General features: G+C 39.1%; 5 protein-coding genes, 1 non-coding gene and 2 pseudogenes across 7 annotated transcripts; 5 read left to right on the top strand and 3 right to left on the bottom strand.

Annotated features, from left to right (window-relative positions):
• Positions 1-25115: 25115 nt before the first annotated feature.
• On the top strand, positions 25116-31743 carry LOC143567011 (inactive protein kinase SELMODRAFT_444075-like). Its single transcript, XM_077053545.1, has 11 exons — positions 25116-25122; positions 25611-25672; positions 26709-26874; positions 27052-27203; positions 27280-27374; positions 27811-28733; positions 28820-28980; positions 30189-30265; positions 30356-30503; positions 31206-31355; positions 31442-31743. Exons 1-11 carry the CDS (start codon positions 25116-25118, stop codon positions 31643-31645), a joined length of 2145 nt encoding a protein of 714 aa, XP_076909660.1. The 3' UTR covers positions 31646-31743.
• A 1448-nt stretch (positions 31744-33191) lies between these two features.
• On the bottom strand, positions 33192-34006 carry LOC143567010 (putative F-box/LRR-repeat protein At3g28410). The gene is made up of 2 exons (XM_077053544.1): positions 33279-34006; positions 33192-33207 (listed from the first exon to the last, which is right to left on the bottom strand). Exons 1-2 carry the CDS (start codon positions 34004-34006, stop codon positions 33192-33194), a joined length of 744 nt encoding a protein of 247 aa, XP_076909659.1.
• A 646-nt stretch (positions 34007-34652) lies between these two features.
• Positions 34653-34725, top strand: TRNAA-AGC (transfer RNA alanine (anticodon AGC)). Its single transcript has one exon. It is a non-coding gene; the product is annotated as a tRNA-Ala (tRNA).
• A 1268-nt stretch (positions 34726-35993) lies between these two features.
• LOC143567002 (DEAD-box ATP-dependent RNA helicase 20-like) lies at positions 35994-40543 on the bottom strand. Its single transcript, XM_077053539.1, has 10 exons — positions 40406-40543; positions 39503-39747; positions 38730-38909; positions 38423-38584; positions 38138-38292; positions 37874-37966; positions 37581-37666; positions 37254-37480; positions 36929-37162; positions 35994-36214 (listed from the first exon to the last, which is right to left on the bottom strand). The coding sequence occupies exons 1-10, from the start codon at positions 40459-40461 to the stop codon at positions 36168-36170; spliced, it is 1485 nt and encodes a 494-aa protein (XP_076909654.1). The 5' UTR covers positions 40462-40543; the 3' UTR covers positions 35994-36167.
• Positions 40544-47302: 6759 nt separating this feature from the next.
• On the top strand, positions 47303-48476 carry LOC143567009 (uncharacterized). The gene is made up of 3 exons (XM_077053543.1): positions 47303-47408; positions 47710-47858; positions 47934-48476. The coding sequence occupies exons 1-3, from the start codon at positions 47303-47305 to the stop codon at positions 48474-48476; spliced, it is 798 nt and encodes a 265-aa protein (XP_076909658.1).
• Positions 48477-53432: 4956 nt separating this feature from the next.
• Positions 53433-63797, bottom strand: LOC143566996 (protein HOTHEAD-like). The gene is made up of 6 exons (XM_077053529.1): positions 63402-63797; positions 58071-58446; positions 55813-56123; positions 54675-55060; positions 53633-54201; positions 53433-53549 (listed from the first exon to the last, which is right to left on the bottom strand). Exons 1-6 carry the CDS (start codon positions 63484-63486, stop codon positions 53495-53497), a joined length of 1782 nt encoding a protein of 593 aa, XP_076909644.1. The 5' UTR covers positions 63487-63797; the 3' UTR covers positions 53433-53494.
• Positions 63798-74067: 10270 nt separating this feature from the next.
• LOC143567007 (transmembrane 9 superfamily member 7-like) lies at positions 74068-130297 on the top strand (annotated as a pseudogene). The gene is made up of 8 exons (XR_013141327.1): positions 74068-74368; positions 74639-74780; positions 98957-99077; positions 99163-99275; positions 99995-100145; positions 100454-101289; positions 128020-128334; positions 130265-130297. The product of XR_013141327.1 is annotated as a transmembrane 9 superfamily member 7-like (transcript).
• LOC143566997 (F-box/LRR-repeat protein 10 pseudogene) lies at positions 106754-109154 on the top strand (annotated as a pseudogene).
• Positions 130298-144179: the final 13882 nt, after the last annotated feature.

The following is a 144179-nucleotide window of genomic DNA, read 5'->3' as shown; positions in this document are numbered from 1 at the left end:
TATAATATATATATTACCGGAAAAGCAGGGCAGAACAGGATAGAAGACGAAGGCAAAGAGAGAGGAGACGGCAGAGGAAGAACAACGGCAAGGAGCAAGAGAGAACAGGAGAGTTTAAGTGCTTTGTGTGTGTAGTGTTAGGAAATTAACATTATTATTTATAGGGAAACCCTAGGGAACACAATCCCTAGAAAAGGGGAAAAGATCTCCAAAAAGTAAAAGATTCCAAAAGCAAAAGATATCAAAAGATATGGCAGCAGCAGGGGGCAAAGGAAAAGCTGACAGGTAACAGTAAACAAGCATGGGCGGGTCAGATAAAGGTACTGGTCAAGCATGGAAAAGCAGATCTCAAAAGATAATGTCAGTCACTTTTTCTGTCAACCAATGGGGTTGGTGCGCATGCTGCGCCAAAAGTGGCTTTTCAGACATAAGATAGGTCAGGTCAACAGCTCAGAAGATAAGACAACACAAAAGTAAACGGCTGGATTAAACAGAAGAAAAGACTCAAGACATAGCGCGAGAAAGCTTGAGCGCGAAGGCAGACACAGAAGGTCAAGAGTGCGCGAGCGCGAAGGCAGACAGAACCAACCTTAACGCGTCGCGGGAAGAACTACATTTCTAAGCGCGCCGCGGGAAGAACTTCAATTCTAAGCGCGTCGCGAGAAGAACTATATTCCTTAGCGCGTCGCGGGAAGAACGGTATCCATAGCGCGCCGCGGGAAGAACTAAAATCCTTAGCGCGCTGCGGGGACAGTTCGTCTCGCGTATCGCAGTAACAGGTGGTCTTCACGCAGGCTTCCTTATAAGGAGTCTGGCGCGTGGAGCTGCGCAGACAACCTTAGGCGGGAAGGAACAAAGGACAGTTAGGGGTTCAAGGCTTAAGGGCGGGACGGCGACAAGAGGGAAAAGAAGGCGGAAAGAGAGAAGAAGAGGGACGGGACGGCGGAAAGAAAGAGAGAGAAAGAGGCGGGAAGGAAAATATGTTATTATTATTAAAAGTAAAATATAAGTATAAATAAATATTAAATCATAAAAGAAAGAGATCGGATCAGAGAAACGGGTACCTAGGTCGGGTCGGATCGGGGCAGATGTCACAACCAACACCATCACCGCCATACTCCATCACCATCACCGACGCCATTCTCCATCACCATCACCGACGCCATCGCAATCTCCATCTCCATCATCAACACCGACCCACGCCGCCACCACCGACGCCGAGCCGCCATCCCGCCGCCATCCCCATCCACATCCGACGCCGCCATGGTTTTCGTGTTCATTATTCGGTTCACATGTTTAATTGGAGTCCCACTGGCAATAGGTCTCCGAATCTGGTTTCGGATTCGTCAAATTTCCGTCCGCGTTGTGGTTAATGTCGCTGGTGTAGTCCGGTTGGCGTTCCGTAGAACGTGGAATGTCGACCCGCTTCTCCTACCGTAGTGTTCGGGGTGTTCGGGTTCGATTTCGGCGCGTAAAATCCCGAAGATTATAATTCGGGTGTTTTGATATATGTGTTTATGTATTGTGTTTATGTGTTTATGTATTGTGTAATATATATAAAAGAATGGTTGTGTTCATTGTGTGTTGGGCTCGGGTTTGGGGATAATTAAGGTTGTGTTCATTGTGTGTTCGGGCTCGGGTTTGGGGATAATTATGGTTGTGTTCATTGTGTGTTCGGGCTCGGGTTTGGGGATAATTAAAAAAACGAGTCGGTTGGTCGTTTTTAGCTAAAATTACAACAAAAAACGACCCGTTTCGTCGTTTTTTAGTGAAAAGTTTGTTAAAAAACGAGCCGTTTCGTCGTTTTTTAGTGAAAAGTTTGTTAAAAAACGACCCGTTTCGTCGTTTTTTAGTGAAAAAAGTTTGTTAAAAAACAACCCGTTTCGTCGTTTTTTAGTGAAAAGTTTGTTAAAAAACGACCCGTTTCGTCGTTTTTTAGTGAAAAAGTTTGTTAAAAAACGACCCGTTTCGTCGTTTTTTAGTGAAAAGTTTGTTAAAAAACGACCCGTTTCGTCGTTTTTTAGTGAAAAGTTTGTTAAAAAACGACCCGTTTCGTCGTTTTTTAGTGAAAAAATTTTGTTAAAAAACGAACCATTTCGTCGTTTTTTAATGAAAAGTTTGTTAAAAAACGAGCCGTTTCGTCGTTTTTTAGTGAAAAGTTTGTTAAAAAACGACCCGTTTCGTCGTTTTTTAGTGAAAAGTTTGTTAAATAACGGGCCGTTTCGTCGTTTTTTAGTGAAAAGTTTGTTAAATAACGGGCCGTTTCGTCGTATTCGGACGAAAAATTTGTTAAATAACGGGCCGTTTCGTCGTATTCGGACTCGTTTTGATTTTTTAGAAAAAATTGGCCGTTTAAAAAAACCCGATCTGCAAATATTATTTACAGTATATATATATGCAGCATATATATACAGCATATGTATATATGCAGCATATATATACAACATATATATATATATGCAGCATATATATACACAATATATATATATGCAGCATATATATACAGCATATATATATATATATATATATGCAGCATATATATACACAACATATATATATACTATACGGCATACGTACAGAACATATATACAGCATGCATATACAGCACATTCTAGTACTAGATATATATTACATATTGTGTAGTTCTATTAAATGGAAGCTCAGTTCAACTGGTTTATTTGTTTGTTGTTAAACCGGGGGTCGGGGGTTCGAACCCCACCCACTACACGAAATTTAGACATTTAGTTTTAGGTTTAATTAAAGAATTAGGGGTAAAAGGGTAATTTCACCGTTTTTAGGTCAGCCAACTGACGGCAAGGAGTCAGATGGACCCGCCGAAATTTCACGATGGTCCATACTTCGCAAAATCTTTTTCAGGGGCAAACCCATCGAATGTGGATATAAACCAGGAAGACAAATTGCATATTTCTCTTTATTTAATTAAATTTAATATAATCCAATAGTATACTTCATTAATCATTCAAAATTCAAATTCAAATTTACATGACCATCGCGATGCACAGAGGTTTCAAATTAATTCTTTCCTTCTAACCATAGCAGTAGCAGATTCAATCAAACCTTTATAATCACTTTTAAATATTGAAAATCGTCTGACAGCAAAGTCTAAACAGGTAACTATCTAACCTTTGTAATCTGATTCACATATTCACTCTGATTCGCAGCTACAATTTGATTCGAACGATTCACCTTCACATCACAAGTTAATTCAGGTTCAATCAAAGCAATCTTTTTTGTTGTAGTAATCGGCAAATATTCTATGAAGATCGTTAGATAGGTGAATTTGCTAGATATACTTTTATTAATATTATCAGTTATCAATTTGACATGTGGTCGTGACTTGCCAGATGAATGTGGCCATGACTCATAAGACACAATCATACTATAATAATTGGTTTTATTTTCAATTTGCAGACTACAGATTTTCGGACTCTGATGCACATATATTATTAAGGTTTATGGCTCACATTGAGGTAGTTTGAGTATAATGTCTATAAACAATTAATTTTGTTTGCACTTGTATGAGTACTGTTCATGAAATTTTAAAATATTAATAAAATTTTATGTTAAAATTTGACATTTTAGAGTCACATTTATAGTCGCTGCTTTGCGAGACTTATGTTTGACGCACTTTTATTGTACAATTATGGTGTTAGGATTTAGGACATTGAGATATGTTGGGGGTTCGTACATGTGTCGTTGTTTAGATTAAGGTTATTTTTAATAAATCATTCACACAAGTTCAAAATGTGGATTTTAACCTTTGTCACAATTAATCGAATTGAAAGTCATGGCTACTCACTATTTTGCGAATAAAAAAGAAGTTTTACGTGGAGATCTCATATGGATTCACATTCGTAAAAAAGATTCTTTTAATATAAATAACAAAGAAAATATACATTCTGCATCTTCATTGAAAGTTACGGAATGTATTTGGGAGACTCATACAAAATTAATCGTCTTTCAGAGTATAGTGTTCATGTTGCCTTTATCCTCCACCGTAGTTGAAGTTAGGTATTTGATGATCAATGTTGTTCAACAGGTTAAGAATGATGCCAAAATTTAATTGAACATGGTTCTGGTATGTATTTTATGCATCTGTGTTTCTTAATGTATCTTTAGATGCATGTATATCTTTGTGTATATAGTTGATATGTGTTTATATACTTCTTTTAATCTCTCTATAACCGGTATACATCTACTTTTCCACCGATTATGGATTGTTGTTTTATATGTTTATTTTGACACTTATAATATGCATTTATAGGTTGTTAAATAGTAACAGATGATGGGCATCCCAAAGAGAATAGCTCCATTTAACATTTTAACTTACATTTGTTTTTAACTTGTGATTTGGCATATTTCTAATTGATTTACATTTTCAGACATATAGCGTCTGCTTTTGGCCTGTGTGGAAACAATTCAGACTACATTCTTTTGCTGGAGAAGGTGATGTTTGATATTGGTGCATGATTACAAGCATTTCCACCATGATCATTTCAAGTATTATCAACTTTCTTCATGTGGATACCATTTTTTTAGCATATTATTATAAAAATATTTAGTAATAGTTTCATACTGTTGTTTGCAGGTTGCAGGGTAGAATGGCAATTTGAGGGTTGAAGGGTAGAATGGGAATTTCGAATTGTGAAATCAAACTCTTTGAATGGAACAACAATAATGAAATGGAGGTTTCTTAATTTATTGCACCACCAGACCTACATTGGATAGGGTTGAAACTATTCTGGTTTTGTTTAACGATCATATAACTTGCTGATTACTGTAAATACTTCTAATGCGGGACAAAAATCGCGAGTATATATTACCACTACAAAGCCTTAGGTGTAATCCTTTTGAAATGAGGTCATACCTAGATCATGATGATGATAAAAATTATTATTAGATTTAAAATAATAAAGTTAGATTTATGAGTATTGGCTCAAGCCGACCTGTGCAAAAAAGGAGTCCTTCACTATGCATGTTGTTACTCCTAAATCCAGTTTTTAGTCTTCCGAGTCGATGTTAAGCACAAAATCTGCTTGTGAAACAACCATGCAAATGGTGGTCTTGCCCTCGGTGAATATAAACATTCATTTGTACATGTTTAATCAATGCACTGCTTAATTGCTTAATTTTATGAAAACAAGTCCCTCAAGTAATGTGCTTTATCAATTAATAATCTAACTGTCTTTTAGGAATTTATTATTTTCTACCTCTTTAAGTTTATAGCACTACGGTATAGTATTTGGTTGTTTTTCCATTTAAATGTTAGCTAAGCGTTTGTAAATTGTAAATATAGGTAAAGTATTCAAATATATGTATTTAGGGGGTGTTTGGGATTGTTTCTTGAAATTGCTTATGGCTTTTTGAAAAGACAAAATGTCCAAAATGCTCATTCAAAAGCACCTAAAAGCTCCAAATTGGATTAAGTGATCCGTCCAAATACTAGGAAATTGAACCACAATATTTTTTTTTGCTAAATGATTTTTAATTGTATATGTTTTAACTTTTAATTACGTATTATTTGATCATGTGCATTTGTTCATGTATGTTAAACATAATTAATGATGTTAAATGTTAAGTTCAATTTGTTTGTACTTAGACCCGTGTAGTACACGGGTTTATAACCTAGTATAATTATAATAAGATAAAGAATATCCAACTTAATTTTAGTACTAGCTATTGAGAATATTGCGAGAAATGAATTAATCATTTAACGGAATGAATAGTTGAATACATTTCTAAAATTTTAATGTGCCCCGAATAGATCCACTGTGGATCGGGCTAAGACTCTTTTGAGTTCCAGCTAATTTAAACATGATTTTGGGCCCAATATTCTCAGCCCAGAAGCATGAAACGCTCTAATTCACATTCAAAATTTTGGGCCCAAGATAATGCTTTTTTTTAAAAATAGTAGAAGCCTAGAGAGATTGAAATGATGTTTTTTAGTTTTGTATATCATTAAGAAATCTGACTGATTAAAAGATAGTCTTTTAATCATTTAGCATGTTTCTAAAACTTACTTATTAAAAGCCTTTATAATATTAAGATGTATTTTTTTAGTGAATCAAAAACACTCTATTTTTGACCGATTTAAAGGTAGCTTCGTAATAAAATCATTAAGATGCTATCAAACAGCCTTTTATTATAAGAACATCAATCATTCATTATTAATTGATCAATACCTTTTTCACTCCGTTATTATTTTTATTTTGTGTGTATGTGTGACGAGGTTCATTTTAAAACTGCTAATAGTTTGAGAATTTTTTATTTCTTAATAATCAATCAACTTTTTTTTAACTTTTTTATATATTAATGTTATTTGAAGTTAGTTTTTTGTACACATAATTAATTTGGTTATTACACGTATATATATTGAGTTTGTTTATTTATATATGTGTAAACTTGTAGTTAGATAAATCACAGATTATTATACAGTGAATGATAAAGCTACTCTTAAAAGATACAAATTATATAAATAACTGCTTGTTAGGAGTTTTAAAATTCGTCTTTTCTAATTTGGTGTAGTTGTAGGATGCATGGGGTTTTCAATGAATACCCAAGTTTAACTCCCACTTACAACACTTTGGAATGGACATAGGTGGCTCAATGAAGGAAGACTGAGATTTTTATAATATCCAGTTCGATCCCGAGGGCGTCGGGGTTTTACCATCAACGGGTCTTTGGGTAGGTGAGTTTTCCCCAAAACTGAAGATAAGGTGTTTAAGGGTTTCGTACAACTGGGTTGAACCAGCTGACGTTGGTCTTTTGTTATTGGGTTATCCCGTACAGTAAACCTTAACATACTATATTTGTTGACTTAAAAAAAGGAGTTTTAAAATTCATAAACAACTAATTTAGTGTTCCTAAATATATACACCCCTTAATTGTTATATTTAGACTTTTGCATTTAACTAATATGAAACAAATAATGAATGGTTGAATTGTGACAACTGCCCAATCCGACCCGACCCAGGTACCCGTTTTCGAATCCGATTCTTTTTATGATTTAAAATTTTATTATTAATCTTTGTAAATTTAACATTAAATAAATTATATATATTACTTACTAATAATAATAATTCCTTTCCGCCGTCCCGCCTCTTTTTCTCTCTTGTCGCCGTCCCGCCTCTTTTTCTCTCTTGTCGCCGTCCCGCCCCTCTGCTTAACCCTTAAGCCTTGAAACCCTTTTTCTCTTAACTCTTTGCTTGTCCTTTGGTTCTTCCCGCCTAAGGATGTCTGCGCAGCTCCACGCGCCAGACTCCTTACAAGGAAGCCTGCGCGAAGACCAACTGTTCCTGCGATACGCGAGACAAACTGTTCCCGCGGCGCGCTAAGGATTTGTTGTTCTTCCGGCGACGCGCTAAGGATTGTAGTTCTTCCCGCGGCGCGCTAAGAATTGTAGTTCTTCCCGCGACGCGCTAAGGATTTGTAGTTCTTCCCGCGACGCGCTAAGGATTGTAGTTCTTCCCGCGGCGCGCTAAGGCTTGTTCTGTCTGCCTTCGCCCTCGCGCGCTCGAATCTTCTCGCGCTAGACCTTAAGTCTTTTCTTCTGTTTAGGTCAGCCTGTATACTTTTGAAAAATCTTATCTTTTGTATGAGCACTGTAGGTCAGTTCCGACATCTGTCAGAAAAGCCACTTTCGGCGCAGCATGCGCACCCATCCTATTGGTTGACAGAAAAAGTGACTGACATAATCTTTTGAAATCTTCTTTTGCATGTCTTGAACAGTGTTTTATCTGACACCTCCCATGCTTTACCTGTAACCTGTCAGCTTTTCCCCATCCCCTGCAGCTGCCGGCATATCTTTTGATATCTTTTGCTTTTGTTTTCTTGTGCTTTGTTAAGATCTTTTCCTCCTTTTAAGGGATTGTGTTCCCTAGAGTTTTCCTATAAATAAAACTATTTTCTTTTAACACTACACACACTACACTTAAACACTCCCCAAATCTCTCTCCCTTTGCTCTCTGCCGGAGATCTTCAGCGACGCCTCCAACTCCTCTCTTTGCCTCCGTCTTCTCTTCTGTTCTGCCCAGAATCTCGGTAAATATAAATATATATGTTTTGTTTTAATTTGTTTAACTAACAAAAATCGATACTTACTGCATATATTTAAGACATTAAAACCAATCGTTAAACCAATAAACTCTTATTTATAGGTTAACTTGTGCTTGTTTAAAATTTGGATTCTTGCATTATCTTTCAACACACCTTTTTCAGGTGAGTAATCTCGTACTTAATCCCCTTTTATTTTTAATGTTTTGGGATGTTCATGTGTTCGTACAACTTGAGTCTTAAACTTGTTTATGAAATTTATGTGCGCAAAACCCCATGTGTTATGGACGTTTACTTGGCTGTTTATTTGTATGTGTGAATCATTAACCGCTTTGACGGCCTATTCCGAAGTTTTCATGGATCCATTAGATGAACACGGGAGACCTATCGTTTACGGTTTTCTTGTTTTGTTACACATGCACGTATGATTTCTTGTTTTTGTGCTCAATTGGGAGCACGGATTGAACTATGAGCTATGATCTAAGGCTTGATCACAATCTGATTACACCCTATGTTAAACCCCAGTTAAGCACATGTTGCGCGCAGTGTTTGTTATTATCTATTTATATCTATTAAACTTGATTTCTCACCGACACGCAAGTGTTGACGTTTTATTTTAACACATGTTCAGGTTTGCTGTAGCTGCTTTTGGGAATCTCAAGGACACGTAGGATGTTTTCTTTTTCTTTGGACCTAGATTAAAATGTAACAAGACGAATTATGTTATTTGAATATTTTGAGTTATGATATGATTTATGTTACTTTACGATTTGTGTTCTGCGCGTGCGCAATGAAAACGTATTTATTAAATATTGACACCCAAATAGTGTCACGAGTAATGAAACAATACGTGGCGCCCCGATGTATAATCCGCCATCGGTCGGGGTGTTACAGATTGGTATCAGAGCTCCGTGACTTTAGGATAGGTGGTTAGACGTAACGACCTAGAATACCTAAGAGTCCCTTCTCGCGCATGAGAAATATCTCATGTTTGCGCGCTAATTGTTAATTACTCGATATTTATAAAATATGCTGGCGCTTACGCAGCACATGATTTCATGTTTTATTCGCGATCTTTCGATTTTGTTGTTAAATTTCAATTTATTTCTTTACTTGCATATTCGTTTGTTGTGGGGATTGAAAATCCGAGAAGTCATGGTGGTACATGAATAGTTGATTTTCAATTACCATTAACTTTATGTTTTAAATTGAAGATTTGAAAAGTCATGGTGATACATGAATTGTCAATCTCCAATATTCATTTGCTCGATATTTTAAATTGAAGATTTGAAAAGTCATGGTGATACATGAATTGTCAACCTTCAATGCTCGTTTGCTCGATATTTTAAATTGAGAACTCGGAAAGTCATGGTGATGCATGAATTGTCGATTTTCAATTCGAATTTATTACCTGTATTAAGTTTGCATTTAAATTCATATTTTACTTCAAAATTTGATAGCATTTAACTCCGCGAAACAAGCTTTACGACGATATACTTTGCGCTAAAACGAATTCCCATACCAAGATATTAACAAAAACTAAAACTTTTATAGAATGCCTCCGCTATCAGCTCGTTATCAGAGGAGAGAAGCCGCGCGCAGACGTAGGCAGCAACGTTCCCAGGAAATGGCCGCCGCAATAGCCCAAGCCTTAAACCAAAACAATACCAACCCCTCCGGATACAATATTAAATCCTTTAATGCGGGTAACCCTCCGAAATTCACAGGGCTTGAAGGAGCCACCGTAATGCTCCAATGGCTCGAGAAAATTGAGAACACCTTCCTCCATACCCAATGCCCTCCAGACCGACGAACCTTATACGCCTCAAGTGTCCTAGAATCAAGGGCGCTTACTTGGTGGAACGGAGTAGCTCACGCGCGTGGCGCAGAGGCTGCTTCTAGCATGCTCTGGGAGGAATTCAAGGAACTTGTGACTAGAGAATTCTGCCCTCCCAACGAAATAAAGCGCCTTGATGAGGAATTTTGGAACTTGAAGCAGTACAGTGGTGAAGCGCGCGAGTACGCCATGCGGTTCCACGAACTAAGTTTGCTTGTCCCGCACCTAGTTACCCCTTCCCGCCGAGCCATCGAGAAGTTTCTTGGGGGTCTCCCCATGGAAATTCAAGATTCTGTATGGGCCAGGAACCCAGCAACCCTCTCTGACGCCATCGAGTTGGCCGCTGTGCTCAGCGACAACCATGTCAGGGCAGGAACCCTGTTCCTGCGGGGAGCCGAAAAGACCAAACTCACCAAGACTGTCCCAGAACCAACAGAAACCAAGCCAGAACCCTCAAACCGTAACAACCTCAAGCGTAGGCGCAGACCCAATCATCAAACCTACGCGCTTACCAACCCGCTCGTTGTCCAGCAACCCGCCTACCAACCTCCAGTACACGCTCTTAACCCACTGTCAACACCCCCTGTAGTCCATAACTATGCCTTAACCAATCCCGCACTCCCTGCCCCGTCAACTAAGAAACCTTACACAGGAAACCAACCCTTTTGTCCAACCTGTAGACTTCACCATCCAACTCAAGTCCCGTGTCGACAATGTAACCGATGTGGCCGTACTGGTCACACTGCTGAGAACTGTAGAGTCCTTCCCGCCAACCCAATCGCGCAAACACCACCAACTTACCCGCTAAACCCACAACCAACATACCCTAATCCACGACCCAGGTCGTGCTATAACTGCGGTGACCCCAGTCATTTCCGGAACGCGTGCCCGAGACTGCAAGTACAAATTACGCAAGCTAATCCGGTTAACCAAATTTCAAACCAAGTGACGCGCGGACGAGCTTTTAATATAACCGCGCACCAAGCGCAAGCGAATAATGACGTGGTTAATGGTACATTTTTACTTAACGGACAATATGCATCTATGCTTTTTGATACCGGCGCCGATAGAAGTTTTATTTCTCGCGCATTTGAACAAAAACTTGCGCGACCACGAGTAAACTTAAACGAAAACTTTTCAGTTGAATTGGCTAATGGTGAAACTATTTTAATAAACTCCGTGATCAAAGATTGCACGCTTAACCTTAATGAACATGATTTTCTAATCGACCTCATTCCCATGCCTCTTGGAAGTTTTGATGTGATTATTGGAATGGACTGGCTCTCGCAAAATCGCGCCGAAGTAATCTGCGCCAAGAAGTTGATTCGCATTCCTCGGGAAAATGGTCAAGATCTTCATATCTACGGCGAGAAACCATCTAACGGTCTTAAACTTATGTCATGCTCTGAAGCCCGAAGACTTTTGCGGAAGAAATGTGTCGCGTTCTTACCTAATGTGGTCAAACCCGATAAAGGAAAGAAGAAACTTTCTGAAATCCCCATCGTGCGTGACTTTCCTGAAGTCTTTCCCGATGATCTTTCTGGTTTACCTCCCGCTCGGGAAGTCGAGTTTCGTGTTGATCTTGTCCCTGGTGCATCCCCCGTAGCCAAATCTCCTTATCGACTTGCACCCGCTGAAATGCAAGAATTGGCAAGTCAACTTCAAGAGTTGACCGATAAAGGATTCATTCGCCCTAGCTCTTCGCCTTGGGGTGCTCCGGTGTTGTTCGTTAAAAAGAAAGACGGTTCGTTTCGCATGTGTATCGATTACCGCGAGCTGAACAAGCTCACCATTAAAAACCGGTATCCCTTACCGCGTATTGACGACCTCTTTGATCAACTCCAAGGTGCCTCTTGTTTCTCTAAGATCGATCTTCGTTCTGGCTATCACCAGTTGCGTATCCGCGAAGAGGATATTCCCAAGACTGCCTTTCGAACCCGCTACGGTCATTTTGAATTCTTGGTCATGCCCTTCGGTTTAACCAACGCACCCGCTGTCTTCATGGATCTAATGAACTGGGTGTGTAGGCCTTTCTTGGACAAATTTGTGATCGTGTTTATCGATGACGTTCTGGTATATTCCAAAACCAAGGCCGAGCATGAACAACATCTTCAGTTGGTGTTGCAAAAGCTTCGAACCGAACAACTCTATGCCAAACTCTCCAAGTGTGAGTTTTGGTCGGATGAAGTACAGTTTCTTGGTCATGTTGTAAACAAGATGGGTATTCATGTCGACCCATCCAAGATTGAAACAATCAAGAACTGGATTACACCGTCCACTCCTACCGAAATCCGTTCCTTTTTGGGCTTAGCTGGTTACTACCGGCGATTCATTTCGAACTTCTCAAAAATCGCCTTGCCTTTAACAGCATTAACGCACAAAGGCAAACCGTATATTTGGGGCTCGAAGCAAGAAGAAGCCTTCTAAACGCTCAAGCGATTGTTGTGCGAAGCTCCTGTTCTAGCGTTACCTGAGGGTACTGACGACTTTGTCGTTTATTGCGATGCCTCCAACCAAGGTCTCGGTTGTGTACTTATGCAACGAGGCAAGGTTATCGCTTACGCGTCAAGGCAACTCAAAATTCATGAAAAGAATTATACGACTCACGACCTCGAACTTGGTGCAGTTGTATTTGCCTTAAAAATCTGGAGACACTACCTCTATGGGACTAAGTGTATCATATACACAGACCATAAAAGCCTTCAGCACATTTTTGATCAAAAGGAACTTAACATGAGACAACGCCGATGGAACGAACTCATCAGCGATTACGATTGTGAGATCCGATATCACCCTGGAAAGGCTAATGTGGTAGCCGATGCGCTCAGCCGCAAACCCAGTCAACTCAACTGTATCTTGCCGCGCACGCAGCTTCGCTTTGCGCCGATCCAAAACGATCTTGAATCGCGCATTCGCGACGCGCAGCGCGCATCGATCAGCAAAGGCAACCTACGCGCCGAGTTAGCATGTGGTGCAGAAGTACATCTAGTCCCTAACCTGAATGGAATTCTCTGTTATCTCAATCGCATCTGGATCCCCAATGATGAGAATCTTCGCTCTGTCATACTGAGTGAAGCACACAAAACTCGGTATTCCATTCATCCTTGTGCTGACAAAATGTACAAAGATTTGCGCCTTTCTTATTGGTGGCCTGGTATGAAAAAGGATATTGCTGTGTTCGTAGCTAAATGCCTAACTTGTTCTAAGGTAAAAGCTGAACATCAACGCCCATCTGGTTTGCTCGAACAACCTAAAATTCCTACGTGGACATGGGAAAGCATAGCAATGGACTTTATCACCAAGTTACCCTTGACCGCAAGCAAACATGATAGCATTTGGGTAATAGTGGATCGATTGACCAAGTCTGCCCACTTTCTGCCCATTCGTGAAACCTACCGTGTTGAACAACTTGCGCATCTATATGTTAAAGAAATTGTCTGCCGTCATGGTACTCCCTTGAGCATCATATCCGATCGCGATGCCGTTTTATATCTCGCTTTTGGAAATCTCTCCAATCTGCGTTAGGAACTCGTTTGGACATGAGTACTGCATATCATCCTCAGACTGACGGACAGTCTGAGCGAACCATCCAAACCCTTGAGGATATGCTTCGATCTTGTGTTCTTGATTTTGGAGGTAATTGGGATTCACACCTACCTCTGATCGAGTTCTCTTATAATAACAGCTATCATTCCAGCATCGGTATGGCCCCATTTGAAGCACTTTATGGTCGAAAGTGCCGCTCGCCAATTTGTTGGAGCGAAGTGGGTGAAGTTCAAATCACAGGACCCGAACTAGTTCAAGAGACAACCGATAAAATCGCCAAGATCCGTGATCATCTGCTGACTGCCAGAAGCCGACAGAAGAGTTACGCAGATCGCAGGCGGAAACCTCTCGAATTTCTAGTTGGTGATCTTGTTCTCCTCAAAGTGTCGCCCTGGAAGGGTGTTGTCCGCTTTGGGAAGAAAGGTAAGCTTGCACCTCGTTATGTTGGTCCATTCAAGATTCTTGCGAGGGTGGGAAAAGTTGCCTACAAACTGGACCTGCCGCCCGCGCTCAGCAATGTGCATCCAACTTTCCATGTATCCAATCTCAAGAAATGTTTAGCCGACGAGAACCTCCACATACCACTTGATGAAGTTCAAGTTGATGAGTCTATGCATTTCGTTGAGAAGCCTGTTGAGATTATGGATCGCGAGGTAAAGCAAACCAAGCGCAGTCGCATCCCTATTGTCAAAGTTCGTTGGCAGTCCAAGCGCGGAGCCGAATTCACTTGGGAAAGGGAAGATCAGATGAAGATCAAGTACCCGCACCTTTTCTCTGCGCAACCTACTTCGAGATAAATTTCGGGATGAAATTTCTTAAAGTAGGGGAGACTGTGACAACTGCCCAATCCGACCCGACCCAGGTACCCGTTGTAGGCTCCTGAACGGATCGTACACGGGATGTCGCTATCTGCGCAGGTGCGGAATCCCTGCGTAGGTAGATACGAGCGTAGAATACGTATAAATCAAACACACGAGCAATAACCGAAACACGTTATATTGATAACACGAACACGTGACACGCGGTCACTATTACAGACTCTGACTAGCAAACACTCAACTGTAACTAACCTCACGAAACTCGCTCACACGAACTCTTGAACACCCGAACTGTTACGGTGAACAGTATATATAAACACGACAACTTCGCCTCAGGCGAAGTTGTCCATAACTTCGCTTGTTCAACAAGTTCGCCTGAGCGAACTTGTTAACAAATTCGCTTGTTCAACAAGTTCGCCTAAGCGAACTTGTTGACAACTTCGCTCGTTACATAAACATAAACATAATCAAAAACATAATTACATTACAGACTCGATTACAAACGTTAGACTATGAACTACTGACATACATGTACCAACAGACTCCCCCTTGGCAGTAGCTTCATATCTTGATCTTCAAAGCTTGAGTCTTGTAATCTTGTATCTTTACGCGTGTGCTCCTTCTCTAACACATACCGACACCACCCTTTGATATTTCCTTGCTTGATCCTTCCAAGCAGGAATGTAGAAGATCTTCTTTTCGTTGAGCATCTTCAGATCAGCTTGCGATAGATTAACAAGATGCATCGGGTCGTAAACCCTAAGCACTTCTTGTTCATCCTCATCTTCCATTACCGCCTCCGCTGTTTCACAATCCACGAACCACCATTTTAGGTCTTTGAGCACGTCCTTGGGCATAAGCTTCATCGGTACTTCTTTAAGGCACCGGATCGGTTTATACTTCATAACCATCCAAGGCTTTCCATCAGCTCTCAAACCTCTATCCTTGTCTTCGACAAGTTTCCCCTTTTGTGGTTTCAGCAGCTCAAACTTCTTCTCCTTAATGCTCTCTTTCCATACGATCTTTCCGATGACTCTAGCCATGTTATTGTCACTTCGATTTATCAACCCCAATCTGGCTAAGTCTTTAACCTCACATTCAGGCAGTGTGTTTAATGATCTCAAAGTTCTCCTGAAGTACTGAATCCCATCATATCTTTTGATCATGAAGAGCCGCAGCTGCTCATCATATATCCAGCAGATAATACCTTTCTTTGCTTCAGCGTATCCCTTAATATTGTAACTCTTTTTGAACATTTTAGGGACCGCCGGTTTCTTCGTCTTTACGAACCATTGAGCACAACCTGCCTTCCAATTCGGCTGCTCTTCCCATTCAGTATCTTCCACAACTGTCTCATCACCCATATCGGGCATCTCAACCTCTGGAATCTCGTGTTCAATATCTTCATCTACTATCTCCCCTTCTTCTATCACATTTTCAACAATAATTTGCTCACCGATCTTCTCAATCTCATCACTCGGCAGCACATCTTCTTCAAGCATAAAATCATCATCATCATCTAGCTCTTTCAACGCGTCGATTACATCATCAACTTCTACACCAGCATCCATATCTACCACATCATCTTCAACTGCGCTTGTAGACTCCCCCTCAGCTGTGGAAGTACCAAGAGCTATAGAAGTTCTTGGCAGCTCACCACCTGCACCTTCCGGTGCATTGGGATCATCGTCATGATCCTCAACTCATCTCCCCTACAGCTCATCTCCCCCTGAGATGCCAAGAACGCTTTCATAGCGTCTATGATCTTCCCATGCTCGACCTGGAGGGAGGTCTCGAACTGGGTAAAAGCGATCAAGAACGAACAAGTTTGTGAGAGATATCGACAACACATACCCTCAATGATAATAGAAACTAGAAGCAAAGATCGAAAACAGAGATAAAAATCAAGTTCGCCGGAGATCTCGCAAGTTCGCCGGAAAATCGGAGCTCAAGTTCGCTGAGAGTTGTGAAAATAATGATATCACAGTTTAATAATCCTTATATAGGGTCAGTGTTGGTCAGGCGAAGTTAAGGATAACTTCGCCTAGGCGAAGTTAAGCACAAGTTCGCCTGATTCAACAACTTCGCCTATATTTTCAAAATCAACCCTTTAAGTTTGAACATTTTGCAATTAACATTTGAAACTTCCAAAAAGAATTAAACAAAAAAAATGATCAAGTCTAAGTAACCAGATATAAAATAATACAACTACAAAAATAGAAAAACTTATAAAAATTTAACGAAATAAGGGATCAAATTTCAGTATAGTCAGGGACCACTATGTTTTTAGAAAAGATCCTAACAGGAATCACACTCACTACGTGACTGTCATATAGATCCGTGTTTAGCCGTATTATGACATAGAGAAACAGGTTGTAAGCATGGAAATAACTTAAATGGTTTTCATCGTTTCTGTGATACGGGTTAAGGTTCAATTTAGCTCAAAATTTAAGTGGGCAACAACTCAGAGATAATGAAGCCTTCTATCTATTCTCAAAGCGTATTTGGCTATACCCAAGTCACCCCGAATTGACTTCGACCCATAGTGTCTGATACTTGTTGTCTGCTTCCCGTTCTCTTCTTACTCCAGAATTGAGAAGTCTTGATTGTTACAATAACTCATAAGTACTTAAGATTTTTTTTTTTTTTTTTTTTTTTTGTTTTTGTTTTTTTTTTTATCCACACATACTTATAGACTTCGGAGTACTAAACCACTGCAAGTCCCGAATCTGGATCACTGCAGTGTCTTGAAATGCTTTCTTCACGGGAATCAGAACACTTACGGGCTCGTGTATGACTGGGTGGTCGCTTTTCTGCCTATCATTCGGAAAGAAATGCATGAAGACATTCAAAACTCTTAAGGAGTTTCCACGTAAAATCGAGTAATTTAAGTTAATATCACATACACTTTTACGCACCATAAAAATTATCATGACATACAATGACTGTCCTAAAGTCTTTTAAGCCTAATAACTTCACTAGTTAAGCACACACAATCAGTATATATATCATTTTCCAAGGTTGGATCAACTTTCTGTTAAACATAGCACATTTACTTCATACGAAGTAATAGACTTGAAAAGTAATTTCATTTCCCTTAAAAAATTTTGACTTCAGTCACCCCGATCAAGTCAAAGTCTTCAGGTAAACGGCAATCCTGAAGATCCAATGGATCAACTGGACCGACCACATACAAGTATATGTCCTTCTAACTCTGTATGACCGACTAATTTTCAGCGACAGAAAGAAAACACATCATAACTGCCCCGGTCACTTTCAGTCATCTGGTTAATGGCGACCCTCATTTTCTAAGTAGAAACGAGGACCAAAACATATCCGTGGATATGTCCATCAAACTGATGTAACCGACTAATTTTAAGCAATAGTGATTTTTTTTTTTTTTTTTTTTTTAAGACACAAAGAAAAGCATGGTTACTCGGGATTGATCATCCCGTTTAGCTCAATAAAGTTCACATTTTCTAACGTCATCTTCCCGTTAGTTACCATACCCCTTCCTGTTATTTTGCCTCCACTCTCACTGGCAAAACTGACTCTCGCTTCTTGAACAGGTTTTAAATCTTGTAACAAATTCTTGTTACCAGTCACGTGCCGGGAACAGCCGCTGTCCACAACCCAAGGATTATTGGAAGCCCTGTTCAACTGTTCCTGCACAAAAAAACAGAGAATTAGAATCTTGGGACCCAAGACCAATTGGTCTTGGATCGATACGTCCCGTACCCTGGCTTTCCAAAGTTAGCATCAGGATAATTTCTGTAAGTCCTGTTAGGAAATCTCATTGAAGATTGAGTGTGATGCCTTCCAAACCTATGTGAATTGAAAGTGTTATATCTTGTGGTTTGGTTGAAAAACTGAGGTTTGTTTTTATGAAAACTTGAATTAGTTATATTTTGGCATTTTGAAAAGTTTTCATTTTTAGCAGTATCAAACTGATGCTTATTCTCAGTTTTATTTGGCCTCACACCTCTGTATCTCGGCGTCAGAGGGCAATCTGCAACAAGATGTCCTAATTTATTACATCTAAAGCAACACCTAATCTCCATTTTCTTTTCAAATATTGGTTTGGATGTAGAGGCAGTGTTACCAGCCGTTCGTCTCACATAAGGAGGGACATACGGGTTGAGTGGAGTACTCTTTTTAGAAGATTTATTTTTATCTCCACCGGTGGGTAACACTACCTCCTCTTTCGTCTTACCTGATTCGGACAACTTATCCGAATCCGATGAGACTGGACTCATAACAGAAATATTTACACTAGAAACAGGCGAACTCGTTTTGCCATTACTAACAGTTGGTTCTTTACATGTAACCTTGATGGGAACTGTCTGAGGAACTTCAAACTCAGCAGATTTCTGTACACTAGGGTTGAAAGTGTAGTTGTGGTTATAAGGTGGTGGCACCTCGTGATAACCAATTCCTCCTCTCTTTGGAGAGGTACCTTGATCACTAACGAGGTGATCTAGAATAGCTGAGGAATTTCGGAACTGCTCGAGTTTTCGGTTCAGTTCCACCACTTTCACCTGGTGGTCAGCAATCTGCTTTTCACGATCAGCAATAAGTTTAGTCTTTTCCTCTAAAACCTCATAACTTAGGTCAATTACATCAATTTTTTCAGCAAGTTTAGTTTTTAAGCTTTTGACATCTTTTTCACATGCTTTTATTTTAACTTTATAACTGTTTTCTCTTGCCTTAGTAAAATGATGATCTTCTTTAAGATTTTTAAATTCAGCATCTAAACGAACATACTGATCAGTTATGGTCGCAAGTTGCTCAGACAAATTCTCACATTTTTTACAAACAGGTTTAGGACTTACCTCGGAGGGTTGACCATCGTTATCTGCCATGAAAGCTTTCTCCTCACCAGCAGCTTTCTCCTCTCCAGTCATCTTCTTACAATCTTCATTTTCTACCTTAGCCATATTCGCCTGCTCACCAGTTTCATTCGCATGCAGGTTCCAGTTGTATTCACCGGCTTCTCTAGACAACATGGCATTGACTTCTTTACTAATTCCAGTAGGCTGTGCAGACCGGCCTTGACCCCGTTCAACTCTCTCGTTTCTGCATTCTTTAGCAAAGTGCCCATACTGTTGACAGTTATAGCACCTCACTTTAGACTTGTCGAATCCGGGCCTACCACCAACAAACTTTCTCCCCGTCTTATTCATGAAACGCTTGACTCGCCTCACTATCATGGCCATTTGCCATTGCAAATCCATCTCCTCCAGATCATCAGCATCGATCTGGTCATAATCCTCATCCAAAACAGCAGGGTCCACTATCTTCCCTTGTATGTAGTTCTCATATGAAGCAATAAAAGATGCATAGACTGCAAACTGCTCTTCAGCAGATTTGACACTCATTGGCATCTTGGAATAGTTATTGCTTGAGGCACTGGGTGAGAAACTACTGTTGGATGTTTGAGGTTTTGAAGCACTTGAACCTTCAGCAACGAAGCAAACATCACCGTTCATGTTTACTGAAACGTTTCCTTCCTGAGAAGAGTTAGAACCTGACTCTCCTTTGGAGTAGTAAGCAGCAGATTCAGGCTTCGAACTTGAGCCTGAGTTAAGTTTGGCACCATACATACCAGGGTCTTGAATCTGATCTGTTGGTGTCTCTTTACGTACCATATTAAGCTCAAAGGTTCTGAGCTTGTTTACTGCTGTCTCCAAATCACAATTAGGAAAGTCTCTGTCTTCCCTCATCAGAACTGTGTACATTTCCCACTTCGGTGGGAGAGAATCGAGAAGCTTTTCAACTATCTCCTCTTCTCTGTAAGCAATCGAATAGTTGTTTAGCTCTGTCATTAGATGATAATATCGAGTGATAATATCATCCAGAGATTCGTTCTTCAAATATTTGAAGACAGAGAACTGAGTCTTCAACAGTTTAATCTTCGAGGCACGAATGCCTACGTTCCATTCGAATCTATTTTCAAGTGCATCCCAAAGCTCTCGAGCCGATGTATACTTTCTGAAAGTATGAAGGATCTCCTGTGGAAGAGCCATAGTGATAGCTGCGTGAGCCTTGCTTTCGGCTTCGTACATCTTCTTCTCCTCTTCATCCATCTTGCTGTACTTCTTAACCACATCACGACCTTCGTACACCATGGTCGGTGGGATATATCCATCCTGGATGCACACCCACATCTTTGCATCCTGGTATTTAATGTATTGGATGAATCTGTCCTTCCATGCCACGAAGTCAGTTCCTTTCATCAACCTCGGGGCCTTAGTGGCTGACCCCGCTTCTACTTCCATCTTGACTAAATCGGAGATGTTAATTGACGACATCTTTGCGAAAACCCGAAAACCCGAAAATTAAAAAAAAATCTTCCAAACAGTACAGTAGGCGAAGTTAAGAATAACTTCGCTTGAAAGTTAACTTTGCTGGAAAGTGTAACTTCGTTGGGCCTTAAATTCGCTTGACTGGGCGAAGTTAAGAATAACTTCGCTTAGGATGAGCGAACTTAGGAGGTAAGCGAACTTGGGAGGTAAGCGAAGTTGAGGATAACTTCGCTTAGGCGAACTTAGGAGGTAGGTGAAGTTGTGGTTAACTTCGCTAATCCTTATATCTTCGCCGAAACCCTACTTCCAGTGACGGCAACTTCGCCTGAAGAACGGTAACTTCGCCGGATGAACAAGGAAACTGTTCAGATCTGATTTCGTCAATCTAGCAGTTTCCGATCGATGTTATGGCTTGCAAATGACTGTCAAACACGAGTAAAACACAATCCCAATAAAAACACGTCCCGCGAAAAGGTCAAACGAGACGTTTTCTACACCCGCGTGAAATCCCGAACCTCACAATCGAGCCGATGGCTCTGATACCAATTGTAGGCTCCTGGACGGATCGTACACGGGATGTCGCTATCTGCGCAGGTGCGGAATCCCTGCGTAGGTAGATACGAGCGTAGAATACGTATAAATCAAACACACGAGCAATAACCGAAACACGTTATATTGATAACACGAACACGTGACACGCGGTCACTATTACAGACTCTGACTAGCAAACACTCAACTGTAACTAACCTCACGAAACTCGCTCACACGAACTCTTGAACACCCGAACTGTTACGGTGAACAGTATATATAAACACGACAACTTCGCCTCAGGCGAAGTTGTCCATAACTTCGCTTGTTCAACAAGTTCGCCTGAGCGAACTTGTTAACAACTTCGCTTGTTCAACAAGTTCGCCTAAGCGAACTTGTTGACAACTTCGCTCGTTACATAAACATAAACATAATCAAAAACATAATTACATTACAGACTCGATTACAAACGTTAGACTATGAACTACTGACATACATGTACCAACACCCGTTTTCGAATCCGATTCTTTTTATGATTTAAAATTTTATTATTAATCTTTGTAAATTTAACATTAAATAAATTATATATATTACTTACTAATAATAATAATTCCTTTCCGCCGTCCCGCCTCTTTTTCTCTCTTGTCGCCGTCCCGCCTCTTTTTCTCTCTTGTCGCCGTCCCGCCCCTCTGCTTAACCCTTAAGCCTTGAAACCCTTTTTCTCTTAACTCTTTGCTTGTCCTTTGGTTCTTCCCGCCTAAGGATGTCTGCGCAGCTCCACGCGCCAGACTCCTTACAAGGAAGCCTGCGCGAAGACCAACTGTTCCTGCGATACGCGAGACGAACTGTTCCCGCGGCGCGCTAAGGATTTGTAGTTCTTCCGGCGACGCGCTAAGGATTGTAGTTCTTCCCGCGGCGCGCTAAGAATTGTAGTTCTTCCCGCGACGCGCTAAGGATTTGTAGTTCTTCCCACGACGCGCTAAGGATTGTAGTTCTTCCCGCGGCGCGCTAAGGCTTGTTCTGTCTGCCTTCGCCCTCGCGCGCTCGAATCTTCTCGCGCTAGACCTTAAGTCTTTTCTTCTGTTTAGGTCAGCCTGTATGCTTTTGAAAAATCTTATCTTTTGTATGAGCACTGTAGGTCAGTTCCGACATCTGTCAGAAAAGCCACTTTCGGCGCAGCATGCGCACCCATCCTATTGGTTGACAGAAAAAGTGACTGACATAATCTTTTGAAATCTTCTTTTGCATGTCTTGAACAGTGTTTTATCTGACACCTCCCATGCTTTACCTGTAACCTGTCAGCTTTTCCCCATCCCCTGCAGCTGCCGGCATATCTTTTGATATCTTTTGCTTTTGTTTTCTTGTGCTTTGTTAAGATCTTTTCCTCCTTTTAAGGGATTGTGTTCCCTAGAGTTTTCCTATAAATAAAACTATTTTCTTTTAACACTACACACACTACACTTAAACACTCCCCAAATCTCTCTCTCTTTGCTCTCTGCCGGAGATCTTCAGCGACGCCTCCAACTCCTCTCTTTGCCTCCGTCTTCTCTTCTGTTCTGCCCAGAATCTCGGTAAATATAAATATATATGTTTTGTTTTAATTTGTTTAACTAACAAAAATCGATACTTACTGCATATATTTAAGACATTAAAACCAATCGTTAAACCAATAAACTCTTATTTATAGGTTAACTTGTGCTTGTTTAAAATTTGGATTCTTGCATTATCTTTCAACACACCTTTTTCAGGTGAGTAATCTCGTACTTAATCCCCTTTTATTTTTAATGTTTTGGGATGTTCATGTGTTCGTACAACTTGAGTCTTAAACTTGTTTATGAAATTTATGTGCGCAAAACCCCATGTGTTATGGACGTTTACTTGGCTGTTTATTTGTATGTGTGAATCATTAACCGCTTTGACGGCCTATTCCGAAGTTTTTTATGGATCCATTAGATGAACACGGGAGACCTATCGTTTACGGTTTTCTTGTTTTGTTACACATGCACGTATGATTTCTTGTTTTTGTGCTCAATTGGGAGCACGGATTGAACTATGAGCTATGATCTAAGGCTTGATCACAATCTGATTACACCCTATGTTAAACCCCAGTTAAGCACATGTTGCGCGCAGTGTTTGTTATTATCTATTTATATCTATTAAACTTGATTTCTCACCGACACGCAAGTGTTGACGTTTTATTTTAACACATGTTCAGGTTTGCTGTAGCTGCTTTTGGGAATCTCAAGGACACGTAGGATGTTTTCTTTTTCTTTGGACCTAGATTAAAATGTAACAAGACGAATTATGTTATTTGAATATTTTGAGTTATGATATGATTTATGTTACTTTACGATTTGTGTTCTGCGCGTGCGCAATGAAAACGTATTTATTAAATATTGACACCCAAATAGTGTCACGAGTAATGAAACAATACGTGGCGCCCCGATGTATAATCCGCCATCGGTCGGGGTGTTACATGAATATCTCAACTTTATATTTTAACTAATAACATGAAATAAATAAGTTTTTATGTGGTTAATGAAATATCGTGACAAAGGTGATTGTCTTTATTACGTATTCACTTGTCAGACGTCAGCTGAGTTCGGCCCCCAACCGCCATCTTGTCAAGTTCAGATAATTACTCCTTTGTTTTTCTTCTTCTTTTTTTCTCTTTGAACGTTTATTTTGATTTATGGTTATGGTTAACCGGGGATGATGAGATCGTGAACGTACTTGTACCTGAAAATATCCGTACTTAAAATCAGTAAATTTTGGTATTCATACTCGTAGTTGAATTTTATGGTATGGGCACGGGTATACGAGTACATATACTTTGGGTACGGTACGGTACCTTTGTTCTTTTTTTTTAAAAAATACTCACTAAACTAAGTATCGGTAATGGTATGGTACCAATAATCAATTATCTATAATAAAACCGTAATACCGCAACCAAAACATAATACCAAAACTATTTTTTTTTAATTCATTCAAAATCAAGTAATGAATACAAAATCATACAAAGTATCCAAAAAAATCATCAAAATAAATAAAACAAATTCAACTTATACAAAGAAAGTCATCATTCGTTTAATCTTCGCTAGTCATCTTTTCGTTTCCCCCTTTTCTTTTCTTTGCTTATCCACTACCATTAAGCACATTAAACACATTATGATAAGGAAATTATTCACCTCCTTATAAATAAAACTTAGTTCTCATCCCAACCGATGTGGGATGTCACACCTTATTTGTTAGTCTTAACTCTAAAAATTAGAGAATATTAACAATTTATATATTTTTTATCACACTATTATAACTAAGTTACCAATATATATCATATATCATTTGTACATATAATAATAAAATAGCCATGTCATGAACATGTTAGGAAACTTAACGTAAACTATACGCTGTACTAAAGTGCCGACCTTTTAACACTGTGTAATTAAGTATCGAATTTGACATTACATAGAATGAGCGATTGACAAGTAAACTAAGTGATAGTCCTGACTTCCAGAGCCTGGTTTGGATTTTAAGTGAGAATATATTAGAAAAGTTACTAAGATCATTAATTATGAGGGTGTGTAAAGCTTTGAAATAGGAGATCATGAGTTTTATTCACTCGAAAATAAATAAAAAAATAACATCATAGTTATTAACTATGAGAGTGTGTAAATATTTCATAAAAGATGTGTTTGGCTAGTAAGTCATACATGATATATATACTGCAATTATTTCGTATCATAGGTATATCTATCACGCCTTTCCAATTAAAAGCTATAAATACTTATCTTGATACTTATCTTGTACTTTACCGTTAATCTCTTTCAGTTTTACTTCAACTTTGAACGTCATTGTCCATTATGAGCTGGAATTTCGATTTTTGAGTATATATTTGTTGTTATTTGGAGTGTAATTTAACAATAATCTAACACGAAATTCACGGGTTTGGGTTTGCTATAAACGGGTCGGGTCAGTTTCAGGTCGAACCCATGAAGGGTTTGGGTCAGCATGGCAGGTTTGTGAGTTGACCCGTGTAACCCATTTATTTTTTAAAAAATAAATTAAATTGATTGAGTATGACACCAACTGAAAAAGAGAATCGACATAATATTTTATAATTAAAATGTAACTCTTTTATATAAATTTATATTTTTTATTGTAAAAATGTGGTCAATAGTGCCAAAGGCAAAACCTTTAAACATATTGGGTTGAGAGGGTTTGGGAGGTATTGGCTTTAAGTCCGATAAACGACATAAGTTAAAATAAATTCACCGTTAAAAAAATGTAAATATAAAGTGTTAATAGGCATGTGAAATGAAAAAATAAAAAATTTTGGACAAAACGGGTTATGGTCAGGGTAACCCGTGAATATGTGAGCCGTGTTTGTGTTTTCGCGCTCACGTGATTACACTATTTTCGGGTTATGGTTTGCGTTGGGTTGGACATGCGAACACGACCTGTTTAACACACTTATATAATTTTGATATTATGCTGCCATTGCAGGTTCTGGAGGTGATAATAATAATAATAATCTTGTCATGTCATTTCCATCATTTAATCGAAAGGTATGATCCCAAAATCTGTCGTATCAATCGATCATTCATTCGATAAAGAAAATATTTTTTTAATAGCTGAATTTGTTTGTTTCTACAATAATGGAAGAGCTTAGATTCTGGATCATTGTGATATGAATATCATGTATTTGATCTATTCGAAAAACACTAAAAAGAGTAATTGTTTGTTAGTGACTGACACGTGCTTCAAACATAAGTTTCTGGTTGAGATCATGTTTTCCGGTACCTTTGGATGCACTTGCTTAAAGTTTTGTAGTTTTGGAATATTCAACCTATAATTGGCCATATAGTAGCCCCACAATATTGTCATTTTGATTGGACCTAAAATGGAAAAAAAGTTGAAAAGCTGTAGAATTTTGTTTTTAGACTAGTGAAACTTGAAAATTTTGGTTCGGGGTATGTTTTTTTAGTGTAAAAAAACATGACCGAACCAAAATTTGATGTTACCGTAAATAAGGTGATAATATAGGTTTGGTTATTGGTTTGGGTTACGTTTTCTTGTGTACAGGAATATATTATATATATCCTGAACCAATGGCAGGTTCGGTTATGAACCAAAACTTGATATTACACTAATAAGGCGTTATGAGTATGATTTTTATTTATGGGATTAAATTTCTTAGGCTGAAACGGTATCAACATTAAAAAAAACTAGCACTTTTTGTTTGGTTTCGGTTTTAGCAAAATTTTACCCGGCCAGGCCCGTTTACCTTTTATCGTGGAAAACGTCTTTTAGTAATGAGTTTTCAGTGACTTGTGAAACTTTTTGCTAGTAAAAAGATAGGATTTTTCTCAATTTTGGAGTTATTCTAAAGGCTTATTAAAGTTATATCACAATTGAGAATTCATTTGCTTGTAAGTTGATAAGGAATCTGAACATGTGGTGGGGGGTAGAGTGTCACAAACATAATAATACAAATTGGTTTTCTTGTTAAGTGTCCAATATAAAGTGTTTTGTTATTCACATTTAGATTTAATAGTAAACAAAATAGTATGTATAAAAGAGTTATTATTTTTTCTTTTCTAGGGATCATCAAGTAGAGAAGGCAATATGGGGAACATTGAGAAGGTCGTTGTGGCGGTTAAGGCGTCTAAGGAAATTCCTAAAGCAGCCTTGGTTTGGGCTTTAACGCATGTGGCTCAACCGGGCCATTGCATTACATTGCTTGTGGTCTGCAATTCACAAAATACTGGTAATATCATTAACCGTTTGGCTGAGTAGTTTGTTTGTGTTTATTTTATTTATTAAGCGAACACAATGGTATGTTCATTTGGTTAAAGAGCGTGCATGAAAAATATGTCTTGTTCAATTATGTCTGAACTTTCGTGCATATATACTCAAATTTAAATGTAGTTTTATATCTTCATAGGCAGAAAGTGGGCTTTTCTAAGATTTTCGGGCGATTGTGCAAGTGTTGACCGGAAGCCAAAATCAGAAACCAAATCAGATCAGAAAGTTGAAATTACCGATTCTTGTTCCCAAATGATTCTTCAGCTTCATGATGTTTATGATCCAAATAAGGTACATGAATCATTAATAGCTTTTGAGTTCCATTAGCATCTTGATTCAAATAACTGTTTGCTTAATTCATGATTAGGTAAATGTGAAGATTAAAGTTGTTTTTAGAACACAATGTGGAGTAGTTGCTGCAGAGGCCAAAAAGTTTCATGCTAGTTGGGTTGTTTTGGACAAGTAATGTCTCAAAATATCTTTTAAGGTTTATAATGGTGCTATGTTGATTATTAAATGTGGCCAAATGGTGGGTCGTGCAATGGATAACATGCCCAAATGCATAATTCTAATTGCTAAGTTGCACGCCCTTAAAATCGTTTAACCCGAATATGACGCATTTAACCCATTTAGCAAAATGTGTTAAATGAGTTGGTGGGTAATAAGTTGTAAATATGTTACTTGGGTTGTAAAAAACGGGTTAGTGGGTCAACCCAAACACGAACCTTTTTTTTTAAACTGGTTAGATATGCCAACCCGAAACCTGATTATTTTAGTATTGTGCTCGTGCACCTCTAGTTTCAAACCTTCCACCTCTACTAAGTACTAACTATCTTTGTTATAACAGTGCTTGTATATTTCATCTTTAACATACCTTTTATGTATATATTACTTGCAGAAGCCTTAAATATGAACAAAAGTCATGTATGGAAGAATTGCAATGCAATGTTGTCATGATGAACAAATCACAGCCCAAAGTTCTTCGTTTAAACTTAACTGGATCTCCCGAAAAGGAAACCAAGCTGAACCGTCCATCGCTTTCCAATGCAGAAAAACCAATCAACAAAATAAAAGAAAAATCAAAATCTGTCATTACCCCAACAAGCAGTCCTGAAATATTTACTATAACCGAACCTGGAAACTCATCACTTTCGAGTTCTGACCCGAGCACTTCACCATTTTCCATCCCTGTTACCAATATTTCTTCGAAAGTTGACTTATTGACCGAAAAAGAAAACCGGGATCTTACTGAATCAAGTTCAGATTCTGAAAATGAGAATCTTGCATCATCTTCCTCTAGCTTAAGGCTTCAGCCATGGGTTGCCGACATTATAGCTTCAAGTTATCAACACCCGCAAGAGAAAAGTAAAACCGCAAGTAAACGAAGCGAGATCGAATTTATCACGAATGTTAGAGAAGCAATGTCATTATCAAGAAACACAAGAAACACACCCTTGGGCCCGCCTCCTTTATGTTCAATATGTTTACACAAGGCACCAATAGTTGGAAAACCGCCACGTGGGTTCACTTATGCTGAGCTAGAGCTTGCAACTGGTGGGTTTTCTAAAGCAAATTTCTTGGCGGAAGGCGGGTTTGGGGCGGTTCACCGAGGGGTGCTACCTGACGGGCAGGCGGTTGCTATCAAACAACATAAACTTGCAAGTTGTCAGGGCGATAAAGAGTTTTGTTCGGAAGTTGAAGTGCTGAGCTGTGCACAGCATAAAAATGTTGTTATGTTGGTTGGATTTTGCGTTGAAGATGGAAAACGGTTGTTAGTTTATGAATATGTTTGTAACAGATCATTGGATTTTTATCTTTATGGTAAGTTTTAAACTACTAGTGTCAAACAGTGTGGACTAAACGTGCAACTCTCTTACAAATGTTTTGTTGTCGTTATTTTATGTCAGGACATAATGAAGTTCCATTAGAGTGGTCTTCCCGCCAAAAGATTGCAGTTGGAGCTGCACGAGGACTGAGATATCTTCATGAAGAATGCAGAGTCGGTTGCATTGTTCATCGTGATGTGCGGCCCAACAATATTCTAGTTACCCATGATTATGAACCTATGGTATGTACCTTAAATATTTAGGAACTATCAAAAGCTGTCATATGTTAATCTGTTATGGATCTTTGTAATGCCTTCTTGTTTATAGAAATATTGTATGGTGATTGATAATATTAGAAACCCAATATTTGAAGTAGGCGCAAATCAGAAAACCAAATTATATATTATTATTACAGATTATAGCTGCAACTCTGCAACTTGTTCTAGATTGTAATTTTGTTGGACAATTTTCAAAATTGCCGATGTGGCATCATACTTGTAATTTTTAATATATGTTGTTGGCAATCAAAGTCACAAAACTGTTTTTTGTATTAAAGGGATTAAACCACCCACTTTTACAAGACACTTTAGCCACCTATTTATACTAAAACATAAACATAAAAGCTGCATAATCTAAAACAACTTGCACAACCAGTTGCAAGTTACAACCTTATCTTCCTAGATATGCTAACCTTCATTATTTTAACTTATCCTAAAATAACAACTTGACACACAAGTTGTGTACACAAAACATCCTTTTAATTAATCCAGAAGTCTAACCGAACTTCTGTTTTGACTGACCTAAACATTGACTCGTCACCCGCATGTTAACAAACCTGTGAACATAACGATTAAGTCTAACATATAAGTATGCTATGTGGCACTTGATTTGACATTTAGTTGTTTTTAGATACTAATTTGAAAATATATGCAAACTTTGTTAATGATTTTATTTCTTTAATAAGAAAAATTATCACATAAGCATATTTGCATGTGATGTGGAGGCTGACAGGGCATCAATCATGCCACATCAACAGTTTACATGTAAAATCAGTTAAACTGAGGTTGTTTCTGTAGTGAGAAATAGACTGCAAGTTGGTTTCTGTTTTACACCTAATTTAAATTTGTTTGCGAAATTACGAAAAGAATAAAGTTTATTTCTTTTTATGCGGTTTGCCATAATACCGTAATTATAACCGTCTTGAGCCATTTACTTACAAGTGGGCCGGTTTGGGTTATGGTTTATCTCTAATGGGTCAAATGAGTTAAGCTAAATAATTTAACTAGATATCAAAATAGGCTGTAAGTCATCCAAAGTGTATTGAAATGCATTAAAACCTCATAGATGATTTTTTTGTATTCATATTTAGCATATCATTTATTTTCATGTTTCTTTACTTAAAAAAAGCATTATTATTATTATTTATTTTTATTTTCTTTATTTTTGCAAGGTTGGGGACTTTGGGCTAGCAAGATGGCAGCCCGATGGAGATACAGGGGAATCGACTCGAGTAATTGGAACATTTGGGTAATTCTTTAATGCATTTACTATTATACCCCTTCACACCGTCTCCATTATATTGTAAATAAAATAATCTATATCTTTAAACTGGTTTAGATATTTAGCTCCAGAATATGCAGAGAGTGGCCAGATCACCGAAAAAGCTGACGTATATTCCTTCGGGGTTGTTTTGGTGGAACTTGTGTCGGGAAGAAAAGCAGTTGATCTTAATCGACCCAAGGGCCAGCAATGCCTCACCGAGTGGGTAAGTTCCAATTTCTATCGTAATAAAAATTTCAAAGCGGGCCATTTAGACCTGAACACATTTTCACATCAACCCGTTTGACTCAAACCTTTTCAGAACAAAGCTCGTTGGACCATAGTGATACTTATTTATAGCAACCTGTTTTGACCCTAACACATTTTCTCTTGAACCCGTTTTGACCCGGAAGCCAACCCAGCCCGCCCAGTTTTCTAGGCTTAAATAAAAATATAGCTTTTTAGAACTTCTGTAACGTATTCATAATGTCTGACGTTCAAAATTTTGAATTATAGAAAGTGTATGTAGTTCGCTTCAACCCGAACCGATTGGATTAACACTGAAAATACCCCTTTAGCGGGTCACCAACTTCTAGTTTTTGGTCTCATGGTGATAGTAACATAAAAAAATGAAACACGTTTTAGCAAAGGTGGAGAAATTTGTGGGTCAGATAACAAGTCAAAACAGGTTTGGGCCAAAACGGGTTATATTTTAGTCCAGGTTGGAATAGGTCGGGTCGTGTTGAGCTGTAAAGTGTAAACCTTTTTTTATCGTTCTTTCAAATTTCTCTAAAACTTATTAGTTTGTCAAATAATTGAAAATAATAAATTATCTTCTAAATAAAATTATTTAGAAGGCTGTATAATGTATGCATTAAAAAACATTTCCATATGACTTTTGACACATTCAACTCTTGATCTCTGGTAGGCCCGCCCATTGTTGGAAGAAGGTGCGATTGACGAGTTAGTTGACCCACGGTTAGATAACTGTTATTCAGAAGATGAAGTTCATTGCATGCTGCAAGCTGCTTCTCTATGCATCAAACGAGATCCTCATTTACGCCCTAAAATGTCACAGGTAATATTTCTAAAATGACCCGTTTGACCAGCTCATTTGACTTGTTATTTCAAATATTTTTCTAAAACCATAATGTTGTGATTAAGGTGCTACGGATACTAGAGGGCGATTTGGTCATTTCATCAAGCCACATGTCATCGCCGATGTATGAAGTTGGTAAACGGAGCGATATGAGATGGACCAATCAACAACAATGCACGGGCTCGCCTTTGACCAAGTCAACAGAAAGATTTAATGGCAAGCTTTTAGTGGAGTCTAGTAGTAGACCATCTTGTTGGGAAGTAAGATAAACCCAAAATTCAAAATAGATTTTAGAAGAAGCCAATCTATATATATCTATATATGGCCCTACTGATTTTGATACTTCACTTGCTTATGGGTTACTATATTTCAGGCCATTAATATTATCTAAAATCATTTTGTGGTTAAACACATCTTTAATTGAAGAAACACTAAGTGACCCGGTACAGATTATAGATAATCTGGGGGTTAAGTAATGTTTCCCACGGATGAGGTCTAGCTGAGAAGGCTGTTCTTCAGGAGACCTGCAAAACAAACACCGTAAGCTCGTCACTGAGAAGGGGGGGGTTCCTCCTTGTGACCACCCTCCGGCGTGAGAATCAGACTAGGTTGCTCTGAATATAAGTGTATATTAAGAGATTGCTAGATAACTGGATAGCAGATGATCTTACCATTCCAAGATGTTGGAGTATTTATAGCCGAAGGTAGGTTTCCTAGAAGGTACAGCCGGCTGAATAGTATTCCTGTTCTACCAACAGTGGACTATGCACAGGCCATACTGGTTGGTGGATAGATTACGGCCAACAGTAACTATGTCGGCTGCACTATTCCTCCAACTGTAGATTATGCACGTCCTACCTACTGTGGATTATACGCAGGCCATGCTGGTTGGTGAATAGGTTACGGCCAACAGTAACACTATTTCACCAACTGTAGGCTGCGCACGCCCTACAGTAAGGGTTGGTGAGTAGGCAGCGGCTAATAGTGACAAACAGTACTAGAGGGTGCTCCTCCTCGCACTGTTGTCGGTGAGCTGTCACCCTGTGATTGGCTCATGGGTTGTTCTGGTCAGATCGTCTGTCCTATCCATACCTTGGTAGGTATAGTACAGAAGATCTTTCAGAATCATACAGACTGGCTCATTTAGGCGGGATTGTTCCCGCCTTGCTCATTCCTTCATGTGACTACTGAAGTATCTATTGTCTTGTGCGTGTAGCCCTGCTGTCCGCGGGTAGCCTTCCCTGATGGCTTGTATCCGCAACTGCGGGAACAGGCGGGGTACTTCACCATTGGGAGGCTTTCCCTGCGTGTACAGCTTGCGTACTGCGCGTAAGGTTCTATGAGCATGGTGGGTCCTGCGGGAGCAGATGGTCTTTGCGCAGACGTCCCTGTTTAAGGTGAGTCTTGCGGGACCAACTGGGCTCTGCTGGGACCTACCTCTTCATTAATAGACAATTTATTTAGTAACGCTTAACTCACTTTGGTAAAAGCAAAACCAATAGGTCGGTTTGAGTCAAAAGACTGTTTAAGAAAGTTTCAGTTCCGTTCCATGATAAAAACATTTACGATCACAAATAAGTCAAAAAGAAAACAGAAAACTTATTACACAGGTCCGGCGAGGCCATTCTTCCATCCACTTTTCCTGATCAATGCCTGCAATTTGAGCTTTAGTTAGGCACAATAAAACACTGTAATAAAGCTAAAACTAATTTGGTTAACATGATTAAATGAAACTGGAATATATCAACTAAAGTATAGGCCAAGAAGTAACATGACGGGCCTTCAAGTCCGTCGGTGAACGAAAACCTTTAGCTTTCAAACGATCAAGAACCTGCATACAAAACATAAAAAATTGAGAACAAATGTTAGTATAATTTAGTTTCTTATATTAACACAAATTACCAAAAGAGAAACAACTTTGCATTAAAACAGTAAGCCCCAATTCTGAGGTCCTTAACATGAACAAGTTTGAGTATAAATGCTTTAAGCATCTCTTCTTCAGCTTCTCTACGGTTTCCCAAATAAGGCAACGAAGGTGAAAGGTTCGGATAATCCAACTCAGCTTCAACTAAAGAAGAAACATTCAGCAACAAAATCTTTCCCAACCACATATGTCTTCTAACTGTCAGTGACAAAATATTAGGAGCATTGATTTCAATAATATCATTCTCAGGACGATGACGATTCATGTATACGATGAACACCAACTTCTTAACACTCTTTGAGGTTATATTAATCCGCATGTAACCATAGCAGCCTTCCAACTCCAGAGTTTCCAATACAGGACTACCTGATAATATGTTTTCAATCGTAGCTTCATCTAACTTCCCATACGAAATAAATAAACTCTTAAGGTTTTTCCAAGCAATCGCCCCTGTCGGATTAAACATACAAAGCGCCAGTCTCAGATCTGTAAAGCAAGAATTGACGAAAAATAACTGATCCAACGGGAACATAACTTCAGATTGAAAACCCCATAATGCCAAATCAAGCTCTTCAACATTACAATTGATAGCATAATGAATCCAGTTAGAAAGGATTTCAACAAGTAAGAAATCTGGTAACTTACTAATTCGATCTTCTTCACCATCATCATCATCTTGGGGTTGACTTGGCCTATCTTCCGCCATTTCAAGTGCATGCATAGGGTTTGATACTAACTGATACTATATATACACGATGATTTATGATTTCAGGCCCAACCCTATTCACGGGCTTAATTTACGAAAATACTACTGCAATGGTATATATTAATATAAATAAATTACTTATATAATAAGTAAATTAATAAAAATAAAATTTATCCAATAAAAAATCAAACCCCCATTTTGAATTTATTTTCTCTATGTGATTCTTCAGTTTTTAGGACATGCACGCTACCATTACCCTTAGTCATCTTACAGGCCAATAAACGCTTTGATTGTTTCAATGTGTTTTTGTCTAACTTGCTTGCCAAACATGTCCTTTTGCTGATTTAGCATTTCGTATGCACCAACATGTTCACCATTACAATGTGTTCTCGTCTAACTCACTATAACCAACCATTACAATGTAACAATCGTCACTAGAAATGGTTAAAGTGATTTACTTAATACATTTGAAGATCTAATTGAAAAGTTTGTGGTTTACCAACCAAAAGTGCAACAATTAAGTGGAAATAATAAATATCCTATATTTCTGAGCTTGCTTACCAGTTTTATATATTTACATTCATTATTTACTGATAAATTATAGTTTATATAATGAATAATTACTGTATAAATTCATATACATGTTGGGGATGTAGCTCAGATGGTAGAGCGCTCGCTTAGCATGCGAGAGGTACGGGGATCGATACCCCGCATCTCCAAATATTATTTTTTTAGATTTTTAAGTTATCCTTTTGGATGCCTCTGTGTTTTCTATATGTTAAAAAGCAGCCCGGGATTTGATTATTGCTAGATTTGTATTTAGTGTGATTGTGGATATGATAGTGAAAATGGTTTGAGAGTTAAGGGAGTTGACATCAAAGTATTTAAATTAGCTCTTTCTCAACTAGATAGATTCTTATATGAAAAGTCTCCTTGCAAACATAATTGTTATTTCGGTTTTATATTTTTAAACATAAAAGGAGAATATTAATACGGATATTAAATTTATTAAAATGGTGTTAGTAAAGACATTCTTGTCAATTTACACTATCGTAACTGACAAGGCTAAGCGTGTTAGTAAATTGGATGGAAATGACCATTTTTAGAAACGGTGAGGATAGAAATGGCTAAAAAAACTGGACAAAGATGGCAAAGTTAGCAAATCTCATGGACGGAAATGACAGTTTACTCTCTTTAATTTTAAGGGTATTATTGTCGTTTCATATTAACTTAACATATTAAAATTAACGAAGTTAGTGATTTGGACTAATAATGGTTTCATTTAATGACAAGAAAATGAAACCATGAGGGAAATGACTTAAAAATTTTTTGAATGAAAAAGACAAAAGTGAGCAAACCACATGGTCCGAAATGACAGTTTACTCGAATTACTAAAATCTAAGATCATTCCAAGTATATATAACTTCAAAATGGTTACTTTTTAAGTAAAATCTAACAAACTACGAAAATAAAGTCGATGGTGAAATACGTCAATTGATGACAATGTATTGTATAATATAAGCATGTTAAAATCTTCTCATATTTGTCGAGATCTTTTCGGGTAATTATTGTTAGTATATGACTATATGTCAAGTATACACCCATCGATTACACCCACTATGTGGTTAAATTTACATGCTAGCATTTTCACTTCTTACTATCTTGATTTTATATAATTTTTTCACCCAAATGAAATAAAAATATATAAGTAAAACAATTTGTGAATTAGAAGAACTAAATTACAAAATAAAATGAAAAATATTTATGAAAATGATTCGAATAATCAAGCCAGCTATCTGCTATATGATATCTAAATCTATAATTTTTCTTACCATTTTCAGATAAAACAAACTAAAAAGTAAATAAAAACTTGATTGACATAAGCACTAACGTATAAATATAAAGATTATATTATTAATATTTTCACGAACTAACTAACATTAACATGCAATAAAGATGAAAGCGATTCAGCAACACTAATTCCAAGTCAGAAAATAGGTGCAAGATAAAGGCAATCAAAAAGTTATACTTGAGTTGAGTACACAAACACAAACACTCTATAACTAAACTATATAAACAAGGTTTAAAATTACAACGAAAAGGCGATAATAACCCCTACCGCCACCTCACATTGTGCAACTGTCCGTCCTCAGTTCCAAGATCAACCACCGCTGTAACCCCGACCCCGATCACGAAAACCGCCATGTCCTACACACAAGCAAAATTGAGTTTCACTAGGTAAAAAGTGTAAAACATTGAATGTCATTTTAAACAACACATATTTCATCATCGTGTTTTAAATTTTGAACATAGAGCCTCTAAAGTCGGTCAACACAAAACCTCACCCTTTTAACCATATTAAAAAAACTACCTGTGTTGACCAGCTTTTGACGAAATACTAAGCCTGCAAACGAATTGAACATTTCGTGAACTATTTGGTAGGATGTTTGTTTATAAGCGAACGATCACTTATGTTCGTTAGTTTACGTTTGTTTTCGTTCGTTAATATATTCAGTTAACTGTTATAGGCCAATTTCAATTACCCAATTTCAACACATGGTTTTTCACATTTACTTTTAGTTCCTTTTAACTAAGTTATGTTCGTCCATCTATGTTAAGCAATGTTTGTCCACCTATGTTTGGTTATGTTTGTTTACAAACCATTCATTTATACTGTTAACGAACAAACACGAAGACAATTATTTTCTTAACGAACGAACACAAACAAGAAAACCAAGTCTGTTTAACTCTTCGTGTTCGATTGTTTGTTCAGTTAAAGTTAAACGAACAAACACAATCATGCTCCGTTCGTGTTCATTCGATTCGTTTATAGGCCTGCCAATTACCAAACCCACCCAGCCTACCCATTTTGCCACCTCTAATTGTAACCAATACAAAAATTGACTAATCAAGTCAACCAACCTGATGGAGGAGGAGGTGCACCACGACCCATAGCCGCCAGATCAGGGTTCACTTTTTGACCCGCCTCTTGAAGTATTGCTATAAGTTCTTTAGCAAATCGAGCATTTGCTGCTGTGAAAAATGTGTATGCGGTCCCTTTAGCCCCGGCCCGGCCCGTTCGACCAATTCTGTGAACATAATCTTCTAAAGAACCCGGGAAATCATAATTTATCACATATTTCACATCCTTCACATCTGCAATTAACAAATAACAAAAGATATTAATAAATAACAATGCATATGGGCGAAAGATAGTGAATAAAAGTTAAAGTGGGCCCACAAATACCTAATCCACGGGCTGCAACGTCTGTGGCGGTCATTATTGGGCTTTTACCCGCTTTAAACTTGGATAAAACCCAATCTCTCTCTGCTTGACTTTTATCTCCATGAATTGACAAAGCGGGCCAACCGTCCATTCTGAGCTGGCGGGTAATTTGGTCACACCCCTTTTTTGTGTCCATAAATATTAATATTCGACTACCATCCATGATGTCATCCAACAGCTTCACCAATCTAAACACCACCCAATATATAATTACTTAAAAGATATAAACATCTAATAATAGTGAATTAGTGATCTTCACAAATAGTTAGTTCGTAATCAATTACTTACTTGTTATACTTCTGATTTTCAGTCATAATATCCACATGTTGGTGAATTGAATGGTCAGCTTTCAAGTCCGAAGAACCAATTACTACCTGTATATATTTCAAACACGATCAATCAACATCATGTTTTGACCTTTTTTAAACCGTTTGACCTATTTCACTTTCAGCAAATTTTCTATGATTTCGGTTTGTCCCATTATAGATGAAATGCAACCTGAATTGGCCCGTTTTTATATAAACGGGTTGAAAATTGAAAACACTCTCTAGTTTTAACATTTCAAAGGAAAAAAAACTTACTTTGTAAGGGTTATAAAGCAACTGCCTTGCAAGGTGCTCAACTTCCTTCGGCCAGGTGGCACTCCAGTACAAGGTTTGACGATCGGGCCGAATCTGTAAATGCATCAGGAAAGTGAGATTTAAAAAGTTATACATAATATACACCATTAATAATTATCCCAAACATTAAATTCACATAATAATCCCTGTGGCCTATGGTTTGGCCAAAATAACCCTAGTCCAAAAGTTCTGAAAAAACCGTAGTTTACTCCATAAATCACAAACCTGTGAAACAATTTTCTTCATTTGAGGTTCAAAACCCATGTCTAGCATCCGGTCTGCCTCATCTAACACAAGATAAGTGACCCTCCTCAAGTTTGTATGATGAGACTCCAACATATCAATCAACCTTCCAGGTGTCGCGATAACAATTTCAACACCTAACGAAAAAATGATAATAAATTAATGGTAAAACGTGTTCTTATGTAACAATAAGAACTGCGCTAGAAAGTGGCAACAGGATATACCCGATCTACGTAGTAAAGTCATCTTGTGCTTATCACCACCTACCTTTCTGTAAATCACGAACTTGAGACCCTTTTGGGACCCCACCATATATGCAAGTGTTTTTAATCTTTGAAGATGCACCAAATTTAGTTGCTTCTTGTTGTATTTGAACTGCCAGTTCACGAGTTGGAGCTAAAACTAACACGATTGGTCCGTCTCCAGGGGCTGAAAAATCAAACAATATTGCAATCATGCCTAAAAGAATCTAAAAAATAAAGGGTAGAAAAAAGAGAAAATTTCAAATATATACCCCAAGAAACTTTCAATATAGCATATATAAAAATATAACTTCGAAAGGAAAAATACATACATAATATTGGTTGAGCATTAACGTGCACGATAGTAGGCAGTAAATAAGCGAGTGTCTTTCCAGATCCTGTTTCAGCAATTCCAATAAGATCTCGGCCTTTTAAAGCCATTGGCCATCCTTGAGCTTGAATAGCAGTCGGCTCCGTGAAGCCCGCTTTTACAACTTCTTGCATAACATAATCTGGAACACACAAAAAATCATTAAAACAGGAATTGAACTCTAAAAAGCAAAGTTGAGAATCGCAAATGATGGTAACGCTTTACTAGCACATGCAATGAGCAACCAACTTTCAGAAAAGATCATGCCTTTTAAAAACGATCATTATCTTAATAACTTGTTTACTATTATATGATTCAATTCCTTTTTTACCACTAAAAATTTTATTCCATAAAAGATGAAGAATGATCAAGTTTTTATAAGAGAATAAATGAATAAGAAGTGGTAATGTGCGACACGACACTAACATAATCAGGTTTTGGGTAGGCATATCTAGCATGTTTAAAAACAGTTCGAGTCTGGTTGACCTATTAGTTTAAACATTCAACCCACTAACCCGCTCAACACATTTTTTACAACCCACCAACTTGATTTACACGTTTACAATTGGGTTATCACCCACCAGCCCGTTTAGATAAGTCGGTAAAACAGAATAGGTTTGCGTTACATGATCTTAACTGTGCGGTGACATGAATAAAAATACGTGTCATGTTCAAGTAGAACAACTCACCCGTTAAACCGACAACCCTAAATTTAAAAACTTGTGTGTTTATTACCTGGAAATCTGGCATCACTAAAAGTCTTGATAGGTTTAGGTACATCGCGACCTTCAACAGTAATTTCTCTTTTTGCCCGATATTCTTCCACCTCACTCTCTGTCATTTTTGCGATATTTGGAGATTCCACATAAAAGTTCTTCTCAAAAGGAGTCAATCCATCCAAATCCACCTTCTTTTGAGGCTCCGTGCTTTCATAATCCCGCTTGCTAGATGAGGAATCATGCACACCGAATCCTGAATCACTGAACAATAGCATACCAAAGATAATTGAGAAAGCAATCTTAGACAACATTCTAGTGAATTGGTTCTCAGAATATATATAATTGATTGTTCACTGTATTTTAATCAACTGTAATTAAAATTCGGGAACCAATCTTAAAGCACCTTGTTGCTTCAAAAAACCAAAAATTACTTGACTTTTAGTTAACTCGAGTATTAAACACGTAATTCAATGTGCAGGAGTGGCTTTAAACACGCGTAACCAGTTCTGCATGCATAATCAACATTATATATGCGTAAACAACACCTGAACGCGCATAACCGGTGCTGAAAACCAGACGTACAGTAAAATATTATTTATTTATTTTTAAAAAGAAAAAAACATTTTTAAGCACCCTGTTTTGACCCAAACCAAACCAAAAGAACCCTTTTATAAATCAATCCGTTCTGACCTATGACCCGGACCCGTTTGCCAACCACATAATTGAATATATTTCATTTCATACGAACAGAAATAAACTAATTGAATGTAGTATTGGTTAAAGTCTTCCTCTAACAACAGAAATTAATCTACGCAAAATCGGAACTAAAACACAGTAGTCGTGCAAACCCTAAATCAAACCTACTCAAACAAAATACAAATAACGCCACATATGGAATAATTAGGGTGGGTGGGTTCACCTTCTCCGGTCGCGGTATGAACCGGGATCGCCGGAACGGCTGTCGTAACGACTCATTTTGTGCTTCTCTTATTAATTGTTGGGCGGCTGCTGCTGGTGGTGGTTTGTTGATGTCGTTCGGTGTATATATGCAATCCACCGCCAATAGGTATGTCTGGGTGATTGTAGGGGGGCTCAAAATTAGGTATGTCTGGGTGATTGTAGGGGGGCTCAAAATTTATTACGGGTAAATTTACGGGTCGAGTTTAGCTCAGTTACAAAAATAAGACAACTTAGAGTAGGTTGTTTCAAATCAAGTATTTTTAACTGGTTTTACTTGATATGAACCAAGATCGTCGGAGCGACTCGTTTTGAAGTCACTAAATATTTTCCCCCCGTTAATTTAGTTGGCCATGTGGACGCACAACTCACATACTATATATGGTATTGACCGGTTATATGGGCGGTATAATAGTTTCATAACATTATACGAGAGGTGTAACATTATATGAGTTAGAATGATACGTTGAAATTGTGTATATGAACTTGTAAAAATAAAAAAAAAGGTGATATGCAATTGTTATTGGACCTGTGTAACTTTGTTGTAATTGACTAATTTGACAACAGTATGTCGGTAAAAGTTTTACAAATTGAATAACATCATATGTATCGTATGATATGACATGCATTGTTGTAAACTTGGGGTCGTGTGGTTATAGTATGCTAATTGTGATAATCAAGTAGTGTAATTATGTAATTACACTATGTTGTATATGTAGTTACACTATTTGATTCTCACAGTTAGCACGTTAATTTAATTTGTTTTGTTCTAAACCCCATAATTGTTGTATAAGTGTTTTTATGTAAACAGTGAAATAAATAAATGTTCAATTGATGTATGTTCATGGATAACATGTGCCGGACCATGAACCATCTCATCGATAGTGTAATTCTTTATCCTAAAATCGTATTAATAATTCAACTTTAAATGCTTGATATTCAATTAATCATCATTGTTAAAAGGAAGCCCAAGTCACAAACTAGATTATCGAGTTTTATTGTAAAATTTTGCGAGCCTAAATTTTATCAATTCGGGTTATAAATGTTTAATGTTGTTTACTTATAGGTCTTACAAAGGTTGGTTCATATTTCTACTATAAACAAGTTTGTAGTTGGAGTTATTGAGAACTTTATATAATAAAATTTAAAACGAGGGTATAAGTGGTAAGACCATATTTACGGTCCTGATTGAAATAACTAGTAATTGTTAGTCGACCACACAATGTTATCTATTCTTGGCCCTTGGAGACCCCACTATATGGGGTTTTGCTATGCCCAAAACGTTTACCTTAAGATCACGTATAGTGAGTTGGCGCCCTGATACACTTAGGGATTTTTGATTGGTTGAGGATTTAAATACACACATCCATGCATTAGCACTCACAAACCCTCCCAAAACGACTCGTGTTGCCCCTGCCCCATACATTAAGGCGTGTACCAACTCCCCCCCCCCCCCCGGTTCCTTGGGCGTTGAACCATGACCGTTTATCTAACCGCAAAGGATTAGTTGCTACTTTTATATTTAATTTTACTTAAATAGTCATGATCTTCACTATTACCTTTGGTATCAAGAACATCAAAATTTACCACAAAGACACATGTATATGTATTCATGTTACATCTCATGATCTTTAATACTATTTTACATTTGTATTCATGGGATCATCTCATGATCCATCCTGGTGTCTCCATTCTCTCACAAAACTCCTTTGAGGCCATCCTTGACCAAGAACAATTAAGTTTGATGATGAAATAGTTTCACAAATAAATGACATGTTATAAACCGTTTAAAAACTATGGGTTTGGTGAGACCCATGACCCGTTTATTTTTTTTACTATAAAATTGTTTCTTATTATAAATAATATATTTTTCTTAAAAAATTAGATATTAATATTTAGTATATCCATACTTTATAAGATTTGCATATCAAATACTTGGTGAGATTTATTTTTAAAACAGTGAGATGGTATAACTCATTTAAGGTTATCTAGGTATGGTGAGACCCATATCGTGAATTCGGTCAAATGCACTTGATGTCTTCATTTACAAATAAAACAATATGGTGCTTTAGTACATGTAAGAAACAATCATAAAGCTTTTAAATGTTTCGTTTATTTACGGGGGTTGTTCTATATTATTTGTTTCTAATATTTATTTATGTTTTGAATTTTTATTTTTTTATTGTATAAAAGTTAATAATATACTTATGGTTTGACGATAAATTGTTTCACAAATAAATGAGATGTTATAACCCGGTTTAAAAGCTATATGAGTTTGATGAGACCCAAGACCCGTTTATTTTTTTTTTTACTATAAAATTGGTTTTTTAATTATAAATAATATATATCTTTTTTTAAGTAAATAATAAATTAATTTTTAGTACATTCCTACTTTATATGATTTTTATATCAAATATTTGGTGGGATTAGTTTTTAGTTTAATGAGATGTTATAACCCGTTTAAGAAATATATAGGTTTGATTAGACCCGTACCCATGAATTTGGGTCAAATGCATGAGAAGCCTCCATTTAAAAATCAAAGAAATCTGGTGACTCCAAAAAGGGGGGAGCGACCACATCGCGACACGTAGGATTTTATTGTTTTTGTTTATATATATTATAGATATCTTTTTAGAAAATAAAGAAGTTTTATATTAAGTGAAAACCTAAAATAGTTCTCACATTTGTAATATAATATTGTTTTCATGAGACAGATTGAATAAGAATATAACAACGTAATTTATCGAGTTAATGGCCATTTTCGTCCCTGTGGTTTGCTACTTTCGCCACTTCAGTCTAAAATTTGTATTTTTGTCAATTTAGTCCTCATAGTTTTAAATATTAGCCAATTACGTCCTATCCGTCTAACGGCATCCAGCTATGCCGTTAGTTTAAGGCTATTTTTGTCTTTCTCTTTTTTATTTTGAGTTATTGGTCATTTTCGTCCCTGTGGTTTGATACTTTTGCCAATTCAGTCCAAAGTTTGAATTTTTTTCAATTTAAGTCAGTTTTTTTTTCTATAACCCTAGAGAGCATTATCCAAGCCCAAAACAAGTCTGCATTTACTCTGTCGACAACAGTAATCATACCCCCTCCTCTCGCATTTAGTTTCTAGACGGTTCCTAAACTCTCCCCCATGGTGGAATTCAATGGTAAAGTGGTCAAAGCAATTCCGTGAAACCGAATTGCACGCAAAAACTAAAAATCGTTTCTTTGATGAATGCATAATATTTAGGGTTTAGAGATTAACATATAATAACGAAAATCTGGGTCGTAATCAACTATTATACATTAATCAACAAAACAATTTATAGTTTTTTCTGTATAATTCGGTTTCAGGGAATTACCTTGACCACTTTACCATTTAATTCCACCATGGAGAAGATTTTAGGAAATGTTTAGAAACTAAATATAAGGGGGGGATTACTGTTGTCAACAGAGTAAATGCATACCAGTATTTGAGATTGCTCGATGGTTTTGGGCTTGAATTATGCTCTTCAGGGTTATAAACAAAAAACATAAAAAATAAAAAAAACTAAATTAAACTGAACATTAAATTGACAAATTTTCAAACTTTGGACTGAATTGGCAAAGATATTAAACCACAGGGACTAAAATGACCATTAACTCAAAATTAAAAGGAGAAAGACAAAAATACCCTTAAACTAACGGCATAGCTGGATGCCGTTAGACAGATGAGACGTAATTGGCTAATATTTAAAACTATGAGGACAAAATTGACAAAATTAAAAATTTTGGACTGAAGTGGCGAAACTAGCAAACCACATGGACGAAAATGGCCATTAACTCTAATTTATCAAAACAGGTTAAGAATTCTAACAAAAAAAATAGTAAAATAAAAGTGTTTGAATTTAATTTACCTAATGAATTATTGGATTATAAGATATAAAAAAAAAATTTACATTTTGGGAGAAATTTTGTGCATACTCTTACAAACTTGTGAAGTATCTATATAATCTGTTTTGGTTGTTTAACTCGGTTATATGGTTTAAGAAGCCTGTTAGTTATGGCTAAAGGTTGTTCTCTCACCACACCAATTTTGAAAAGTGGTTAGCATAGTTCTGTTGAAACATTCGACTAACTAGCTTCAAGCCTATGTTAAGAATTTATGTTGAAAATCAACATTCCACCTGTGTTTAATTACATTAACTGAGACGTGTTTGTTGAGATGCAACATTACACCTGTGTTTAATTTAATTTAATTAATTGAGATGCAAATGTAGCAACTACAAATGGTCCTTCCATGTTGTAGGCATCACTAAAGTAGGATACGTTTCAAGTAATGTAGGTTTAATTTTATTATTGTAGTTGGATCAAAAAAAAAAAAATTAACTTAATAATCTATATGTATTGTAAATAAAAATACCACATTTATTAAAAAAAAATAAAAAATTATTAATATTCTCTTGTAAGGTGTTTGTTTGTTGTTAGGACCGTTTGAACCCATTTATTATTTTTTTTTTTGTATTTGTATTAGGTCTCATATTATTGGGAGTTGCCTTTTTTTTTTCCTTTTAATATATTGGTCATTTAAGAAAAAAAGAAAGAATAAAAAATTAGGACATGGTACCCATGTTCAAGAGACATTTGTGTAATTTAACTTATTAGGAACACTTATTACTAGGCATTTTCTTAAAAACTACATGTAAGTATATATTTTAATAAGTTTCATAAGTAAAATGATATATGTAAACAGTTATAGTAACTTTAAGCAAAATGATACAGTCCAGTAAAATCTCATTTTGTAGTTATAAGCTATCACTACTTGGTAGGATCTAAAGAGATCTAAGGAGTGTATAATGAAAGCAAACTTTTTCATTTATCCCGGAATATAGAGCAGTTTTTTCTGTTAAGACCGACGGCTTCAAAAGCCTCCCCTTCACATGTAAAATACAATATCCATAATAATAAAGTGTGGCACAAAACAAAGGTAAAGTTAAAATACAAATGACAACAAAAATGAGAAAGGTGAGAAAGAATCAAGTCCATTGATATTAGATCTGAATGGCTGAGATTAATTTTATAAATAAAAATTGATGGAATGGGCATGAAGGTAATAACCCACCTTTGTTGACTTTCTCTTTCCACATGCAACGCACATGTCAATTCCCCTATCATTTTAAAATATCCATAACTTTTTCATACGGCATTATTTTTTTAAAAAAAATTTCACCATAATAATAAACGTTTTTTTATCTTTAATATGAGTATCATATTGATATATAAAAATAAAAAAAAAAATCATGAATTGTGTTTTTTTTATTCATTGTGTCTTTTAGTTGAGTTTTCATATGAATTATATTATAGATTTTGATCATTATATTTTTCAATTGGTTGTTTCCATTGTTATATTACGTTCAAGTCATTGTGTAATATGTTGTTTCCATTGTGTTTTACGTTTTATATATATTCACCATTGTGTCTTACGTTTTAGGTCATTGTGTTATACGTATTCGCCATTGTGTCTTACGTTTTAGGTCATTGTGTTATGCGTATTCACCATTGTGTTTTACGTTTCAAGTTATTGTGTAACATGTATTAATCATTGTGTTTTATGTATTAGATAATTTGTTGTTATTTTATCATTATTTTTACATATTATTATTACACAACGGTTTTATTAGTATTTAAAAAAACATAATGATGAGTTGAAAGACATAATGACGAAAAAAACACAATGATAAGCGAAAAGACACAATGGTGTGCGAAAAGACACAATGACTAAAAAAGACACAATGATAAGCGAAAACACACAATGGTGTGCCAAAAGACACAATGACGAAAAAAGACACAATAATAAGCGAAAAGACACAATGACGAAAAAAGACACAATGATAAGCGAAAAGACACAATGGTGTGCTAAAAGACACAATGACGAAAAAAGACACAATGATAAGCGAAAAGACACAATGGTGTGCGAAAAGACACAATGACGAAAAAGACACAATGATAAGCGAAAAGACAAAATGGTGTGCGAAACATACATAATTTTTGTTTTAAATTTTATATAACAAATATCATACTCATATTAAAGATAAAAAACGTTTGTTATTATGATGATTTTTTTAAATATCATACGAAAAAGTTATAGACGTTTTAAAATGATGGGGGTATTAACATGTGTCTTGCATGTGGAGAGAGAAAATGTATACAATTACCTCTATACCCTTATTTTTTGGTCCCCACTTGACACATGTCAATTATTTATGGTTTATCACACTTCTCATTTTTGTTATCCTTTGTAGAATAACTTGACCCCACAAAACAAAACATGCTAACATAATAGCAATAGGCTTTGTTTTGCAATTTAAAATGGTCAGTAGTGCAACTTTTTGTCTGTTTCCCCTCTATTTTGATGTAAACACTATTCTCGATGTAAACTGCTTAATTACTAACTTTCAAAGTAAAAAGTTTTAAAACCATGAAAGTACCAGTGGCCTGGTTCACCTAACACATTCTGAGTCTCTTATAACTCCATTTGGTTGGGTTAGACTATACGTTGGTTAACACATCGGTCTGATTCGATTAGCCACCTATCGAACCAATAACATTAGAAGCATGCAGTCGAACCGTTAGTTCTTATGATTCGATTATTCAGTTTTGTGATTATTGATTTTGATGGCGATAAATGAGGATTACAACTAGGCCCCTTATATTCACTGTGCTTTCATTTACATTTGTTACCTACAATTCTACAAAATTATATGTGGATCCCCACTTTTCATTACCATCATTACAACTATGATAGTGATATATCAAAATGTATACTATTTAAAGACGTATATAACACTATATGTTTGTCAATGGTTTCCTTTTTTCCATTAGAAAGACTGAAAACATGTTGAAAAAAGGATTATGGTCACCCGAAGAGGATGCAAAACTGTTTAACTACATTTCCACCCACGGCCGCGATCGTCATTGGAGCTCTATCGCTAAGCTCGCTGGTCTCTTTCTCTCTCTATTTATATATATATGTATATATAACACACACTCAAAACAACTTAAAATAACCTATCCATGGAACAAAATGTATCAGGGCAAAGTCGGTTTCTATTTTTTAATTTCATAAATAAAGTTTCTAAAGTATCAAGTCAAATGATTGACTGTTTATTTATTTATTTTTGGGTAATTTATGAAGCAAAAAATGAACACAGCTTCACGTGGTAAAAAAAGAACACAACATTATTTATGATAATTTCTAAAATTTTGATTAGTTATTAATATGATAATTTTTTTTTAAAGCAGGGTTATCTAGAAGTAGCAAGAGCTGCAGATTAAGATGGCTTAATCACCTACAACCCGGTTTAAAGAGAAGAAACTTTTCATCTGAAGAAGTCAAGCTAATAATCAATCTACACAATAACATGGGAAATAAGTATAAGATGCAATTTTTAGTACAATGATTGTTATTATTTTTGTCTTGTTATATAAATATTAATTCATTTTGTTATTTATTTGTGTACAGGTAGGCAGAAATTGCAAAACACTTGCCGGGAAGAACAGATAGTTCGGTAAAGAACCTTTGGAATTCCAACATAAAGAAGAAGCTTCTTGTTGCGAACCCTAAAAACAACAAAACTAATGACACTCCTGATCATGATCACTCGCAAACGATCGATAGTCAAAATCTTCAGATCAATGCACCATGGTCTTTGGTTAAACATGGTCAAGAATTTGAAACTTGTCTTGATATTGATCTTCCGCCACTTCCACCGTCATTCATGGGCGATTCATGTCAAGTTATTGATCATCATCTGCTAGATAATACTAACTCGAGTATTGGTCAAAATTGGGACCCGAATCATCATACTATGCAACTAGATCAAAGTGAGATGAACAATATGGGCTTGATTATTGACAGTCAACCAAATATTCAGCTCTTTAATGTGGCTCTTGATCATCATCTTACAAATCATTTTGACTCGAGTCTTGGTCAAAATTGGGATCTGAATCATTGGATGATACAATACGAGCCAAGTGATCGAGATTCATTATATGGATTTGATTGTTGATCATCAAACAAGTATCTAGTACCTCTAGATCTTCATGCTAAGTTATTTGTCATCATTTACTTCATTATATTCGAGTATGAAAATACGGGATCACTTGATAATGAAAACAATAATTAAACATATGGAAATCCCATGATATTACACGATGTATATTAATGCCATCATAGGTTTGCACATACAAAAAAGTAACAAGATAACTTAAGCATGACAAAATTTATGGGTTTGGACCGTTTGGTAGTTATGAAATAATAAATAAATTAATTAATAAGAGATATAACCATGAACAATAAAGATTTTAGAAATAAAAGAAATAGCTTAGAAAATTACAAATATATAAATGGGTCATAGAATATAGTTATTGAATTGTTAACTTTTATGTTGTAAACTTTTCAAACTTCTAATTTAGTCTGTAAACATTACCAGATTTCCAGTGAGAACTAGCAAGTTGTTAAAACTTAGAAGCATACATTTAGAGATAAAAATCCTACAATCTCATTAAATTAACACTCCCAAGTCCAACTCAGTTACAGATTAGTTATCACTAATTTAGAATAATTGGCTTGTTAGTATGAATGTATGATAACAATGATACCGCTATTTTTGTTCCAAAAAAGCTTATGATACGAAAATTTTTGGATGATGTAGCGTGAGGGGACAATCAAGATCCCAAAGCCAAAGGACACAGAAAGGGTGATACGTTTATATATAAGAGTCATACACCACCCCAAAATTCATTCAAGCCGTGTCATACAAGTTTGATACTGTTATACGACCCGTATCAGATTTGCACACCGCTAACATGTGACATCACTTACATCATACAAACCGTATAAGGAATTTTTTACGTTATATGGGTTGTATGACTTCTGATACAACACATCATTGTCACATTAATTAGTTTCAGTAAAGTCATATAAGCATAACAGCTCATATAACATCTTAAATGAGCCCCGAATAAACACTCAACAAAATTATATTTAGAAACTGAACATTTATTTTTTTTACATAAAAAAAATCTGTAGAAACATTTTACTAATCAAGTCAAGAGTTAAGGTGCGTTAAGAATATATTTTTGGGTTTAGATACAACTAGTAATTTATTCTTTAAGTTAATTAAAAATAATCGTAAAATCCAAAGTTTTATATATAAATTGATAAGATATTTTATTTAATATTTAATATAACACAGAATGGTCCGTTCAAGATCTAACATAACACAAATCGAGCAAATTAATAAGTAAACAGGTCGATATTCTCACCTATATAACTTTATACCATATTATAACAACTACAAATTTAAGTCATCATTTCCTCAAAATGTAAACCATTTCACAAATGTTACAATTGTATTGTAGTAATAAATCCTCATGAGTTAACAAACAAATTAAAAGACAAAACCCATCAACTACATATTATTAATCAACCAATCTACTTGTACAAAACCTTCACTTAGTTGACTGTCTAGCTTCTTGTTTTGATCACAACATGGTGGCACCCGCGGCTGCTGTCACAGCAACCGCAACTGCACCCAACTTAGCACTGCCAGCTGCTTTCGCGGCTCCTCCTATCTTAGCAAAGGCAGTAACACTTCCAACCAGTATAGCCCTCAAAGCACATCCATACCTTCTTCAGAATATCAACTAATTTATTTTTAATGATAAAACTACCCCTGTCTAAAGTAACCAATATCAATTAATTCATTTCACTGTAAAATGAACAAGCTTTTCCAATTGAGAATATGCAACAGAAATAAAAATATGCAGAAACTATAACTCAATGCTAATATATATAAAAATTTTATGAACTTCCTGATCCGCATGAAGGAAGGTCAACTCTAAGGGCCAACTGATATCTTGTAATTTTGTAATTTATATTGTAACTTAAAAATTTATAAATAAAAAGATCAAAATAATATACTTTTGATAAACAATCATAAACACTCTTATATATCTAGTAATGTATGATGTTATAAATAATGCTAATTCTTTAATCCTCACCATTTTTTTGTAATTCAAAAGTTATAACTAAAATGATGGTAAGTTAAAAAGTAATTATCTAGCTATTATATAATAAGATTTAAAGTACGTCATCAAAAGATATAATAACTAAATCTCATTATTTGAAACGAAGATTTAGCCACCACAGACGTAGAAGACAAGGTTTGGGAGAGTTGGATGAGTGAACCCTTGGCTTATGCTTATATTTAGTGCTTTTTTTTTCTGAACGGCAACTTCATTAAAAACACAACAAGCCCGCTAGTAAGCCACTAGCTAGGCCGAAACTTACAAAACAGCAAAAACAAATTATATCAGTCTTCAACCATAATACATCAACGCGCAGCAAGCGCAATAGATTGAAAAAGTCTCTTTCAACTGTTAGGAATGGAAATGAACTTATGAAGCTCAAAGATGTCCTTTAAAGAGAAAACCAAGAGGCTTTATACATAGTTGTTTTAATTAATGTACATAATAGCCCATCTCTTGACGATTAAGTCACTTTAGTATATTATATAATTAGTTAATTATATATAATACTACTAAAATACCCTTTTAGTAGAATAAATAGATACGGTTAGATGAAATTAAATGAAACGAGAATCAAACCATAGTGACTGGAAAAGTATCAAAACTTAGGATTAAAAAGGATATACCTTCAACGATTCGATAAAAAAAGTCATTCATGCATCCGAAAACGTCGTCTAAGTAACTACATCACTTATTATTATTGCCATCAAGTATGAGAATGAGATTTGTTATGTTTAAACTATGAATTTAGATGGTAAGACGAACTTTGAAAATCTTTATAAACAAACTTTATCTTCAGATGATGATGAAGCTTTCAAAAGAACGATTAAATGCGAGGACTTGAACCCGAATCTTTATACGTTGTTGGGAACATTGAATAAGTTAAACATTTGTACCCGTTTGATCCTAGTCAAATTTGGCTTCGGGATTCAAAGCTTTGAAACACGAGCTTAGAAACATGGCTCGTGTTTCTAAGCAATGAATTGCAAAGCAAAATTTGACAAGGATCAAGAGGGTACACGTGTAGTTCATATTCCATGTTCTCAACAATGTATAAAGATCTAGGTTCGGGGCCTCATATTTAGTTATTCTCTTGAAAGCAAAATCATCATCTAGAGATAAAGTTGTTGCAAAAGATGTTTTACCTTTTAAATTCGTCTAACCGTCTAAATTCCAGTAATCATAACAGAACTTGCATACCAGGCACAAAAGGCTATCACAAATTAACCGACCATGAACGCGGATCAGTCCTTTTGTACTTCCAATCCTTTTTTCACCCGACAGAATTACTCATGATTTGTAAACCAAAAAGGATAGAATCGATCTTTGAAAGCAACCAAGAACGGGTAATCGTATGAACAAAAAAAACTTAAGTCAAATCAATCAGATTCAATTATACAAACACATACGAGCAATTGAACACCAATTCAAAAGAGGGAAGCCAACAAAGAAATCAAACCTATATAATAACCTGACACGGATTTAAAAGGTGTGCAAATAATAAAATTATGAAAATTTTTCTGTGACCATTAGACCATAGGAGACTATTTATTCTAACTTTTTTTTAAGTAAACAATCACATACACCCTGGGCCCTTTGGCCTTATATCGTTAATATTAACTTTTAAATCTATAATTTTGAATTTTAAAAATATCTATGAATTCCAAAAATCAAACGAAGTATAACTAACTTTTAAAGTCTGCTAATTAATTCAAAACGTGACAAAAAAAATTCATAATTTAAATACTAGAAACCACTATTGTTGATAAGTTCTTGATTCTTACTTTGCTTACTAGGTGTGATTCTTATCAATAAAAACTATTTAAAAAATAACTATTGATAAACTGTTTAAAACTTTAAAAAAGTAAAAGCTCAAACATTCCAAGTGAAATGGGAGTTGAAGGTTAAAATATGTTATTTAAACATTTTTCAAAAATTAACCTTGTGTACATACTACATAGGAGAGTTCATCTTTACATAGAATTTAAAAACTTCATTATTTATTTGACTTTTTAAGTTTTAACTGGTTGCATTGGATCATTTAAACCAGTTCACTTTAAAATTTGAATTTTGTTATATCAACTTGATGCTAACTCTATTGAATTTTTCTGTTAGTTTAATGAAATCACCAAATTACCTTTGTGTAAATAACATTTCCTTTCAGGTGGTTTGATATTAAATAGTTGTTGGCTATTTAATTTCTATTTGGAGATGGCCATTTCATTTATTTAAATGATAATCTTGGAAGATAAAACAATAGTCTAATGACTCTAATACAATATCATTCTGAAGAATCAAGATCAACTGATTCAATAAGATAAAGATATTATTTCACTTTAAAAGTCAACATTTCTCAACTTTGAAATCAAAATATTAACTTTTAAAAAACTCACAGTCATCTGACTTTCTAAATAGATCTTTTTCAGGTCGGCTCATTTTCTTAAATGGATTGTGATTGATTAACTCATTTTTAACGGGTCGTGAAAGGGTTAACTTTTTTAAGGAATATTGTCGTCATAAATTCTAAGCATAGAATAATTTTTAAGTGAGTTAAAGTTATTGAGCTTAGAGAATTACGTACACCCCAAGTCCGTATACATCTGTTTCCTCAAAAAGCGGTGAAATCTGTGTGAATTTTTACGATCAAATCACGATCGTGGACTGACAATGATCTCAAAACGCTAAACCGCTACCTTTAATATCTTTTGTGATTATAAAATCTATATTTTAGTTACCATTTTCGCTAACATAGGAGTGATATATGCCACATTAGCATTTACAGTTGTTATGTAATGGTCATTTTAAGGCCTCAAACAAATTGGGAGTTTTTGCTTCAACAAGGCATTAAACATTGGGAGTTTTTAATTCAACAAGAAAATAATTTACTTAAGTAACTTGTCAACAAATTATAAAGTTTTCAAGACATTTTGATCGCTAGATGAACCCAAACAGTGTCAAATTAAGTGCTTGCAAATAATTTCCACCTTATATTTTGTCACAATCCTTTTGCTTTCCTTAACCTTTCTCTCAAAATCTTCACTCCCATGTACCTATGTTGCAACATATCAACACGTTAATTTCACACATAGATTGCAAATATGATAAATTAACATGTTATCGCGTTATAAATTACCTTCCAATCATCATAACTGTTTCTTGTGGATTTGTGCCAGGTGATTGGTCGAACGTTGATCCATCAATAACCCGAAGCCTATGAACACCCATAACCTCATAATCAGTGTTCACCACCTTGCCCACATGGCACCCGCCATGATAGTGCCAGATGGTTATCACTGTATCTCTACAAAACTGCTCTAGTGATTTTGTATCGTTTGTGTGTCTAGGTATCAAATTAACGTTGGCGGTAACACTCATGTTGAGGAGGTTGTCAACGGTTCTTTGGTCGCATTGGGTGAAATTGAGGAACGGTTTGGACCTAACGAGTTTCTCCATAATTCGGATCTCATTTACACACGCCTTTAAATCTTCAACGTGACTAAAATAGTTAAATGTGACGGATGGATTGTCGTCGGCATTGGTGGTAATTAGTTTCAGCTCCCCTTTTGACTTCGGGTAAGCAATCTTTGACAAGATAAAACCTCCATGAAATGCTTCATATGGGATATCTTTCTTGTTTCTTTTGTATGATTCGATCGCTTCATGTGTTCTTTGTTTCGGAGGAATCCTTGAAAGTTGTCCAATCTGTGTCACAAGTAACACAAGATCACGTCAAAAATCATTATGTCTCGATACACGTATATAGATTCTAATGTCACAATAAGAAAGATTTACCTTAATAACAATTTTAAACAAGATATATATAAGATCCGGGAATCTTTTTTTGAAAATATGCAATCTAGATGTTGGATTAATCTTAGACATTTCAACACGTCAAAATATTGACGTTTTGACGTCTTGATGCACGTTTTAAATAATATTAAAATGCCTATATTGTTATATTTTTTACAAATAACCAACGATGTCACAAAAGTAACAATCTGATCAATAGCATCGTCAAGATTTTGATAGATACGCTTTAACGTAAAAATATGTTTAAATATTAATATTCTTTTTTAAAATGGTTATTATAATAAAATTTCACACAAGATGATGATAATAATAATAATAATAATAATAATATTTGTCACTAAAAGTTTGTTATCTTTTACACTAACCTCAGCCGAAGCGATACCATGGTGGCAACTAATACTATCCTTAGATTGACCATAACCGCTACTAGCTTCAATATAGACACCCTTCTTTGTAATCCCGACAGTTTCAATCAGTGACTGTTTCACGGGCTTATTAAAAGGAACATAAATTGCGTTCATAGGATTATCCGACATATCTTTGCCGACAAATTTGTTATCATGAACCGCTGAAATGTTTAGCTTCTCAAGATCGGCTTTGGGTCCTATCCCACTAAGCAATAGTAGTTGTGGGCTTCCAATGGCCCCACACGCCAAAATGACCTCACTCCCGAGCCTCTTGGAAATAAAAGCCTCGTGGCGAACCCCATTCTCGTCGTTAAAAACCACTCCAATCGCCCTTGGTTTCTTCCCTTCAGTTAACAAAAATGAAACACGTCAAGTTTTATTTTTATTTATTACAAATAAACGTTAGCTAGATCCTAACAAAATTATGCAGTGTTTTAAAAACCGGTTCAAACCGGCCGGTTGGACCGGTTAAACCGGATTTCGCACACTAGGCCGGTATTTTGAGTTCGGTATTTATGATCGGTTTGCTTGAACATTGTACCGGCGGTTTTGTCTAAAATACCGGTTTTTACCGGCAAACTGGTTTTAAGCCCGAGAAATTTTTGATATTTGCGGCTCATATTTTTTCAAAAATATTTTTAACCCAACAATTAACATTCAAGCGTGTAAACTTTAGAAATATTTTTTTTTTAAATTGATTGCTTTTGCATTATTTTTTTAATATGAATTAACTTTTGTATTATTTTTTGTTATAAGAATCATTTAGTTTTTGAGTTATTTTTGGATTAAAGTTACATTTATAGGAAATTATAAGGTAAACTAAACAACCGGTTGAACCTCCCGGTTCAGCCGATTATACTATTTTTTAACCCAATTCGATACAAGTAAAATACCGGTTTTTAAAATACTGAAATTATGTTATAACACATATATATGAGGGTCTCTTCATATAATGACTTGAACAAGATACGTACAAAAATCACCTGTTCATGATTCAAACGTATAAAGATTAATTAACATGACAAGAAAAGGATATAATACTTAATATTTCATGAAAGAAAAAACATTAAAATTAAAAGTATTAGTGTTGGCATACCGGCCATGTCAAAAATGATCTTCTGAGCTTTTGCGTAGATCAACACGTCAATATTTCTAGGGTTTGAAGAGGCCAATATCTCAGCAGCGGTATGTCGGTGACCATTCTTATCAAATATGGTCTCACCGACCTTTGTACCATACAAATGGTCATACGTGAACCCATTATCGGGTGAAATACCGGCTTCCAAAAGACCATCATGAACTGTCCTTTGCCACGGTTCGAACATGGGTTCGTAAACAATTTGCTTCTCGACCCATGGGTATGATTCATTCACCAATTTTGCGTCCCATCCCACTCTTTCAATGAAACTGAACAAACCAAATGGCTACAAGGTTAAACCAAAACTATATGTATTTCATAATTGTTTTTATTTTGCATAATTTATATATTTCATAATTGTTTTTATTTTGCATAAAATATAATCGTTTCGCACTCATTATTTAACATATCATAGACATAATTCTAGAAAATCAACCATAAAACTCAAATCTGTGTTGAAAATACATTATTTATTTTATCTATTTAAATATAAAACAAATTATTTGTTGATAGCAATATATTTTGTATTATTGGTTTTGTAGTAATTTTATAATTTGTATTATAGTCATGTTTTCTTTGAACTATAAATAAAAACAAGAAAATTTGAGAAAGGGGATGGATGTTAGGTAGAAAAGTTTTAATAACTTAACTACACAAAAAATTTAATTTTAAACTTTAGTTCGCCACATATATATAAATTTAAAGCCTTGTAAAAAGTTGAATACACTTTAAGTTACACAATTTGCTTTTGAATAAGAAAAAAAAAACTAAGTAAATCTTATGAAAAGGGCTAAAGACCTAACATGTGGTGATTAAAATGTAGCTAGTGTATTTTAATCATGAGCCAAACTCATTTAATTAGTTATCTAGTAGATGGTGGTTGTTTGTGGTTTGCCATTCTAAAAAATAATAATTAAAAAGTAGCTAATGCACGTTCTGATTAATTACATATTTAACTCTTTTCTTTCTTTCTGATTTTTAATATTTAAGTTTAATTAAAGGAAATAATATCACCTGTAAATATTTGGACCATAAGATGTTATTATGATCGATATGTTTAATTAATAAATAATTTAGAGGTGATTTAAACTAATTAATTAGTCAAACAAAGAAATAGTTGTATAAATAATTAGCTACAAACACTCTCAGATAGTGTTTGTTATGCAGTAATGACAGATGGAATGGAATGACTTATTACGTGGGAATGAAATAAGAGGTGTTTGGTTGCATAATGGAATGAAATCATCCATTACACATGGAATCTCATTCCATCAAAACCATTCCTTCACACCCCCCTTCTTTTTTTTCATTCCATTCCTCCTTCAACCTACTTTCTCAACAACACCATCATCTAACAACCACCGCCACCACCACCACTACCATAGCCACCACCAACATCTGACCACCACCGCCACCGTCACCACCACCTCCTCCGTCGCCACCATCACCACCTGACCGCCACCGTCGCCATCACCTCCACCACCACCACCTTACCACAAAGCTACCACCGCCACCATCGTCGCCATAACCACGGCAACCATTGTCATCGTCGCCACCCGACCATAACCGCCACCACCATTGTCTGGCCACCACCACTGTCATCACCACCCTACCACCGCCATCACTACTAATGCTACCATCGCTTGACCACCACTACCACAACCACCACCCCCGTGGCTTGACCGCCACCACTGTCGCCACCGCCACCACCATTTTCATCTCCATAGCTACCATCACCGTCTCCATTTCAGTGTTTTTTTTTTTTTTTTTTTTTGTAAAAATTTATATATATTGGGATAGGAATATTTTTATTATTTCTATTTCATTCCTAAAATTTTTTTCAGATACCAAACAACATAAATTAATTATTCATTTCATTCCCATATGTTAACCAAACAATACAAAGGAATAGTATTGATCTATTTCATTCATTTGTCCATTCCATTCCTTCTTCCATTCCATTCCCGCTTTAATCCGTTCCTTTCAACCAAACATACGGTAACTCTTATTATTGTACTTGCACATAATAAGCAGATAAACACTTATAGGTTCTAACCCACACAAAGAATGTATATGTATGAGTTTTGGGAGTGTATAATTAGAAGCATTGTAACAATATCGTCTAAAAAACATAAACAGTTTTAACAAATAATATAAAACACAAATGAATATGATAAGACGGAAATTACAAACTAAGAAGCTTAAGAGTATCGTACCTCGCACTTGCTCGGGTGTAAAACCCTGCATTGATGGAAGTACCACCACCCAAAACCCTAGCTCTTGCATTATAGACTCCATCATTAGACACAAAATATTGTGAAGCAGAAGTGTTAGAAAGGTCCGCAAGGGTAAGATGGAAATTTGACAAAGAAGACACATTTCTATTTGTAAAAGGGACACCACCCCTTTCAAGTAATAGCACATTGTATTTTTGAGACAATGTGGCTGCCAATGGACACCCTGCTGTACCACCCCCTACAACAATGTAGTCATACCCCTTTTGTCCACCGTTGGATGAAGATGATGACAAAGATGAGAACGAGCTCGCCCGTCGGATAAAAGAGTACCGAGTTTGCCAAGGTTTGTGATCACCTACATCAATCACATAAGTGTAGTTACTGAAATACCCCTTGGAACATGGTTGGTGGATATATATCACTACTAGAAAATTGAGCAATTGCTACCAAAATTTGCTACCGAAAAAAAAACGGTGGCAATTTTAGCGACCGATTCAGCATATTTGCTACCGGAATGGATAGTTACTTGACACGGTAGCTAAGCGGTTGAAAGTTTTGCAACCGTTTATTTTCGGTGGCTAAGCGGTCAAAATTTTTTGTAACCGGTGGTTAGGCGGTCGGAGTTTTTGCCACCGCGACTAGACGGTCGGAGTTTTTGCAACTGCGGTCGGAGTGTTTGTAACCAATGACCAAAAGGTCGGTGTTTTGAAGGTAGTTTTGATTTGCAACCGAGTCTAAGCGGTAGCAATAGGTTAATTAAACTGATTACGAAAGACTTTATTAATTTTCATTAAAACTTATTATTTCAACAAAACTTTTAAAACAAATTACGCCCATTTGATCCAAAGTTGAATCGTCTAACTGTTACTTCTAAAACAAATTACGCCCATTTGAAACCCTAATTTTATCAGATCTGCTTCTCCGACGATCAACGACACCGTTGAAACCGCCGCTGCTGTCGTCCACCGTGAAGCCTCACTCGACATCTACAAAACTGCCACTTCTGCCGTCTGCCGTGAAGCATCACTCGGCACCTCTTGCTCCACCGGTTATTTCCTGCGGTCCGTATAATTTCTCACTCACTCACACATATATGTTAACTGTCACTCGGTTTATTCGTCTGGTACTAATCGATTTCGTAATTAGCTGCTATGGATTTTGAACGATTGTTAGTATTAGCGTTTAAATCACGAATATAGATTGAACGTATGGCACTCTTTGCACAATTGCAGTTTTGTATGCTATATGCATCAGATAAGTTAGGTTTTAGTGATCGAACACTTTAATATCCATGAATGTCAATCTGTATGCATCAAATATCAAGTTTTATAAAAAATTAGGGCTGTATTTGGACTTTTGGTGTCAAAATATATAAAGTTTGTTTAGAATTTGTGATTTTGTAGTCAATTTAGATGATTGTGGGCATGAGTTTAGCCACATACCAGTTTTGAATCCTACACTCACCTAACTTGATAAGAAAAGTTAGTTATTGCCATTGATTTTGGATTTGCAGAACCTTTAAGAATTTGATCAACTGTATTTTTAAGGGAAAGTATATGTTAGACTATTTTCTTTTATATCTTTCTAGAACTTGTTGTATTTGTTTGATACAACTATAGGTATCCATATTTTTTGTAAAAAGATAAAAAGATCAAAATAAAGAAATTGGACGGTGGCTACTGTCAAGCCAACATTGGCAGAACAACAAATAGCAATATTATTGTAACAACTTGTAAGTTTGGATGTTCGGATGGTTTGTCATTTGAGTTTAGTAACTCATTTTACATATTATTGTAACAACTCGTTTCTCATAAGAAAATATTTTAAAAATCTAATAGTTGTGTCTAAATAATTGTGATTTCTTTTTGTTGTAGATATCATGGCACGCACTATGGGCCCAGGTGTTGGGTGGGGTTGTGGTCGAGGAAGTAGTCAACTTGGTGATCAAGGTATTGAGCAAGGTGGTGGCCGTGCTAGTTGTTGTGGTGTTGGGCAAGGTGGTGGTCATGCTGGGTTAAATTTAAAGCATATGTGGTCCGGTCCATGGGACAGCTGGAGTTTTCAAGAGGATAGTATGCGGTGCTTGAGCGTTTTGTGGTGTGTATACATAGGCAATTTTGTTTAAAAGAATTATTAATGTTAGTTAGATGCTAGTTTGTTTATCAGTTGAGCTTGAATTTATTGTCTCATGTTGGAGTTTTTTAGCTTGAATTAGGCATACCTTATAATCATACTGGATTTGGATTAATTATGTTTAGCTAGATAGGGGCTCATAGATTCTTTCGCTATTATTTTGCACAAAGGAATTATTTGGCTCATGTATGAATGAGTTAGCTTATAGAGTTATAGATTCCTATAGTCGCATTCTTTAAGCAGAAACAAGTAGCCTCTTATGCTCTTAACCTTGATTAAATCCATTGTTATCATAAATGTTTCATACTTTCATAATTATATTATTATTGACCTCTTCAATATGTATATTGAATATTAGGGAATTTGAACTTAGCCATTCACATGCTGAAGATTACTGTTATATAACAGACAATACTTATGAATTTGGTGGAAGGATCGGAATGGACGCCCAACATCAAGTTGCTGAGTCATCTCTTATGAATTTGCAGGTATAAACTATGTTACTAAAATTTATTTAAATATACAAAACCAAGCGTATCAGATCACCCACACTAACATTTCGCATCAGCGATTTCTATCAGGTCATCGGCTTTTTAAAGACTAAATCAGAGCTAAGATGTGTTAAGAGTGGATTCCTATACGCTAATAATGTATCATTGTGGGAAGTAAGTGATTTATGCTATCTTTTGTTGTTAACATTACATTTATGCTTGTAAGTTGTCGAATTCTTTCAATCATAGGTGGATAAAGGTAGCAGGAACTGACCTTTTGGTTGGCAATGCGGTATTAGTCGATCATGTTGCTGTCAAGATTGGTGAGGAAAAATCTGTTGTTGTATATATGCTTATTTTAGTAGGGATTGCTCTTGTAAACGAGGGTATTTTTGTTCATATTCGTTCATTAAAAAAATGAACATGTTTGTGTTATGTTCGTTTCGTTTATACATTTATAAGCGAATGGTTTAGGAATGTGAGTGAACGAACATAACAATGTGTTGGATGACTGGTAAATGAACTTTCATGTGTATATTAACGAGTGTAAACAAACAAACTTAAGCAAACGTAAACTAACGAACACAAAAGAACGAACATAAACAAATTTAAATGAATGGACGTTTGGGAACATAAACCACCGTTTGGGATTGTGCACTTTATTCGATCACATGATTGTTTTACGAACGGTGATGCAGAGCATTGGCGAAGTCAAAGTATGCAGAAAAGTTATTACCTGGACGTTGTCTGACATTTGTTTTAATTATATAGAACATGCAGGTTTGTTCTATTGTTCATCTGCTTTTAGATTCTGTCATATGTGTGTGTGTATTCTTGATTTAATTGGTTTAAAATTTGATTTGAGTTTGAAATTGGTAGAGTGGCACTGTTTAGTTAAAGGAGATGAAGGCGAAGGTGATTAAGCAGAACCGTTGTTGGGTAGGTATATCTCTTATGTTACTGCTATTATCATTATCAAGTGCATCATATTTGTTTGTGTTCATGCTAAATGAGCCCGACTAGGCTCTACCTTGGCTCGTGACTTATTTTTTCACGCTCGGGCTCGATAACTAAACGCGATTTATTTGAGGCTTGTTTGCATCCTATTGCTAACAAAAACAGAGACAACTGCTTGAATGGAGGTTCAAGTGGTATATTATTTGAACTTCTTTATGATTTTGAGATTTTTTTATTCATTTAAGTGGCTTTCTTTGACTGTGGGTTATTTTTCAGATGATGAAAAAACTGACACAGATTTGTGTAATAGCAGTTGATGGTGCTTCAATCGCTACGTGCATCCGATGACCCGGAGTAAGGCGAGAGTATGAAGCGGCAGAAGACGAAAACTAGGGTTTCAAAAGTATGGTGGTTTTGATTTTTGATTTGTGTTTAGCTAGAACATTTTTTTTGTTTTTGAACTCGGATAACTTTTTGTTAATATTGAACTTCTTTGATACAAATTTATAGTTTGATCTGTGTCTGTGTGTTTTCATCTCTCTCTCTATCTATATATATATATATATTAAACAATTATTTTTGGTTGCCTCGAGATCATAGAAACGGTAGCAAGATTTGTAGGCTAGCTATCGTAGCATTGGTTGCAAAATAGCGACCGCAGTGGTTGCAACACTTGCGACTGCAACAGTGGTAGCAAGAGTTGCGACCGCTAGCAAGACTTGCAGACCGCACCAGTGGTTGCAAGAGTTGCGACCGCTGCATCGGTAGCAAGAGTTGCGACAGCTGTAACGGTTCAAGATTTGCGAAGGCTTAAGCAAAATGGTCACAAAATGGTCACAACAGAGCATTTGCGACGAGTGTTTTCCAACCGTAATTTTGGTTGCAAAACGGTCGCAACGGGATATTGCGACCATTTTGCGACGGTAAAGGTTGTCGCAATTGCCTAGTTTTCTTGTAGTGTATGTTCTCTCTAAAGATGACACCTTTTGTGTCAAAAGATTGCATTTTAAACAACCCCATATAAATAAAATGAGATTACAAAAAAAAAAAAAAGAAAAAAAAACCATTTAATTTCTTTTTTAAATGCCCTAACTTATTGTGTTAAAAATTGTAAGGTTCAAAATAGTTTTTGCCAATATATAAGGCGGACACCTCTAATTCTGCTCATCTTCACAAAGATTATACTTTTTTTGTTTAATTACAAAGCCCATAAATAAAGAGAGATAACAACAAAACCCCTAGAAAATAATATTCTTTCCTAAACAGCCAACTTTATTTTCTAAAGCTCAAAAACCTTGATTTAGATGGTCTGCTCAAGTCTTTAAAACTCATCTGTCTTCAGTATGATCATATATATGTATGTATGCATTTCTAACAAAATCAACAAGCATGTATCATATTTAAGAGAGTGCATGAGTAAAAGGATTTCATCAAAAAAAATTTATTTTTTTAGGGGGGAAGGGAGGGTTTGAGAAACCCTAAATATAGAGTTTTTGCCCTCTTAAACTAGAACATTAATCAAGAAATCTTTTTATCATCAAAATGTAACCTTTTGTGTCACCCTCTTGAAGTTATCCGCTATAAACCAACAAATAAAATGAGGTAAAAACAAGAGCCAACAAATTATTATATGTAAACACACACAAGCTATAACTTTATACACACGTGTATTTTTTAATATATATGTATGAGAGAGAGAGGGAGATAGAGAGAGAGAGAGAATAAGAACCATGAGAGGGAGTGATGAGGGTGGCAAGACAAGATGAAAAGAGGAAAAAGAAGAGAGAGATCTTCTTGTGGCTCATGATTTTCATTGGACGAAGAGAGACTGATGATCAAGCCAACTTTGAATCTGAATTTGAGTTGTGTGGCCAAATGTGTTTGGTCTCAAACACACTGCTAGCTGCTAACATGCTAATCATCACATACTCATATCTACTTAAATATATACTCTACTTCTATGGACTTTACAACTGTATATCATTTATTACTTTTTATAAAAAAAATATTGAAAAGATTAATTAAACTACTAATTTCTGTGTTGCAAAAATGATTCATCTGTATAGCTGTCAAAAATGATAATGCAGTAATTAATGAGGGGAACAACCATTGATGACCACCAGCTTGCTCCATATTTCTCCTCCTACCACACAGGCACACACAAGTATTATATATATATGTATATATATATATTATATGTGATGAATCATTGCTTACAGATGAGTTTGGTGTGGATGAAATCATGGTCAATTATGGTTGAGTAGTTAATTAACTACTACCAACGTAACTGTTTAGAAAAGGCTAAACAAGGTCCACCTAGACAAATTAAAGCTCATTTTATGATAAATGAACTTATGCGTGAGCTTTACATATATACCAGGTTTGACTAAACGGCGTATAGTTAATCTATACGTGTATGTAAACGCACATTTAAAAATTAAAAAAAGCAAACATCATGAAGAAATTAGTTTAATGTTTTTTATATACATAAGTAAGCATTTTATATGTAAAATTAATCATTGTAAAACATGTGAGCCATTATAAAAGTTTAAACAATTTATATTTGTTTTTTTTATATCGTAATGACTTGTAAAATTTTGTAATAAACCATGCACTCTATTTTCCTTATATATGCATGCAGTCTAAGACAGACCCGTGCTATTATAAGTTTTAAGTATCTTGAGATAGTTTGGTTTATCCCTCTCCAAAGCCATTAAAGCATAATTCGAATTTTGTTTTGTTATTTAAAATCACTGATCATAGGTACATTTAAAGTTAAATACTTATTTTGAAAACAAACCTAGTAAAATCTCGTTCATAGTAAAATATCATTCAAAGAAAACATTTCCTCTATCTCAGGAGATGGATATGTCATATGTTGATTCCGCCAAAACAATCGGCTCCAACAACCTTGTTGACATGTAGTGTTAAATATTCAAAAATAAAAAGCTGAGGCATGAGAATAAAAACAACAAAACCGTGATTGTGGCTAAAAATAGTAAGTGTAGCTAAAAAAAGGTTGAGAAAACCATATTCAAAAGTCATAATAACAGATAAGATAACATATACCCCTTGTAGGTACATGTATACTCACTTAAATAATCTATATATCAAAACCATTCTTCGACAAACTAAGGTTTATGCAATCAGAAGTGTAAGGAAAAGCTACGAAGCCAATAGAAAATAGTGAAAATATAGATTAAGAGCGTGGCAAACTAATGCAAAAAACCTATATTATATACTTATACAAGAAAAGTATAGCTAGATTCCCTTAACTTCATTTTAGTTGATTAAGACATGGCTATGATTCGAATCTATGTTTTTTTAACAAATGTGTGTGCAAGGCATATGATCATCCAAAAATGACACCCCACAAATAATGTAGTTGCAAGGTTATGATTTTGTGGTGAGAAATGAATCACATATTAATATATTCACCCTAAATTTCTGAGTCACAATCAATGTCGTCATAACACCAAGACACTTTTGCCACCAATTCGGGCCCTTTTCTTGAAAACAAGGTTCTCATATATAGTTATAGAAAAATTGTACCATTATATCGATTCACAAACATCTTGCTTTTTTTACTTATGAGATATATATGGCTTTAAACAAAGCGATACGAAGAGTTCGAGCCTCGTGATCATTATTTAAAACTCAATTTTTTTTTCTTTATATAGTTATTTTGTTTGAAGTACACTTTCATACATGTGGTTCATAAGAGTATCCACAAACCGTCACATAATAGCCACATCATATTCCAAACATTTCTTAAAAACCCAAACTTTCTCTACAACAACAAACCTTCATACACCTTATTAAAATATATTATAATTGACATATATAATATATGTATATATGCATGAGAGAGAGAGAAAGAGGTGGCCCCACAAACTTGCCACCTTTCAAGTTTGTTGCAAGTTGGCATTCACAAACTCAAACTCCACAACAAGGAAAGTTTGTTACCCAAGTCTATTTCTTTGTCACATAGATTCAAACATAAAAAATTGTAACGTGTTGTGGATGCTCTAATACTATTTAGCTTACTTATTAAGGATCTATTATTTGGAGGACCCATAAAATAAATTCGAGCATGCCAAACGAGGGATGTTTGTAGGTTACTAGGTTAGGATTAGATGGGCTCTTTTATTTTCAATTTTAATTTCTATAACAAAACGACTATTAAATTTGATAAGTTTTGCTATAATGGTAGCTAGATTTTTCTATAGTTATAGTCTCCTTTCTCATAAAAGCTCTGAGTTCCTTTACACACACACATGGGGGTTAAAATTTGGTAAGTTCAGGGTCACCTTTGATTTATTACTCACTAAAATATGAAATTTTATGACCACATATATTTGGCATGTACCTCACTGACCTCCTTTTGTAGAGCTTCTGAATGGTCCTCTTTTTTTCATCGGAGTAAACATTAAATGTTTTTTTTAATAATCAGAAGATGCAATGAAACAGTTGAACTCAAAATCTCAAATATTATTAAAAAAGTTTAACCATAAAAGTAATAACATCACTTATACAAAATCAACTTGATTACACAAACAGAGATGAATTGTGTACAAAAGGCAAACACGCATGTATCCTTCATCCTTACATACGTAGTGTGCCATTTTTTTATAAAATAACTAACGTGACGTTTCAATTGTATAAAAAAGTCAATCTAATATTCCATATTATGGGCATTCAATTTAAGATGTCACGCAATTTTATATAACAGGCGCAACATTGTTATATACAACTTTTTTCTTACACACAATTTTTACTCTATTTTACATTGAGCTTGATTCATTGTTCAGATCTCAAGACCTTCCATCAATCAAATGGGTTAGCCCTACGTTGGCCTCTGATCTCTAACACAGCAAATGGGTGGTAGAGCATCTTGCCAAGTCATATGATAGGCCAACATACATTATAGGGCAACCATAACAAAAGCTGTTTAAGCTATGACATGCTATTTGTGTTTAAATGCAACATTCAATGTTCCCACCCACTCTTTTAAATGTTAGGGTTATTTGTAACAAAGATAACATAAACTCTCACTAGTTGGTTATTTATAACATAAAAATTTAGCATAACTTTGAAGAAATTTTGAACTAGAAAATTTTAAGGGTTATTAGATTTAAATTCTCCTAACTAGGGGTGTTCATCGGATCGTATATTGGTTATTCGGGTTGTTTGAATCGGTTTGTTTGGATTTGAATTTTTTTTCCTGAATTCGAAAACCGAACCGATCCAATTCAATTCAAATTTCTATAACCGAACCGAATTCATCCGAATTCAATTCAGATCAGTTAAGCTAAAATCCAAAAAACCTGAATTCAATCTAAGAAACCGTTGAATGCTAACGAACAACAGGGTTGTGTTTTCACTAACCATTCAAACTAAGACTAACAATTGAATATCATTTTTGTTTTAGCACTTATTTTGTCAAATCTGGTTATCCATTATACAAATTTCCTTATTACAAACAAATTTATGCATGCAACTCATAAGGATTCTTACATGGGATTGAGTCATTTAGAAACATACATGATGAAAAGTGGAATCGAGTTGTGGATGCACCATGAAGGCCTGAAACGGAATAGTGGAGATGGATTTGGAAATATATATAAAAAAACCCACATAACCTAGTTTGATTTATACAATTCCAAATTTTCAAGATTCGAGAACCAATCGAAAAACCGAATTGGAATTTCGGATTCGGTTAATATCCGATCCGAAAACCGATTTCAAGATTCGGATTGGTTTTTTTGGTTACGGATACAATTCGGTTTATGGTTTACTCCCAATTTTCACCTTTTTGTTGGTAGCAGTCTCAACTAAAGAAATATTACACACTAATCCTGACTATCGCCTTTTTTGACACTAGCTGGTTGTATCCGATCACCATTGGTTACAACCAGCTAGTGTCAAATTCCCACTTTTAGTGGGATGTTAAGGTGGTATATGTGTGAAAGGAGAGGTCATGGGTTCAATACCCATAGCGTACAACTATTTAGTTGTTCACAAAAAAAGTCAGAAAGAACAATGACATGTCAGTAAAAATTACTAATAGGGTTAAGGTCTATTAAGTTCGGGAGTGACAAAGGAAAATAAAATGATTGTTGGAAGTAGTGTAGAACATTTCTTTGGTTGGGACTTGCGAGTGTTGCCGGCCAAAGGGTAGAAGTTAAGAATATTTAAATCCAATAACTCAAAATTTAATAATCTACAGATAGGAAAAAAACTCCCCATATTTAGCCTTTGGAACACCCTTTTCTTTAAGAATTAACATATTTTTGTGTTTAAACATCTACCCTTCAGTGTATTAAAAAATGGCTTGATTTCTAGTTCATTCCATCAACAATAATTCGGTTATTTAGACTATAGGGTATACATGCCATTTTGCTTCTCAATTTACATTGCCACCTCAACGTCACATCATACTCCACTCTACTCAACTTTCTTTAACAATACTATGAAAATGGTCACCAATTTACCAATTCATCACTTCTCTCTATTTTTAAATAAAATAATAATATACATATAACTAGAAGAATTAAATATAAATAAAATTACATTTATTAATAATTTAATGCTATAAAAAATACCAAACTTACCGGTACAAACACGTGCCAAATTCATTTAGGAAACCAAAATTTTTTTTTTAAAACAAATTCGTTTTCGTTAAAATTTACACCGGGGTATTCATAAAAAATATATAAACAAACCTATGTTTTTAATTATTTTTAAAAGAATATTAAAAAACAACTTATTAACTAAAAACTAATTAACCTACTTAAATAATTTGAATTGTATTATAGTATTATTATTTACCTATTTTGGTCACACACCATATAGTATTATTATTATTACTATTATTATTATTAGTATTATTATCATTATTACTATTTTTATTATTAATACTAGCATTATTATTATTATTAGTATTATCTCATTTACTATATATTGTCTCATACATATGTATTACAGAGCCGATGGTCTCTATGAAAGCCACCTCTTTATCCCGTTGGATAGAGGTACGGTGTGCCTACATCCCACCCTTCCCAGACACTACTTACAGCTTTGCTGTTGGTGGGACTTAACCGGGTATGATTGATTGATTGAAATAATTTGAATTTTTTTAAAAAACATTACAATTAAAATATTAAATTAAAATACTCCACTTTCTTCTCAATCTCAACGTCCATCATCTTTCTCTGCCCAACCACTCTACCACTATCTTCTCCAAAAAAATCATAACTTTTGAGTACGTCGCAAGATTTTGAACGAATTCATCATGTATAACAATCGATTATTTCATATGGGTTTTTTATTGTTAATTTTGGTTGCACAGGTAAAAAGTTAAAGAAAGGGGAGGATTTGAGCGATGGAATGGTCGGCAAAACTTCCACGGTTTTTTCACCGTTGGCGGCACCAAAACGATGGGGGTGGTGTTTGCCGGCGGTGCCGATGGCCAGCTAGGCAGTTTGGGCGGCAAAGAAGCACCCACACCGTTCAGCCTTATCATTATCAACCCATAATGGTAGATAGATGTTTAATGCACTAAACAATTGAGCTTATTAATATCTAAATTGACCAGTCTAGTCCCTTGCATATAACATTTTGTACTTTGTCCAAAAACCAATATATTTCATCCAATTTAGAGAAATAGCATTTGTTAAGCAAAGAGAGGGCGTGTTAATCACATTAAGTGTAAACAAGTTAAACCTAAGCTCAATTGTTTAATTTAAAAAAGCTCAGATTTAAACTTTTTAATATTGTAAAGCTCAACTCTCAGGGTAACTGTAAAACCCTAGTGTTGGGTCATTTAAGCTCTAAGCTCAATATACAGCTTACAACACCAAAAACTAGACACCTGACCCACACCCACATATAACATAGAAAAACAAATCATACATAAAGAGTTAGAGACAGATTTATCTCTTAAAAGCCAAGTATTAAGGCAAAGAGAACATATATTGCAAAAGTCACAATCATGTCTCCCGAATCTAAAAACATGTTAACAATCCACCCAAAGTATCACTTTATTTCATTTATTTAAAATATGTGAAATGACTATAATATCTTTAAATCAAAATTTGGCTACTATATAAAATGATTAAGACACTATCAATGCAACAATCATTATCACCTGTTTTATGAGATAAATATAATATTTTTTAAAAAAATGGTTTTGAATAATCTTAACTATTCATTGTTGGAAAATAAAAATCCCAAATAATGACATGATTGACGACATATCACAACCAACATGTGACATGACTAGACATATCAAAGCCATGATTTATACGACCCCTAACACTAAGGCTGAGGGGTGTGGGGCGCTAACCTGGGCGCGTGAGCCCCTCCGCTCGCGCCCCCAGGCGCTAACCCCACACCACCGGGGCGCGAACGGGGCGCGTGCGCGAGCCCCCAGGCAGGCGTGAGTGTGGTCGCGGGAGAAGAGAGAGAAAAAACCGGTGGGCCCGCCCAAAAGAGCCGTTGGAACTCATTATTTAAAAAAAAAAAAAACCTTAAAACCCTTATATAATATCCCAAACTCCTATATAATACCCCATTTCATCTATAAAATACCCCATTTCACCCATATCAATCACCACTACTTCAAAATAAAACCCAAAATTAACCCATCTTCCCAAGTTTTTTTAAAAAAATAATGTCGTCGTACTTGTCTGATTCCGACTCCTCCGAAGAGGATGATTTGCTTCTTCATGTAGGGGGAGTTTTAACCGCAACCGTGGTCGATCTCTTGCAAAATCAAGCCCATCAACCTCAACTCCCGAGGGTTAGAGCACCACCTCGTGATCGTGATCGATCGGGTGCTAACGATACTTTGTTTAGGCATTATTTTAGCCCTCAACCGGTATATGAGGAGTCGGATTTTCAAACTCGTTTCCGAATGAGCAGACAATTGTTCATGCGTATAGCAAGTGATTTAGAGGCACGGTATCCCTTTTTTCAACAAAGGGAGGATGCTAGGGGTCTCCCCGATTTTACCCCTCTTCAAAAATGCACGGCTGCTATCCGTCAATTAGCGTACGGCATCTCGTCGGACGCTTTGGATGAGTATTTACAGATGTCGAAAAGGGTTGCACGTGAATCCCTTCATTTTTTCTGCCAAGGTAAAAAACATTAATTTTACTTTTTATTAAATATTTATTACATTTTGTAATATATATTATACGTAGGAGTCATATCGACTTACGCTCGGAGATATCTGCGTAAACCTACAATGTATGACATCCAACGCATATATGAGGTGCACGCAGAAAAACATGGTTTTCCTGGGATTCTAGGTAGCATCGATTGTACGCATGTTGGATGGGCTATGTGTCCAACGGCCTGGCGAGGTCAGTTCCACCGTGGTGATCATGAAGGGCCGACCCTTATACTTGAGGCGGCGGTGTCACATGATCTTTGGTTTTGACATGCTTTTTTTGGTGTTGCTGGGTCAAATAACGACCTTAATGTTATCGATCAGTCAAATTTGATCAACGACCTTATCGACGGGGTTGAACCACCTCAATCTTTTGTTGCAAATGGAGAACTCTTCAAGTACGGGTACTATCTAGTCGATGGTATTTACAACGAATGGGCTTTGTTAGTTCAAGCTTTTACAGATCCAATCGCCGACAAACGGAAGTATTTTACGAAGAAGCAAGAGTCTGCTAGAAAAGATATTGAAAGAGCTTTTGGAGCTATAAAAAAACAATATTATGTTCTGGCGAACCCGATACGTTATTGGACTCGGGAGAGGATAACGGACGTCGTCTACATGTGTCTGATCCTACACAACATGACGTTAGAAGACGAGGGCAAAACTATCTGCCAAAACTACCAAGATGACATTCCGCCACAACCGTCCACAATCAGTGATCAACAAAAACTTCATAACATAGCAAATATCAAGAGCCGTGAGATACACGGGGATCTTCGACATGAGTTGGTTGAACATTTGTGGGCGAGGCGACCCGATGATCTTGTATTAGATTAGTGTTATTATTAAGTATTATTGTTTGTTTAATTTTTAGTATGTTTTTTTTTTGTAATTTGAATTTTAAAAAAAATGTGTGTTTTTTTAAATAATTTATGAGTTCTTTTAATAATACGTTTTTTTAATACATTTATAAAAAAATAAAAAAAAAATCCGCTTGAGCCTCTGCTGGAGCCCCTCCACACCAGGGCCAGGGGCTCCAGCGGGGGCTCCAACACCCCCCTTATCCAGTTTCTCTCTCTGCCACACGTCACAATATTATTGGCTGGAGCCCCCACTCGCGCCCCCGTTAGAGCCCCCCACACCCCTCAGCCTAATGGGAACGTGTTATATTTGACACTAGCCGGCTATAACTCCCTGCTCTTGAATATAAGTTGCAGGGTCGGCCCAAGGGTCAGTAAACTTAAGCAACCGATTTAGATCTCCGTTTAGATAAGGCCCTCCAATTTAGCATAAAATAAAATTTATTGATATATATATATATGTATAATTATCCGTATAAATGAAAATTATCTATTATTGTGATGGTAAATGCTCATGCTTGAAACTCAAAAATCAAGGGTTGGATACATAGTTCAACCGTTTTTTTCATTGCTTATTATTATTATTATTATTATTATTATTATTATTATTATTATTTGGGGGGGGGGGATGTCCATTTTGATGGGGTGTTATCCTTACGATTTGATTTTGATTCGGTTAATTTATCATGCCAATAGTATTAGTTTCCTGGTGTTTTCTTTTTGAGTTTTATGGATTGGATTTTATTTCCTTGTTGTACGTCATCAGTTATGTTTTGTGTTTCTGTCTAATTTAGTTAGAAAGAAACAATGTCATGTAATATGTATATCAAAACATATTTCAACTATGCAGGATTTAACTTTACAACATTTACAAAAATAACACTAAAACTTCTCATAAAGTTACTCAAAAACAAACACCTTTTGTAAAATCACACAAAAAATTCTCATAATGTAATGTCCAACTGATTTTACCTACTGGCCCATTAACATTTGACTATATTAACTGGCCCATTAACAAATAAGCAGTAGTCCACGTATAGTACTAACTTACATAATTTAAATAATTTCCTATTGTTTGCATGCTTTGCGACGATGATAAATAAAGTGATCAACACCAATCGCTATCCATAGTTGATTTGTTTTAAAACACTCTGTCTTTTTTACATGTTCAGCTCTACGTCAGCAGGTAACAAGTTTTGCTCTGGGCGTACAATGCATCAAATATTGTCAAAATGGCGGAGTATATCACTAGTGTTTGAAAGGTTTCACATAATCTACAACAGACGGATGGAAAATTTGGAAGATGATCAAAGCGATGAGATGATCGTTGAAGAATCTTGTGGCGAATATGCACGAGGTAATGGAATGTCTTTTGCTAAGTTAGCAATATGTGAGCTTTTAAGTTAATGGCATTTGCATACTTCATATTGATTCAAGCAATTTCTAATGGTTACGTTTTTTAAATTGATAACGTTCTCCTATTTTGTTACATTTTTGAGTGTCCAGTCTTTTTGTAGGTGTATTTCGGTGTACATGTTTAATAAGTTTGATTGTACTATGTGTGTGTCTGTGTCAGAAACCGACACTGTGACAGGTAAAAACAATTTACATAGCAAAGTATAAAAATAATATACATTTTTATAAAATAATAAATAAGTTGGTTTATTAACTAATAATTTTTACCACAAATCTATAAATCAGATAAAAAGAGCTAAAGAAAAAAATATGTAAAAATAGAAATAACCTCAGTTGTCAAAAATGGCAGCCAAAATTAAACGTTGAACATTCAAAACATAGTGGGAGAAATTATGAGTTCGTCGTTGACAATTGACTTCAAATTTCCACTGATATTATTAATATTATTACTCCGTATTATTGTTATTATTATTCTCTCTCTGGTATGTGTATCAGTGTATGTGAATGATCAATGGATCATCTTGGGAGCATGATTAGCGTTTGCATAACGATCATCTTCATCTCATCTTCCCAGTCATTTTATCTACCTCCTGTTGATTTTAAAACGGTACATACTCGCTACTCGTTAACTACTACTCCGTATTTGTTTGCTCATTCAAATTAGTGTTTATAGACTGCTAATCATGTTTACTCGTTAAGTTTCAACTGGGATTTGTGTTTAATGATCATGATAATTAATTAGTTTCATATACATATCTTTTTATATTTCGGTATACAATATTATTGAGGCTTTCAAATATGGTTGCTTAAAAAAGCTTTTGGCTTGTTTGTACACGAGCCAAGGCTCGGCTAGTGGCTCGTTTAAATTAAAGCCCAAATATTTATAGGCATATTTGTAGCTTAAATGCTATGACTTTTTTTTTAATGAAAGTTTAAAAAAAATGAAAATTTTCTTAATATAGTAAATTCTCGTTTGGCTCGTTACAAAGTGTGTGTGTGCGCGCGCGCGCCTGTATGTGTATGTTTTCTTGGCTTGTTTGAATCTCTTTAACCACTTTATATGGTTTTCATGCTTTACTTATGCAGGGTGATCCGCTTCAAGTCAAAGTCAACAAGTTGTCATCAATCAAGACACAACTTCCTTATGACTATTATTCCTTGAACTGTTGTAGACCCAAACATATTCAAAACACAGTAGAAAATGTTGGTGATGTGTTACGGGGTAACCGCAATTCAGTGTACACGGTAACAGTTTATTCTTTATTTTTGGCTCCGTCTAGTTCCTGCTACGGCCCTTATTTTAAGTACTGATTTTACTTTTAAATATATTGCTGATGTGGCACCGGTTATTTAATGTCATGCCAGCACCAAGTACATGCATGACATATACATATACATTAAAATGAAAATAAGATGTCTTGTTAGCAATTAAATGGACTGCTACTATCATTTGTTGCTTAATTCAGTAATATGAATGTGCTGAAGAGGTATAAAATTTGTTTTTGATTCGTGCAGTTTGGCGTTTTCATATTTGTTCATCATTTCGGTTTCACATGCATGAGGAGCAAGCATGCAAAGTTGTTTGTCGAATAAGGCTCGATGCTGAATCAGCAAAAAGCTTCAAGGAAAAGATTGATGACGAGTATCGGGTTAATACGTATGGGCCATTGAACTCATCTTAACTTTGTGAAGAGGTAGGTCCCAGCAGAGCCCAGTTGGACCCGCAATACTCACCTTGAACAGGGACGTCTGCGCAACGACCAACTGCTTCCGCAGGACCCACCATGCTCAGAGAAGACCTTACGCGCAGTACGCCAGCTGTACCCGCAGGGAATGCCTCCCAATGGTGAAGTACCCCGCTTGTTCCCGCAGTTGCGGATACAAGCCATCAGGGAAGGCTACCCGCACTGATAGCAAGGCTACACGCACAAGGCACTAACTCTTGCTACTTCAGTAGTCACCTGAAGGAATGAGCAAGGCGGGAATACTCCCGCCCAAATGAGCCAGTGTAACGATTCCGGCAAATTCAGGTATACCCTAGTCGGAATATACTATTTACGTGTTATTCAATACTGAATATATGAATTATAATGTGCTTATACGAGTATATAAGATTCACAGTACGAATTATACTCGAATATACAGCTAGTCGTATCGAAATTACGATTAATCGATGAACGGTTATTGAAACCCGAACGAATCGGGGATTACATTATAGACGAAATATATAATGTTTAGTGATGTTACGAAGTATTAAAGCTTCGGGATAAGTGGATTAAGGCACAGAAAAAGGATTTCGATTTAAAAGTACGTCGGTACGTTAAACGAAACCTTTAATACCAAGCCGAGCAAGAGACGATCGATCAAGCCGAAAAAGATGCACGATAATTAATGATATGATGTTTTAAGTTAATAAACATCATGGTTTAAGTTTTTAAAGTTTTTAAATCGGTTTTAGTTAAATTTCTTTTTTTAAAGCCGAAAAACGACCGTTTTAAGCCGAATTAGACGTTTAACTGAAAAACGAACTGAACCAGAGTATCCAAAACATTATCCAGATCACGGAAATCCAAATGAGTGGACTAGATTGAACAAGTGGGTCCCACCCCACCCATCCTCTAGTCCGATCGGACTTCAACACCCCCAAAACATTCTTTTTTTCTTTTTTACACAATCCCAACTCAACATCCTTCATTTCTCTCTAGTTCATGATCCAAAAACCGACAATTCTAGCAAGAATAACGAGGTAATGATCGTGTTATGTACGTGTTTATCTTTGTTTCTTGAGTTTTCTTTCAAGAAAATGAGGTTTCCAAGTGAAAAAGGGTGAAAACCCGAGATGGAACCGATTCTTGCATGATCAAGTGATATATACAAGTTATACAAGGGATCTTGGTCCAAGAAATGAGTTAAACGAATCAAAAACGAATTTTTACGGTTAAATCTTTGTTTTCAGTATCATAACCGTAACCATGAAAGAAATGGCTTGATCGTGAGTGTAACTTGCTTGGTATTGTGGTATGTTGTTTGTAGGCTCTGTATTTAGTGGTAGATAAGGCGGAAAGATGAGTTTGTAGCCTGTAGTGGCGGAAAACGAAAGGTATATTCGGTTTTTGTCGGCGTATGTGTTTTTGGACAGATTGTTGGTCGTTTAGAGTTAGGTCACGAAATTTTACAGAGGTGTTAAACACATGGAAATATGAGTTCTGTGAATTTTTGGATGAAGGATGAATATTTGGTGAATTTAATGCTCGGTTTTGGCCAAAAATGGTGAAAAATAGTTAAATATCATGAAAAATTCTGTAAAATTGTGGATAAGCTTTTCATATCATGCATAAGTCACACACAAAATTTGAGGTCCGTTGGAGAAGTCTAAGTAGGCTTTTCGGTTAAACGAGTTCTAGGGATTTCTAGCTCGGTTTTAGTAAAAATGGCATTTAAAAGAAGATTTTGGTTTTGGAAAAATTACAGGGGACTATGTGGATGGCAGGGGACATCCAGGAGAAATTTGGGATTTTTCTAAGATCGTTTGGTATTTACGACATATTTAGTGTTTAAACGGTGTTTAAAAATAGATAAGTAAATGTTAAATATAAGAATTAATTCTGGAAATATTTTTATAAAATTCCCCACTGTTAAAAAGTGATTTGTGCAAAATTTCAAGATCCGAGAGTAAACGGATAATTATTTGTGCTAATTATCAAACTTTTAAAGTAAAACGCGTAAACCGGTAAAGTTCGCATGAGCGAGCTGACTGGTGTATAAAAACCTTAAAAATGGACTAATTTCATATAATTGAGTTAAACAAGTAAAAATGAATCATCCGAAAATAAGTCGGATGATTTGAGTAATTTTAATCTATTTTAATAGTTTCCGGTACGCCAAAGACGGAAACGGGTTCCGCGGCCAATCGGGACGTCTAAACCGAGCTATAATTTCACATTTTAAATTAAATTATCAGACAACCACTATTTTCGGGTCGTGTGCGACCAAACTCATTTTTGAAACATAAAAACGGATAACAGTGCTAGACACGCAAAACGAGAAAAACGACTAATAGTAGTTGTGACCTTGGAACTCTAAACGACATCACAATCTGAGTCCGGAGAAGTGTTTCTGGGTTAACCTTGCCCCCAGAACGGGTACAGTGCTGGGTTGACAGTGTCCCCAGGTGTACCGATTGATAAGATTAAAGATTATATAAACAATAATTGTATAATAATGATCGTAAGGATCATATTACAGATTGGACGAGTTAACTGATATTGATTGTTGTTACCTACTTGCATGTGCTAAGGTGAGTTTTCACGAGCCCCTTTTTACTGAACTGTTTTAAATATTTTCCCGGGGCGGAAAGCATGCTTTTATCAAAGTGTTTAAGTACATGCTGATCGCATGGAAATGAACGTATTTATATAATGTTTAATGTACGGGAATCGTACGGTAATGTATTGAAATGGTAATTGTTTGAGTTGTTAATATTGTAAGGTCCCGCAACAGTTTCTGGGGTAACAGAGTTCCCAGAGGTTATTGGAAGTATGTTTCTGGGGTAACAGAGTTCCCAGAGGTTATTAAATGTGTTTCTGGGGTAACAGAGTTCCCAGAGGTGATTGGAAGTATGTTTCTGGGGTAACAGAGTTCCCAGAGGTTATTAAATGTGTTTATGGGGTAACAGAGTTCCCAGAGGTTATTGGAAGTGTGTTTCTGGGGTAACAGAGTTCCCAGAGGTTATTAGAAGTATGTTTCTGGGGTAACAGAGTTCCCAGAGGTTATTAAATGTATTTATGGGTTGACAGTGTCCCCAAATAATATTATGTTATGATATGGATTTATCATGGTTTACTAAAATTGTGAAACTCACCAACTATTCGTAGTTGACCCGTTTTCTCACATGCTTTTCAGGTACAACTTAGATAAAGTGATTGATTACGTGCTAAGTGCTTGTTGTGTGTAAGTTTTGCGTGCTGGACGTTAGGATACATTATAACAGATAGAATTATGAATCGTATTGTATGAAGTGTGTATCACCTAGACGATAATGAAAGACGAGACAATGTAATCTTGAAGTATATTAATACATTCGATTTTTTTTTTATAAACAATGTGGTTGATATCAGAGGTGTCTGTCGCATCCCGTTTACGTTTCCACTGCGGTTACGGGGTGTTACAGAACTTGGTATCAGAGCCATTGGTTATAAAGAATTTGGATGTCTTTAAAAGATACCTAAAATATAACCAGTAGCTCAAGTATTATAGGATCTGAATGTTAACTAATAATTTATTGTGACGAGATCGGGATGAACTTGGATGGACAAGTGGGTTATTATGGTCCGGAACATAATAACAGACTTGTCCGCACGAGGGAATTCAGGGGAAGTCACGGGGTACATTAATAGGTAAAAATGGCAACATATGTGTACAGTATATAATATTATTTATATGTGCTAATGTGTATATATATATATACGTGTGCATATCTTATGGGTTCAAGTATTGGGAAATAAGACCCGGATAAGGAACCGGGGGATGTGATAATAAAAAGTACCGAGGATGCTGAAATTTCTAGAGCATCGGTTGGTGATAAGTCGGACTTATCGGGTTATAGTTATGATGGTACCAAATCAAATCTCCCGTTTGACATTAACCAGAAATGTCTAGTAACCGTCACTCCCAACCAAAAATTGATAAATCCCATACCCTACCAACACCGGTACCGCCTATTCTAATAACTTCCTATGTTATCCTTACATCCTTTAGATGTTTACACCCATGTAGGCTCGAATAGAATGATTACCTATACACAAAGAAGTGTTGGAATCATTATGGCATAGTTGGTTGCTCGTACATAGGAGGTATACTGTGTATGCCGGATATACGAATAGACACGGATATTATAACTCCGTGGTACGTAATCGTTTGGTGCTCACGGTGAGCATGTATCGGTTATGCTGACATGCAAAAGGATATTGAAATCGAGCATATTAAACATTGATCTTTGTTGAGAAAGGTCTATATGTCAGTTGGTGACAAGGGTTATGAAACATATTTAAACGTTAACCGATGTCAGGTTAAGTCCATATGTTATTATATTTGTGGGACATATATACTAGATGCCGGTATGTGTAATATATGTGATAATATTTGGTGTGTATGTGTACCTGTTGTTATGATTGAGCTGGTAACGAGTTATATGGTGAGATTAGTATTGATTACTGCGTACGGAATGAGTACGGCAGAATGACATAAAAAGAGTAACTCCAATGATGGAGATTGATATGATTCAGTTGATTGCTCAAGGATAGCAGATGATGATACCGAATGTAGTATCACAGATCACTGCTAGGGTTGATGCAAATGTGAATGCAGAATTATAGATCGAGCAATCACATGATTATGAATATTTCAATTCTTAGTGGTATTACTAAGAGTGATAACATCCCACCGAATGCCATTATGACTACAAGTATTAGTTATATACTAAACATGAATAGTAGTCGTAATGAATTGGATCCGGTATGAAGGATATGTTTGTAGTTTGTGGTAAGGAAATTATTAATAGTTTACTGATGGTAAAGGGAGGAATAGATTAGCGAATGGATGGAAAAAGATCAAAATGGTTAAGGATGTTGGTAAGAGTCTAGAATATTGTGTAGTGAAATATGCTACAGATATGTTGGTAGATTATGTTGTATCGTGATGGAACACGATGGTACAAAAATTATAGTTGGAAAATTATTACTCAGATGATATGGCCAGGATTTAAAATTCTAGTACCGGAGCACTCTTATTCGAGTAATTGAGTTCAGAGATTTGAAACTGAGCTATGAAAGATAGAAATGTTGTGTGCTGATCACTTAGAACGCGCTAATCGTTTAAAGGAATTGTCATGTCTGGTAACATGACTAATTACTCCTGAAACTAAGCGAAGTAAGTGCAATATTGGGGACTAACTTCATCGATAAGGAGTATAGTCAAACCTGTAAAATATACAACCTTTGGAAGGGTTGTGTCGCAAGCCAGCATTGATATATTTGATTCTATGGGAAGGGGAATGAAAGGACGTTAGGTGAAACGTCGAGTGTTAAAGAAGGGAAATGGTAAAGGTATAGTGCAAGATAGACTTGCGAATAAGTAGGTACGTCCTACAACCCAGAATTATACTAAGACTAGTTCTGTTGCGAAAACATGAACCGCATGAAGGGTCCTTCCCTAAATGTAGAAAATATGGTTATCGGCAGGAAGAAGAATGTCGAGTGATAGTAGGCCACAGGTGTGGTAAAGATGGAAGTAATGCCCCAATTGTAGAACCAATTGAAGCCATGTGAACCGGCAACCCCAACCCATTCGTGTACAACCACTCCGAACCCAACAACTTCAATAACAATCCATCCAAAGAAACCAAATTATGCCAAACAGTTGTACTTGCTATGAATGTGGCAGTACCGAACGTTTCAAAAGAAATTGCCCAAAGTTGAACCAAGGTGTCGTTGGAAGACGAACCTCATGATAAGCATCAACCTCTGATCAAACAAGGAGCCGTGCTTTTGTGAGTAATTTGAATAAAGCACGTCATGATCCAAAGGTGGTGTTAAGTATGTGGTAGTTTTAAATCAATAGGCTTCAGTGATATTTTTACGGTCGTCGATAGAAGTTAGTTCCTGCTAACCTCCTACCCTTTGGAAAGATACCGATTAGTGAAACTATAGAACCCTATACTGTAGAATCGCTAACGGTAAATCCCTAATGGTTAACTAAATTGTACGGAATTGTCCTATTATTCTGAACGATTAACCTTTCCTTATTGACCTACGACCAGTAAAGCAAAGAAGTTTTGACGTGATAGTTAGCATGGATGGGCTAAGTCAACATTAAGCAGAAATCAAATAGGAAAAGAAGATGATTAGAAGTTCTCTTTCGGACTATGAAGCGATTAAATACAGAGAAAAGTGTACGGTATTATGTTGCCACTCAAATCTCATCTTGAGATGTTATAATATTTACGACAAGAAGGCGTGGTGTATTTAACAAACGTGATTGTCAAAGTATTTTAAAAGAAAACATATAGAAAATATCCCGGTGGTACGCAAATTTCCACAAGTTTTCCCAAAAGAACTTCCTGGATTACCGCCAACCCGATAGGTTGAATTCAGAATCGATTTAATGTCTCAAGCTGGCCCTATTGCTAAGGCACCCTACCGACTTGCACCGTCCGAGATGCAAGATTTATCCAACCAGTTACAAGAATTGTTGGATAAAATTTTATACGACCTAGTTAGTCACCATGGGGTGTACCAGTTTTAATTGGGAAATGAAGGACGGAAGTGTTAGGATATGTGTTGATTACGGAAAATTGGATAAAGTGATGATCAAGAGAAGGTGCTCACTTCTTCGAAGTAAATGATCCGCTAAACCAACTGCAGAGGGCGATTTTTTTTTTGAAAAATTGATCTTAGATATAGTTATCACCAAATGAGAGATCCAAGAGGAAGACGTTGCAACAACAGTGTTTCGGACTCGCTACGGCCATTATGAATTCTTAGTTATGCCTTTCGGGCTAACAAATGCGCCGGCAGCATTCATGGAACTCATGAACCGAGTCTGTAACTTTATTTTGACAAATTTGTCATAACATTCATTGGTGATATTTTAATATATTCGCAACGTAAAGAAGAGCATGATCGACGGTTAAGGAAAATTGTGGAAGTGTTAAAGCAAGGGGAGTTGTACGCGAAGTTTTCAAAATGTGATTTTGAATAAAGAATGCATAATCCCTTGGTCATGTTGTAAAGCAACAAGTATTTCACAAAGATCCAAATAAGATAGAAACCATTAAAATTGTGCCAAGCGCCGATTTTAAGTCTCCCCAATGGAGACGATGGTTTTGCCGCATATTGTAACGCATCGCGTAAAGGGTTAGGATGCGTGTTGACGCAGTATATTAAGGTTATAGTCTATGCTTCCCGACAGTTAAAAGTACACGAGTAAAATTACACTCCTCACGACTTAGAACTGGGAGAGGTTATCTATGCACTTAAAATGTGGAGACATTGTCTCTACGATACGAAGTGCACCATCTTCACTGATCATAAAAGTTTGCATCACATATTCGATTAGAAAGAACTAAATTTGAGGCAACGAAGATGGGTTGAGTTGTTAAACAATTATGACTGTGACATCCGTTACCACCCGGCAAGGCTAACGTCGTAACCGATGCCTTGAGTAGGAAAGATCGGGTTAAGCCATTGCGAATGAGGGCATTGGGGATGATAGTCCAGTCGAACTTTTCGGATCTGATTCGAGTCGCTCAACGTGAGGCGTTGAAAGAGGGACAATTGGAAAAGGAGGAACTTTACGGCAATGAGAGAATTTCGAACACCGCGTGGACTAAATTCTCTACTTCAAAAATCGGGTTTGGATCCCGACCCTCCATGACCTTCATGAATTAATCATTGACGAAGCGCATAGATCGAAATAATCCATACATCCGGGATCGGATTTGACTATTGATGATGCGAATATCTGAAAGGATTTTATTAATGGCCGAGTTTGGAGAAAGATATGGTTACGTATGTTGGTGAATATTTATGTTGTGCAAGAGATAAGGCTGCATACCGAAAACCCTTGGGAACGCCACAATAACAGAAAAGTCGCCAATGATAGTGGGAATAAATTACATTGGATTTCGGGATGCAAATTCCCAAGATATATCAAAGGCATGAGGAAAATTGGGTAATCGCGGATCGATTAACCAATCCTCGCATTCATTCCAATCTATGACAATTACCACAATGAATTTTTGCCTAAATTCCTGATGGTGAAATGGTATCTCGTCGTGGAGTGTCATTTTCAATTATCTCAGATCAAAATAGTCACCCTACTTCCATTATTGGAAGGCGGGGAATGAAGCATTGAGAGCTTGAAGCTTTTATGGGTGAAGTAATTATCACCAATTTGTTAAATTGAAAATGGGCGTCAATCAAGCCATAAGATTGGAATTTATTCGAGAAACAACCAATCGGATTTATAATATTTAAGACAAATTGAAAGCAGCGCGTAATTGGCAAAGGAGTTATGCCAACATTCAAAGGAAACCATTGTCGCCGGAAAGGGGTGACAAGGTATTTTAAGGCATCACCTTAGAGAGGTGATATGAGGTTTGGCAAAACCGAAAATAGCCTCTAGATAAATTGGACCCCATGAGAACTATCTCCATGGTTAGTCATTTAGTTTATCAATTAAAGTACTCCAGGGGCTAAGTTTCTATACATGATATTTTGCCATGTATACGGATTGAAAAGTGCCTAAGCGATGAGGCAACGAAAGTACTAGTAATAGAAGTACTCGTAGAAGACATGTTTGATATCATAACTAATTCCGTAGAGATGGTAGACGGGAAAACTAAACAGTTTGGACATACCAAGCGTTATTAATTAAGATTAAGTGGAAATTCACAGCGAGGACCAGATTATACTTGGTAACGCGAGAGTGAATTCTGAAGGAAATACCCCCACCTATTTCCGCAAAAGGAAGTAGTTGATGCGTAAAATTTCGAGGACGAAATTTTTGTAACGGGGGGAGAATGTAACGATTCCGGCAAATTCAGGTATACCCTAGCCGGAATATACTATTTACGTGTTATTGAATACTGAATATATGAATTATAATGTGCTTATACGAGTATATAAGATTCACAGTACGAATTATACTCGAATATACAGCTAGTCGTATCGAAATTACGATTAATCGATGAACGGTTATTGAAACCCGAACGAATCGGGGATTACATTATAGATGAAATATATAATGTTTAGTGATGTTACGAAGTATTAAAGCTTCGGGATAAGTGGATTAAGGCACAGAAAAAAGATTTCGATTTAAAAGTACGTCGGTACGTTAAACGAAACCTTTAATACCAAGCCGAGCAAGAGACGATCGATCAAGCCGAAAAAGATGCACGATAATTAATGATATGATGTTTTAAGTTAATAAACATCATGGTTTAAGTTTTTAAAGTTTTTAAATCGGTTTTAGTTAAATTTCTTTTTTTAAAGCCGAAAAAAGACCGTTTTAAGCCGAATTAGACGTTTAACTGAAAAACGAACTGAACCAGAGTATCCAAAACATTATCCAGATCACGGAAATCCAAATGAGTGGACTAGATTGAACAAGTGGGTCCCACCCCACCCATCCTCTAGTCCGATCGGACTTCAACACCCCCAAAAAATTCTTTTTTTCTTTTTTACACAATCCCAACTCAACATCCTTCATTTCTCTCTAGTTCATGATCCAAAAACCGACAATTCTAGCAAGAATAACGAGGTAATGATCGTGTTATGTACGTGTTTATCTTTGTTTCTTGAGTTTTCTTTCAAGAAAATGAGGTTTCCAAGTGAAAAAGGGTGAAAACCCGAGATGGAACCGATTCTTGCATGATCAAGTGATGTATACAAGTTATACAAGGGATCTTGGTCCAAGAAATGAGTTAAACGAATCAAAAACGAATTTTTACGGTTAAATCTTTGTTTTCAGTATCATAACCGTAACCATGAAAGAAATGGCTTGATCGTGAGTGTAACTTGCTTGGTATTGTGGTATGTTGTTTGTAGGCTCTGTATTTAGTGGTAGATAAGGCGGAAAGATGAGTTTGTAGCTTGTAGTGGCGGAAAACGAAAGGTATATTCGGTTTTTGTCGGCGTATGTGTTTTTGGACAGATTGTTGGTCGTTTAGAGTTAGGTCACGAAATTTTACAGAGGTGTTAAACACATGGAAATATGAGTTCTGTGAATTTTTGGATGAAGGATGAATATTTGGTGAATTTAATGCTCGGTTTTGGCCAAAAATGGTGAAAAATAGTTAAATATCATGAAAAATTCTGTAAAATTGTGGATAAGCTTTTCATATCATGCATAAGTCACACACAAAATTTGAGGTCCGTTGGAGAAGTCTAAGTAGGCTTTTCGGTTAAACGAGTTCTAGGGATTTCTAGCTCGGTTTTAGTAAAAATGGCATTTAAAAGAAGATTTTGGTTTTGGAAAAATTACAGGGGACTATGTGGATGGCAGGGGACATCCAGGAGAAATTTGGGATTTTTCTAAGATCGTTTGGTATTTACGACATATTTAGTGTTTAAACGGTGTTTAAAAATAGATAAGTAAATGTTAAATATAAGAATTAATTCTGGAAATATTTTTATAAAATTCCCCACTGTTAAAAAGTGATTTTTGCAAAATTTCAAGATCCGAGAGTAAACGGATAATTATTTGTGCTAATTATCAAACTTTTAAAGTAAAACGCGTAAACCGGTAAAGTTCGCATGAGCGAGCTGACTGGTGTATAAAAACCTTAAAAATGGACTAATTTCATATAATTGAGTTAAACAAGTAAAAATGAATCATCCGAAAATAAGTCGGATGATTTGAGTAATTTTAATCTATTTTAATAGTTTCCGGTACGCCAAAGACGGAAACGGGTTCCGCGGCCAATCGGGACGTCTAAACCGAGCTATAATTTCACATTTTAAATTAAATTATCAGACAACCACTATTTTCGGGTCGTGTGCGACCAAACTCATTTTTGAAACATAAAAACGGATAACAGTGCTAGACACGCAAAACGAGAAAAACGACTAATAGTAGTTGTGACCTTGGAACTCTAAACGACATCACAATCTGAGTCCGGAGAAGTGTTTCTGGGTTAACCTTGCCCCCAGAACGGGTACAGTGCTGGGTTGACAGTGTCCCCAGGTGTACCGATTGATAAGATTAAAGATTATATAAACAATAATTGTATAATAATGATCGTAGGGATCATATTACAGATTGGACGAGTTAACTGATATTGATTGTTGTTACCTACTTGCATGTGCTAAGGTGAGTTTTCACGAGCCCCTTTTTACTGAACTGTTTTTAAATATTTTCCCGGGGCGGAAAGCATGCTTTTATCAAAGTGTTTAAGTACATGCTGATCGCATGGAAATGAACGTATTTATATAATGTTTAATGTACGGGAATCGTACGGTAATGTATTGAAATGGTAATTGTTTGAGTTGTTAATATTGTAAGGTCCCGCAACAGTTTCTGGGGTAACAGAGTTCCCAGAGGTTATTGGAAGTATATTTCTGGGGTAACAGAGTTCCCAGAGGTTATTAAATGTGTTTCTGGGGTAACAGAGTTCCCAGAGGTGATTGGAAGTATGTTTCTGGGGTAACAGAGTTCCCAGAGGTTATTAAATGTGTTTATGGGGTAACAGAGTTCCCAGAGGTTATTGGAAGTGTGTTTCTGGGGTAACAGAGTTCCCAGAGGTTATTAGAAGTATGTTTCTGGGGTAACAGAGTTCTCAGAGGTTATTAAATGTATTTATGGGTTGACAGTGTCCCCAAATAATATTATGTTATGATATGGATTTATCATGGTTTACTAAAATTGTGAAACTCACCAACTATTCGTAGTTGACCCGTTTTCTCACATGCTTTTCAGGTACAACTAAGATAAAGTGATTGATTACGTGCTAAGTGCTTGTTGTGTGTAAGTTTTGCGTGCTGGACGTTAGGATACATTATAACATATAGAATTATGAATCGTAATGTATGAAGTGTGTATCACCTAGACGATAATGAAAGACGAGACAATGTAATCTTGAAGTATATTAATACATTCGATTTTTTTTATAAACAATGTGGTTGATATCAGAGGTGTCTGTCGCATCCCGTTTACGTTTCCGCTGCGGTTACGGGGTGTTACAGCCAGTCCGTATGCTTCTGGAAGATCTTTTGTACTATATCTACCAAGGTATGGGCAAAACAGACAATCTGACCAGAGCAGCCCATGAACCAATCACAGGGTGACAGCTCACCGACAACAGTACTAGGAGGAGCACCCTCTAGTACTGTTTCACTATTAGCCGCTGCCTACTCACCAACCCTTACTATGGGACGTGCGCAGCCTACAGTTGGTGGAACAGTGCATAGCCGGCAGTAAAGGAACAGTATACAGCCGACCTTGTCACTGTCGGCCGTAGCCTATCCACCAACCAGCATGGCTTGTGCGTAGCCCACTGTTGGTAGAACAGGAATACTATTCAGCCGGCCGTACCTTCTAGGAAACCTACCTTCGGCTATAAATACTCCAACACCTTGGAATGGTAAGGACATCATCTGATATCTCATTATCTTATCTTCTCTAGCAATCTCTTAATATACACTTATATTCAGAGCAATCTAGTCTGATTCTCACGCCGGAGGGTGGTCACAAGGAGGAACCCCCCCTTCTCAGTGACGAGCTTACGGTGTCTGTTTTGCAGGTCACCTGAAGAACAACTTTCTTTGCTGGATCTCATCCTCGTGGGAAACATTACTTAACCCCCAGATTATCCGTAATCTGCTCAGGGTCACTTAGTGTTTCTTCATTGGCGCCATCCGTGCATAAAAGCTAGAACTAATTCTTAGTTTTTTCAAAATTTCTGAAGAAATGGTTAACGTTACTCCGGTCCCAAGGCCAGTAAGTGACCAAGAAACCCCGGTGACCACAACCCCAGCAACTGGGAACACCGGCGGTTATACAAATTTTACGAACACTACCCCGGTTACTCAAGCCGGGACAAGTGCAGTAAATAATATTTCACTGGGGTTCACTGATGCCCAGTTGGAGAAACGGACGAGGGTCCCTCGCCAAACACTAGATCAAGTTAAGGCGTGGGCCGAAGCACGTCGGAAAGAGTTCCAAGCTGAGTTGGATGAACGCTTGCGTTCACTTCAACAGGCTGACGAATTTGGCAGTACTCGCCAACATCTCAACATGAACAGTGAGTGCGAGTACTCAGATGACGAGCGGGAAGAATCCGATACCGACGCAAACCCTCGCCATAAGGCAAAAGGGAAGCGTAAGGAAACGGACTTCTAACCGACAAGGAATTTTGGAGAAACCTTTAAACCAACGAACGCGGGGAGAAACCCGCGTGACTTCTCCAAAACCTTTAGACCAACTGCTGCAAATGCAGGAAAGTCTAAGTTTGCAAGGGACATTGCGGAAGCAATCGCCCCAAGAAGTGCCAAACAAATGTCCAACATCGGCACTTATGATGGTCTATCCGACCCAGACGACCACTTGAACAGATTCATTGCGGGGGCAACCGTCAGTAACTGGACGGAACCCACGTGGCGTTATATGTTCCAGATGACTCTGGTTGGAGCGGCTAGGGCATGGTTCGATCGTTTACCGGTCCACCACATATATGATTGGGCGGACTTTCAGAAAAAGTTCAGCCAACACTTCAGCCAACAAAGGAAATATACTGAAGAACAGTGGACGATCCTCAACTGCGTTAGAGAGGAGGATGAATCTTTACTAGACTTCATCACTCGCTTCAACTCCAAAAAGCTAAGTCTGGGCAACATAAGTGAAGATCTTGTTCGCGCCGCTTTCATCCAGGGCGCCGAATACCCAGAGCTTATCCGCACATTGACGGGTAAGGACGGCATGCCATCCACATGGGATGCCATCATGACGGCGGCCAAGCGCTTTGCCGAGACGGAGAAGCAACTGGGAAGGGATCTTCCCCAGAGTACACACCTCTACACGCAAAGGACTAGAGAAAATAATGTTCGGATCGCCCGGCAGAACAAAAAGAGGAAGCTAGGTATTTGGCAGTCAAGGGTAAATTTTGACACCTCATCCAGCTCTCACCCTCTTGTTGGCGGAAGAGATAACACACACCCTTCAAGCCGAAAACACCGGTGGACGCCACTCACCAAAAGCGTCACGGAGATATTTGCCACCGAAAAACTAACATGGCCAAAAGCTCCAATGATCCGGCAGCGACCTAATGCGGATCAAAGCAAATCCTGTGACTTCCACGGGACAAAAGGTCATAGTACGGAGGAGTGTACATCCTTGAAGGATATTGTTGAAACATTCGTCAAGGATGGAAGACTTGCACACCTTGTGGCATCAATCAAGAAGGGAGGAAGGAATGATAACCGGTACAGAGGCAACGGACGAAAGCCCGTTGACATCAGCATCAACATGGTTCATGGTAAGATCAGAGGAAGAAAAAGGCGAGCGACAGAACCATGCGCGTGGAAGGAAGCTGAGGTGCGCTTCCCGCGAGTGCCAGGAGGACCCAGCAAAGAAGGCCATATCGTCATCAAAAGCCAGCTGGGGCACTACATCACTTCTCGCACTCTTGCTGACAATGGCGCCTCGTCAACGGTGATGTACAGGCAGTTCTTCGACAAGCTAGATGACGAAGACAAGGAACGCCTGGAAACGATCTACGCCTCGATGGAAGGGTTCGACGGCAGCACAAACACCCCCCTGGGTATCCTATCTTTCCCCGTCACTCTTACGGACGAGAATCACTCACGCACAGAAGACGTGGATTTTGTCGTGATGAGGAAGCCACACCACACATACGACATTCTCTTCGGAAGAGACGGGATGGCAAGATTCAACGCCGTGGTATCTTCAGTCCACGGCATGATGGGATGGCCAACACCTGAGGGTGTAGCGATGATCACCGGCATTCCCCAGGTATGCATCGCATCTGTCTCATCTAAACCCAAACCAAAGATGGCTAAACCAACCATCACCGAACCGGAAAGATGGGCCTTCAACGGCAAATACCCTGACCAGGCCGTTTCCATTGGCCCAACAGTTGTTGATCCCACACGCACCTTACTCAAACGCTTATTACAGAAAAACGCTGACATCTTCGCGTGGACACCAGCTGACATGACTGGTGTACCCCGAAGTAAGGCAGAGCATAAGCTCAAGTGCGATCCGGCTGTTACGCCAGTCGTACAAAAGCGTAGAGTAATGGGGCCAGAACAAACTAAAGCGTGTAGAACCCAAGTCAAGGAACTCCTTGACGCAGGCATCGTACGCGTTAGTAGATATCAAACATGGGTTGCAAATCCCGTTATGGTACCGAAGAATAACAAACAATGGCGCATGTGCATAGATTTCAAGGACTTAAACAAAGCATGCCCCAAAAATTGTTATCCGTTACCCGAAATTGATCTTAAGGTGGATTCGTTAGCACCGTTTCGCCTTAAATGCTTCCTGGATGCGTATAAGGGGTACCATCAAATCCACATGGCCGTTGATGATCAGGACAAAACCGCTTTTCGGACGCCCGATGGTACATTTTGTTACCAAATGATGCCATTTGGACTTAAGAATGCCGGGTCCACATACCAACGCCTGATGGACAACCAGTTTCATGCCCAAATTGGGAGGAACTTGGAAGTCTACATGGATGACTTGGTCATCAAAAGCCCTGACGCAGAAGCGATGTTGAAAGACATCGAATAAACTTTCAACACGCTTAGGAAGATAAACATGAAACTCAACCCGAGCAAGTGTGCCTTTGGAATGGAAGAAGGGAAGTTCTTGGGGGTCATCGTCACTAATGATGGCTTCAGAGCGAACCCTGAAAAGGTCGAAGCCATTATCAAAATGGAATCACCTACTACCATCAAACAGGCTCAGACACTGAATGGACGACTAGTGGCACTTAATCGCTTTTTGGCAAACCACGCGGATAAGCCGTTTCCTTTCGTGTCAACGTTGAGAAACTGTTTAAAGAAAACGCACTTCCGCTGGACACCAGAAGCGGAAGCAGCTTTTCAGGAGATTCGGTCACGCTTGATCGAACTCCCAACGCTCACAGCACCAAAAGCGGGAGAGGAGTTAATCCTATACCTTTCCGCAACAGATAGAGCAACCGGGGCAGTCCTGCTAGTAGAGCGAAAAGGCATCCAGATGCCAATCTATTATGTCAGCCGTATCCTAACAGACGTAGAAACCCGGTACTCTACCCTCGAAAAATTAGTCTTAGCACTTATACACGCTTCACGCAGGTTAAGACGATATTTCCAGGGTCACCCAATCACCATTCTCTCCAACTTCAAACTTGCAAACGTTCTACGCAAACCCGAGTTATCGGGACGCCTAGCCAAATAGGCAATTGAGTTGGGGGAATACGCGATAAAGTATAAGCCAAGACCAGCCATAAAAGGCCAGGTTTTGGCCGACTATATTGCGGAAGTGCCTGCATCGCGGGAAAAAGAGTGCCAGGAAGAGGCTCAACCCTCTCCAGCACAAGACATCAATGATGTCTGGCGACTCTACACTGATGGAGCAGCCAGTAACGAGGGTTCAGGCGCATGACTGAAACTAACCAACCCAGCAGGCCAAGAATACACTTACGCTATTCGACTGGATTTTCCAAGTACGAATAACGAAGCCGAGTATGAAGCATTCTTGGCCGGGCTGAGAATTGCGTGTAAGATGGGAGTGAAACACTTGGAAGCTCACGTGGATTCCATGTTAGTAGCCAATCAAATCAACGGGACGTACACGGCCGTGAACGACACAATGGCCCTGTACCTCGCACAAGCAAAAACCCTTATGCGCGATTTTAACGATTGCAAAGTCATACACGTCAAGCGTAGTGAAAACAAATATGCGGATGCGTTAAGCAAGCTTGCATCATTAGCCTTCACCCACTTGGGAAAGAACATCCGCATTGAACTCCTCGAGGCACCTTCGGTCCCGCACAAGGAAATTTGTGTCATCCAAACCGGCACAGAAACGTGGATGACACCAATAATAAAATACCTCGCGGCAGGTACACTACCAGAGTCAAAAACACAGGCAAGAAAACTACGCTGTAAAGCACTGAATTATCAACTCATCGATGACATCCTTTACAGACGTAACTTTCTTGGCCCACTCTTAAGATGCGTGGACAACCAAGATGCTGACTACCTCCTAAGGGAAGTACACGAAGGCATCTGTGGAGTACACGCAGGTCCACGCGCTGTTGTAGCTAAGCTAAACAACGCGGGATACTTTTGGCCGGGGATGCATACGGATGCGCTGGCATACATCAGAAAATGCAGGTCCTGTCAGCTCTACGCACCCAACACGCACCGCCCGAAGAATGAACTTGTTCCAGTCACCTCTTCATGGCCATTTCAAAAGTGGGCCATCGATGTGACAGGCCCATTTCCTACAGCAGCAGGAAATGTTCAGTTCCTAGTGGTAGCCATCGACTACTTCACCAAGTGGATAGAAGCAAAACCCTTAGCCCAAACAACCGCGAAACATATCAAAAAATTTATTTGTGAATTTATTATTTGTCGTTTTGGATTTCCACAGAATTTGGTGAGCGATAACGGCACCAACTTTGCTGACAAGAAGCTACAACAGTGGCTGAAAGAACTTTAAATCACCCACACCTTTACCTCAGTGGCACACCCGCAAGGTAATGGTGAGGTGGAAAGAGCAAATAAGAGCATCGTCGAAGGCATAAAGAAAAGTCTCTTGGAACACAGATCCGGCTGGGTGGACGAGCTTCCGCACGTCCTTTGGGCAAACAGAACGCTGAAAAAGGCCAGTACGGGAGAAACCCCGTTCAGTCTCACTTATGGCACTGAAGCCATGGTCCCGGTCGAAATTGGTTTACCCTCACCAAGGGTCTTGATTCAGCCAGAAGACAATGATGCGGAAAGACGGTTAGACCTTATGCTAACCGAGGAACGCAGAGACTTAGCCGCAGTGCGTGAAGAGAACTACAAGCGACAAATGCAAAAGTACTACAACACGCGGGTAAAACTCTGCAACTTCAATGTAGGAGACTACATACTGCGTAACAACGAGGCTTCGAACCAACAACGCCCAGGAAAACTGGCCCCGGTCGGGAAGGGCCATACATTATCAAAGAAGTTCTGGGAAAGGGCGTATACCGGCTCGAAAGGCTCGATGGCACTCCCATCCCAAGAACATGGAATGGAGCTCAATTACGCAAATGTTATATGTAGATCAATTCCAAACTTGTAAAGAAAAGGCCTAGAGCCACTTCTAATGGAAATGATTCTCCTTTCACAATGTGTTGATAGCCTTACCTTTATACTTATGAACTTCCCACACTGATGTGCCGGTATTCACCGCATAAATAGGGGAAGAAGTAAGTCGTTACGTGTGGAAGGCGACAAAACCCGCATAAACACAAAACAATAAAAATTTCAAGTTTTAAGGAAAACCTCCACGCAGGTCAGAGGTAGGCAAAGTTTAGCCATCCTACTAAGTGCAAGTGACGGTCTTACCCGCACAATCACGAACAAGGAGGCAAAACTTCAACCTATTATCTACCACGTTCAAAGGTTAACTTATTCTGAACACTTAGAAAATTTCAAAGGAAAAGATGAGGAAAACTTCCACGCAGGTCAGATATAAGTAAAGTTAAGCCATCCTACTAAGTGTAAGTGACGGTCATACCCGCACAATCATGAAAGAGGAAGCGAAACAAACTTTTAATTTGCCACGTTAAAAAGTTAACTTATCTAAGTACTAAAGAAATTGCTAAGTTAAATCAAAACATGCGTAAAATAAACAAGGCAAGGAATTAACACAATCTTTATTCCATCAAAATTCAAATATTACAAGGATTGCTGGGTGCATACCCGCATACAAAAGAAGCTATACAAAAACAAAAATCTACGCTAATGGTGGAAAGGGATCTTCAGGATCATGCTTCAGGACCACTTCCACTTGGACCCGCACCATCAGTAGAGCGTGGCGGTTCAAGGAAAGCTTTAAGGATAGCTAGCCCATCATCAGCAGCAGCGACTTCGTTTACCTTCTCCACCACCGGATGCGGGAAGGCGGCATACTGATTCACTGCTTGGTCATAAACAGCTTCAGTATCCACGTCATACAAAGGGAAGTTGGAAGGCGGGATGCCTTTCTCAACAAACCCTAGACCAAGCAGGAAGCCGGCCTTTTCCCCATCCTCATGAGAAGCGTTGAGGGCTGCGCTCATAGCATCGTCATAAGACGTCTCTGTGAAGACCCAATGCACAACCTACAAAAAAGAAAAAATACAAGTATCAAAACCTTTTCTATTTACAAAGAAAAGCTTAAAGACATTATGAAGTTAAACTTACCTGAGACAACGCTTCTCGAAGAAGCCATTCCTTGGCAACCAGAGCTTCTTGGAGGGCGGCTTGAGCTTGGTTACGGGCGCGTTCGGCTTCACTTTGGTTGAGGTTGGCAAGCAACACTTCTTTAGCCGCAGCCTCTTCAACGCCCTTTAGCTTCCGCTCAGTCTGGTCAAGCACCCCCCTCTGGTCCAGGATCTCTTGAAGCTTCTTCGCGTCTTCCATCGCCAATGCATCATGAGCCTGTTGGAGCGCCTCTAGTTTAGCTTTATGTTCCTCATTCTCGAGGCGTAGAGGCTCAGCAACAGCTTCAGCCTTGGTGGCCCTTTCAGTTGCGTTCCTAGCAGTTTCCTTAGCCAGCCGAAGCTGTTCGTTAACAGCTTGGGCAGCCTTGGAACGGGCCTCGAGACGGGCCTGAACTTCAACTTCAAGGGCCTTGAACGCCTTCTCCTTCTCTGCAGCAGCCGCGGAGAGCCTCCTATTCTCCTCCCGGACAGCCCGCGCCTGAGCTACTTCTTGGATTCGAGCTGCTTTTAACTTGTCGTTTTCACGACAAAGCAGCTCGACGCGCGGCTGCATCCGGGCCAGGAGAACCCGAAGCTCATTGGGTAGCCTACCCTCCTGGTAGCTAGCCATGGCTTCCCCCAACGCACCACTGGGAGCTGCGTGACGAGCCCACTCCATGCATTTCACAGGTGTGCGAAGGGTTGTTCCTCGGCGGATGTTCCATCGTGGAACATACACTTCATTGGAATCCGACACTGCAAATAACAAAAAGCAGTTAGGAAAAGATGATAAAAAAAAAAAAGAGGCCAAAAGAACCCTACGCACCTGTAGGGTCAACAACAGGCCGATAGCCGCCAAACCCATCACCTGAACCCAAGGGAAATCCGTCCAAGAGATCAGGTAGATGGGAAGGAGGCAGAGGTTGGCGAGAAGCCCCATGCATACCTGAAGGATCGGCCGTCGTTGCCGATGACGGAGGAGGCATGGTGAAGGCCGCTGCGGTAGTAGAAACCGTGGTCGCCGCTGCGGAGTCCGCAGAAAAAGTAACCGCCGGCTCAGTGAAAGATGCGGTAAATACGGCACTGACAGCCGGCGGTGATGTCATCACAGCTGGAACAGTTGGCTCAACGGAGTGAGCAACTGAACCAGCGGAAGCAGGCGCAGGCGCAGCCGCCTGGGTCGTCGCCTCAGGTAGGCTGACCAAGCCTACCGTCATGGGTCCGGAGGTACTCCTCCCCGCTTCACCCTGGAATGCGGTAGCATCCACGCCTACACAAAGAAGATAAGTATTAATGATGGAATGCTATGAAGTTAAAAATAAAGTTTGTACTTACGGGTTTTCTTGAGCCTGAAAGTGCGGACAGGCGGGGATGAACCCGATGGAGCCGGCCTCTTCACGCCGCTCACCGTTGTCTTCCTGGGCTCTCCGGAGGTGACAGTCGTCGCAGCCTCCGGAGCAGTGGTCTTATCACCACCGGGGTTCCCCGCCACCTCCTCGCTCTCGATCTCTGAATCAGACCGAGGCACCGGATCGGCAGTGGAGGCCACCTTCGCCTTCCCCTTCCCGCCGGCAGCCTTCTTCTTCCGCACCAACGAAGGACCATCTGCGGATTCCTCATCAGAACACAGGATTAGAGGAATTCCAGCAGAGGTTTCAACATTGAGGGGTCGAGGGTTGAATAACGCCTTACCTGGCCGCCTGGCGCTCAGGATCTCGTGGCCTGGCGGGTAGACCTCCACGAACCGATCCGCCGTCTGTGCAAGGATGGGCAACTCGTTCTCATCTAGAGCACGAGTACCCATCCGAGCGGGACTATCAGCCTCCCGCGGATACAGGAGCGACTGCAAGTCGTTCCCCTCTGAAATAAAAGAAAAACAGTTAGAAGACAAACATATATAAACAAAGAAGACAGACCGTACCATAAGGGACAGAATTCAAACCGTATTCAAGGACGATCAGGATCTTTTGCGCATCCGCATCCTTCCACACCCGGCTCATCCCGAGCATCACCATCCCGGACTCCGCAAAGCGGTAAACCGGAGATTGGACTCGGGATATCTTTGAGAACCATTCCGCCTCCTGGTAGTTGGAGGCGTGAAGGCTGGGGAGTGCTTGCCCATTCTTGAACTTCATGGCAAGGGGGATGGCGCGAGCGGAGATAAAAAAGAACTCCCGCTTCCATGAACAAAGACTGCGCTCGGTTGCGCAAATCTTCAAACCCTTGATCCGGGTTATCAGAGTATACCACCCTTGGATGCACCTCCAAGAGTAGAAGGTCATCAGGCGGTCGACGAAGGGCTCAACGCCCAGAATCCGGCACACCCACTCGAAGTGGCAAATCTTCGCGATCGCCATCGGGTGCACCTCGGTCAGGTGCACACCGTGCCTCTCCAGCAGTGGGAACCTAAGATTCCCATAGACAAAGAATGCCGCATATACCCCGATCTTGCCTCTGGGGGCATCATACACCGTCTGATGAGGTTCAGGAAACTCAGGCTCGAGAGACTCGAGCATGAACTTCCTGACGATGTACTGATATAGATCGACAGGCAGAGCACACTGGCACTCGCCAGCAGTACTCTTGTCATCCTTGTCGGACGTGGATGACGGGTGCTCGGCATACACCCCAGCCTCCTGGGCTGTAGCCTCAAGATCGTGAACAGAAGACATATTGCAGGTATGAAAAAGAGAACGATTTCAAGAGAATGCTCGACTAAAAAGATGAGTATTCGCCGGAAATCGTTTTGAAGATGAAGAGAAAAGTGAAAGTGTGGATTACAAAGGACCCTCTCCCCCTTTATATACTAATCGCAATTAATGCGGTGAATTTAATGCGGAAGAGAGAGAAATCGCAGGAGCAATGAAACTATGACACGTGGCAAAAAGCAAGCTGGCAACAGCTGTTGAAAGGACGCGTGCCAGTAATTTCGCGGCCACGCGCCCGAAAATTTGCGCCTACGCGCCTGAAAAAACGCCTGGAATGACCATATACTGTCACGTCGCCATAACTTCCTGCACGTCCTGACACTGTCAGAAGAAACCGTCGGACGACGTTTCAATAGTTTGGACTGTTCTTATCCTTTCACCAACTTCGAATTTCAAAATTTCAAAAAGATTCAAAAGCGGGAAAATACCCCTTACCTTGGCAACCAAGTAACTATAAGACAGGTGCGAGTAAAGTGTTAAGGCAAAACCCTTCACATACTTAGCACCCGCAGGGAATTGACGCCAGGAATACCTTGAAAGTAAAGTAACCGTAAGACGAGTGCGGGTACAGTGTCAAGGCAAAACCCTTCACATACTTAGCACTCCGCAGGGAATTCAAACCAAGAAGGATCTTCTAGGCCATGCTTGCGGAAACGGGAATAACATCCCCGCATGGCGGGAACGTCGAGAACTATATTATTTGAAACTCCAAGATGGAATTGGTGGTTTTAACATAATTGATCACTATGTTGAAAACTACCAAAACCCCATAGAGAATCCACACAAGTGGGACTCAACGCTCCTGAATTGCGAGGAGGTTACAGACCTACCCGCTTCATACCCAAAGATCAAGCAGAAAAGTCGGGAATTTCTGCGTGACATTAGGAAAACCGCGGGAAGAATCCCCACGGAAAACCTTAAAACTAAAAACCCTTTTCAAAACCCCTTGCTAGTCCAAAAGTTCACCTCACTTATTAATAATTCATGAGAAGAACATTGGACTGGGGGGACTTGAAGAGGTAGGTCCCAGCAGAGCCCAGTTGGACCCGCAAGACTCACCTTGAACAGGGACGTCTGCGCAACGACCAACTGCTTCCGCAGGACCCACCATGCTCAGAGAAGACCTTACGCGCAGTACGCCAGCTGTACCCGCAGGGAAAGCCTCCCAATGGTGAAGTACCCCGCTTGTTCCCGCAGTTGCGGATACAAGCCATCAGGGAAGGCTACCCGCACTGATAGCAAGGCTACATGCACAAGGCACTAACTCTTGCTACTTCAGTAGTCACCTGAAGGAATGAGCAAGGCGGGAATACTCCTGCCCAAATGAGCCAGTCCGTATGCTTCTGGAAGATCTTTTGTACTATACCTACCAAGGTATGGGCAAAACAGACAATCTGACCAGAGCAGCCAATGAACCAATCACAGGGTGACAGCTCACCGACAACAGTACGAGGAGGAGCACCCTCTAGTACTGTTTCACTATTAGCCGCTGCCTACTCACCAACCCTTACTATGGGACGTGCGCAGCCTACAGTTGGTGGAACAGTGCATAGCCGGCAGTAAAGGAACAGTATACAGCCGACCTTGTCACTGTCGGCCGCAGCCTATCCACCAACCAGCATTGGTTGTGCGTAGCCCACTGTTGGTAGAACATGAATACTATTCAGCCGGCTGTACCTTCTAGGAAACCTACCTTCGGCTATAAATACTCCAACACCTTGGAATGGTAAGGACATCATCTGATATCTCATTATCTTATCTTCTCTAGCAATCTCTTAATATACACTTATATTCAGAGCAATCTAGTCTGATTCTCACGCCGGAGGGTGGTCACAAGGAGGAACCCCCCCCCCCTTCTCAGTGACGAGCTTACGGTGTCTGTTTTGCAGGTCACCTGAAGAACAACTTTCTTTGCTGGACCTCATCCTCGTGGGAAACATTACTTAACCCCCAGATTATCCGTAATCTGCCCAGGGTCACTTAGTGTTTCTTCACTTTGTAATTGGTTTACGGGATATATTTTATACTAAAGGGGTTAATTTCGACCCATTTACTTATAAATTGTTTTGTTGGTTATGGAAATGTTGATAACCAAAACCGGTTTACTATTTGGTTTATAAAAAAAACATTAAATCGAGCCGCTAGTAGCCCCCAAGTTGTATTTTTTGATGAATGCAGGATCTTAGATGACATGCCAGTTGCTGTTCTTAGGCGAAGACGTTATGGACCAGCTTATGGTAGTCAATCAACCGTTTATGAACATGGTTTTCGTGTTGGGTTCAAAGGAATCTATTCTGGGGTAAGTTTATTATGAGAAGAAAATTAAAAAATAAAAAAAATAATTCAAAACTGCTAGAAACTTATTTGTTAGTTTATATCTTCAGGCCCCAGAGGAAAAATATTTCATCAATAATCACCTGAGCTTCAGAGTCTTGTATAACAAGTATCCTGAAACCGGTTCTGCTCGAATTGTTGGGTTTGAAGTAACTCCACACAGGTTTATTTTCTCAGGTTGACGCGGGTTATGTTTTATCTAATGGTCAATCAAGTAAAATCCAAACGGATATCTAAACAAGAAAAGTGTGAAAATATGCGTATTTGTAATGCATAAATAATTCGTGGTTTTTTGTACTTACGGATAAAAAGAATTCAGACAAAAATGATGACGGGTCAACCCAACATGCTTGACCCGCCCGTTTTGCCACCTCTAACTATGATCATAACATAATGCTTTGTCAGCATGACACAATTTGTATTTTTAAACAAAACAGAAAAACAAATTCGAAACCGTAAAGCAAGCCCAAACACGAACTGACAGTTTGGTTTTATGTTTTTATAAAAATTAAAGTTTTGCATATAATTAAAACTGACAAAACCAAGCCCGACCGAATTTATGGATTAGATTTTCAAATTTAAGTTTCAAGTATTTTATAATAATAAATATTGTAACCCAAGCGTATAATAATTAATTTGTTATTAAAAGATTTAGGACCGAATTTATTATTTTTGGCCAAATATTTTTCTCTTCGGCCCAAAATTTTAAGCTCAAGCGGCAAACCAAAAAAAACTCAACTAAAAAAAAATCAAATGGTTTTCAAAAACTCAAAAACTGAAATTTCGGTTTGAGCCCAAAACCGATCCATACACGCCCTTAGTAAAATTGATTCTCTATTTTTTTTAAATTAAATTGTCTTTAATGCTAACTTGTGCCAACAGTATCAATCATGAGGTGAAAGAGTGGAATGAAAAGAACGTTCGGTTAACTACATGAAACCAAAATACAAAATCTATGATTCAAGGAAGCAGTGTACCACAGACAGTTGATAGAGATATGGAGGTTGTGTTTACATATGATGTAACCTTCAGGGTACATTCTTGTGAAATCCTAATCATTCAAATGGATATTCAACCCATTTATTTACTTATTAAATGGGTCGACTGGGTTGGGTTTTATCTCAAACGGGCCAAATAAAAAAGTATAGCTACATAAGATGGTTTAGATAGGTTGAACTGCTAATCTTCTATTGCTTTTTCTAAGCCCTTAAAACTGCAATATACATTATTTTGTATTCATAGAAGTTTAAGAAAATAGACCAACCCGTACCCGGCCCATTTTTTGACCCATAGTAAAAGTGATCTATTTCGTTCAAACGTTTTGTGTTTTCAACTTTTCAGGAAAGTGACATTAAATGGGCTTCTCGTGTGGACGCCTACCTACTTATGAACAGAGATCAGCTCCACTGGTTTTCCATCATAAACTCTTTAGTTATCATTCTCTTTCTTTCCGGGATGTTAGTTATGATAGTGATGAGAATAGTTTACAAAGATATCTCACATTTTAACCAATTAGACCTACATGACGAACCAGAAGAACAAACGGGCTGGAAAGTCATTCATGGAGACGTGTTTCGGGCCCCTGTTAATTCCGGGCTACTTTGTGTTTATGTTGGGACAGGTGTCCAAATCTTAGGGATGACACTTGCCATCATGATATTTGCTTTATTGGGATTTTTATCACCCCTCAACCGTGGCGGTCTTATGACCGCCATGGTCTTGTTTTGGGCTTTTATGGGCTTGTTAGCGGGCTTTTCCTCGGCTCGTCTTTACAAAGCATTAAAGGGTACCGAGTGGAAGAAAACCGCTTTGGAAACATCTTTTATGTTTCCTGGTATATCGTTTGTGGTTTTCTTTATTCTAAACGCCTTAATTTGGAGAGAGGGTTCATCGGGAGCCGTACCCGTTGGCACCGTGTTTGTTCTTGTTTTCTTATGGCTCGGGGTTTCTGTACCGTTAGTCTTTGTCGGCAGTTACTTCGAGTTCAAGAAACACGTTATTGAAGACCCCGTTAAACCCAATAAAATCCCGAGACAAGTTCCTAAACAACCGTTTTCTCAATTCTCATTGGCGGGATTCTTTTCTTCGGGGTTGTTTTTATTGAGGTCTTTTTCGTCTTAACATCCGTTTGGCTTGACCAGTTCTACGATATAGTCGGGTTTTTACTCATAGCGTTTGTGATATTTGAAGAGGTATGCACCCGCCTTAACATCGAGCGGAGCGGGTCAACCCACAAGATATAGACAAGAGGCTTGAAATCAAGATGTCGTGAAGGCACAAAGCCAAAACCTATGCGCATGGCGCATATCATATATGCTCACGCATATCACATATGCTCACGCATCACATATGCTCACGTGTATCACATGCTCACGCACCATATATGCTCACGCATATCACATCTGCGCGTGGCGCATATCACATATGCTCACGCATCATATATGCTCACGCATATCACATCTGCGCGTGGCGCATATCACATATGCTCACGCATATTACATATGCTTGCGCATATCACATCTGCGCATGAAACATCTGCGCGTGAGAATAAAGAGAAGACCTCGCGCATCCTCAGGATAGGCGCATATCACACATGCACATAATCAACCTCGTCCTTATCCAAATCAGGATAAGGACAACATTGATTGTGCTCATCAGACAACCTTCCAGAAGGTATCCTTTAAGGAATAAAGAATATGCTGATGTTGACAGCTGCCAATGAAAGGTGGACAACTCAGCAAAACCCATGTGCTACCACGTGATTGCACATGGGTCAGGTGAAATACCTTGGTCAGAGAATAATCAATGAAAGAGCACTAGGTGTCCTAAGGACACGTGGCGCGAAGCAATAGGAGGAGGCCAAAAAGGCCCTAATGGGATCTGAGCCCAATCATTGGAAACCCTAACACTATAAATACCACACCACCTCCACAAAGGGAGGTAAGCAAGAAAATACACTCTAAATCCTTACTCACTCTCAGATTATTATTATCTTCTCCTACAATCTCTTATTCTCACACCGGAGGGTTACCCCAAAAAGGACCCCTCTGTCCCTTTCTGAGGGGTAAGTTCACGGTGCTGTTCATTTTGTAGGTGGAAGAATTCATATTCCGGAAAACCATCGGTGATATAGCATACTCACACCCTAGGAAAGTTGATCGTCTACCAGTGAGCCGATCCACGTTTCTTCATTGGCGACATCACCTATTACAACGGCAACAAAACCACTATCTCATCAGTTCTCTCTGAAAATCTTCACCATGGTTTCCGGTGTTCGAAACAGCGATCAAGTTCTGGAGGATAATGAGCTTGAGGATGTTAATGAGGGACAGCAGTTTCTGAGGGCGCCGCGTGATTCTACGCGCACCACCAGTAACCATCCCTTCATCACAACTCCTCATAGCCAGACTGAAACTCCTCCAGACAATCTCACGTTCCAAAATCTGACTGGTGCAAAACAAAAAGGACCAATGGGTCCAGAAGTTGAAACCAATGACCCTAAAGAATGGCTCATAAACGAACAACGGTGTTTAATGGACAAATACAATGAGCTGGTCAAACACAAAAAGTTAGCCGACTTAACACAAAGGCTCGCATTTGATAAGCAAACCATTCAGGGAACAACAAAAAGGGCGCGCGCGCCGGAAGATGGTCACTCTGTTCACACCGAACACGCTGATTTTAGTGATGAAGAAGTGCACAGCATGAGGAAGACGCGAGATACTCATGCAGAAGGCTCACAGCTCCGCGCGCACATGAACATAGCGCCTGGAGCCAAAGCCGATATGGATCTATACACACCGTACAACCCACCAGCGAGAGGGCAAGTGGACGTGACCACACCATATAGGCCAGCCATCTTGGTGAAGCATTCAAAATTCACTGAGCGCATCGCGAAGGCTCCCATTCAACACAAAACCAAGATGCCAAGTGGTTTGGGCAAGTACGATGGCACAACAGATCCAGACGATTTCTTACAAGGTTTTTACAACACTGGAAACCTAGAAAGCTGGACGATGCCAACATGGTGTCACATGTTTGCTCGCTGCCTCACGGGCGCAACGCGTGTCTGGTTCGAAAGCTTGCCGACTGGACAAATTGATGGGTTCGAAGAGCTATTGGAGAAGTTCCAGGCTCACTTTGTACAGCAACGCAGACACACGCGCGACCCCGATGACATCATGCACTGCATGCGCAGGAATGATGAAACCATTGAAGACTACATAACCCGTTTCAATCAGGAATCTCTTGCAATTGGAGGTATCACTGAGCAACTCTTGCGCGTGGCCTTTATACAAGGTGCGCGTAGTGATCAACTCCGCAGAGCTCTCGTGAGCAGAGATGGCATGCCAACCACTTGGGCTAAGCTAATGGAAGCATCGCGAGTCTTCGCGCGAAATGAAAAACAAATTGCCCAAGATAGAGCAAGAGATAAAGGGCATCAAACAGAAGCACCACGCAACAATGAAAGGAGGGGCAAACAAAACTCCGTATGGTCCAGGTTGCAACAAACCAGTTTTTCCCCCGCAGAAAAGCAGGCGCAACCAAGTTCACCCCAGCCCCAAAAAGACATTCGTAATCGCGGAGAAAGTGACAAGAGGGAAGGCGGCAGAGAGCCTAACAGACCTCTACCAAGAATATGGACTCCCCTCACTAAAACGCCTTCACAAGTGTTAAGCACAGAGAATGTCCAGTTTAAAAGCCCCAAGCCATTACTCCATAAGGGACCACCAAACAGTGGCAAGTATTGTGAGTTTCACAAGTCCACAGGGCACAACACCGATGCATGCCACCATTTGAAGGATGCGATTGAAAGAGATGTGAAATCAGGCAAGTTGGCTCACCTGGTGAAAAACCCAAGACCAGAGAATGAACAACCAGATGGAGCCTCAGCCAGTAAAAAGTTCAAAAGAATCTGTGTAGCCGAGGGAGGAAGGCAAGGGCAAAGATCGAGAAAGAGAAGCACGCAAGTCCAAGGAGATTGGCGCGAGCAACAAGTAATCTTCCCAAGAATCAGAGGAGGCCCGTCTATCAGCAGTCCTCTAGTCATCACTACACACATTGCTCATTATGAGGTGTCAAAAGTCCTGGTGGACACCGGCAGTGAATCAGACATCATGTATGAGCAATGTTTCAGGAAGTTGGATCCAGCAGATTAAGCAAGGCTCGAAATTGTGAATGCACCAATCTCGGGTGTCTCAAATGAAATTATTCACCCCCTAGGTCAGATACAATTCGAACTAACTATAGGGGATGAGAAACACAAGCGAGCTGAAATTGTCAACTTCTTGGTCTTGCCCACCACTTCATGCCATAATATGATCTTGGGTAGAGGAACGATTGCCCAATTCAACGCCATACCGTCACCAGCGCACGGAGCGTTGGGGTTCCCAACACCAACAGGTGTAACATTTGTATACCGAGATCATTTGTGCGCAGTGACAAGTATACTGCGGGAAGGGAGAATGAGACTTCCAATGGCAAACAACGCGCCGGAGGAATGGATTCTCAACCCAAAATTCCCAGAGCAAACAATCACAATTGGAGCTACGATATCAGACGACACAAGGTTGAGAATGAAAAGATTGCTCACAACGTATATGTCGGTCTTCGCGTGGCAACATTCTGATATGACTGGGGTTCCGCGAGACCTGGCGCAACATTCTCTCAACACGTTCAAGTCTGTAGAGCCAATTGCTCAAAAGAAGAGAGTCATGGGGGATGAGAAGGCAAAGGCCATGAATGAGCAAGTAGAAGATCTACTGCGCGCAAATATCATTCGCCCAATACGATACCAAACATGGGTAGCCAATCCTGTGATGGTAAAGAAGAGCAACGGGTCATGGAGGATGTGTATTGATTTCAAGGACCTCAACAAAGCATGTCCAAAAGATTGTTACCCCCTCCCAAACATTGACGCGAAGGTGGACTCTGTGGCGCCATTTAAGCTCAAATGTTTCCTGGACGCCTATAAGGGCTATCACCAAATTCAAATGACACCACAAGATGAGGACAAGACTGCCTTCAGAACTGACAAGGGTGTTTTCTGTTACACAAAAATGCCCTTTGGTTTGAAGAATGCAGGAGCCACTTACCAAAGACTCATGGATACGGTTTTTAACGAGCAAATTGGAAGAAACTTAGAAGTCTACATGGATGATTTGGTGATTAAAAGCAGGGAGGAAAAACAAATGCTCAAAGACATCGAAGAAACCCTTTGGCGCCTAAAGGAAGTAAACATGAAGCTCAACCCGAGCAAATGCACATTCGGCGTAGAAGAAGGGAAATTTCTAGGTGTAATGGTCACCAAGGATGGTTTCAAGGTGAACCCAGAGAAGGTGGAGGCTATCCTTGACATGCCCTCACCATCCACCATGAAGGAAGTTCAAAAGTTGAATGGTAGATTGGTATCAATCAACAGGTTCCTAGCGAACCATGCAAGCAAATCTACCCCATTCGTTAACACATTGAGAAATTGCCTAAAGAAAAGCCAATTCAAGTGGACGCCTGAGGCCGAGCAAGCTTTCAATGAGATAAAAGAATGTCTGATAAATCTGCCTGCGCTCACAGCTCCACTACCTGGCGAAACTCTAACATTGTACCTGTCAGCAGGAGAGCGCGCCATCGGCGCAGTGTTGTTGGTGGATCGCAAGGGAATCCAAACACCAATCTATTATGTAAGTCGGGTGCTGACAGATCCTGAGACGCGCTACTCCATCATGGAAAAGTTAGTTTTATCACTAACGCATGCGTCACACAAGCTTCACAGATATTTCAATGGTCATCCTATTGAAGTCCTGACTGGTTACAACATCCAGCAAGTCTTGCGGCGTCCCGCGCTCTCAGGAAGGCTGACAAAATGGGCGCTGGAATTAGGAGAGCACACGATCGCCTATAAGCCCGTCCAGCAATAAAGGGACAAGTCTTAGCTGATTTCATCGCAGAAATCCCTGAAGGAAAAATTGAAGAGGCTCAGCGCGAGGTAGACCCTCCGCAAGCCAATAATGAAGAAAATGTTTGGAGATTATTCACTGATGGAGCTTCAAACAACGAAGGGTCCGGCGCAGGCCTCAAACTGGTGGATCCAGAAAGTCATGAGTATACTTACGCAATCAGGTTGGATTTCAAGAGCACCAACAATGAAGCTGAGTATGAAGCCCTGCTGGCTGGTCTGCGCATCGCGCACAAGTTCGGAGTTAAAAAGCTAGAGGCTCATGTCGATTCATACTTGGTAGCAGCACAGGTCAATGGCCTTTATGATGCCAAGGAGAACACTATGCCTCTGTATTTAGAGCAGGCAAAGAAGCTCACCGAGCAATTTGACTTCTTCAGAATCATACATATTCCGCGCAGTGAAAACAAGTCCGCCGACGCGCTGAGCAAGATGGAATCAACCAGCTTCGATCACTTTGGCAAAGATGTCAGGGTGGAAGTAATGAGCAACCAGTCGGTGGGAGCGAAGTCTGTCCTTGTAATTCATACAACACCTTCATCATGGATAACTCCATTAATGGAATTCTTGAAGGAGGGAAAGGTACCGGACGATCGCGCACAGGCGAGGAAGATAAGACACAAGTCGCAGAACTATGAACTGCTTGATGGTACGTTATATCGACGCTCTTATCTTGGACCGCTCATAAAATGCCTGGATGCCGAGGAAGCAAGTTATGTGATCAGAGAGATACACGAAGGAATCTGTTGAATACATGCCGGCCCGCGCATGGTGGTTGCCAAGGCAATGAACGCAGGTTACTATTGGCCAGGCATGTACTTGGACGCGTTAAAAGAGATCCAAAAATGCAAAGCGTGTCAGAGCTATGCGCCAAACACCATGCGGCCAAAGAACAACTTGATTCCGGTGACCTCCGCATGGCCTTTCCACAAATGGGCAATCGATATTGTGGGTCCCTTACCACAAGCGCAAGGGCGAGTAAAGTTTTTGGTGGCGGAATCCTCCAATCGGAGGCGCAAATTGAACCACCACCACTCTCCGGCCGCCGGAGATATGACTCTCAATCGACTGCCGTCAGAAGTCCTCACCACAATTCTCACCAAACTTGACGTTCCGTCCATCTGCGCCGTAACCCTAACTTCCAGAACCTTCCGCGTTTGCGCTCAAGACATCTTCAGTTTTCTCACTACTTTTCACCTCCTTGAAATTGCTGCTCCCATTGATCCGTTACAGCGACTGCTATTACCGAATGCTTCGCTTCGGAGTTTAAAGCTAGATTGCAGGAGGCTGGATGAATCGGCGATTGATCATATTATTCAGCCTGGATTGACTCAACTGTCGCTCCGGAATTGCTATAAGTTTAGCGGGAAGCTTTTTTCTATGATCGGAGATCGGTGCAAAGACCTAAGGTCGCTGTATGTGAGTTCTATAGCTGATAAAAAAGAACTGGTGTTACATGATGGCTCTGACCTTGAGGAGTTGCTCGAAGGCTGTACTCAATTGGAACAACTTGTCTTGATCTTTGATGCTACATTATTCACCGACACCGAGTTTACTTCTGCCTTAAGTTTGGCTTCTGATAAACTCACTTATCTTCAAATTGGGTTCATTCCGGAATAAATGGTCATAGATCTACTTAGCCCGACTGTGCCACCAAATCAATCACCCAATCATATCTCTCCACCTGTATTTCCTAATGTTCACAAACTCTGCCTTACAGTAGACCGCATTTCCAACACCATGCTCAACATAATCTCAAACACTCTCGTTCGTTTAACCCATTTGGACCTTCGAGACCATCCCATTCTTGAAACTAGTCGTGATGCCGATCTTACAGACAAGGGCCTTCAGTTAATAAACAAACACGGAAGATTAAAACACCTTTCCCTTATTCGCAGCCAAGAGTATAATCCAACGTTCTTCAGATATGTTACTGATGAGGGCTTTCTGTTATTGGCTGCCAACTGTACAAGCATGGAAAGCATATCACTTGCAGGATTCTGTCATGTCACAGATGCTGGTTTCAAAACTCTTCTTCATGCCTGCACAAACTTACATGAGTTTAAGGTTTCTAACGGGACCCGCATGACCGATCTCGTGTTTCATGACATGCATGCTACTTCACTTGGGTTGACCTTTGTAAGCTTAAGAAACTGTAAGCTGCTTACAAACTCTGCTGTCCTGCAATTAGCATTAAATAGGGATCTCATTGTGCTTGATTTTAGACATTTTAGTAATATTGGTGATGAAGCACTTCAAGCCATTAGCAAACTTCACAAACTTAGGACTTTGCTGTTAGATTATACTCGTGTAACCGATTTGGGTTTGTCATATTTACAAAAGGGTGCAAAAAGCAGTCTTGTTAAGTTATCTGTTAGTGGGTGTAACGGGTTAACAAGCAAGTGTGTTTCTTCAATTTTTAGTGGTGGGTCAAATCGAGAGTTAAAAGAATTGGATTTGTCTGGTCTGGATAATCTCACAAACGGTGCTGTGCTTTTTCTTGCAAAGAATCGAATCCCGCTTGTTGATCTTCGAATGAGAAGGTGTCCGCTTATCGGTGACATGTCGGTGATGGTGTTAGCGTCAATGACAATGGCGGATGGTGACAGGCGGCATGGTAGTAGTTTGAGATTATTGGATGTGTATGGCTGTGATGAGATTACTAAACTTTCTTTTCAGTGGTTAAAGAAACCTTATTTTCCTGGGTTGAGGTGGCTGGGAGTAAGGGGTTCCAAAAATCATGAGTTGGTAGACTTGTTGGCATTAAATAGACCGTTTTTGAACTTGATGACTCGTGGGGAACATCTCCAGACGGATAGGTGGGATGACTTTGATGATATTATCATGATTGATTATGATAGCGTTTTTGACCCCGAGAAGATGTTTGATACTAGTGATGATGAAGATGATGATGATGGTAATAAAGATGATGATGATGATAAAGTTGATAGTGATGATGATGATGATGATGCTGGTAATGAGGATGAGGATGGTGGTGGTGGTGGTGGTGGTGATGATGATGATGATGAAGTTGAAGTTGAAGTTGATGGCAATGATATTGGTAAGGTTAGTAAAGGTGGTTCAAGTTAGTGTAAATCAGTGAGTCAAGTGACGTGAGGTCGAGAGTCTGTAACTGTGATTATATCACGTGTTGAGTTATTAATATAACGTGTGTTTGTTCGTATCGTATTCGTGTGTTCGTGTGTTTGTGTTCTACGTCCGTAACGATCTACACAGGGATTCCGCACCTGTGTATATCGGGATATCTCGTGTGATCCATCCAGGGAACCTACAATTGGTATCAGAGCATTTGCTCGATTGTGTGGTTCGGGATATTCACGCGGGTGTAGAATTCGTCCCGTTTCGACTATTCACGAGACGAGTTTTTGGTGTTTTTGCTCATTCTAGCCTCCTACCAGTGTGTTCAAGCCTTTAAACCGTCAAAAACCTCGTTAAAATCCGATTTTCAGATCTGCAGAAAGTTTGAGTTCGTCAGGCGAAGTTGCTGTTCATCAGGCGAAGTTGCCGTCAGGATACGTAGGGTTTCGGCGAAGATATAAGGAGAAGCGAAGTTATTTACAACTTCGCCTACCTCCTCAACTTCGCCTAACTCAGCGAAGTTCTCATCAAGTTCGCCTAGCTCAGCGAATTTTTCTTCAAGTTCGCCTACTTTCTAAGTTCGCTTACCCTAAGCGAAGTTATTCTCAACTTCGCCCAGTCACGCGAATTTAAGAAAGATCCAGCGAAGTTATTACTTAAGCGAAGTTATCCTTAACTTCGCCTACAGTACTGTTCAGAGGAAATTTTTTAACTTCGCCTACTCAGAATTTTTCGGGTTTCTTAGTCTTCAAGAAGGATGTCGTCGATCAACATTTCGGAGCTTGTAAAGATGGAAGTTGAAGCGGGGTCAGCTACAAAGGCCCCAAGGTTGCTGAAGGGAACTGACTTTGTCGCGTGGAAGGATCGGTTCATACAATACGTTAAGTACCAGGATGCGAAAATGTGGGTATGCATCCAAGATGGATATATTCCACCAGTCATGGAGTATGAGGGTCGAGACCAAATCAAGAAATACAGTAAAATGGAAGAGGAGGAGAAAAAGATGTATGAAGCCGAAAGCAAGGCTCATGCTGCAATCACAATGGCTCTTCCACAGGAGATCCTCCATACGTTCAGAAAGTATACATCAGCTAGAGAGCTTTGGGAAGCTCTTGAGAACAGATTTGAAGGGAATGTAGGTATTCGGGCTTCAAAGATAAAGTTGCTCAAAACTCAATTTTCAGTCTTTAAGTACTTGAAGAACGAATCTCTTGATGATATTATCACTCGATATTATCATCTAATGACTGAATTGAGTAACTACTCCATTTCTTACCGAGAAGAAGAGATTGTGGAAAAGCTTCTCGATGCCCTCCCACCAAAATGGGAGATGTATACTGTGCTGATGAGGGAAGACAAGGACTTCCCTACTTATGATCTTGAAACCACTGTCAACAAGCTCAGAACTTTTGAGCTTAATATGGTCAGAAAAGAGACATCTATGGATCAGGTTCAAGATCCAGGCATGTACGGTGCTAAAGTAAACTCCAATTCAAGTTCAAAGACTGATTCTGCCGCCTACTACACTAAGGGCGAGTCGGGTGCCAAGTCTTCACAGGAGGGGCATGTGTCAGTAAACTCAAATGGGGATGTTTGCTTTGTAGCCGGTGGATCAAGTGGTACTAAACAGACAGCAAGCCAGAGTAGTGGCTCTTCAAGTTCCTCAAGCAATAATTACTCTAAGATGCCAATGAGCGTCAAATCTGCTGAAGAGCAGTTTGGCCTCTATGCTTCGTTTATTGCTTCATATGAAAACTATATTCAAGGAAAGGTTGTTGATCCAGCGATGCTGGATGAAGACTATGACCAGATCGATCCTGATGATCTGGAGGAAATGGATTTACAATGGCAAATGGCCATGATAGTGAGGAGAGTGAAGAAGTTTATGAGAAAGACGGGGAGAAAGTTTGTTGGTGGCAGGCCAGGGTTCGACAAGTCTAAGGTGAGGTGCTATAACTGTCAACAAAACGGGCACTTTGCCAAAGAGTGCAGAAACGAGCGAGTTGAACGTGGTCTAGGCCGGTCTGCACAGCACACTGGGAGTAGTAAAGAAGTCAATGCCATGATGTCTAGAGAAGCAGGTGAATACAACTGGAACCTGCATTCGAATGAAACTAGTGAGCAGGCAAATATGGCTAAGGTTGAGAATGAAGAATGTGAGAAGATTACCGGAGAAGAGAAAGCTACTGGTAAGGAAAAAGCTTTCATGGCAGATAACAAGGATCAACTCTCCGAGGTAAGTTCTAAACCTATTTGTACTAAATGTGAGAATTTGTCTGAGCAACTTGCTACCATAACTGATCAGTATGTTCGTTTAGATGCTGAATTTAAAACTCTTAAAGAAAATCATCACTTTATGAAAGCAAGAGAAAACAGTTACAAAGTTAAAATAAAAGCGTGTGAAAAATATGTTAAAGGCTTAAAAACAAAACTTGCTGAAAAAATTGAAGTAATTGATCTAAGTTATGAGGTTTTAGAAGAAAAGACTAAACTGATTGCTGAACGAGAAAAGCAGATTGCTGACCACCAGGTGAAAGTGGTGGAACTGAACCGAAAACTTGAGCAGTTCAGAAATTCCTCAGCTATTCTTGATCACCTTGTTAGTGGTCAAGATTCCTCTGCGAAGAGGGGAGGAATTGGTTATCACGAGGTTCCACCACCTTATAACCACAATTACACTTTTAACCCTAGTGTTCAGAAATCTGTTGATTTTGAAGTTCCTCAGACAGTTCCAATCAAGGTTACGAGTAAAGAACCAAGTGTTAGTAGTGGCGAAACGAGTTCGCCTGTTTCAAGTGTGAAAATTTTTGTTACGAGTCCAGTCTCATCAGATTCGGATAAGTTGTCCGAATCGGGTAAGACAAAAGAGAAGGTAGTGTTACCCACTGGTGGAGAAAAAGATAAAACTTATAAAAAGAGTACTCCACTCAACCCGTACGTCCCACCTTATGTGAGACGAACGGCCGGTAACACAGCCTCGACATCCAAAACAACCTTTGAAAAGAAAATGGAGCATAGGTGTTGTTTTAGGTGTAATAAGTTAGGACATCTTGTTGCAGATTGCCCTCTGATGCCGAAATTCAGAGGTGTGAGGCCTATTAAAACTGAGCATAAGCCTAATGGTAATTTTAATACTGCTAAAAATGAAAACCCTTCAAAGTTCCGAAATGTAACTAATTCAGGTTTTCACAGAAACAAACCTCAGTTTAACAATGCTAATAACCAAACCACAAGATATAATACTTTCAATACACATAGGTTTGGAAGGCCTCACACTCAATTTCCAAGGAGATTTCCTAATAGGACTGACAGGAATTATCCATATGCTAACTTTGGAAAGCCGAAGTACGGAATGTATAGATCCAAGACCAATTGGTCTTGGGTCCCTAGATTCTAATCCTTTGCTTTATTGTGCAGGAACAGTTGAACAGGGCTGCCCACAGTCTTTGGATTGTAGATAGCGGCTGTTCCCGGCACATGACGGGTAACAAATACTTGTTGCACGACTTAAAACCTGTTCAAGGAGCGAGAGTTAGCTTTGCCGGTGAAAGTGGAGGTAAAATTACTGGAAGAGGAACGGTGTCCAATGGAAAAATGACTCTTGAGAATGTGAACTTTGTAGAAGAGTTGAAGCACAATCTGCTGAGTGTGTCGCAGATTTGTGATAAGGAGTACACTGTTCATTTCACGAAGAATGAGGCGATCGTGTTGAAGCCTGGTTTTCAGATACCAGACGAGTGGATAGTGATGAAAGCTCCACGTGATACAAATACTTATGTGATGGATATGAGGTCTACTGAAATGGCCACGGAAGAATCATGTTTAATGACGAAAGCAAGCGAATCGGAATCCGAACTGTGGCACAGGAGGATGGGGCACATTCATCTTCGGAAGATGAACCACATTGTCAGGAATGGACTTGTGATAGGCGTTCCCTTGAAAAGTTTTAACTTTGAAGACAAATGTATAGCATGCAAGAAGGGAAAGCAACACAAGAAATCCCATCTCACCAAGAAGGTCAACTCTATTGCCAGTACTCTAGAATTGCTTCACATGGATCTCTTCGGTCCCGTATATGCAAAAAGTCTAGGAGGTACTTCTTACTGCTTGGTGATCACTGATGACTACTCGCGATATTCGTGGGTATATTTTCTGAAATCGAAAGATGAGACGGCTCAAATGGTGAAGAATTTAATTACCAAAGTTGAGAACGTCATGGGTAAAACAGTTAAATTCATCAGGAGTGACAATGGAACGGAGTTCAAGAATTTTGAGATGGAGATCTTCTGTCTTCAGAAAGGAATTGAACACCAATACAGCGCTCCGTATACTCCGCAACAAAATGGAGTGGCTGAAAGGAAGAACCGAACTTTAATTGAAGGAGCCAGAACTATGCTGGCAGATTCGAAGCTTCCTGTGGTGTTCTGGGCTGAAGCTGTTGCTACAGCCTGTTATGTCCTGAACAGAGTCTTAACGGTTAAGAGGCTTAATAAAACGTGTTACGAGCTTATGCATGGGAGAAAGCCCAATTTGAGTGGTCTTGAACCATTCGGGTCCCCTTGTTCGATTTTGAAGACAAATTCTAAATTTGGTGAAGTAGCCGATGAAGGAATCTTAGTCGGTTATGTTGTTGGGACTCCTAACAGACGTGTCTTCAATACTTCGACCTGCAAGGTTGAGGTGGTGTGTAACACCGACATCACAAGTTACCAACCGCCAAAACCAAGCAACGGACCTGCTGAGTTTTTCGACTATGTTAAACTCTTCAAGTCTTTTAACGTACCGTTTTTGGATATTGCTGAAGAAGAAGAGAGAGTTGCAACGAAGATGATCCTTGATGAGGAAGACATTCTATTACAAAGACAGCTGAATGATAAATGTCAACCTTCCTCATCAAATACTATCGATACCCCTGCTGCCTCAACTGAAGAAGAATTTATCAATCCTTTTCACTCTCAGCATGAAACAACCATTGACGAGCTCTCTTCTAACTTGGAAGATAATTTGCATGTCGGTTCTGTTCCGACCACGAGAATTCATAAAGATCACCCTTTGGATAATGTGATTGGTGATGTGTCCTCAGGTGTACAAACGAGAAGTAGCTTGAATGAACACACCTGTGTTTATACAAGCATTAAGGAGACAAGAATAATCAATGAATGTCTGTACACCAGCTTTATAAGCCAGATTGAACCGAAGAATTATCAAATGGCTTTAAAGGACAGCTCGTGGGTCGAAGCCATGCAAGAAGAGTTGGCTCAATTCGAGAAGATGGAAGTTTGGACTTTGGTTGAAAAACCAAAGAATGTGCATGTGATAGGCACAAAATGGGTGTTTAAGTGCAAGAGAGATGATAAGGGGATTATTATAAGAAACAAGGCGAGGCTAGTCGTTAAAGGTTTTAATCAACAAGAGGGGATTGATTATAACGAAGTGTTCGCTCCTGTCGCCAGGTTGGAAGCCATAAGATTGTTTTTGGCGTTTGCTGCTTATGAAAAGATGAAGGTGTTTCAGCTAGATGTGAAGAGTGCATTTTTGAATGGGAAAGTTGATGAGGTTGTGTATGTTGAGCAACCTCCGGGTTTTCCTGACCCAGACTTTCCAGATCACGTGTACACGTTGAGCAAGGCGTTGTATGGATTACATCAGGCACCTCGTGCCTGGTATTCAACTTTATCGGATTACTTGCTCGAGAATGGTTTTGAAAATGGGAAAATAGATAGCACGTTGTTCTTCAAAAGAGATGGAAGCGACTTCCTGCTGGTACAAGTCTACGTGGATGACATTATATTTGCTCCGTCAAAAGTCTCCATGTGTCAGGAGTTTGAAGCCGTCATGAAGAAAAGGTTTGAAATGAGTGCTATGGGTGAACTAACTTTCTTTCTAGGATTGCAGGTTGATCAGAAGAAGGACGGGATGTTCATTCATCAGACGAAGTATGTTCATGATGTGCTCAAGCGCTTCAAGATGGAGGACAGTTCTCCATATGATACTCCAATCTGCGTCAATCACAAATTGGGTGCCGAATTAGACGGTGATGCAGATGTGGACCCAACTCAATATCGGGCAATAATAGGTTCTTTAATGTACTTAACTGCATCTAGGCCTGATATAATGTTTGCTGTTTGTCTTTGTGCACGTTTTCAGGCAAATCCAAAAGAATCTCATTTGAAAGGTGCAAAGAGGATACTGCGGTATCTCAAGGGCAAGCCGAAGCTGGGGTTGTGGTACCCGAGAGGAGGAGACTTGGAGCTGGTCGCTTACACAGATTCTGATTATGGAGGATGCAATCAGAGTCGGAAGTCAACAACTGGAGGATGTCAGTTTCTTGGTGGCAGATTGGTGTCGTGGCAATGCAAGAAGCAGACTTCAGTCGCAATTTCAACCTGTGAGGCAGAATACATGGCAGCATCCAACTGCTGCTCTCAGGTTCTTTGGATTCAACAACAGTTGCGCGACTATGGTCTGAATTTCTTACTTACTCCTATTTGCATTGATAACACAGCTGCTATCTCAGTAACTAACAATCCCGTGAAACATAGTAAAATTAAACATATTGACATACGTCATCATTTTATACGGGATTGTGCTGAGAAGAAATTGATTGTGCTTGAAAAGGTGGATACGCTTGATAATTTCGCTGATTTATATACTAAAGCGTTTGACAAATCCAGATTTCAAAACCTTATTGAACTGAATGGGATGATCAATCCCGAGTAACCATGCTTTTCTTGTATTTAAATAAAAAAAAAAAAACGTCACTAATCGTTTAAAATTATGTCGGTTACCTCAGTTTGAAGGACATGTCTTAGGATATGTTTGGTCCTTATAGAATATGAGGATAGCCATTAACCAGATGACTGAAAGTGACCGGGGCGGTTATGATGAGTTTTTATTCTTTCGCTGAAAATTAGTCGATCATAATTAGTTAGAAGGACACATACTAGTATGTGGTCGGTCCAGCTGATCCATTGGATCTTCGGGATAGCCGTTTACCTGAAGACTTTGAATCGATCGGGGCGATAGAATTCAAAATTTTTCTGGGAAATGAAATTACTTTTCAAGTCTACTACTTCGTAAGAAGTTCATTTGCTATGTTTAACAGAAAATTGATCCAACCTTGGAAAATGATAGATATACTAACTCTGTGTGCTTAACTAGTGAAGTTATTAGGCTTAAAAGGCTTTAGAACAGTCATTGTATGTCATGGTAACTTTTTAATGGTGCGTAAAAGTAAATGTGATACAAACTAAATTTACTTGATTTTACATGGAAACTCCTTAAGAGTTTTGCATGTCTTCATATATATCTTTCCGAATGATAGGCAGAAAAGTGATTACCCAGTCATACACGAGCCCGTAAGTGTTCTGATTCCCGTGAAGATAGCGTCTCAAGATACTGCAGTGATCCAGATTCGGGACTTGCAGTTAATTTCTACTTTGAAGTCTATGTTTATTCGAAAAAAAAAAATATTTGGAGTTATTGAAACATATTAGAGATGACAAAATCAAGACTTCACAATCATTGAGTAAGAGAGAAGAACGGGAAGCAGATCAAGAATACTTACAAGTTTAATCTGACACTATGGGTCGAAGTCAATTCGGGGTGACTTGTGGAAAGCCAAATACGCTTTGAGAATAGATAGGAGGCATCAAAATCTCTGAGTTGTTGCCCACTTAAATTTTGAGGCTTAATCGAACCTAACTCGTATCACAGAAACGATGAAAACCACTTTAAGATATACCTGCTTACAACCTGTCTCTATATGTCATAATACAGCTAAACACAGATCTATGTGACAGTCACGTAATTAGTATGATTCCTGTTCGGATCTTTTCTAAAACGTGGTAGTCCCTAACTAGACTGAAATTTGATCCCTTATACTTTAATTGTTAAAAGTTTTCTTTTTTATGTAGTTGTATGCTTTCATAAATGGTTACTTGGACTTGATCGTGTCATTTAGTTCTTAAAGGGAAGTTTTATAACTTAATTGAAAAATGTTCAAATTATAAGGTTTAATTTCGTAAATATAGGCGATGTTGTTAAACAGACGAACTTGTGAATAACTTCGCCTAGGCGAAGTTAACCGTAACTTCGCCTATGTAACTCCGCCCATATATAAAGAATACTTAAGGTCAAATCGCTCATTATTTTATCAGCGAACTTATACTCTGCAAAAATCCAGCGAACTTAACTGATTTTCCGGCGATCTTATCTGTCAATCATCTTTGTTATCTTTCTTCGATTTCAAACCGATTTAAAGGTTGTTTGGGTTCCTATATCTGATATTCGATGTTCATAGATGTTAATCTGAGGTCGTGTCGACCTGTTTCGTGTCCTCGGTCGATCGACCTTTAACAACCGATTTTCAAAAACTTGTTTTTACGTGTTAAGAACCACTTTGATCGTCTAGATAACCTTAACATCATGTTTTCCGGATTCCTTAATCACGAAAACATCAACTGCACGTTGTTCCATAATCCTTACTGTCGCCGATTCAGATTCAGGCGAACTTAAGGTTTAGGCGAAGTTATCCGTAACTTCGCCTGAGGCTTATCTTCGCCTGAGGCGATGTTGTCATTAACTTCGCCTGAGGCGATGTTGTGATGAGGCGAAGTTAACATTAACTTAGCCTAGATCAATTTTACTGAATGTTAAATAGACGAACTTAAGGCTGAAGCGAAGTTGTTCCCAACTTCGCCCCACCTTTAACTTCGCCTATAAACAGATTATCACAACTTCGCTCATGGTAACCAGCGAACTTGTGTTATTCATTAACGTTTATCTAACTTGGTTCGTTTGTTGCAGATATGGCTGCAGTAGCTGGTGCTGGAGGTGCAGGAGGAGACGATGGTGACAATCAGAGGCAATTTTTCCCGGGTCACAATATGTACATCACCCTTGACCCGGAAGCGAGCGGCGTTGAGGATTACCGCGAGATTATTACTTTCCTCATACGCTCGAGGATTTTCCATGCTATCACGACGACTCTGCCGATATCCTTACCAAATATCGAAGACTTTTGGCAGACGGTAGACTACGATTGTCGTGTTGAGCCCCCGGTCATGCGAGCGACTGTGAACAATCAACAGGTTCAGTTCAATTCTGAACAGATTCGGGTGGCATTACGGTTTAGAGAAGAGAAGAGGGACGACCCAACTGAGTTTGTGGCTCCGTTTCGTGATGGAGCGTTTCTCCGAATGGGCTATTCTGGTCCATTAGGCGATACACAGAGACGGAAGGGTTTTCTGCTTGATCAGTGGCGCTTCCTTATGCACGTCATGATAGTTTGCATGTCAGGAAGGAAGGCGGGCACTGACGGTATGGGTGCGACCATGCAGTCCGCAATGACTGCACTGACTTACAATAAAAACTATAGTTTTAGTCAGATGGTCTTTTACGAGATCGATAGACAGAGAAGGGCGATGGCTCGGGAGCGGTTCATTATGTATCCACGTTTCATCCAGATGATATTGAACCATGTGGCTCCGAATCTACCTCAGCGACGACCAATAAGATACGTGGAATCTGTGAGCAAGCGTATCTTCGCTCAATGCCGCACTTCGAGTGCGAGGAGCAAGCCTGAGCGGCGTCCAAGGCATACTCCACTGTTTGGGTTTTTAATCAACCCAGAGTATGTTCCTGCTGGTGGGGACGAGTTCAGAGATCCTCAACCACGACAGGCAAGAGCAACTCAAGCTGCCCCTGCTGTGCCTGTTGTGTCGGCTGTAGAGGATATAGATCTTGATGCTGTCTTTGGAGGTCAAAGTTATTTCGATATGGATCAAGTTGATACACATGAAGAGGTGCAGGTCTCTGCTGCACAAGGTTCGGGTGTGAGTGTTACTAGAGCAGCAACGTCGATGGCTGACTCAGATTTGGATGAGATCATGAATGAGGGGAGACGGTTGATGGTGTCTCGAGAGAGAACGTTTGGGAAGAAAAAGAGAACGGAGGATGATGATGAGTCAGAAAAGGAAGAAGATATACATAAGCTGATACGACGTTCAAGACGGGAAAGGACAGGTGCAGGTATGGGAGCTGGAGAGACTTCAAGGATGGTACGTTTCGCTCCGGCTGCACTGTCTAGTATGTCTATCGTTCCTACTTCTGTACAGGTCACAAGTACAAGCGCTGCGGATGTTCCCGTGGTGGCTACATCATCTGCTGGCATTCCATCTACCACTACTATCCAGATGACAACTCCGGAGATTGTGTCTCTACCACCTCCAACGCTTACTCAGTCGGTGGTTGCTGCACGATTTGTAGAGTCAACGGTCGTCACTACTGCAGGGTTATCAGGTATGGTACCACCTGCGGTTACGCCTGCTTCTGATGTCTCGCCTACGCCTACTTCAGACTCAGAGAGAATAGCTTCACTAGAGCGGATCGTGGCAGAGCAATCGAAGACTATTCAACGCCTAGTAGAAGCAAATCAACTACAGTCATCCCTCCTGGTTAAGCATGGGAAAATTATAGATGCCTTGAAGGAGTTCTTGGCATCTCAGGGGGAGATGAGCTGTAAAGGCGACGAGCTCAGGACGAAGAAGAGAAACGACAGAGACGATGATCCCAATGCATCGAAAGATGCAGGTGGTGAGTTGCCAAGAACTACTCTAGCTCTTGGTACTTCCACAGCTCAGGGGGAGTCTGCCGACGCGGCTGGTGGTTCTGGTGGTGATGATGTGGTGGTGGTTGATGATGAGAATATAGGTGATGACGTGATTGATGCGTTGAAAGAACTAGATGATGATATGTTCAGCGATGATATATTGTTTGATGAAGATGTGCTGCCGAGTGATGTGATTGAGAAGATTGGTGAGCAGATTGAGATTGAGAATGAGATTGAGGAAGGCGAGATAGTAGAGGAAAATGTCGAACATGACATTCCAGAGGTTGAGAAGGCCGATATGGGTGATCAGACGACAGTTGAAGATACTGAATGGGAAAAGCAGCCGAGGTGGAAGGAAGGATACGCTCAATGGTTCGTCAAAACGAAGAAACCGGCAGTCCCTACCATGTTCAAAAAGAGTTACAATATTAAGGGCTATGCTGAAGCAAAGAAAGGGATTATATGCTGGATTTATGATGAGCAGTTGCGGCTCTTCGTGATTAAACGATATGATGGAGTTCAGTACCTTAGAAGAATGTTGAGATCGTTAAACACACTGCCTGAATGTGAGGTTAAAGACTTAGCCAGATTGGGGTTGATCAATCGAAGTGATGATAATATGGCTAGAGTCATAGGGAAAATCGTATGGAAAGAGAGCATAAAGGAAAAGAAGTTTGAGCTGTTGAAACCACAGAAAGGGTTGAAGACAAGGATAGAGGTTAGAGAGTTGATGGAAAGCCTTGGATGGTTATGAAGTATAAACCAATCCGGTGCCTTAAAGAAGTACCGATGAAGCTTATGCCCAAGGATGTGCTCAAAGACCTAAAGTGGTGGTTCGTTGACTGTGAGACAGCGGAGGCAGTGATGGAAGATGAGGATGAACAAGAGATCCTTAGAGTTTACGATCCGATGCATCTTGTTAACTTATCGCAAGCTGATCTGAAGATGCTTAACGAGAAAAAGATCTTTTATATTCCTGCTTGGAAGGATGAAGCAAGGAAATATCAAAGGGTTGTGTCGGTGTGTGTTAGAGAAGGAGTGCACGCTTGAAGTTACAGGATTACGAGACAAGAGCTGAAAGATCAAGATATGAAGCTACTGCCAAGGGGGAGTCTGTTGGTGCATAAATGTCAGTAGTTCATATGTCTAGTGTCTGTAATCGAGTCTGTAATATTGTTTATGTATTTGTTTGTTTAAAGCGAAGTTGTTGACAAGTTCGCTTAGGCGAACTTGTTAACCAAGCGAAGTTATGGACAACTTCGCCTGAGGCGAAGTTGTCGTGTATTTATATAGGTTACGGCTGATTGGTTTAGGTGGTTCAAGTTCGTGTAAATCAGTGAGTCAAGTGACGTGAGGTCGAGAGTCTGTAACTGTGATTATATCACGTGTTGAGTTATTAATATAACGTGTGTTTGTTCGTATCGTATTCGTGTGTTCGTGTGTTTGTGTTCTACGTCCGTAACGATCTACACAGGGATTCCGCACCTGTGTATATCGGGATATCTCGTGTGATCCGTCCAGGGAACCTACATAGACTATTTCACAAAATGGGTTGAAGCCAAGCCACTAGCAAAGATCACAACCGAGGCAATGAAGCAATTTATTTGGAGCCACATCATATGACGTTTTGGCCTGCCAATGGAAATTGTGAGCGACAATGGCAAAAAATTCACTGACAGGAAGATATCCAGTTGGCTCAAGGAATTGCGCATCAACCAAGTCTTCACTTTAGTATACCACCCTCAAGGAAATGGCCAAGTGGAGCGCGCGAACCAAAGCCTGCTGAACGGGCTGAAGAAAAGGTTGGAGGGAGAATCCCATTCATGGGTTGAGGAGCTACCTAATGTCCTGTGGGCGCACAGGACATTAAGCAAAACCAGCAATGGCGAATCCCCGTTCAGCCTAACCTATGGAACGGAGGCTATGATTCCAGCAGAGATTGGATGCCCATCCCATAGAGTGCTCATGATGAGTAAGATGGATAACGAGCGCGAAAGGAGGTTGGATCTCAACTTACTTGAAGGGCGCAGAGAGGCGGCTATCATCAGTGAAGCCAAATACAAGAAAAAACTAGAAAAATATTACAATCAGCGCGTGAAAGAATGCCACTTCAAGAAGAATGATTTCGTCCTTCGGAACAATGAAGCTAGTCGCGCGATACCCCCGGGAAAGATGTCCCCCAACTGGGAGGGACCTTATCAAGTCTCGGAAGAATTGGGAAAAGACGCATACGCTTTAAAAGATTTGAATGGAAAGAAGATCCCGCGCACATGGAACGCAGCGCAGCTTAGAAAATGTTTCATGTAAAAATTGTCAAGTTTGTAATCAAGGCTTTTTAAGCCATTATGAATAATGATACGCGCTGTCTTTTCTTAATATGTGTTCTATTACCTTTTGCATACATGTTTCACACTTCCCTTTATTAATTTTGAGCAATATGACAACATTGTATTGACATCAAAACTAAAAATAAAACGAAGTAAAACATACATGCGCGAGCTTCAAGCTCAAACGCGTTAACGAGTTTTAACTCTAAAACGTCAGGGCTTTATCCCAATAATATGAGCCTTAGCTCAGGGCCTTAGCCCAATAATACGAGCCTTAGCTCAAATTACTCACAACATCCATCCTACATGCTGCGCAGCTAGACCAAAAAAATACCTAAGCACAGCTAAGGCAAAGCACATGCCAAAACATAGTTGTTAAGGTCTCAGGTCGAGGTCGCGCATGGGATTGTAATGGATATCAGAGTAACACATACTGACACGTCAAGGCTAAAAAACTCATTCATAATTCCCTATAATAAATGTGCGATAACGTCGCGCAAAAGAGGAATAATGAAATGCCAAGGCACGTGTCAGCATATTCAGAATATTGCAAAATAACTTGAAATATGACAAGGATTAAGTAAAATAATTTCCTTACAACCTTGTTCAAGTTTCAACGTGCAAGCATATCTTATATTCAACAAGCAAACACATGCAATATAAAGAGATGAATTGGGAATGCGCAAGATGCGAATATGGGGAAAACAAAATTTCATTCCAAAACATAGAAGTTTACAAATTTACAAAATGATGAGATAAAAACTACAAACAAAAAAAAACATGAAGGGCTTCTCAAGTCTCTATATCAACATCAGCCTCTTCATTGTCCTCATCATTACCCCCTCCCTCAGCATCTGGCGCAGCCCGCTCCTCGTCGTCTCCAAACTTACCATAATCAAGCTGTTCGTCTTGAATGGAGTCGTCTTCTATCACGATAGTGTCAGGAGTAGGTCCTTTGGCCACGCCAGAGCCGCTAGCAGAGGCAGCATTGCCCGCGCCATCATCGCTGCCACCAGCCCCTTCACACTCGTCAAGTAATTTCTTTAGCGCGCCGAGATCGGGCTGGTCAGCAAGCGAGGCTATCTGCAAGTCATAAGGAAAAGTATGAGTACAAAAGACTAGGAAAATAAGTCAAGGTAAACTCATTAAGGTTAAAATACCTGCTCAAGGATGGGAATGGGAGTATTCAAATACTTCTCCCCCACCTCGGCCATGTCAGCGCAGACAACTTCGAGCTGATAAGGGTAGTCGGATGGGTTCTTCTTCAGCATGCTATATTCACAGCCATCCTTAAACCCTTCAGCTTGACCCACCAAGCGCGGCGCAGCGTTGCAATCCATCACAAGGGTCTGAAACTCGTCTGAGTATTTCATAGCATAAGCGCAACGAGTCATACCCTGTGAGACTAGCCATTGGCGATCCTGCGCGAGGGAAGAAACAGACATCTCAAGAGCAGGAATCTGAGAGTTTAACAACTCAACAGTTTCCTTGGTCTGTTTTAGCTCTTCTCTGTCGGACGCTGCTGCCGCCAAGGCCTCATTCCTTTCCGCTCGCGCAGCATCGAGCTCTTCGCTGTTAGACGCTGCTGTCGCCAGGGCTTCATCCTTTTCTGCCCGCGCAGCTTCGAGCTCTTTCTTCAGGCGCGCAACCTCACTCTCTAATAAAGATTTGTCAGTGATAGCCTGCACAAGAGTTTGATCACGCGCCTCTGACTCTAACTCCAAATCACGCGCTCGCCGCGCGTACCTGGCTGCATCCGCCTCTGCCGCCTGCAGCTTCTCCCGCGCAGCCTGCAGCTCATGCCCGCGCTTCACAAAGGCAGCATTGGCACTTGCTCGGTTCTCGCTGAGTTCTGCTTGGAGTTTCTCAGCTCTCTCTTGAGCGTCAGAAAGATTCCAAGCAGAAACCTTAGCCTCTTGCTTGGCCTCCACAAGAGCATCACGCACTTTTATATAATCATTGCGAAGCTCTTGGGAGGCAGCAAAGAACGCAGACCCAGCAAAAAGATGGTCGTTGAGCAAGTCCACGCGGGCGCGGTCCTCCTGAAACCTCCTTTCAGCCGGAGGCACAGAGTGAGCCCAGAAGTCTTCACACACGCCCATGGATTGAAATGAGCTATCCTCAGTAATATTCCATCTCGGGCGGTATATGTGATCGGCTTCCTGCAAACACAAAGCAACGCAAAAGCAACGTTTGTCATCTAAACACTAATATGGAAGTCCGCACAGCGGAGCAAAACAAACTTATACCTGCGGAGAGCCAGCAGAAAAGTCAGCGCCAGCAGAAGGCTGCGCCACGAAATCTCGTGGCGCTACAGGGCTTGCGCGGCCGCCATCGGAATCTTCAAAATGGACCTCCTCATCCTCTGTAACAGGTCTTTTCTCCTGCGACTTGGAAAAATCAAAAACAGTCTCGCGAGGAGGGCTGCGCGCAGGAGGAGGTGAGGGAGGTCTCGACGCCGTTAGATCAGCGCGTAAAATGGTCTCCTGCTCCTTAGTAATCCCAATGAGAAGAGATTCAGTGCTTGTAGGAGCAGGAGCAGAACTAACGGCGCCGGCGCCGGCGCCAGCAGTGCCACCGGCAGCTTGTGTGCTAGCTATAATTCCTATGAAAAAACCAAAGAGAAATGATTCATGACTTGATCTAAAGGAAAAAGTCAGAAAATCAAAGCGCAATATATACCTTGGCGCACCGCCGTCCGCGAGTTGAGCATCGCCATGAAGTCCATTTTCCCCCTCTTCGAGGGTAAAACAGGGGACTTCAAAGCAACCTTCGGCGCAGCCTCGGTACCTTGCTGCGCCTGAGGTTGATCCACCAAGGTCGCCGGCTCTACAAACATTTGAGTGAGCAAAGATTCATTAATAACTCTATCGGAATCACGCTCATAAAACCACAAAATATAAACAAAGTATACCTGTGGGAGAAGATGAAACAGCAGGCGCAACGCCGCTTCCCTTGTCCGCCGCGCGAAGAGATGAGGTGGCGGCACCATACCTCGTGTGGACAGGAGGACTGCCCACACCTCGAGGCAAAGAAGACGAGGAAAACTTGAAGGTAAATCCCTTGGTTTTCTCAAGTCCCTTCGCTTGAGTAGGAGGATCCTGAGCAACAGGGGCATCATTTTTCTTCTGTTTTTTACTGACCCCTGCGCCAGTTTTCCCTTTAGCTTTGCGCTTGAGTTGTGGCGCCTCAGCTTCTTCCTCCACCTCTTCTTCCGCGAGATCCAGCTCATAGTTCTCGAGCGCATCTACAATACGTGCAACAGAAATGTTAACCAAATTTGGTATTATAAAGGCATAAGCATAAGTACAAAGGCTTACCAGGCGCATCGCTGTCAAAGCAAAATCCCAAATCAACAGGGATGAACATATCATCGAAGCGATCGGGGAAAGCAACTTCCCCAGCGCCCAGCGCGACGAAGCCTTCCTCCATATGCTCATCATAGGCGGCGTGGACGTATTCCTTGCTTACTGCATAATACAAGACAAATGATATCAGCAAAACGAATTATATTCGCGCAGAAATAATGCAATGAGCTAATAACTCACCTAAGCCATCAATTTGGACGACGGGCTCAGTCGCGCTGTCGGTCCACCTCTTGCTCATACCAACCCCCACCAGCGCCTCCTCGCAAATATTCTTGGCGGGGGATGGTTCAGCAGTCAACTTGTTAACCCATGTGCCAGTTGGGTTTTTAAGAACATTCTCATCCGCGGGCGCAGAAGTGATCGCGCGCATGGTCATGCGGATGGGAATCACACCAGCCTTAATATAAAAAAATTTCTCAGACCAGTCATGAAGGCTTTTGAAGGAAACAGTGCAGCACTTAACCTTCTGACTGCGAGGTATGAATGAGAACCAAGAATCTTGGATTTTTGGCTTGTAAAAATATTGAAAGCGCCGAGGGGTGGGCTCCTCGCGCTGAGCTTTGCACATAAACTCAAAATGAGTCATGCGCACTAGTCCACAAGGATGGACTTGGGATATGTGAATCCCATAAAACTGAAGCAGCGCACCCATGAACCTTGTCATCGGGAGACGAAGGTTACAGTGGGTGAAAAAGTGACAGTATAAGGAGATATAGCCGGTGGGCGGATCTGCCGCCGTTTGCCCGGCCGCCGGGAGCAGACAGCCGTACTCAGGGAGAAAACCCTGAGAGGCGATGAGATTGTCGAAATCAGACTATTTCAGTTTGCAGGGAATCTCATCCCATTTCTTCACTGTTTTGCTTTTCCCCACCTCCTCCGACGAGGCCTCGGTAGCCCGTTTTCCCTTGCCGGTCTTCTTCAAAGTGGACATGACTAATGATTTTACACGGCGTTTGCTGGGGGAGATTGTGGTGTCTGGGTTATCAGACATACAACTGTGAATCAAACAGCGGTTACTTCAAGAACGGAAATCTGGAAGCAAAAGACAGGCTCTTAATCGGAATAAAAATGGAAGGAAAGAAAAAGCTCTGAAATAACAATGAAGATGAAGAATAACAACTCAAAAGGCTTGCTTTTATAGGCCCAGGAGAGAGAAAGAAACAGGTACTGATCAGAGTTCACGCGCCCCCACTCGCAGGTGCAGGCCAACACGAGCGCGACACGTGTTCCTGACACTGTGTGAGGAGACATGAAAGGCAACTGTAGCACCTCGAGCACACGAAAAGTCTGACACATGTCTCCATCTCTGACGCATGTCAGCACCAACCAACCACGTACATGGACGATTCATTTCAACCAAAAGGATAGAATTTCGCGCAACGATGAGAAATAAAAAAGAAAAAACAAACCCTATTAAAAGAGCAAACTATTAAGTCTAATATCTATCTTACCTCGCTCGCGCGAGACAAGACACACATTAGACTGGGGGGGCTTGAAGAGGTATGCAACCGCCTTAACATCGAGCGGGGCGGGTCAACCCACAAGATATAGACAAGAGGCTTGAAATCAAGATGTCATGAAAGCACAAAGCCAAAACCTATGCGCATGGCGCATATCACATATGCTCACGCATCACATATGCTCACGCATCACATATGCTCACGCATATCACATATGCTCACGCATATCACATATGCTCACGCATCACATATGCTCACGTGTATCACATGCTCACGCACCATATATGCTCACGCATATCACATCTGCGCGTGGCGCATATCACATATGCTCACGCATCATATATGCTCACGCATATCACATCTGCGCGTGGCACATCTGCGCGTGGCGCATATCACATATGCTCACGCATATTACATATGCTTGCGCATATCACATCTGCGCATGAAACATCTGCGCGTGAGAATAAAGAGAAGACCTCGCGCATCCTCAGGATAGGCGCATATCACACATGCACATAATCAACCTCGTACTTATCCAAATCAGGATAAGGACAACCCTGATTGTGCTCATCAGACAACCTTCCAGAAGGTATCCTTTAAGGAATAAAGAATATGCTGATGTTGACAGCTGTCAATGAAAGGTGGACAACTCAGCAAAACCCATGTGCTACCACGTGATTGCACATGGGTCAGGTGAAATACCTTGGTCAGAGAATAATCAATGAAAGCGCACCAGGTGTCCTAAGGACACGTGGCGCGAAGCAATAGAAGGAAGCCAAAAAGGCCCTAATGGGATCTGAGCCCAATCATTGGAAACCCTAACACTATAAATACCACACCACCTCCACAAAGGGAGGTAAGCAAGAAAATACACTCTAAATCCTTACTCACTCTCAGATTATTATTATCTTCTCCTACAATCTCTTATTCCCACACCGGAGGGTTACCCCAAAGAGGACCCCTCTGTCCCTTTCTGAGGGGTAAGTTCACGGTGCTGTTCATTTTGTAGGTGGAAGAATTCATACTCCGGAAAACCATCGGTGATATAGCATACTCACACCCGAGGAAAGTTGATCGTCTACCAGTGAGCCGATCCACGTTTCTTCAATATTAATAGTTACATTTGCAGAAGTAACAATCGTCTTTTGTTACTTCCAATTACGCGGTGAAGATTATAATTGGTGGTGGAGGGCTTATTTGACTGCGGGTTCATCGGCTCTATACCTCTTTTTATACTCGGTTTTCTACTTTTTCATGAAGTTGAATATTACTAAACTTGTTTCGAGTGTTATGCATTTCGGGTACATGTTAATTGCTTCGTGTGCTTTCTTTGTGCTGACGGGCACGACGGGCACGATCTTTCATCGCCACCACAACCACCACCACAAAATCTCCAAAGAGGCAGTGATGACAGATCTGAGCCTCCTTTTTCTATATCTTATGTTCCAAAAATTTGAATCTTTTTAATTTCTTGTGTACTGTGGTTGAAGAAGGGGGTTTGGTGGCGGCAGCCGGTGGTGGTGGGCTGTGGTTGAAGAAAGGGCTGTGGTGGTGGTGCTGGTGGTGTGGGGCTGTGGTGGTGGGGCTGGTGGTGGTGGTGGGGCTGTGGTGGTGGTGCTGGTGGTGGAGGGGCTGTGGTGGTGGGGCTGCGGTGGTGAGTGGTGTCAGGTTGGGTGGAGGTGGGGTTGGGTATGGTAGAGTTCTCTGTTTATTTTCTCGTGTACCAAACAAGAGAAATGATTCTCATTCTCCATACCAATTCTCTTTCTCTACAATTCTATTTCCATTTCTATTTTCTCTCCATTTCCATTCTCTGTACCTGTAACGATTCCGGCAAATTCAGGTATACCCTAGCCGGAATATACTATTTACGTGTTATTTAATACCGAATATATGAATTATAATGTGTTTATATGAGTATATAAGATTCACAGTACGAATTATACTCGAATGTACAGCTAGTCATATTGAAATTACGATTAATCGATGAACGGTTATTGAAACCCAAACGAATCGGGGATTACGTTATAGATGAAATATATAATGTTTAGTGATGTGTACGAAGTATTAAGGCTTCGGGATAAGTGAATTATAGCACAGAAAAAGGATTTCAATTTATTAGTACATCGGTACGTTAAACGAAATTTTTAACATCAAACCAGGCAAGAGACGATCGATCAAGCCGAAAAAGATGCACAATGACCGACAATATGATGTGTTGAGTCAATAAATGTCACGGTTTAAGTTTTTAAAGATTTTAGATCAGTTTTATATAAATTTTATTTTTAAGACGAAAAACGACCGTTTTAGCCTCGTTTTAAGCCGAATTAAGTGTTTAACCGAGAAACGAACTGAACCAGATTATCCACAACGTTATCCGGATTACACAATCCAAATGTGTGGCCATGGTTGGAGATGTGGGCCCCCCTCCCACACCATACATGGACCGATCGGTCCATGTGGTGCACACACACATCACATTTTCTTTTTTCTAAACTCCCAACACCAAAATCCTCTCAACACTCTTCAACCTTCATCCAAACCCTTGATTTTTAACAAGAATCATAAGGTAAAAACATGGTTTTAATGGTTGATTCATAGTTTTGATTCCATGATCTTAAGTTGTTTGCAAGAGAATAAAGTTTCAAGTGAAAAATGGGTGAAAACCCGAGATGAAACCGATTCTTGCGTGATCAAGTGATGTATACAAGTTATACAAGGGATCTTGGTCCAAGAAAGGATTTAAAAGAGTCAAAAACGAATTTTTACGGTTAAAATCTTTGTTTTGGTGTCTTAACCGAAACCATGAAAGAAATGGCTTGATTGTGGGTATAACTTGCTTGGTGTGGTGTTGTTGTGCTTGTAGGTGTTGTATCTAGTTTCTAGCAAAGGCTAGAAATCAAGATCTTTGCGATCTAAAGCTAGAAACACAAGGTAGTTCGGTTTTTCGTATGATTTGTAAGATTTGGACAGATTGTGGTAGACTTAGAGTTGAGTCATGAAATTTCACAGAGATGATCTACACATGAAAATATGAGATCTGTAAAATTTTGGTAATTTTTGGATAAAGGATGAATATTTGGTGAATTTAATGCTTGGTTTTGGCTAAAAATGGTGAAAAATAGCTAAACATCATGAAAAATTCTGGAAAAATTTAGATAAGCTTTTTATAAGATATAAAAGTCACACACAAAATTTCAGGTCCATTGGAGAAGTCTAAGTAGGCTTTTCGGTAAAACGAGTTCTAGGGTTTTCTAGCTCGGTTTTGGTGAAAATGTCATGAAAAATGAGTTTTTGGTTCTGTAAATATTAATGGGAACTATATGGATGACAGGAGTCATATCAGAAAAATTTGGGATTTTTCTAAAGTCATTTGGTATTTTCGGCATATTTGGTGTTTAAATGACGTTTAAAAGAAGATAAATAAATATTAAATATAAAAATTAATTCTGGAAATATTTTTCTAAAATTCCTTACTGTCAAAAACTGATTTTTGCAAAATTTCAAGATCCGATACTAAACGGATATTTATTTGTGCTAATTAGAACATAAAAACAAACTTTTAAAGCTTAAAACGCGTAAACCGGCAAAGTTCGCCTAAGCGAACTGACTGGTGTATAAAAACCTTAAAAATGGACTATTTTCATGAAACTAAATTAGTTAAGTAAAAATAAGTCATCCGAAAATAATTCGGATTTTTCGGATGATTTGGGTAATTTTACCCGATTTAGTCGTTTCCGGTATATTAAAGACGGAAACCGGCCCCGCGGCCAAACGGGGTGTCTAAACCGAGCTCTAATTTCACCACTTTAATTAAAATATCAATAACAACTATTTTCGGGTCGTATGTGGCCAAACTCATTTTTGAAAACTTAAAGACGAATAACCGTGCTAGGCACGCAAAACGAGAAAACAAACTAATGGTAGTTTTGACTAAAGAACTCTAAGTAATACCACAATCTAAGTCCTAAGAAGTGTTTCGGGGTTAACATTGTCCCCGGATCGTGTACGGTACTGGGTCAACAGTGTCCCCAGACGTACCGGTTAACACGAATTTAAGTTATATTAATAGAAATTGTGTAGTAACGACTTAGGGATCGTATTACAGATCCAGACCGGTAGCTGTTCACAGTATTACATCTGCTCACCAAAAAGGTGAGTTTTCACGAGCCCCTTTTTATTGAACTGTTTTAAATATTTTCCCGGGGCGGAAAGCATGTTGTTATCAAAGTGTTTAAGTACATGCCGATCGCATGGAAATGAATGTATTTATATAATGTCTATTGTACGGGAATCGTACGGTAGTGTATTAAGATGGTAATTGTCTGAGTTACTAATATTGTAAGGCACGAAACAGTGTTCTGGGTTAACAGTGTCCCCAGAGGTTATTAAATGTATTTTCTGGGTTAACAGTGTCCCCAGAGGCTATTAAATGTGCTTCTGGGTTAACAGTGTCCCCAAAGGTTATAAAATGTATTTCTGGTTTAACAGTGTCCCCAGAGGTTATTAAATGCTTTTCTGGGTTAACGGAGTTTTCACTTGTAGGCTCAGCACAATTACATCATTAAATTATGATTATTAAAATTATTTGTCATGGTTTACTAAAATTAGTGAAACTCACCAACTATTCGTAGTTGACCCGTTTTCTTTACATGCTTTCTAGGTACACCCAAATTGGAATGAGTGATACGTGCTTGCTGATGTGTGCTATTTTGTGGAAGCTTAAGAGTCTATATTTTGTTTTAAACATGTTAACGTACTATTGGTAACAATTATGTGATAACACCTAGTCGGTAACGAAACTCGGAACAATGTAATACGTTTAAATTATTATAGTGGTGTTTTCTTTATAAGCAATGCTGTTGATATCAGATGTGTCTGTTGCATCCCGTGTACGTTTCCGCTGCGGTTACGGGGTGTTACAGAACTTGGTATCAGAGCCATTGGTTATAAAGAATTAGGATGTCTTTAAAAGATACCTAAAATATAACCAGTAGCTCAAGTATTATAGGATCTAAATATCTACTAATAATTTATTGTGACGAGGTTTGGATGAACTTGGATGGACAAGTGAGTTATTATGGTCCGGAACATAATAACAGACTTGTCCGCATGAGGGAATTCAGGGAAAGTCACGGGGGACTTTAATAGGTAAAATTGGCAACATATGTGCAAATATATGATAATATTGTGTGTGGTCAAGTTGTATAAGTAAGTGTATATTAATTTGATTACGATTTACACTATGGAAAGAACTATATGTTTGTTAACTTGTGTGCAGGTTAGAATGTCAAGAACACCTAGTGCATCGATGGAGGAGGACCCGGAGGAGGTCAGCTCCGGGAACTCTGGGAGCCTCCCCGTATCATCCAGCTCTGAGCCTAGCGAGGCTAGTGTTAGGAGCTCTAGCCAGTCCGCCTCTGCCAGGATTGCTAGATCTCCTACCCCACCCGCACCACAGGCCGTCCCTATCCCTCCCGGATTCGGACCCCGCCTCACGGCGCGGATCAGTGTTCCACAGGTCCCACCTACCTCGCCCCCACCCAGACCTGCTACCCGCAGGGGCGAGTCCTCCCGCTCCCAGCCCGAGCCTGAGGCTCCACCTGTGTGGGGTCTCCCCAGGCAGGAGAGGGACGCGGCGGCGTGGCTACGAGTGCTCACCGAACAGGAGAATGAGCACTCCGCCGCCTTGACGGTGGGGGTACAGAGGCGGATGTACCTAGGGGATTGCATATTGGACCACCAGTATGCGATTTCGCAGCTGAAGAGGGAGTGCTCATACTCCCAGTGGATGATCGGCCGGATGGAGACGCGGATCCGGTTTATGCTGGCTGTGATGGTGGTGTTGGTGGCGGTGTTGGTGGGTTTGGTATACCACCGTGTTTAGTTGTGTTAGGATGGGAGTAGACAGGGGCCGTTTTTTTGATACTCTATGTAAGCAGTTAGTGGTGATGCTAACATAGAGTGAATCTTGGGTAGTTTAATACAACCACTGGCCCTTAGGGGTCTCTTTGGGGTATATCGTTATAGATACTTTTGAGTATCATTCAAGCACTGACCCATTGTGGGTTATGTCGAGATGATAGGCCCTATGTAGGAAAACTTAACTTATGTAATGATGACAGGAAACGTATGTGAACTGATATGGATGTAATATGTACTAATGTTTACTAATGAATGGAATGTTTGTTGTGTTTTATGATTGGAACTTGTATTAATTATATATATTTTCTTGATGTTGTGTAGAATGGCACCAAAACGTTCGGCCCAATTGTCGGAAGTGGACGTGAGCCGTTTGATTGCTCAACAGTTAGAGGCGGCGATACCGGATATAGTATCGCGCATCGCCGCCAGTATTAACAATTCGACCAATCCAGCCCCTCCGAGCAATCAAACGACCACCAATAATGACGGGGAACAAAATGTTAATCCTCCACAGAATGATAACACGATTCCGAGTAATGACGCACCGCCTAGGGTGGTCGTTACAGACAGTAATGGCCCTATACCTACAGTAGAGACGAACCGTACTGAACCGATTCGTGCATCCAGGGGATGTTCGATCAAAGACTTTATGTTGTTCAAACCTCTAGAGTTTAGCGGGTCTGAAGGACCCAATGGGTTGGTTAAGTGGATGGAGAAAATAGAATCCGTTGTGAATATCAGCAACTGCCCCGAGGATTGTGTTGTTAAGTATGCTACCTGCACATTCACGGACCATGCCTTGACATGGTGGAACACGATAGTGCAGACCCGGGGTCAGGCGGCGACAAACCGCATGACCTGGACAGAGCTCAAGGCTCTTGTACTGGAAAATTTCTGCCCGAAAAACGAATTGCAAAAATTAGAAAATAAATTGTGGAACCTGGAGATGCAGGGGGCAGACCATTTGGGTTATACAAACCGGTTTAATGAGTTGTCGCGATTGGTACCATGGTTGGTCACCCCAGAGTCGAAGAGGGTTGAGCGTTATATTTGGGGGCTAACTCCAGTTGTAAGGAGTATAGTCAATTCTAGGGGACACCAGACGTATGAGGGTGCGGTGACGCAAGCTGGTATCGTCACGTATGATTTCGTAAGGAGCGGGTCACTGAAGGTGGCGGGAGAATCCGCTGGGGGAAAGCGGGGTACACATGACCATAGGATCCAGGAGAAGCAGCAAGGTAAACGTGCTAGGCCCACTGCCCAGAACTACGCCATGACTAGTTCAGGAGGAAGGCAAGAACCGCAGAAGGGAACGTTTCCTAAGTGTGGGAAATGCGGTTACCACCATGGTGGCATGTGCAAAGAAGTGGTGTGCCACCGGTGCGGCAGGATTGGGCACTACGCACCGAGTTGTAGGACAAACCTGAACAACTTGAACCGGCAACCGCAACCTATCCGTGCGCAGCCATTTAGGACCCAATCAGCCCAACAACAAAACCCGCAAGGAAACCAAATGGTGACCACCAGCCGTGCTTGCTATGAATGCGGCAGCACAAATCACTTCAAGAGAAACTGTCCGAAGCTGAACCAGGGAGGAAATGGGCGGCAAACCGCGGGTCAGGCATCGTCGTCCAATCCGGCGCGAGGCCGAGCATTCGTGATGGGAGCGAACGAAGCACGCCAGGACCCCAGCGTAGTGACAGGTACATTCCTCGTCTCTGATCATTACGCTTCTGTATTATTTGATACGTGCGCCAATAGAAGTTTTGTCTCTGTTAGATTCCTGTCAATAGCAAACCTCCCAATTGGTGAAACCATAGAACCTTACACCGTAGAAGTCGCTAACGGTAAAACCATGATAGTTAATCAGATAGTTCGGAATTGCCCTTTTATTCTGAACGATCAATCCTTTCTGATTGACTTGTTACCGGTAGAATTGGGTAGTTTTGATGTGATAGTGGGAATGGATTGGTTAGCACGTAACAAGGTAGAAATAAACTGTGAAAAGAAAATCGTCAAGATCCGGGTGTCGGATGACGAAGAGGTATTAGTGCAGGGTGAGAAGTCGGGCAATATGATACCGTTTATATCCCACCTCAAGGTGTTAAAATATATACGCCAGGGATGCGTGGCGTATCTAGCGAGCTTGACGGCCACGGACCCTGAGGAAAAACGGGTGGACGATATCCCAGTGGTACGTGAATTTCCACAAGTTTTCCCAGAGGAACTTCCTGGATTACCGCCAACCCGACAGGTCGAATTCAGAATCGACTTATTACCTCAAGCTGGCCCTGTTGCTAAGGCGCCCTACCGACTTGCACCATCAGAGATGCAAGAATTATCCAACCAATTGCAAGAATTGTTGGATAAAGGATTTATACGTCCTAGTTATTCCCCGTGGGGTGCACCGGTACTATTCGTGAAAAAGAAGGACGGAAGCCTTAGAATGTGCATTGATTACAGGGAGCTGAACAAGTTGACAATCAAAAATAGGTATCCTCTTCCCCGAATCGATGATCTGTTCGACCAGCTACAAGGTGCGAGCTACTTCTCAAAAATAGATCTTAGATCGGGATACCATCAGGTTAGAATCCAGGAGGAGGATATCCCAAAAACCGCATTCCGGACTCGCTACGGCCATTACAAGTTCTTAGTTATGCCTTTCGGGCTAACAAATGCGCCAGCAGTATTCATGGATCTCATGAATCGAGTCTGTAAACCCTACCTTGATAAATTCGTCATCGTGTTTATTGACGATATTTTGATATACTCGAAGAGTAAAGAAGAGCACGAGCAACACTTGAGATTAATTTTAGAGCTTCTAAATCAGGAAAAGTTGTATGCAAAATTCTCCAAGTGTAACTTTTGGTTACAAGAAGTGCAATTCCTTGGCCACGTTATAAACCATCAAGGAATTCACGTTGATCCAAGTAAGGTTGAAGCAGTTAAGAATTGGCAAGCGCCTAAATCGCCAAAGGAAATCCGCCAATTCTTAGGCTTAGCTGGATATTATCGTCGATTTATAGAGAACCTTTCCAGCATCGCCCAACCTTTAACCCTTCTGACCCAAAAAGATCGAAAGTATGAATGGGGTGAAGAGCAGGAAACGGCGTTTCAAACGCTAAAACAAAGATTGTGCCAAGCGCCGATCTTAAGTCTCCCCGACGGAGACGATGGTTTTGTCGTGTATTGTGACGCATCCCGGAGAGGGCTAGGATGCGTGTTGATGCAAAATAATAAGGTTATAGCCTATGCTTCTCGACAGTTAAAAATACACGAGAAAAATTACACCACTCATGACTTAGAACTGGGAGCAGTTATCTTCGCACTTAAAATCTGGAGACATTACCTCTACGGTACAAAGTGCACCATCTTCACCGATCATAAAAGTTTGCAACACATATTCGATCAGAAAGAACTGAATATGAGGTAACGAAGATGGGTCGAGTTGTTAAGCGACTATGACTGTGACATCCGTTATCACCCTGGCAAGGCTAACGTCGTAGCCAATGCCTTGAGTAGGAAGGATCGGGTTAAGCCATTGCGAGTGCGAGCGTTGGGGATGATAGTCCAGTCGAACCTTTCGGATTTGATTCGAGTCGCTCAACGCGAGGCGTTGAAAGAGGAACAAATGGAAAAAGAAGGACTTTACGGTAACGAGAAGAATTTCGAACAGCGCGAGGACGAAATTCTCTATTTCAAAAATCGGATTTGGATCCCGACCCTCCATGACCTTCGTGAACTAATCATGGACGAAGCCCATAAATCAAAGTATTCCATACATCCGGGATCGGATAAGATGTACAAGGATGTGAAGGAGTTCTACTGGTGGCCGGGTATGAAAAATGATATAGCCACATACGTCGGCAAGTGTACGACGTGTGCGAGGGTTAAGGCGGAGCACCAGAAACCCTCGGGAATGTTACAACAACCGGAAATTCCTGAATGGAAGTGGGAGCAGATCACGATGGATTTTGTGACACATCTCCCCAAGACGTCCCGAGGACATGATGCAATTTGGGTAGTCGTTGATCGATTAACCAAATCGGCACATTTTATCCCGATTAGAAATAACTATAACACAGAGAGACTTGCGCAGATTTATATAAATGAAATTGTGTCTCGTCATGGGATACCCATTTCAATCATCTCCGATCGGGATAGCCATTTCACCTCCAAGCTTTGGCAAGCTGTGCAAGAAGCGCTGGGAACGCGTATTAATCTAAGCACAGCTTACCACCCTCAGACCGATGGTCAGTCTGAGAGGACCATCCAAACCCTGGAGGATTTGCTTCGTGCATGCGTACTGGATTTTAAGGGAAATTGGGATCAACATCTCCCACTCGTTGAATTTTCCTATAATAACAGTTACCATAGCAGTATAAAGGCAGCACCTTACGAAGCATTGTATGGACGGAAGTGCCGATCACCACTCTGCTGGACTGAGGTGGGCGACACACAGGTTATTAGATCAGATCTGGTCCAGGAAACGACCAGCAAAATTCTTGAAATTAAGAACAATCTAAAGGCCTCACGGGATCGACAGAAGAGTTATGCCGATACCCGTAGAAAACCGTTATCATTTGAGAAAGGTGATAAAGTGTATTTGAAAGTATCACCTTGGAAAGGAGTAGTCAGATTTGGAAAGGCGGGAAGTTAGCCCCTAGATACATTGGCCAATTCGACATTACTGCAAAAATCGGTCCTGTAGCATACCGATTAGAACAGCCTGATGAACTGAGTGCAGTTCACAACGTGTTTCACGTGTCGAACTTGAAAAGGTGTCTGTCGGATGAGACATCGGTGTTACCTCTAGAGGGTGTCCAAATAAATGATAAGCTCAACATTGTAGAGGAGCCCATAGAAATAGTAGACGGGAAAATCAAACAACTTAGACACAATAAGATCTCGTTGGTCAAAGTTAGATGGAACTCGCAACGAGGCCCAGAATATACATGGGAACGAAAGGACGAATTTCGGAAGAAATACCCCCACCTATTTCCTCAAAAGAAAGTAGTTGACGTGTAAAAATTCGAGGACGAAATTTTTATAACGGGGGGAGAATGTAACGATTCCGGCAAATTCAGGTATACCCTAGCCGGAATATACTATTTACGTGTTATTTAATACAGAATATATGAATTATAATGTGTTTATATGAGTATATAAGATTCACAGTACGAATTATACTCGAATGTACAGCTAGTCATATTGAAATTACGATTAATCGATGAACGGTTATTGAAACCCGAACGAATCGGGGATTACGTTATAGACGAAATATATAATGTTTAGTGATGTGTACGAAGTATTAAGGCTTCGGGATAAGTGAATTATAGCACAGAAAAAGGATTTCAATTTATTAGTACATCGGTACGTTAAACGAAACCTTTAACATCAAACCAAGCAAGAGACGATCGATCAAGCCAAAAAAGATGCACAATGACCGACAATATGATGTGTTGAGTCAATAAATGTCACGGTTTAAGTTTTTAAAGATTTTAAATCAGATTTATATAAATTTTATTTTTAAGACGAAAAACGACCGTTTTAGCCTCGTTTTAAGCCGAATTAAGTGTTTAACCGAGAAACGAACTGAACCAGATTATCCACAACGTTATCCGGATTACACAATCCAAATGTGTGGCCATGGTTGGAGATGTGGGCCCCCCTCCCACACCATACATGGACCGATCGGTCCATGTGGTGCACACACACATCACATTTTCTTTTTTCTAAACTCCCAACACCAAAATCCTCTCAACACTCTTCAACCTTCATCCAAACCCTTGATTTTTAACAAGAATCATAACGTAAAAACATGGTTTTAATGGTTGATTCATAGTTTTGATTCCATGATCTTAAGTTGTTTGCAAGAGAATAAAGTTTCAAGTGAAAAATGGGTGAAAACCCGAGATGAAACCGATTCTTGAGTGATCAAGTGATGTATACAAGTTATACAAGGGATCTTGGTCCAAGAAAGGATTTAAAAGAGTCAAAAACGAATTTTTACGGTTAAAATCTTTGTTTTTGGTGTCTTAACCGAAACCATGAAAGAAATGGCTTGATTGTGGGTATAACTTGCTTGGTGTGGTGTTGTTGTGCTTGTAGGTGTTGTATCTAGTTGCTAGCAAAGGCTAGAAATCAAGATCTTTGCGATCTAAAGCTAGAAACACAAGGTAGTTCGGTTTTTTGTATGATTTGTAAGATTTGGACAGATTGTGGTAGACTTAGAGTTGAGTCATGAAATTTCACAGAGATGATCTACACATGAAAATATGAGATCTGTGAAATTTTGGTAATTTTTGGATAAAGGATGAATATTTGGTGAATTTAATGCTCGGTTTTGGCTAAAAATGGTGAAAAATAGCTAAACATCATGAAAAATTCTGGAAAAATTTAGATAAGCTTTTTATAACATATAAAAGTCACAAACAAAATTTCAGGTCCATTGGAGAAGTCTAAGTAGGCTTTTCTGTAAAACGAGTTCTAGGGTTTTCTAGCTCGGTTTTGGTGAAAATGGCATGAAAAATGAGTTTTTGGTTCTGTAAAAATTACTGGGAACTATATGGATGACAGGAGTCATCTCAGAAAAATTTGGGATTTTCTAAAGTCATTTGGTATTTTCGGCATATTTGGTGTTTAAATGACGTTTAAAAATAGATAAATAAATATTAAATATAAAAATTAATTCTGAAAATATTTTTATAAAATTCCTTACTGTCAAAAACTGATTTGTGCAAAATTTCAAGATCCGAGACTAAACGGATATTTATTTGTGCTAATTAGAACATAAAAACAAACTTTTAAAGCTTAAAACGCGTAAACCGGCAAAGTTCGCCTAAGCGAACTGACTGGTGTATAAAAACCTAAAAATGGACTATTTTCATGAAACTAATTTAGTTAAGTAAAAATAAGTCATCCGAAAATAATTCGGATGATTTGGGTAATTTTACCCGATTTAGTCGTTTCCGGTATATTAAAGACGGAAACGGGCCCCGCGGCCAAACGGGGTGTCTAAACCGAGCTCTAATTTCACCACTTTAATTAAAATATCAATAACAACTATTTTCGGGTCGTATGTGGCCAAACTCATTTTTGAAAACTTAAAGACGAATAACCGTGCTAGGCACGCAAAACGAGAAAACAAACTAATGGTAGTTTTGACTAAAGAACTCTAAGTAATACCACAATCTAAGTCCTGAGAAGTGTTTCGGGGTTAACATTGTCCCCGGATCGTGTACGGTACTGGGTCAACAGTGTCCCCATACGTACCGGTTAACACGAATTTAAGTTATATTAATAGAAATTGTGTAGTAACGACTTAGGGATCGTATTACAGATCCAGACCGGTAGCTGTTCACAGTATTACATCTGCTCACCAAAAAGGTGAGTTTTCACGAGCCCCTTTTTATTGAACTGTTTTAAATATTTTCCCGGGGCGGAAAGCATGTTGTTATCAAAGTGTTTAAGTACATGCCGATCGCATGGAAATGAATGTATTTATATAATGTCTATTGTACGGGAATCGTACGGTAGTGTATTAAGATGGTAATTGTCTGAGTTACTAATATTGTAAGGCACGAAACAGTGTTCTGGGTTAACAGTGTCCCCAGAGGTTATTAAATGTATTTTCTGGGTTAACAGTGTCCCCAGAGGCTATTAAATGTGCTTCTGGGTTAACAGTGTCCCCAAAGGTTATAAAATGTATTTCTGGTTTAACAGTGTCCCCAGAGGTTATTAAATGCTTTTCTGGGTTAACGGAGTTTTCACTTGTAGGCTCAGCACAATTACATCATTAAATTATGATTATTAAAATTATTTGTCATGGTTTACTAAAATTAGTGAAACTCACCAACTATTCGTAGTTGACCCGTTTTCTTTACATGCTTTCTAGGTACACCCAAATTGGAATGAGTGATACGTGCTTGCTGATGTGTGCTATTTTGTGGAAGCTTAAGAGTCTATATTTTGTTTTAAACATGTTAACGTACTATTGGTAACAATTATGTGATAACACCTAGTCGGTAACGAAACTCGGAACAATGTAATACGTTTAAATTATTATAGTGGTGTTTTCTTTATAAGCAATGCTGTTGATATCAGATGTGTCTGTTGCATCCCGTGTACGTTTCCGCTGCGGTTACGGGGTGTTACAGTACCAAACACCCCCTAGGAAAGTGAAGGCTCTCTAGAGTCTAGTCTCTACTCTCTATGGCATGGGTTTAGATTATATTAGTTTCATGCTATGATTCTAATTAACAAAAACTAATCAGCACCCATTAATTTATGGCCCCTTAATTTATATTAGTTTGAGCCCTCGTATTACAGGGATTATTTAGGATTTTTGTTTTTAATTATTTTTCTATTTTATAATTTATATTTGTTTATTTTTTAAAGTAGTTTTGTTTTGATTTAATACATATATATTAGTTTGTTACGTTTATTATATTTTTTAACGTTTTGGATCTTTCAATTAAGATGTGTAGGTTTTTATAGATTTTTAACGAACGAGCATAAACAAACACGTTTTTAAACGAACAAACATGGACACAAATATTTGTCTTATGAAAAAGGGACAGTTGATGTAGGTGACGATGTTGGTTGATGCATGAGAGGGGAGGTTGGCGGTGGTGGGTGGTAATTAGAAGTTAACCGGTGACGGAGACGATAGAGCGACGGAGAATATGTTAACGCGAGAAATTAAATTAGAGTTTGATGATTAAAGTGTTTCACAATAAATGAGATGCTATGAAATGTTTAAGGGCTATCCGGGTTTGGTGAGACCCGCAAGAAAGAGAGAGAGATTACAATTATTAGGGTTTTCAATCTTAAGGTTTATATAATGTGAATGAGATCATTTGACATTAATAGGAAATGAAACATGTGACTTGTCATCTAAGTGGACACCCTAGAATCATGACAAGTAAAAATTCTTGCATGTTTTAATAGTATAGTAAAATATTACTTTATGATACGTGTAAATGAGTTTGGTAATCGGGCATGTATTACTTAATACCACATTTGTCCCAAACTCATTAATTTTTCAAACTAATCTCTTATCAAACAATACATGTCGTTTGGAGCACCAGTTTGAGATAAGTTTACATCAATCTACTCGTATCCTTCTTTTGATCAAAAGCTATATAAAACATTAGTTTGAAAATCGAATGAAACTTAACTTCGTTAACTTTTTTTAACGGAGTCCAATGAGAATAAATACTGCCAATGGTGGAGCTTAATTTAACGGAGTCCAATGAGAATAAATACTGCCAATGGCGGGACTGGTGACAAAAATATTCAAAGGTGAAATTATGATCGAATAATTGAAAAAATATGTAGTTATTAAAATTCAATTTTCCTACTATAAAACATCTCATCATCTTTTTATAAGGTATAGAGTAAAGTGTCATTTTCGTCCTTGTGGTTTGGCAAATAATACGAATTTAGTCCAAAAAGTTTATTTTTTGCATATGGACCCTCCACGTTTCCCAGTTCTTGCCAATTACATCCAAATCACTAACCCCGTTAAACTTTGTCATTAAGTTAGGGGCAAACATGTCGTCCATCTGGTTTGTCCAAATCTGCAGATTTAGTCCAGTGGTTTCAAATTTGCAATTTTCTTCACTATGGCTTTATTTCACTTGCAATTAAACCTAAATTCTCTAATCTCGTTAAGTCCAGTTGTTAACCTATTTGCGTGCCCATCATGTGACGATCATTTTTGTCATTTTTCTCCCCAAATAAACCTTAGTCCTAATTCTCGACCCCCCCTCGCGTGAGGGGTGGGGTGTATTTGGGGAAAAAGGAAAAAAGAAGGAACAAAATTGCCCCTCAGGTGAAGGGCACACTAATGAGTTTAACGACCATACTTCACGAGATTAGGCAATTCGGGTTTAATTGCAAGTGAAATGAAACCATAGGAAAGAAAATTGCAAATTTAAAACTACTGGACTAAAACTGCAGATTTGGACAAATCAGAGGGACAAAAACCACAGTTCACTTAAATAAGTATTATAATAAAGAAAGAGTGAAAAGTCACGTTTGCCCATGACTTAACGATAAAATTTAATGGAGTTAGTGATTTGGATGTAATTGGCAGTAATTGGGAAACGTGGAGGGTCTGTATGCAAAAAATAAACTTTTTGGACTAAATTCGCATTATTTGACAAACCATAAGGACGAAAATAGCACTTTACTCTAAGGTATATTTATAGAGTTTTTTTATGGATACAACCAATACCTCCTCTTATTTAGATAAAGTTTTCATGTGTCCCAATTTAACCATTTAAACCGAGAATCACTGGCAGTTATATTTATAGATATGAATAAAAGTGTGGTGTACATTTTGAAATTTTAACTCGATATTAAATAATTAAAGCAATACAATCAAATTGTAAAAATTGAATGACATCACAAAGATGAATGCGCTTATACTTTTTTTTGTATGTAATAAACATATAATTAGTTCTCTTCGCAAGATCAACAAAGTAATCATGGGTGTTAAATGGCATAGTTTATAGGTTTTCAAGCCGAACTTTGACATCAAAGTGAAAAAGATTACGTTAACACTAACACAACACGAACTAAAAAAATCGATTGAGAAGCATAAACCCGAACATAACTCACACATCCGCATTTCAACATGGAAAAGACAAGTGTAACTTATTTTTTTAAGTACCATTACTCTAAAAACTACAAGCTGTACAAAAATAAATAATTTGTCTATAGAACAATTACAATTAAACTATTAAACTATAGAACAATGTTTATCCTTTTAAGTTAAACATTAGCAAAAGAAAAAAAAAATCTAGCATTAAATACTCATTCAAAAACAAGTATTAACACATACATGTTTAAGATCAAGTCAACCCGAAAAATGTTGACCTCAAGATTGACCCACGTAGCTAAATGTCTACATTGTTTCAACGTAAAGTCGGCCCAAACGCTTTAAATTAAACTCACACTCATAACTTCCAAGTTATGTTCGTATCGTAGTTGTTACAAACTCATAATAGTCTTTGTATTTAAACATACCAAGAACAACCAACTGAATCTTCAGATAAACACAACTTGAAGAATCACAATTGATATAACCAAAGATACAAACAATAATATGAATCAAACATGGATCATCATCTCAATGATCTATAACAAGTCTCTCACAAACACACAAGGTAACACCAAATTATATTTAAATAAACCTAAACACAAAACATGTTAAATTAATAAGTGAATTCATGTAGATATACACACATTTTTTTATTCGCATCCATAGAACTGCTTGATAAAATAATAATAATAATAATAATAATAATAATAAT

The sequence above is a fragment of the Bidens hawaiensis genome, unplaced genomic scaffold (assembly GCF_021521415.1).
Source record: "Bidens hawaiensis isolate Kalapana, Puna unplaced genomic scaffold, B.hawaiensis_p1.1 tig00023194_1, whole genome shotgun sequence".
Classification (NCBI taxonomy): Eukaryota; Viridiplantae; Streptophyta; class Magnoliopsida; order Asterales; family Asteraceae; genus Bidens; species Bidens hawaiensis.
Note: the sequence above shows the minus strand (reverse complement) of the source record. Positions and strands in the feature narration are given on the sequence as shown.

What these genes read in the sequence shown, in the direction of transcription:
- LOC143567011 (XM_077053545.1), top strand. An exon ending in ATTGGATTTTTATCTTTATG is followed by an intron (nt 28,734 to 28,819) that starts GTAAGTTTTAAA and finishes ATTTTATGTCAG; the next exon opens with GACATAATGAAGTTCCATTA. An exon ending in CCCATGATTATGAACCTATG is followed by an intron (nt 28,981 to 30,188) that starts GTATGTACCTTA and finishes TATTTTTGCAAG; the next exon opens with GTTGGGGACTTTGGGCTAGC.
- LOC143567009 (XM_077053543.1), top strand. Translation starts at nt 47,303, where the DNA reads ATGTTGAAAAAAGGATTATGGTCACCCGAAGAGGATGCAAAACTGTTT. An exon ending in CTCTATCGCTAAGCTCGCTG is followed by an intron (nt 47,409 to 47,709) that starts GTCTCTTTCTCT and finishes TTTTTAAAGCAG; the next exon opens with GGTTATCTAGAAGTAGCAAG. An exon ending in AGTATAAGATGCAATTTTTA is followed by an intron (nt 47,859 to 47,933) that starts GTACAATGATTG and finishes GTGTACAGGTAG; the next exon opens with GCAGAAATTGCAAAACACTT.
- LOC143566996 (XM_077053529.1), bottom strand. Translation starts at nt 63,486, where the DNA reads ATGAAAATCATGAGCCACAAGAAGATCTCTCTCTTCTTTTTCCTCTTT. An exon ending in GATCATTTTTGACATGGCCG is followed by an intron (nt 55,061 to 55,812) that starts GTATGCCAACAC and finishes TGTTAACTGAAG; the next exon opens with GGAAGAAACCAAGGGCGATT. An exon ending in ACAGTTATGATGATTGGAAG is followed by an intron (nt 53,550 to 53,632) that starts GTAATTTATAAC and finishes GTTGCAACATAG; the next exon opens with GTACATGGGAGTGAAGATTT.
- LOC143567010 (XM_077053544.1), bottom strand. Translation starts at nt 34,006, where the DNA reads ATGGCGGAAGATAGGCCAAGTCAACCCCAAGATGATGATGATGGTGAA.
- LOC143567002 (XM_077053539.1), bottom strand. Translation starts at nt 40,461, where the DNA reads ATGAGTCGTTACGACAGCCGTTCCGGCGATCCCGGTTCATACCGCGAC. An exon ending in GAAAATCAGAAGTATAACAA is followed by an intron (nt 37,481 to 37,580) that starts GTAAGTAATTGA and finishes GGTGGTGTTTAG; the next exon opens with ATTGGTGAAGCTGTTGGATG. An exon ending in CGTTGCAGCCCGTGGATTAG is followed by an intron (nt 37,163 to 37,253) that starts GTATTTGTGGGC and finishes TGTTAATTGCAG; the next exon opens with ATGTGAAGGATGTGAAATAT.